Here is a 121,896-nt window from a genome sequence, read left to right on the forward strand (position 1 = left end):
AATATCCATATTTTATATGGATATATATCATATTATATATGTATGTATTATATGTGCATATATTTTATACTATATATATGCATATAGTATATGATGTACATATTATATACATACATAACCATACAGAGACATGTGTATATATAATATGTAATATTATATATATATATATATATACACACACACACACACACACACACTGACATGTGTATGGAAATACAAATATATAATATACATATTATATATCTATGTAGATTAAATGTATATATACACATATATTATATGATATACATATTAAATATATACAAATCATGTACAGATATGTGTATATATAATATATATGTTATATATATCCATACAATGACATGTGTATGGATATACACCACTATATATGTATATATTATATGTGAATATATACACATATTTAATATACATATTATATATACATGTCCATACACAGACACAAGTATATGTAATAAATATACTATATATATTCATACACTGACGTGTATGGATATACACATGTATTATATAAATATTACATATGTATATGTATTATATACATATTACATATGTATATGTATTATATTCTATATTTATATATATATAACTACACATATTGTGTATATATATATATATGTATTCATACACAGACCTGTGTAATGGTATACCCTTGTATAACAGACATGTGACACGAGGGCACATCCATTCCCAGACCTGTGTATGGATGTACACCAGTTTAAGACACACGATATGGGTGAATTTCACCTCCAGGCATGTGTGTGGAGAGGCATCTCAGCTAATGGACACATGATAAGGGTGCATGGGGCCGCCACACCTAGGCCTGGGGTTGGAGAGGCATCTGGCTACATAGACACATGACAAAAGTGCACTGGGCCTCCACCCCCAGGCCTAGGGGTGGAGGGGCACCCCATCTCAGAGACATGACATGGGGTGCGCCTCCACCCCCAGGCCTTGTGATTGATTGATTGGTTGGTTGGTTGACTGATTGATTGTTTGATTTACAACTCAGTTTTCCTTAGCTCTGGGTGATTGAGAGCTCAGGTTTCTTTTTTTTTTTATTGATTTATAATCATTTTATAATGTTGTGCCAAATTCCAGTGTAGAGCACAAATTTTCAGTTATACATGAACATATATATATTCATTGTCACATTTTTTTCTCTTTGTATGCTTTCTTTTTGGTTTTTTTTTTTTTTTTTTTTAGATTCCACATATGAGTGATCTCATATGGTATTTTTCTTTCTCTTTCTGGCTCACTTCACTTAGAATGACATTCTCCAGGTGCATCCATGTTGCTGCAAATGGTGTTATGTTGTCGGTTTTTATGGCTGAGTAGTATTCCATTGTATAAATATACCACATCTTCTTTATCCAGTCATCAGCTGATGGACATTTAGGCTGTTTCCATTTCTTGGCTATTGTAAATAGTTGACAGCTCAGGTTTCTTGTGTTCTGGATTTTTCCTTTCCCCTTTCTCTCCCTTTGCCCAATGTTCATTTCTATCTAAGCTACCTGAGATTCTCCCTTCTAGTCATCAGACCCCAAATCTTGGGGACATTGAGCAACCGCTCTACTTCCTGCTGATCTGGGGTGATGATGGAGCTCGTTGAGGCCCCAGACTACCTGGCTGTCCTTGGGCAGGATGTGAGCGAAGATTTGGTGTTAATCTAGGGGCTTGTATATATGACTACTCCTCCGATAACCCCATACAGAATAACCAGCAAACGTGTCATTCATTTAAGGGTCATTTAGGAAACATAGACTTAAGGGTGATGGTGACCAGTTAAGGAAGATCTGAGGGAGAATTTGGGCTTTCACATCATTGGCTTGAAGGAATAGCTCCCAAGCTGGCTTCAAGACAGCTGGCAGGCTGTGTCACCAGGAAACAGAGTGTCCTCCTGTCCAAAGCTAGGGGAGCTCAAATTTTTTCTCTACAGTCCTTCCTACCAGACTGATGACCCCAAACAGAACTAGTGAGGGAAGGGTGACCTGGTGACACCCAAGAAATGATGGGCCACTTCTCCACAACTCCATGCCTTGTCATCAGCCCTCGGGCTGATGGAGAAGGTTCCTTTGCTTTCTGAAAGATAGCTCACAAGAAACCTGAGAATAAAGACAACTGGGAACAAGGAAACTAAACTCCATAGGCGTCACCTTCCCCCGCCCCTCCTTCCTGCTGACTCACGCCTTCTTGCCTCAAAGATGAGCATCTTCCGCTCCAACTGCCAAGTGAGGCTTGTGGATAGGAGGGCGATGAGCTTTCCAAGCCTTAGCCTGGTAGTCTAGCTTGAAGGCACCCTCTCTGTCATCAAGCAAAATGTCATCCACCTAGCTCTCCTGATGGGTGGGAGGCTAATCTTAAAAGAATGAGGACTCTGAAGAAGCCAAAGGCAGAGAAGTAAGTAGCTCAGATAACAAAATGCTTTTATTACATAAACTTCACAGGCCTTCAGAGCTCAAAAGGAGCCTATCTAATTGAACCCTTTATAAAGAAACTGAGGCCCAAGATGACGGGGCTGGGACTCAAATCCCATTTCCTTTGGAGGCTGAGTTTGGTGCTTTTGTTTGTCTTGGCGGGGGAGGGAGTTAGGTTTTATTTACTCATTAATTTATTTTTTAACAGAGGTACTGCGGAATGGTACTCCCGACCCTAGGAGCCACGGCTGTGACCTTAGACGTCTTAGCAGTCCTCTACGCCTTAGGTCTCCGTGGCAAGGGAACATGTCGGACAGGGACATGCATGCATGCATGTGTGGGAAGGATTGGCGGGCGGGGAGGACCATGTGCTGAGTTACATTTGAGGGGTGGGAAGTGGAATTTATGTCACTGCTAGCAGAACACAGCAGTAGTTGAGCAGGGCAAAGTCTGTCAGTTTTACTTTCAAAATATACCCAGAATCTGACCACCTCTTTCCATTTCTCCTCCACTCTGGTCTGAGAGCTAAAAGCTAGCTCCCTGAGCAACACTCTCTAACTAGACCCACTCCTCCTGGCCTTGACTCTCATAGTCTAGTCCAAAGTGAGTCTGTTAAAACTTGATTCCAATCATGTAACTCCTCACTCAAAACCTTCCAGTGGCTTCTCTCTCTCTCAGAGTAAAAGCTGAACTGTGAACTACTTACTATGAGCAACAGGATCTGACATGATCTGGACCTATAGCCTCTGACTTTATCACCTAGCGCCCTCCACCTGCTCCAACGACACTGGCCCCCCTGTGATTCCTTCATGGTGCCCACCTCAGGGCCTTTGCACTGGCTGTTTCCTCTATCTGGAATTCTCTTCTGCCCCTTCCCTGCCCTGACTTATGATAACATGACTAGCTCTATCACTTCTTTCAAGGTCTTTAATTAAAAAACACCTTCTTAGTGAGGCCCTCCCTGACTACCCCCACTGAAAATGTTAACATTCATCCCACCCAGCTGACATTGCATATCTCTTTCTCATTTTATTTCTTCTCCTTTGCACCTGCCAGTGACATATCACATATTTTATTTATTATATTTATTGTCTTCCTCTCCCACTAGAGGACAAACACCATGAAGGTTCACTGCTGTATCTCCAGCAACCAGAACAGTACCCAGCACAGTAGGTATACAATGGACTTTGGTTAAAAGAAAGAATGAAGGAAAGGATGGTTTGAGTGTCCATAACATGGTGGCACTGCTCTGCCCTCCAGCTGGGAATTAGGAGTCAGTTCTCCTGAAATAACAACATTTGAGCATCCCCATGCCCCTCTGTTTACAACTCTGTCTCCCCCAACAGGTGATGGATAAAGTCACATTCCTCTTACCCCATCCCTTCAGCCTGTCCCTCTGAGCTTCCTTTGCTACCCAGGTCCATCCCACCTCAGAGATCCACCCACTAAGTCCAGTGAACCTCATCTTGAACAGGAGCGACTGTTCCCCAAGAGGCAGCATGGACTGTGTATCAGCCACAACGATAAGCACTTTACAAACAGTATTTCTCTTAATACTCTCAAGGTCAGTAACATCATTCCCGCTTCCACATGAGAACACCAAAGCTTAGGGACGGCACTGAACACCCAACTGGGTGATTTTCACTTTTTTTCTCTTCTCTGAGAACCTGCCACCTACCCACACAGGTGGGTCCTTGCTGGCATGTTGGTACCCAGCATGAACCCGTTCTTCAGGCTGAGATGGAAACTCGATCCCAGAAGGGCAGAGTCAGTTTCTTTTCCCCAGAAATGTAGATTTGGACATAGAGACATTTGTCCTCACTGTACAGCCCTTCATGAAGGTGGGACTGGAACATCAGTGTGTGGTCATGTGTACCACGGAGGCCAGTCGAGGAAGAAGAAAGAATCAGATGTGTTGGGCAACATAGGAGCAGAGAACTTCGCAACTCTGGAGAAGAAGGAAGAGGAAGGAAGAGGCCATGCCACGGTCCACAGAGGCTCTTCCAATGGCTCCCAGCTTTTCTGAGAATCTCTCTTAGTCTTCCAATTAAGTACTCCATCTTGATTAAGATAAACTGAGTGGCTTTCAATTATTTGTAACTAAAGGGGCTTGACTCAGAGAAGCTAAGTAACGTGCCCAATGCCACGTAGCCCCAGAAGGATGAAGCAGGAGCTCCAAAGCCCACACATTTCTTTTTTTTTTTTTCCTTTTTTTAATTGAATAGTTGATCATACACTGTTGTGTTAGTTTCAGGTGTACAGCAAAGTGATTCAGTTATAAATACGTACATATATATATTCTTTTTCAGATTCTTTTCCATTATAGGTTATTACAAGATACTGAATATAGATTCCTGTGCTACACAGTAGATTCTTGTTGTTTATTTTATATATAGTAGCTTGTATCTGCTGCTAACCCCAAACTCCTAATTTTTCCCACCCCCTCAACCCCTTACCACTTTGGTAACCATAGTTTGTTTTCTATGTCTGTGAGGCTATTTCCAGATTGTTCATAAGCTCATTTGTATCATTTTTTAAGATTCCACATATAAGTGATATCATATGAAATTTGTATTTCTCTGTCTGATTTACTTCACTTAGTATAATAATCTCTAGATCCATCCATGTTGCTGCAAATGGCATTATTTCATTCTTTTTTATAGCTGAGTAGTATTCCATTGCATATTCTAGACCACATCTTCTTTATCTAGTCATTTGTCAATGGACATTTAGGGTTCTTCCATGTCTTGCAAAGCCCACACATTTCTGTAACTGCCAAACCACTCAGGCTTTGCCCTCTTCCCAGAGGCTGGCAGGGCATCTGTGGGGCAGTCCCTACCAGGTTGCACTGTCTCCTTGTCCCTCCTTTCACACCCATTACATTTTCCCAAGGGAAATGGAGGTCACAGTAACCTCCAGGGAAGCCTCAAAGGGCAAAGGAAATTAGTTAATGATGAGGATGTACAGGAGGTGGAAAAGGGCAGCACCGCTTTGGTGGGTAGGGAGGAGGCATCATGGGGTAATTGATGTTTTTGCCAAGTCTTTGGGGGAGCAGGTGGAACCACCTCCTTCCCTCCATGAGACCCAGCTAAGCAGACAGCTAGAGCGAGGAGGGGAGAGGCCAGGAAGGAGTATGGGGACAGCTTGGTGTTTGCAGCGGAGCCTTTGTCCATGAAGCCTCCAGGCCCAAATCCCTCGTGAAGAGAACTACATTCAGACTTGCCCCAAATACGCAAGCAAGCCAGGTGAAGCTCAAAGAAGTGGGCCAAAGGCTTCTCTGGGCAGATCCATTAGAGGCAGCTGCTCCCTCGGAGCCACTTGAAGTCTGCAGCTCCTGGAGCTCTGTTTATTGAGTCTGTTTATTTCTCTAATTTGTCAAGTACTGTCTGCAAGCTCGAGCTTGCCTCCTAAGTGCTCAGCGTCTATCCCACCTCCCAGGCTTTTCCAATTGGATTAGTGACTCCATCTTTTGCGTCATTAATGAAAACACTGATGAATATTGTGCACAAGTCAGATCCCTGGGAGGCCTCTCCTCAGCTGTCGTGTCTTCTTGCCTGGCCCACAACCCAGCAGGGATGACCCCTCTCTTCAGACAGGCTTTGCCTGTTGTCCAAGAGTTTTTGTCCTCTCTTTTCATTCATCGGTTTATTCGGTCACTCATTTGTTAACTCTGCTAGGGCTAGAGGTGTCCCACAATGTCTGGTCAATGCATATTCATGGAAAATGTTTAACAAATCCTAGTTACTACTACTATGAGGTGCTGTGGGGACATAGAGTTGCCCAGGAGAGACCCCAGCCCTCCGTAGTAAGAATGGGAATGAGAAGAAGAGGGGCCACCTGCCGGTGCTGGGTTAAGCAGTACACAGAGATGTACCCAGCCGGCACTGAACGTTCTCCACCAAGAGAGGCAGTCGTTGGCAATGACTGAGACTAAGGATTCCAGTCCTGTAATAGCCTCTTATGGAAAAGAGTCTGAAAAAGAACATATAATATATAACACATATATATATGTAACTGAATCACTTTGCTATACATCTGAAACTAACACAATATAAATCAACTGTACTACAATTTTAAAACTTTTTAAATAAAGAAGAAGGATTCTATAGTCAAAGTTTTTATTCTGGCTCATCTACTTTCTGGCTTAAACCTTACCTTAGATTCTCCTTCTGCAAACTCACTAAATAGGGTTGTAATAAAGGATTTAAATTAGTAAATAAGATAATACAGAACAGGTGCCTGGTGCACAGCCGAGCACAGACTGAGCATTCTGCAAATACTGGCTATTATTATTACCTCACGCAGTGCAACTACCTGACACGAAGCACTGTTCTCTGGGCTTTCCCAGCAAGAAAACTGAAGGTTGGAGACACTAACTAACTTGCCCAAAGTCCTACCCAACAGCGGAACCAGGGTCCAAGCCTAAGTTTGATGTCAAAATCTCATTTGCTTTATGATTATAAGCTAGAAAGGAAGAAGACACGCGTAAATAACTGCCCAACAAGCTAAACAAGCAAATGAGACTGTAAAGCACCGAATATTTTCATGACACACAATAGATTCTCAACAAACAATGCCAAGTGATGAGATGACGGTGCAATTATCAGGGCCACAGTAAAGTTCTAGGAGGAAGTGTGTCAAGGTCAGAGGAAAGAGATCCTTTCCAAACAGGGGTGTAGTTGGAGAGTTTTGTGGAGAAGGTGTCGTTTGAGGAGGCCTTAGCAGTTGGGTATAAGTCAGACTCAAGGACAAAAGCGAAAATGGTCCCCACGGAGAGGAAGTTGCTCGAGCAAAGGCAAGAAGATAGGGAAGTTTAGGATGTGTTTGGAAAAAAAAAATAGCAAGAAGTTCCATTTATTATTATTTTAAATTAATTAATTTATGTATTATTGTGTTACTGAATTATTTTATTGAGGTGGGGGGTAGGTTATTAGGTTTATTTATTTTTAGAGGAGGTGCTGGGGATTGAACCTAGGACCTCATGCATGCTAAGCATGCGCTCTACCACTTTAGCTATACCCTCCCCACGAGAAGTTCCATTTAGATACTATGGGATGTATGAAAGGAAATAGCTGGGAATCAGCTAGAAAGAAAACAGAAAACACACCGGTGTTCAATAAATGAGGTCTTGACCAAAAATCTGGCCAAAGCAGCGAGATTCTCACACTCCAAGAATCTCCTGGAACTTGCACTGGGAAAGGAACTACAGTAAGGATTTAGGGATGATGAATGTGATTTCTTTAATATACAGGCAAGAGTAGTTTTCAGAACTCCTGAACAACAAGGCTTAAGTTTAGTGGGGGCTGGGCAGGGCTGACATTCAGCCAACACACATGCGTAAACACAGGGTATTAAAATATTCATGTACTTTGAAACTTGAGGACATCATGCTAAGTCATAAAAGGACAAATACTGTCCAGATCCACTCTTACAAAGTATCGAACGTCGTCAAAATCAAATATGTAGAGAAGTAACAAGGTGGCTGCCAAGGGCGGGGGCTGGGGAAGAGGGAGAATTTGTGTTTAGTGGGTATAGAGTTTCAGTTTCACAAGATGAAAATGACCTAGAGATCTGCTGCACAATATAAATATACTTAACACTGCTGAACTATACTTTTTAAATGGTTAAGATCGTAAACTTAATATTATGTGTTTTTTACAATAAAGAACAAAAAGCATGACTATCGCCCCTCAAAATACATTAAAGTGCTCTTCTTGCAGGTGGTAACTGGCACTGCCCCAAGCCACCCAAAGCCCCTTCCCCGGAAGCCGTGGACCTCCCTGACTTCCGGTTGTAAAAGGATTCATATCTGGCACTATTTTGAAAATCACCCCTGGGGCTAGAGGACTTGGCTTAAAGATGCTTTTGCACTGCATTTTTCTTAAGATGGGAAAACACAACAATTATGTCGACGAATGGGGGAGGAGGGAAGGGTCATGGCTGAACAGTGTGTGAAAAGCCAACAGACCCGACCACTACGCTCTGGCCTCAGATATTCCCCAGGCGAGATCCCTGCAAAAGAGAAGACACATTCATTGCCTGGAACTCTCTTCCGGCTGAGTCACTGGGGTGGCAGCCCTGTTCAGCCATGTGCTGTGTTCTTTTGGGGTCTGAGGTACAGACCCAGAGAAGGTTCCTTCCTGAGCCCAGGATGACCACAAGGGACCATATCAGGGCAGCAGGCACTGCCACCCCGCTGGGCACACACCTGATTGTGGGTGCCTGGCTTTCCTGTTGCTCTCAGCATCAGATATCCCTGACCCCTCCATCAGCTTGGTGATGAAGGTGCCAGAAAAAAAACAATCCTAAAGAGCTGGTTCTGGCAGCTTTGGCTCTGTCATTTCTCTTCCTAAAGAACCAGTGGAGAGCAGGATTTGGTGGCTGACCATTGCTCCTTGCCTAGCTCCTGGTGCATCCTCTACAAGGCAGACAGGAGGGGAGGCAAGGGGAGGTGGACACTTGAGACCTGCTTTCCCCTCTGCTGCAACTTCCCTCCTCCTGCCCCAAGCAACAGCCTCTCTCCATCCTGCGTTTCAATCTGATTCCTCCTCCTTCCCACAGTCCCCTCCCACCAAGCCCAGCCCTTCACAAAAGAGAACCAAGATCAGGGAGGAAGGGATCCTGAGACAGAGTCCCTGGCCAGGCCAGGCGCCAGGGGCAAGTCCAGAGGCCAGATGTGAGCGGTGCTCCAGGATGAATGCACCCCGAAGCCCTGAATTCCCGGGGCCCTGCCTGCCACGTGCTGCCCCTCACTTGGGAAGACAGTCCCGCCCCTGAGCCAGGGAGCGTCAGGAAGGAGACTGGCCCTCCAATATCTGCCCTCTTGCTGGGTGAAAATATTGTTTCTTTAATAAAAGTCAGAGCCTTCCATCCCTCCCATAGAGAAAACTTAGAAGACCTTATATTCACCCTCAGTTATGGCTGCTGCCAGGGGCTTTTCTAAGGGGTCTCCCTTGGTGGGGGGAGGAGAGCCCATGAATGGCATCGAGGACCTGAACAAGGGAGAAGGGGAGCAGGAAATGGAGGGGAGGGGGGTTGCAACAATTAAAATGGTCTTTATTGGCACATTGGCCCTCGGCACGCAGTGCCTCCCGCCTGCCCAACCTCACAGGTTCCTAGGGAAATGTGCGAGTTTTCCATATTGGCCATCTCTCCCCCTCCTCCCACCCCTCCCCTCCTGCAGTGGCGCATGGTCTCTGCTCCCTTCCCCACTGCTGGCCTGATGCTCTGTGAGTGCTGGAATGATGTCACCTCTGCCCTGTGAAACCCACTTCCCATTCCCTGCCTCAGTTCTTCTTCTCATCTGCGGATCCCATGTCTCCAGCCAACTGTGCTGATTTGGGGATTTGGCTCAGCCTTCCCTGGGCATCACCGAGGTTGGCCTGGCCACTCTGATGGCAGGAGACACTGATCTGGCCACCCTCATAGCCTGGTCACCCCGTCACGGTCCTTGATTCATCTTGCCGTGGCTGGGAGGCAGCCTCTCCCACACACAAATGATCTCTTAGTGAGCTATAGCACATTGATTCATATTCATATAGATAACACCCAATTTTTATAAAACTTCCCAGGTGCCAGGCACTGTATTTACATGCATTACTCATTCAAGCATCACAACTCCATGAGTGCTAGACTATCACTGCCCCCAGTTTATGGACTGAGAAAACTGGAGCATCAAACTTTGCTAACACACCCAAAGCTGCAGGTGAGGAACAGAGCCTGGATCCCACCCCAAGATATTCAACTCCAGATTGCAGGAATTTTCCTAAACATCAAGCCATGAGGCCACTGAAGGTACGGAGGACTGGCACCCAATTCTTTCCTCAAAATGGTGGTGCTGTGGTGGACGGAGAAGCGTATGAGGAGGCAGATACCTGAAAGAGGGAGGGGAAAGAAAGCAGGGAGGGGCCTGGAGCCAAAGAGGAACCGGGACCTGCTCTTCTGTTCCCCAAGATCTGGCCCCATGGGGGATGGTACAGAGAGGGATGGGAGTGAGAAGAGGAGGAAGGAACTGGAAAGAGAGTAAGTGAGCAGACGGGCCCTCAAGGCGAGGAAGGCGGGCAGGCGGGCTGAGACCAGTGGTGAGATGGATACAGTATATCCCAGAAGCAGGGTGGGAGGAGGAGCTGGGGAACCAGTGTTCCCCCTCCATTGGCCCCTGGATCGCTGATTCAGGGCCCAGCCAGGCAGTCGCAGACTTTGGCCATAAAGCATGGAAGCACTCAGTCCATCATGGTAGCCTTCTTATTAACCACGTTTTTCCAAAGGCATAAGAAACACCAGTGACCTTTCAACAGGGCTCCCCAGGTCTTGGGGAAGAGAGGACCAGGGGAGCAGAGATGGAGACTGAACACTAATCCTTCTGCCAGCAGGGCTCGGGCCATGCCCCGCAGTGCCAGTTTCCTGGCCCTGAAGCAGGCTGCAGGCTGCCAGGCCAGGCAAAGCCGGCGCCAAGGAAAGGAGGAAGGCTGCCCCCAAGGCCCTTGGGATACCTTGTCGCCAGGCCAGCATCCCTTGGAAAACACTGCAGAGAAAACAGCAAAAATGAGACAGAGGATTTCCTTCCTCCTCTGGCATGTCAGAAATTCCCTCAGCATCTTTCCAGGAACCATGGGTCTGTCTGTATAACAATCCTAGACGCCTGTCAAAGTTTTTCAGCCACCCCACAAACAGGAAAGGGGAAGGAAGCAAGATGGAAAGGAAGCATCAGGGTCTGTCGCTGTGGCTGGGTCTTGTCACAGGGGATAGAGCAGAGGAAACCCAGATATTTCCTAGTTGATGGGGGTGGAAGCTGAGCGCCCCAGCCTAGAACTGGGGGCCAGGGGACAACAGCAGATCTTTAGAGAAAGGAGTTAGTAGGAAAGAAGATAGAGCAGCAGAACAGATCGGGGCGCGGGCTGGAGGGAAAAGGACGGGTGGGAAAGGAGAGATGGGGAAGAAGGAGAGCAAGGAGGAGGTGGGGATGGAGGGGGAAGAGGAGGGGGATGACAGGGGAGGAGTGGGAGGAGAGTTGGAATCTGCGTTGACTAGCCTGTCTTCAGTTCTCTTGTCTCATCGTCAATATGCTCTCCGTCAGCAAGTTCTTGCCACTGACACTTCTCTTCATCGGCCCCACCGCCCACCCCTCCAGATCCTCCCTGCCTCTTACCTGGACCTTAGCTCCGTTAGTCTCTGTACTTCTCCCATCTCCACCATGTGTCTGCACTTCTTTCTTTTCTCCACTCTAGGATTAACCTTCCTAAACGAACGTTTTCAAGACTTTTTTATCCTGCTACATCAATTTTTTCATAACCCCCCTTTCAATTCCCACCACCCAATTTGGTGTCATGGAAAGAGCATGGGCTTTCTGTAGACTAGACCTCAGGGTTTGTCCGTCTCAGCACTGTTGACTTTTGGGGCCAGACATTTCTTTACTGTGGAGGGGCTGTCTTGTGCATTTCTGCATGTTTAGCAGCATTCCCATTATCCAGTGGCACATTCTCACCCTCCCTCCCCCAACCTGCGACAACCAAAAGTTTCTTCAGGCTTGCCAAGCGTCTCCCGGGGAGCAGGGAGAGGGGGACAAAATTGCCTCCAGTTAAGACCCAGTGACCTAGATTCAAAGCCTGACTCTGTCACCTACTAACTGGCTTCCCTTGGTGATGTGATGTTTGGAGAAGCATATGAAGAGACATAACTTATCTGAACCTTTAGTTTCCTTGATATTAACACAGGGTTTATAATATTTACCTTACAGAGCCACTGTGAGAATTAAATAATAATGCTAACACATAACACGTACCTAAACCTGAGACCTAGTGCACGGTAAGCACTCAGCAAATATTTGTTTCTTTTCCCCATCTCCATCCTCTCATCCAAGAGACTTTAGTAGTTACCACTGTATACAGTACAAACTAGAGTCTCCTCTGCCATTCTGCCCCGTCCTGTGTTAGTTAGCTATCCATTTGTCTGTTACTTTAAGAGACAAAATAATGGATTAAACAACATAGGCATTTCTCTCTCAAATAACAGCCCAAGTAAGAGCAGTCCAGGCCTGATACAGTGGCCACGTGTCATCAGCATCCAGGCTCTGTCTATCCTGTTACTCCTGCCACTCTCAGCACGAGGCTTCCACCTTGTGGTTTTAGATGGCTGTTCCAACTCCCACCACCACGTGTCTGCACATCCAGCCAGGGATAAGGAAAGAAGGGTGAAAGGGGAGGATACACTTCTTTCCTTATTTTAGACAATTATACAATTGGGAGGTTGGCCACATCACTTCTGCTCACATTCTACTGGCCAGAACCTAGACATGGTGACACTTAAAGGCAAAGGAAGTGTCTGGCCAGGCAGCCATGTGCTCGGCTAAACCTTCGATCAGCGTGGATGAAAGAACAGATCTTAGGAGGACCTATAGCCATGCTAGTCTCTGTCTAGAGCCCCATCCTCCACAATTCTAGTGGAAGAGCTGCCCCTGCAGCCAGCCTGAACTACTCACTATCTCCCTCCCACTTCCTCCTCTCCACCCCTTTGTGAGCTCCATCCTCCCACAGGGGCTTCCCTTCCCCTTTTCCTGCCAACCTCAGTCCTGCACGCACTTCAAGGCTGAGCTCAATCCCACCTCCTCCTTGAAACCACCCCAGATTTCCCCACCCAGAGCAAGTGCTGGCTTCTCTAAACTCCAGCAGGTTTGAGTCACAACCTGATTACCCACACCTGAGTCATACTGGCTGGAAGGGCCAGTTACCAGTCCATGTGCTTCTTCTCTTCCTCAGAGAGTCGTAAGTTCTTTGAGAGCCCTAGTCCATGCTGTTTGCTTTTTCTAATCCCTATGTAAAGCACCACATTAATTTTCTAGGGCTGCCATAACCAAGGACGACAGACTGGATGCCTTCAACAACAGAAATTGATTTTCTTATAGTTCTGGAGGTTAGATATTGGACAGGAAGGCATAGGCATGGTTGGTTTCTTCTGGAGGCCTCGGCCATCTTCTCACCCTCACATGGTCTTCTCTCTGTGCCTGTCTGTGTCTTAATCTCCTCTTCTTGTAAGGACATCAGTCCTATTGAATTAGAGCCCACCCATATGACCTCATTCCACCTGAATTACCTCTTAAAAAGCCCTATCTCCAAACACAGTCCTATTCTCAGGTACTAGGGGTTAGGGCCCTAACATAGCTTTGGGGAGGGACACAATTCAGCCATAACGACTATACCATAGATGCTCAGGAAATATTTCTTATCTATCTGATTGAAAGACACGGGTGGAGAAAGAACAACCATACTGTTAACTATCTCCTGTGCCCAGGACCTCTCAGTGATGGTCAACATACTTAATTCTCCACTTACCTCCTCTTAGAACTCAATATTCTCTTTGACTTCCATGATCCCACTCTCCCCTAGTTCTCCTTCCTCATCTCCTTTGTGAGTTCCTCTACGTCTATTACCCTCTGTTCATTGGTGTTTTTTCCTCCTAACGCTAAGCTCTGTCCATGGTGATCGCATGAACTCCACCACTGCAATCATCCTTTGCATCCTGAAGTTCCTCAGATCCATAGCTTCCACCAAGATCTCTTCTGAACAACTCATTCAAAGCACCAAGTTCTATTTGGCCATCCTACTGGTGCCATCACCTCGAATGCCCCAAACTGGATTATTTATCAATCCCTCTATCTTCTTCACCATGATATACTATCTTCCCCAACACACACACACACACACACACATGTCCTTCCTTCTCCAAAGATCCTTATCTTGGTGAACTGTATCACCATCTCCCCAGGACTAAACTCTCCCTCCCTCTTACATCCAATCCACAAATCCCACCAAGTTTTACCTTTTTTTTTTTATTATTTGTTTATTTCTCAGGGAGGGAGGTAACTGGGTTTGTTTAATTAATTAGAGGTACTGGGGATTGAACCCAGCACTTCGTGCATGCTAAGCATGCACTCTACCACTGAGCTATACCCTCCCCCCTAAGTTTTACCTTCTTAATACTTCTTATTTCATCTACTTTGGGCCACTGTCATCTCCCACTTAAATTACAAAAACAACCTTCTTTCCAATCTCTCTGCCTTTAATCCACTCTCTCCTCTTCAACCAAAGCAATTTTCTAAAACATAAATATAATGTATCACTCCCCTGATTAAGAACTGTTAGGGACTTAACACTGGCCTTAGACAAAATCCCAAATTCCTTAGTCTGGCAAAAGGAATCTTCATGCTCTGGGCGCTTCTCTATTCAGCTTCATCACTCAACCATCCCCCTCGATACTCTTATGTTACATGACTTTATCGCATTACATTATCATATTACATTACTTACAGTTTCCCAAAGAGCACTTCACTCTCCTTCTGCCTCCAGCTTTTATGCATATTTTTCACGCTGCCTGGACTCCTTTTCTTTCTCTCCTTCTCTGGCTAATTCTTATTCATATTTCAGGTCTCCGTTCAGACCTTACTTCCTCCAAGAAGCTTGCTCATCACTTGAGAAGCAACTCCTCTGCATCCCCTTTCCAGGAACCAGCCTCCTCCAACCTTCACACACATTAACACCCTTCCTGGCAGATTTCATTTCCTAACCCTGGGATCCTCTTGTCCTTTGTTCATGTCTTTACTAAAGCATTTATCACACTGTAAATTACTTTGGCACTTCTGTTTCCCCTTCTCATACGCAAGCTCCTTGAGGACAGAGGCTGTGTCTGATTTCTGTGCAGGGAGTCTTTGTGCTTCCAAATCCCCACTCTGCTCTTCTCTGCCCTGCTGGGAGCCCCAAGAGGCTGACTCATCCCAACTCCATCAACAGGGATCAGCCAACAGAAGGAAGTGAGGGAGGTCAAGGTTTTCATTGCACCAGCTAGATGAGTCCTTCAACCAAAGGTCACAGACAGCTCCTGCCAGGGGGCCCTCTCCACGTGGCTCCCTCCTTCTGGGAATTTTCTCTCCTTTTATGCCTTCAGCCTAGGGTTGATAATATCTTCCTGATGGTACTAGCTCCAGGGTACTACACCATCCTTTGTTTTCCTACACTCTGTCCACTTTTGAAGTCTCTTTAATTAGCTCTCCTCAAATTACCAGTTGCCAAACTGAAGTTTGCCAGGGCCTGACTAATTTCCTCTTTGAATCCCTAAATATTGAATGAATGAATGAATGAGTGGATGAAGTGAGGAAAGCATCCCAAGCCACTGGCTAGCTCAGCTTTATCAACCTCCATCTCACCTCCATTTCACAAGGAGGGGAAAGAAATCCCAGTTTAGAACCTGGAACTAAAGGAGACATTTTAGGGTTGGCAGAGACAGGGATCCTGGGGCTTCTTTTGGCAGGAGGTGTGGTGGGAAACCGGAAAGGAGCTGTTGGGTGGATGCAGTCTTGCGCGAGCAGTCTACAAGCTCTTCTGTGGGGCCTGCAGGGGGCTGGGCATATCCTGCCGTCAGCCCCCCGAGGGAAGGCCATGTCCCGCAGTGACTCTGTCCCAGGCAGTGACTGTGGGTGGGACAGGCTTCCAAACCTTCCTTTTCTTTCCCTTGGTCTCACCCACAGAGAAGTGCTTAGAAAATCACTGGATATGTCACTTCCTCCTTCCTCCCACTCAAACCCAGGAGCCAGAAATTCAAGCTCAAGAGGTGTGAGGGGGAAAGGCCAGCAGTTGTCAAAACAGGACAGACCGTATTATTGAAGAGAATGGGATGAAGGCCACGCCCGCCTGTGGGCAGGATCCTCCATGAAGAGTCACACACCACACATCCTGTGGTGTCCTCCCACGCTCCTGGGGGCTGTTAGAGCTCGGAGAGACCTCATCAAACCTGTAGAATCCGGGGACTTGGGAGGGGACGTGATTGCCCAAGGTCACACAGGAAGTTAGTGGCAAAGGAGGGGCCAGAACCAAGGTCTCCCAATGAACAAACCTACCATCTCATGGCTACATACACTCTGCTGCCTCCCAAGGACAGGGGAGGCTTCCGAGATGCCAGGTCCCGGTGGGAGGGACAGGCTCCCAACAGAAGTGGGGCAGGCAGGCCACAAGGGTCACACGCTGGGTGACTCGTGATCGGAGAAGGAGATTAGCACCGGCTGAGCCACAGCCACATACCTGTGCAGGACGTCGTCATGGTGAAGGGTGCTGGTGCTGAGTCCAAACAAATACGGACTTGAATTGTGCGTGACCCTGGAGAGGTGACTCAGCTTCTCTAAGCCTCAGGTTCTTCTTCTGTAAGATGAAGATAAAAAGAATACCCCATAGGATTTGGGGGAGGAGCAAACTAAACAATCCACATTGGGCACTTGAATTCTCACTCCATCCTTTAAGAGAGGGTGGACAGAGGCTCATATAACCAGTTATATTGGTTAAGTTCTTACCGAGAGCCAGACACTGTTCTAGACCCCGGGGATCTAGCAGTGAGCAATGCTGATGAAAATCCCTGCCCTGGTGGAGCTCACACTGTAGTGGGGGAAGACAGACAATAAACAAGAAATGTAAGTGAATTGTAGGATGTGATGGGGGTGATGAGTCCTATGGAGAAACAAAGCAAGGAAGGAGATGGAGCCAAGGTGTGGGGGTGGGGGTTGCAGTTTGAGAGAGCGCCCATGAAAGTCCACCACCTGATCACACTGAACAAAGGCTTGAAGAAGGCAGGAGTGTGGGCATGTGGATCTCTGAGGGAAGAGCATTTCAGAGAAAGGGAAGCACAAGTGCAAAGGCCCTGAGGCAGGCACAAAGATCAGAGGGACAACTTGGAGGCTGATGCTCTGAAACAGAGGAGTGCAGGGAGAAGAAGTAGGAGATGAACCTATAAAATGTTGGAAATGATGATGCTGAGAGCTGGGGTTTGAACCCAGAACTGATTCCCAAACCCAGACTCACACTTCTCACTCCCCTACTCCGCTCAGTCCCATCACAGGCTCCCTTGAGGATTAGCTGGTGTGATTGGGGGCTGTTGGTTCTGTTCTTTGTGTGGTTCAAAGTCAGATACCAGGAAGAGGGTGAAGAAATCCATTTCCATGTAAGAATAACGTCTCTGTCTTCAGAACCAAAAATGAGAATATCCATTTTGGTACTTACATGAACTCACCAAGAGGCTACGACAGAATACATGAAATCAGGCCATCCAAGACCTCCAGGACATGGTCACTTTTAACGAGTGCAAATGCTTTTCAATCCCCAAAAGCCTTAGTTGTTTCTCCTTTATCCACCTGCAACAAGGAGCACCCACAAAACTCCTCCCCTGGCTGGGCCCCAGAAGGGGAAACTGGGACTCTTTCAAATCCTCTCTCTGCTGCACTAGCAGCAAGGTCCCAGTAGGTAGCATGCAGGAGGGGTGGCCTGGAGGTCCAGAGGCCCGGTCCTGACTTCTGGTCACTCTCAGGACCCTCTGTGTGCCTTCCTTTTCATCCCCCTGGAAGAGGACCTCTATCTGTCCCCACCCTCCGCACATCTGAGGGTATTGCTAGGAAGGATCAAAGAGGATCTCTTGAAAGGCCTGGCTCCCACTCCAGGTAATTGCCAGGTAAACACACAGTGTCTTTGTGATGTAATGGGCCTGTGCCGGCAGAGCTGAACGGAGGAAATTGCTCACTTTGGGGAGGGGCAGGCACTCTTCCAGGCCATTACGGTCCACTAAGTAAGTCGCCTTTGCCAAGGTGAAATGGTTCCCTTGTGACTTGAAAAGTGAACTATCTCCTACCATTTCACAAAGCATTTCAGAACCTGGGCTATGAACTTCCTCTTCTCTCTCCATGAAGCATCCGTGGCAGGGCTGCCATACTTCTGGCAGAAAGGCTTGAGAGGATAACAGCGTTTCAAGAGTGTGGGAATTCACACTGGAGAAGGTTGGGACAGGCGCAGGGTTTGGGGAAGAAGAGACAGCTAAGAACTACAGGAGGGGTGTCAGGGCTGCGCCAGACAGGACCCTGGGCCCAGGTTTTCAGTCCTGGGCATTTCCCGAGACCACCCATCAGCTGAGCCACCTTGAGGAAGTCCTTGCACGACCTTGGCCCTCAGAGTTCTCATATACAAAATGAGAAGACCATTGCCAAGTTCGCATTCAGCTCGAAAACTCTGTGATGTTAAGCAGCAGAAGAAATTGCACGGGGGCATTTTTAATGGCTGGGATGGCTCATGATTGGGCTAAAATGATCCATCTTTGTGTCTGATCCAGAAACCCCTTCATTATTTGCCACAGGACAGACTGAGACCTAGATGGGGTCTTCATCCAGGCGCTTAAACAGAACACACGAGGTGGGGCTGGTCATTTTTACGTGGAGCTTGGAGGCCCAGGGGAAAAGCATACAAGCATGCCATACAAGGAGGGGAGGGACACACACACACTCAGCCCCTGCGTTTTAGTATCAGAAGATTATAAGCAGCATCAACAACTTGGCATTCCCGCTGGTGCCAACCAAGCCCTCTCGCTTAATTACATACCTAAAGCACGGCAATTTGAAATCCTGGCAACCATGTTCCATGCAATTAAAAACAAACTAACAAACAGGCCTTCGTTGCCCCCTAGTATTTTGTCAGAATTTGGTTCTGCTATTCCCCCACTACCCTGGTAACACTTAAGGCTTTTCACACAAACAGCCTCAGCGCCCTGTTCCCCTAATGCCTGTCCGTCACTCTCCGACTTCAGACAAGAGGCCCACAGGCAGGTGCCGTTCAAACAACAGCCTTGCTGACTCCCAGCCTGAGCTCCCAGGTCACCGTGCTTCCATTTTTCCCGATTAAGGAACACAAGATTCCTGGACTGAGTTGGGGATGCTGACTGCATCATCACTGGCTTTGAGAGTTGAAAGTGAGACTTGGGCATCCAGCCTCAATGAGCCTCCATGCATTAATCAGCTCTGCTTTTCCTGACTTTCCAGGCTTAGGAGTGGAAATCAGTGCCTAAGAGACGCTCACCATTAGCCAGAATCACAGGGGACAGAGAAGCCTGAACCTGGCACACTCACTTCCAGACATCGTCCCAACCAAATGTTAGCCTCAAATACGTATTCTCATGAGAGCTCCTAACCAGCAGTGACTTGGTCAGGCTTGAAGTTTGACGCACCCCCACCCTCCCACCCCACTCCTGCCCAGTAAATGCTGCCACTTCTCCAGGGAGCAAAGGAGGCCCCGTGGGGTACACTTGGGGATGGCATCTCTGCATCAAATCCATCAGCAAGACCTGGGGGTTCTACTTCAAAAATGGCAGCCATTCCTGTCCTTTCCTTCACCTCCAGGACTGGCTGCCATCACTGCCTGGGCAATGGCCTCTGCTGACAGCTGTGACTTTGTTTCTCCAACTGATTCACCCTCTGCTCCACAGCCTGAAGGGTCTTTGCCAAATTCATAGATGTTGGCAACCATGATTGAAAGCATTGACTTCGTTCTACTTAGACTACAGTCCAAATTCCTTTCTGCAGCCTAGAAGACCCCCAGTGCAATCCTCTCTTGATGGGCTCCTCATCTTTCTCAGCTTAAAATCAGTGGTTCTCAGTCCGGAGTAATTTTGGTCCCAAGGGACACTTGACACTGTCTGGAGTCATTCTTTGGTTGTCACAAATGGGGGCAGAGGGTGCTACTGGCATCTAGGGGGCAGAGACCAGGGACGCTGCCAAACATTCCACAACATGCAGGACAGTCACCATCATAAAGAAGTGCATTATTCTGCATAGCACAGGGAACTATACTCAATATTCTGTAGTAACCTATAATAAAAAGAACATGAAAACAAACACACGAATGTATACATATGACCGAAACACCATGCTACACATCCGAAATTGATACAACATTGTAAACTGACTATAGTTCAATTTAAAAAATTTAAAAACAAAAACAAAAACAAAATACAAAGATATGTCTGGCCTAAAATATCAATGACGCTGAGGTTGAGACATCTTGGCTTAAATCCATTTCCTCAGAGAGGCCTTCCCTGACCATTTGAATCTAAAGTTGGTTCCCACCCCCATTGTCCTTCACATCACTGACCACAGTCTGTCAATATGTTTTTGTTTTTGTTTTCATACGTGTATGCGCCACCAGGTTAGAGACCAAGAATGTCCTGTTCAGCTTTGTTGCCTCAGCACCTATCACTTAGAAGATGCTCAATAAATATCGTGGAAAGAAGGACAGAAAGGGAGGGAAGAAGGGAAAGAGGAAGGGCAGTCATGACCACACAGCATCCTACTGTTTCTGAGCCCCCTGCAGTATCCTGCCCACCCGCATCTTCATGTGGAAAATCTTCCATTCAGCTCGGCCAGTTGTACTGATGATTTTACTAGAGAATAAGCTTAGTGGATATGAAACATTTTTAAAAGCCTGTGGTGGATGGTAGCATGAAGATGTCCAGATTTCTTCAGTATTAACTTTTTGTTTTTCAAACAAGTCCCGGAGGGTAGGAGCCATGTCCATTTCAGGCTCGAATGTAGCCCCAGCACCCTGCATGGGGCCTAGTGCATGGGTGGTAGGTCCCTAATGATGTTTCTGAACGAGTGAATGAATGAATAAATATCAGAGGAGGCCTCCCAGAAACCCCCAGCCTAGAGGGGAGGGAGGGGCGATACACATTACACCCACTTCTCTGGCAACTCATAAACCCGTTCAGAAAGCCAGCCCCCAGTTCACACTCTAGTTCCTTTCATTGGTGACCTTTAAAAGAGCATTGCCGATAAGCATTTAACCTCTGGAAGAGAATTCTGTCCTTTGTCAGCTATCTGAGACTGCTCTTGAAGGAAAAATAAATTTGGCTTCAAATTTTCCAAACGCCCATTTACAGTTCCTTACACAAAGCCCAGACATTTGTACTATGTTGTCATCCAGAGGCCAGCTAACTCTCTCAAAGGTGACCTTCTCTCCATCCCCCCTCTCCCAGTAACTTCCAACCTAATTACCTCCTCCCCCACTCAGGGCTTCCTGTGGGAAGGAGCTGCAGGCTGTGAGGACTACAATGCAGTCCTTACTGGAATGGATCTGCCTAAATTTCACTCCTAAACCCCAGAGATTAATGTTATTTTATTAGCAACACAAAATGGAAAAGACTGAGCTCTTTCAGTTTAATCTGCTTAGTTTCCGAGGCTGCAGGGAGCTTCTCCAAGGAATGAGCTTGGCTTTTGTTAGAGGAAGTAAAAAAAAAAAAAAAGTCCAACATATTACTTGGCATAAATCTGCCTAACTAATTTAGATTGTGAAAACGCACTGATTAAGTCCTGGGTCTGTCACTTTCTTCCTATGGAGTCCACAAATACACTGCTATTAGGAAATCTCATACCATAAAACGCACTGTGGCAAATTCCACTTTGATTTTCTGACAAAATTTGCTTTTTATTCTCACCAGCGCCATCTGGTGGTCATTCAAATTCTCTAGTACTTCTAGAAATTATTGAAGCCTCCAGAGTGCCTGTGTGCATACGTGCATTCTATCTATAGCGTTAGAAAAAAAAAAAAAAAAACTCAAAAATTTCAATTTAACTCATTTAAAAATAACAATAATAAACTTTAAAATTTAAACATAAATAATATATTTTAATGAAAAATAACCGTATTTTCAAAAAATTCTATGAAAAGGGAGTCATTATTTTACATTTCTGCACGTCTCTTTAACGTCTGGCTTAATAAAAGGCAACCAAGTTCTCATATCTGCTTCTGTGTTCAGTCTGTTTCAACATCTTGTTTTGGTTGACAAATACAAAGAAAATCTGGCCTCATACAGATATGTCGTTGGAAGAGAGAGGCTTATTTTAATAGATTTTCAGATAATTGTGGGTATTCTTTTTTGATACTATGCCAAAATGCAATAAGTTATAGTTCCTTAAAGGTTAGTTGGAATGTGGAATCTGAAACCATATCCATGAACTTTATATACTAGGCTATATTAGAATCCATTGGTCTATCTCGGGCTTGGAGTGGATTTTTAAATGCTTGATTTTTGTTACTTTATTCATTGCTATATGGAAAATATTAGTCCACTGAATTATGCAGAACTTCTACATGTTGACACATTTCACTTTAGGATATAAAATAGTCACACTCAATATTCCTACCAAACTCATCAGAAAAATCTTTTAAGCATTGGCAGGCTGTCAAGCTCATGACAGACTCAAGTTTTCCAAAATCCTACTTTTTCCTTCAAAGTTTGAATTTTATCATTCAGAACAAACACCGTCAGTTGTTTTCCTTGAACTAACAGTCTCACTTTTATTTTCGAGAATATATCTGCCGAATACTCAAGGCCAAATAGCCATAGTTTGCTGGACAAAGATTCTCTTGAGTAAAAATGGTGTCCTATAAAAACAAAAAGCAGCTGGTGGCGGGGGGATACCTCAGTGGTAGAGCACATGTTTCAATCCCCAGTACCTCCGTTAAGGTGTGTGGGATGGGGGTTGATGGGGGAGAAGATAAAAAAAAAAAAAAAAAAACAAAAACAACAGCTAGTTTGCTAGGAACACAATTACATATGTGCTTTCCCTCCAGACAACCCTTGTACTTCCGTGGGCATCAGATGTGATTTATGTGAACTTCATATTTCACCACGCAGAATGTAAAAAGGTGACCTCATGGGTCAAAATGTCATTAAGTTAGTAATGTTTACCATTTTACGAAGGATGTTCTTAGGTGAAACTGGCACCTCTGTTACTGTAAGTGCATAGTGGTGAAGAATACAGAGAGTTCAGTCCAGTTTGGGGTCACTACCGTGGCATGGGCTAAAGTGCCAGGAATTTTACCCGTTATTGCTTTGAGCCCCTGGTGCAGATAGCAACACAGCGAAAAGGCAAACAACAGTTCAATATTATTGGAAAAATAGTTTTGATCTCACAGACCCTCAGGGACCTATGGACCACACTTTGAAAACCATTACTCTATGGGCTGCAGGAGGAAGGAGAGAGGGGCTGTTATAACTGGTCATTAATACCATTTGCTCAGAAATAGGGTCAAGAAAAAGACCTCCATGCCCAGAGCCCATCTCCTAAACCCCTCACCCCATATGTTATTCCCATTGCTGGCACCCTCTTCGGATTCCTCATAGAGAGTCTCTTTAGAGACAGACTCTTTCCCCACCCTGGGGTGGGGTGGGGGGGCACAGACTGAAGAGCCAGGTGGGAACCCAGCTGGAAGCACCCACTCCACCTCCCTCTAGTCTACAATGTGTCTTTTCTTTTTCTCTCCCAGTTATCACCTAACCTTAACACTATGATAAAGAAAGATACAAGAACAAAGTACCCCTGAGACGAGGAATGCCAGATAAGCAACCTGGCAGAGGACAAGAATCCCCTTTATCTCTTAACCTTCACCATCCAAATCACTATTTCAGCGTACTCATCTTTCAGATCTCAATTTAGACATCAGTTCCCACCTCTCATTCTCTCTCCCTGCCTCTCTCTCCCTCCCTGTGACTCCATTTCTCCCTCTTCCTCTCCATATATACATAGAGAGAGAAACAGTATACGTATTCCCATAGTGCCTTGACTGTCTGTTGCCTCACCTGATTTTCCCACTAGATGGTAAACTCCAAAATGGGAGCAGCCACTCTGTCTCATGCACTCTCAGGGGTTTAAAACACAGAGGGGATGTGTTAACATTTACATGTTTTTTTTTTTTCAACGGATGCTTTTAGATGGGCCGTGGCTCGGATTTGTCAGAGCCCCTCCACTACTGCATCTTTTTGTCATAAAAATGCGTCACTCATTGACCTGCCTGGAATTTGCCAGTCCTCCAGCATCCCAGACCAGAGTAGGTCCTCAGTATGTATTTATCACAGGGACAATTCTTCTCTTTTCAGGTTGGTACAGCACAGAACAAGGTGGGAGTCAGCATTTCTTTAACTGGCCTCCCGTCGCTTGCCATGGTCCTCAGGACAGACTGCCTTTGTCTGCAGGAGTCACTATCCAGTAAGCCCCATCAGTGCATCCTGGCATATTTGGTCTCACCAAGGAGACTGTGACCATCTAGGGGCAGAATCTGGTCTGTATTCCTTTCTCCTCTTTCCCTCTTTCTCTCGTCCAATTCTCCCTTGCCTTCCCCCGACCCCCAACCCAAATTTGACCACTTAATTTGTCAACTGCTTAACTAGGTAACAGCTTTGACACCTGGGTAGGAAACAGAGCATCTGCTCACGACGAAGATAACCATCTTCAAGCAGGAGGGCTCTGTTCCTGGAAGATCAAGCCTTACAGGAAACAGGGAAGGGTACAGTCTTAGGTGTGGGGAAGGGCTGGGGGAGAAGGGTAGGAAACAAACAAACTCCCTGATGTTAAAACTGTTTCTGATTCATTCTGACTAAGACATCCTGCAACTCGCTCTTTTCCTCCCTTGTTTTCTGTGCTAAACAGCCCCCAAACTTTCCCCCTTTACCCTCTCCCTTCCCTATACATTCTTATATATCAAGAATAGCTTTAACCCAGAGGCTGTGCTCCAGGAAGGAGGTCGTGGGCTGAAAAATCTCAGAAGAATGGACAGATCTATACAGAGTTCCTCCGGGATGCCAGGAAGATTCATTGAGGTTAAGAGGAACGCAGAACCCTGTAAAACTCCCTGATTGTATCGCCTTCTCTGTTCCATCCAGTTTTTCTATAAAATCTCAACATCCCAACCCCAAGATGGATTCAAAGTCTCTAAGGCACTAGCCTGCTGTGACTCCCCTTTGCCTGGCGAAGGAATAAAGTGATTCCTTTCTGATTCTCCCAAAACTCTGCCTCCGAGTCTCAATCTGGCTTTTGTGGATACAGAGGCTGGTTTTGCAGCAACAGGGGCAGGGAAATTGTGGTAAGAGATTGGGAAGATAGATTAGGGACCAATCACGAAGGGCCCTTAAGGCCATGTTAAGGAATCTGGATCTTTTCCTGCAGACACTGGGGTGTAATGTGATCAGACCTGTGTTCCACAAGCATATTTCCCAGGGCTGATCTTCCTTCCCAACCTTTCCTTTCCCCCCCTTATCACAAAGAGGTCTCCAGTGTCCACCATTGAGATGGCACAGGAGGCCCTCCTGATTGAGTGGCTGCAGTATGACCAGCATCTGAGAGGAGGGGCAGGGCCCAGCAGCAGATGCCCACCTCCTCTGCCAAAACAGTTGTCCAACTGGAGCTGGTCGGACCAGATCGGGTGGGGACGGGAGGGCTCAGAGGATTAGCACATCCATCCCAGACTCGAATGAAGCACATTCCATAGTCAAGTGAACAGGGTGTGGTGAACCTAGGCCCAGCCCAGCCTCTTACACGGAGGGGTGTTTGCATGTATTGTAGTGCATTGCATGCCTGCCCAGGACCTGACATTCCCAACCAGCTCTGCCCTCTAGGAGCCCTCCATGTGCCTCTTCTCTTAGAATTTTCTACGTACATGTATCCTCACCAGGTTCTGCGTGCATTGTGCAGGGGGCTCACCATTCCAACACCATGTCTCAATGCGAGAAAGAGATGAGGAAAGGGGTAAGGAAGAGATTCCAGTAGGACCAGGAAGCTGGCTCTGGCCCCCAACCTACCTTCCAAGGGCAGGGCTTCTGGAGTCCCCTTGTTGTACTGCTTGGGACAAAGGGGGCAGCTTTGAAGCAAGTGGTCTCTGGAACATCTGCAGAGAGACCTGGTATGAGAAAGAACTCCCAAACTACTGTATTCACCATTGTTTGGCTGACTGTAAAAGTAACACATATTCATTGTTTAAAAAAAAAATTCTTGAAAGAGTAAAGAACATTTTTAGATCATCCAGAATACCTATCCATAAAGAAATCAGTAACTGTCTTTCCATCTTTTTTATGCCTATCAGGTGTGTAATTCTTAAAAAGATGGAAAGGAAAGGAAATATATTTTCTGTATATAATTGGAATCAAGTTATTCTTGAAATTTTTTGTATCCCGCCTTTTAACTTTTGAATAGTTTCCTATTTCCTTAATTATTCTTGAACGATCTAATTTTAATCACTACATAGCATCACATATGGTTGTATGATAAAACCAGAGAGAGGAAGCAACAGTGAAACAGCACCAGGGGTCATTTTCACACAAGGAAGAGACAGACATGTGCTGCTTGGTGTGAGAGGAAGGCATCTCATGCCTTTGAGCCTTTGTGCTCCTCCATCCCCTAGGACTCAATTCACATGTTGAGTCATGAAGTCTCTGAAGCCCCAGCTCAGGCTAACATCAATCCACCATCACAGCACTGACCACATTAAACAGAGTTCTATATATCTCAGTCTCTCCCAGCAGACCATAAACTCTTGGAGAATAGGGCTCTCCCTGAACAAGCTGTGAATCTCGTGTCCAGCTGGCACCTGGCACATAGAAGAAATTCGGTAAATGTGTGTGTGGGGTGGGTGGGTGGTAATAGCTCAGAGGTAGAGTCCATGCTTAACATGCATGAGGTCCTGGGTTCAATCCCCAGTACCTCCATTAGAAAAAAAGGTGGGGTGCTAAATTAAATAGACAAATGCCTTGCAAAGAAAGATGCAAAGTTTAAGCAACTCCCTGTTGCCAAGCATTTAGACTGTTTCTAATCTGTAAAGAGAGGCTTCATGCTCTCATGTTCTCAGATTCCATGTTGACTGAGGAGGGTAGAGGTTGTCGACTGAAACAAATGCACAACCTGCAAGTTGAGAGTTATGTTTTATTTGGTGGACAATTCTGAGGACTCAGCCCAGGATGACAGCCTCTAAGAGATCCCTCTGAGGGACTGCTCTGAAGAGGTAGGGGAGGAGCTAGGATATATAGGAGCTTTACAACAAAGACCAGGTAGTTGGAACATTAAAAGATTACTAGTTACCTAAAGAAAACCAGACATCTCAAGTTGAAGAATTTAGTGCTTTTCTGTGCATGGGAAGAAGCAAACATTTGGGCTCGCTGAATTCATTCCTTTGACAAGCACCTAGCTATCTTGGGCCAGTATCCTGTCCTTTCTTATTCTGAGCCCCCTCAGAGTGCACCATTGTGAGTGGCTGCAGAGACTGGGCTGCAGGCTTGTCTTCACTGGGGTGGGGGGCTGATGGCAGCCATTGATGACTTGATGGCTTCAGCATTCTTTGTTTACTGATATGGTTTGCAGGATTTTTCGTTCACAGGTAGACCCCCTAAAATCTTGTTTGGATCATTTGTAGTCATGAGAACCCTCCTGCAAATAGTGTCGGGGTGAATGGTAAACAAGTCTTTGCATCTGACTCATTCTTACGATGTGAGTGCAGATGCTGGAATCGGAGAAGTCCCAGCTGCACTTTGATAGTTCTGTGGCCTTGCTCCTGTTAGTTGACTCTGATCTTCACTCTTCTCGGTGTAAAATGGAGAGAATGGGCTCTACTCTCAAGGATGTTGAGATGTTGTCAATGAGATAATGCAGGTCAAGTCTCAGAGAGAGGCTTGACACGTTACAGCCAGTTATTACTGGATGAACTTTCTGGGCCCTTGTTACAAAATTAATGCCATATGGCCAAACTGCTTTGCAGAAACACGGAGCAATTTATATATATATATATATATGCCTCTCATGGCATCTTCTCCAGCAGGGAATTGGGCCGATTTTTCAATCTTTGCCCAGTCAGCCTTACAAAGGTTAGGTGGCCCTGGTCAGTCCTACTCTGAAGTTCAGTACAAAGTCATCTCTCTCCTCACTGTCTAAGCATTCAGCAACCTCCCCCTCCTTCTCCTTGGGTTGCAGAGGGAGAGGCTAAGAGGAATGGAGGGAGTGAAAGGTCACGGCATTAAAGCTTGAGGGGGTCAATACAGAAGTTGCAGAAGCCACTTTTCCACATGCAGCTGACTGATGACATAGTGGACAAAAGTAATAAAGAATGGCCCCAAACAAGATTCCCCTGTCCGCTTTCACTGTCATCCCCATCCAACACACTCATGGAAAGTGAGAGCACAAAGGCTGCTTTGTGATCAGCTCACTCCAGAAGAGACCCAGAGAGATTAAGTGGCTGGCCCACGGTCACACAGCTGGCAAGCGCCATTTAGAGTATCAAGACCATGAGGAACCCAGGGCTCATGGCTGGCAAATCTTGTCCACAAGTGTACAACTCCACGTGTGTTTGTCCTCTTAGCCGCATTCACAGCTTCACCAGGAATGTCAAGGTGGATATGGACAGGGAGTGAGAGACAGCACACACCTGCTGGGCGCTCTGAAAGCCAAAATCCATGACCTGAGGGAAAGTCAGCTGTGAGAAGAGACTGACCCTCCTGCCGGCCAGAGCTATGCTTCACAAAGGCCCCTGTGGTCCAGGCTCTAGGACCTCCAGAGAGGCTCCCCACCACCTCTTCTTTCCTGCATCGTATCCATCTCTCTCTCCAGTTATCTTATCCCTACACATGTAAACTCCCTAGAAACTGTTACTTGACATCTTGTATAATTACAAAGGAAAGAGGGGAAAGGACAAGTCTACAAAGCACCGCAGCAAACCAGAAGTCATTGTTGCAACAGTTTTATTCAAGTCTGTGTGTGCTCTGGTGGTGAGACCAGGCTGAGATCAGCATTACACTGTAATACGATAAGAGGTTTAGCCATTGAACCAAGCCTGCTTGGCGTCCCTAGTGAACAATTTACAGTACCTTGAAAAAAAAAAAAGCCAAAGAAAAGACCCTGGTAAGTTTCCTTCAGGACTTTCCTACTTTTAAATATTGTTGACAAATTACAATAACTTAAATCCCAAAGCAAAATGGGAATTCAAGGACATGAGGTCAGCACACGTGGACAAGACACGGGAGCAGGGAAGGCCTAGGGAGGGAAACTCGTGGCTAATTACTGAGGAACAAAACCAGCATGTGTGTGAACTTCACTTTACCTAGACTCAAAGACTCTAAAGGGGAGGAAAATCCCAAAGAAATCTTTTCTGCGAATTAAGTAAAACCCACCTCCGGCTCCTTTCCTTAACCTTCTAGAAGGTACTGATACAGTCTCAGACTAAATCTGTGTGAGTGTGTGTGCATGCGTCTGTGAGCATAAGCACGAGTGTGCGTGTGCATGCGCGTGTGTGTGTTTAGGGTGGGTAGTGAGAAAGATTAGAGGAGAAAGCTGACAAGATCATCACCTCCCTTCTTTGCTACAACTGGATACCAAGGGCATACAGCTCGATACAATAAAAAGACAAAAGCCCAATTTCAAGTTCCCACAGAGAAGCTACAGTCAAGGCTTCCTAACTTGAGACTGGGAGGGACATGGGTTGAAGCTGCGGCAAAGAGCAGTAATGGGGCAGCTGTCGGCTGGAAACAGAGTGGAGAGACCCACAGGCCTTCGGTGGTCCTGGGAAGAGCTACAGGATTGACATGTTCAGCTCTCACGTGGGACAGGTCCCTGAACGATCATGGGGGAAATGGTGGCACAGGAAGCAGCCAGGCAGAGAGGCAGCTGGCTGAGCCCTGGGGCAGCTGCCAGTCCCGCTGGGAGCCTCCAGTCACAAAGGCAGATGATGGGTTAGCCGTAGGACAACTCATCCTTGGACAAAGAGCCACTTCAAAGCCTCAGTGGACCAAAGCTAGGCTGATTTTATCCCAAAGCTTCTAAACAGTGGCCTAAAATACACTCAGAGGAAAACGAGAGGCAGCTCTGGAGCTAAGCAGATCAGCATCGCCACCTCCTAGCTGCATCACCTTGGGCGTGTCACGTAACCATCTGAGCCTGTTTCCACATCCTTAGATGAAGGTAATACCCCTCACCTCCACCCCACCCCCTAGGATGACGGAGAGTCTAAAAAAAGATGAGAAAAGAATGTAAATGTCTAGGATGGCACCTCCCCCATAGGAGAAATGGAACGCTTTCATATAATTTATTGTCAGCCCCCATTCCCAGGGCAGGATAAACTCACACCCCATTCTGAGAGTGATGAAGAAAAGAACCCTAGCCAGTGAGGCTTCTGGGACTGGAGGTAAAGAGAAAAGATGAAAGTAAAACAAAGACGACAGAGCATCATAATGATAGCGAAAAGGATACAAAGGGTACAGATGGAGGTGATGTGACCGGTATTATGAAGGTCACTGAGGGCCAGGCACAGCGCTAGCGAAGCCGCCCTGGGCATGCAGGGGAGTCAGAATGCTTCCGTCCTCTTCAGTCCTTCCTGAAACTGGGAGGCAGAATGATTTATTTGCTTCTCTGGAAATTCAGAGATGTCCCAAGGAGGTTTCAGATGAGACTCTAAAGCATCCTCTCCACTGTAATCACTTCCCTTTCCCTTACAGCACATACACCCCTCCAAGCGGTTACAGGGTTTCAGAGGCAGAAAGAAAGCTAGAGGACACCAAGAAAAAGTCACTCCAGTCACAGGTCCAAGGCCAAAAACTGTCCTAGGTGTCCCACTATTGTCGGGTAAACACATTCCTATTTAAATGCAAACACTTCCAGAGAGCTACCTACCACCTGACTCAGGACATAGGGGAAGGGCAACAAGAAAAAAAACCCTAAATCCACCTCACTATTCTGCCTGCGCTTGCTCACAGATCAGGGTGAGGGGCAGGCTGGGCTGAGGCGAGGATAAAGTGAGTGAGGCACTCACCTTCCATGTAAAATTCAAGGCAGGGGCGAGGGGCATCCAAAAAACTCAGTTATCAAGATAAATCACATTTCAATACAATATATTTAAAAATTTAAATTAATGAAAAATCCATGATGAATACAATATCCAAACTTTAAATAAAGTCAGGATCTGTCAAAGCAGGTGCAAAGGGGTGAAGGATTTTAGGAACGTGGGCAACACACTTCTTCTGAAACTTGGTCTTGGACTTCAGGAAGTGTACGGCAAGACTGCCATACCCACAGGGGCCAGCATCCGCCAGGACCGCTGTGGTTAAACCAGTCTGACCTCTGGGTTCAGGTTTCCTGGATGTCCACCCCACTCATCCCAACAGCAAAGGCTTGTCTCTGAACCTCAGGAACTGTACTCCACGTGCTGTCCTGATACATTTATCCAGTTGTCAGATCCATGCCTGCCAATCAGTGTAGTAAGACTGGGCTGTGGGTGTTTGTAGGGAGGGTGGGTCAGACCCATCAGGAGGGAGGCTGGGTCAGGGGAAAGGCAAGTCTGTTTCCAAGAGAAACAAAGAGAGGTGTGGAAAAGCTCTCGGCTCTGGAAACCATCTGGGCCCCGAGGCTCTTCTCTATTTCTAGCTGCAGTCAGGAACAAAAGACCCAAAACAAGGCCAAAGGCAGGGGATGCAGGGAATCACAGCCAGAAAGAATCGGGTAGGACCAGTCTCACTGGCTCCAGACCAAGGAGCAGCCTAACCTTCGGAAGAACAGATCAGGCGGGCTCACCCAGCAGCCTAAGGAGGCCAGGTGCTTCCAGGCCCAAGACCAGAAATGGACGAAGCAGGGGGTGGGGCCTGTCAATAGCACATCAGGACAAATGGAAAATACTCAGTCTGAGAAGCGGGTGAGAGGCTCACGTTGTCTGCACAGCCAAGCAGAAGCCCAGGGCTGGGTCAGCCTAAGTAGACCCCCCCAGCCTCGTTAATTGCCTTAATCAGCCAGGACTCCAGTTTCCACCACCTGCCTTCAAAGCCAATGCCTAAGGTGGTGAGCTCCCAGGCGGCCGGGCCGGGGAAAAGCCCAGGACTGAGGACTCCCCGGCAGTAGAAGTGGGTTTCCCCTTCCCATGTGGATTTTTACTAATCTGAATTCCTTACCTAAGATAACAACCACCTGTTCAACGGGAGAGATGTGGGACTGTGCTCCTCACAGTAACTGCAGCTTGACGTCATCTCAGGCCTGAACCCTAGGCGAGAGGCAGGGGATCCAGCAGGTCAAACCATATGAAACCACCAACATTCGACTGTTTTTGACCCCCAACCACACGCACACATTTATCCACAGACAGAAGCAATCTAGCAAGGGGAGGCTTATCAGTGCGGGACCTGGGGCCCCAGGACCACACGTTTCGAGCTAGAAAGTCTTCGTGTTTCAGGGGGGGAAAGTTGCATCATCCTCAGTTCACAGTTGTTGGGCTCAGAGGTCCAGACAGCGGGAGCGATGCCTGCAACTTCACACAGCTAGTAGGTGGGCAGCTCAGATCACCAGATTCCAGCCACTCAGGCTGCCACGTTCATGTACAAGGTGCTGTGGGCTGCTCTCTCCTTGACCCTGTTCCAGTGTCTGGCACAGCCCTCAGGAAAAGCCTGGCACTACAGAAGTGGCAGCACCTGCTTCTCCCCCCAAATCCTTCAAGAGGCAATGGTGCGTCTGACCTGCCCAATGGGGCCCTCACACACCTGAGTCAAAGGCACAGGCTTCATGAAACACATGCGGGAAAGTCAAGGTTCTGTATTCAGGAGGAGCCTGTGGATGGATCTTTCAACCCTGAAGGGTACCATTCACAGCCACCCAATCTTCAGGATCCGCTGCCCTGTGATTTGAAGAGTTAGGAGTATGTCTCCCTCCGCATGGGGGAGGGTGGGGGGAAGGAGCCTCTAATGGGGGGAGGGCTGTGGACGAGAGTGTTAACACAAAGTCAGGCCTGGGTGCCCTTGGGGTGTTTGTTGTGTCCCTGAGCAACTGCAGCCTGAGGCAAAGGGGACCTTGTGAGGAACCCCACACCATGACATGTCTCAAGGGCCAGCAGACCCCCTTCCAAAGATTCTTCCAGGCACTGGTGTGATTCCGGTCTCTAAACAAATCAGACTCTAGGAATGACTCCAAGAAATGACAGACCCCCAAACTGTCACTGTGATGCTGCCTCCAGCTCCCCACCTCCCATTCCCTTCTTTGTAAGACATTAATGGTAGGGATGTTCGGCCTGACTAGTTAAGTGGGGGAATTAGGAAGGATGCTTGTAAACACCAGGTGCTACATAAATGCAGCAGAAGAGCATGTGCCTGCCCGTAGCCCCCATTAGTCATGCTAAGCCAACTCCACAGCACCCCTCTTCCACAAGCCTAAGGAAGAAATAGTAGGCATACCGCCCAGAGGCAAAGGTGGTGAGAACCAAACTGTTAACTTCAGCAGTTCATCCTAGTCGCTGGCAGGGAGCCACAGGCTTCACAGACCTGCTCTGATACACACTCTCTTGCCCTTGTGAGGGAAGCAGGTGATGGTCGCTTTTACAAGAAGGAAATCTGAGAGCGGCTAAGAGACTAGCCTGAAGTCAAACAACAAAAGCACAGTGGAGAATAGAGCCAATCTGTTCAGGTCTCAGAGCCTGGTACCGACTCAGCAATCAATCAGTCCAGGCAGCTTTTCCATTTCTCTTCACTCGAATCTTCAACTTTAAGCATATCCCTTGTCTACCAGCAAGTATATCAAATGCAGGAGGAAGACGATGTAATTTTGTAAAGGTCAGGAGGAAAGGTGAGCACTATTCTGAGCCGTCCAAATGTGAGGTACCACCACCACCACCATCATCATCATCATCATCATCATCATCATCACCAGACTTTCAGGGATACTGAAGGATATGATGCTAAGAGCATCTGTCAAAACCTTCTAGGTGTAACATACAAAGATAACTGGGACATCTACTCAGCCCCTGGCAGTGTCCTGGATCCCCAAGAACAGAGGATCGCCCTATGTAGAATCAGTGGGAGGAGCTGAGGGAGCCAAGGAGAAGGGGCAGAGGGCAGTCTCTGTTTCCTACCACCATCTTCCATGTAGGGAGCACCGGCCAAGGGCGGTGGGAAAGCGTCTGAGGAAAGGGGAGGGACTACCAGCTCATGCCGCTGCAGAGGCTGGACCCTCGCTCCAAGGTCTGACCCTGCCCACGACCCTGGAGGTGTGGGAAGATGAATGCACAGAAAGCAACCCAAACCTGTCACTATGTAGGATACTCACCCCACCCTAGCCTTGCCCGACAGGGAGAGAGTGTGGCAGGCAGGGGCCCCTTGGAGACTTGGTCTGAAGGAGCTGAGAGATGGTAACTCCTCCATCTTCATGGAAGCCCACAGAAGAATCTTCAGAATAACTCTGCTTCTGCCTCTTGCAGGTAAATTCTGTCCTTAGCAGAGCCGCAGCATTTCCATCTCTTCCCCAAATATGGATGAGGAAGAACTGGGTGTAACCTCTCACTCAACAGCAAGTAGCCATTACTCAGGTTACACCACATCAGCGACACTATCACTTCCAACACAGATGGCTGCAATCTAACAAAGTGACCAAAAGGAGAAAGTGAGCAGAGGAAGAACCCCTGCCTCACACCACAGAGCACTGAGCCAGTGTGGTCTGGATCACGCTGTAGGCTGCATCCACCAGAGGGCAGTTCAGTGGGGCCCAGGGTTATAGACATTTCGGTGGCTTAGGCCTCAGGGCTATGGAGAGTCCGAGGGAAGGGCACAGAACAGACCACGTCCCTCTCCCCTTCAGAAATGAAGAAGCCCCTTGGTTGGCCAGGACTGCTGATGGGATTCAGACTTCCTATCCTTCCAGCCGAAGAATGGGGAATGGGGGGGAAAACACCTCTTACCTACTGTCTTTGCTGGACAGAGAGACAGAGAGATGAGATTCAATAACAAAACCCTGGGCAACAAAACCAACAGTGCCTCCCCTCCCGAGATTAAGGTGAAGCCCTTGAGCTAAAGTGCCTGCCAGTCGGCTCATAAAACCAGGAACAACTTGAAAACCACGGTCACTCCTTGGGTCATCCTCAGGGCAGGGCATCTATCAGAGTCAGAGAGAGAGGAGGGACCAAATCCACCCCACCCCCCGCACCAGTGTCACCTCTCCTGTCCTGGCATCCAGGCAGCAAACGCAAGGAACCTGAAAGGGGGCCTCCAGCGCCTCCAGAGAAATATTCCAGGATGAAGGACAGTGCAGCGACAGGGCGAGCGGCTTGGGGAGGGGGGCTCGACTCCCAGGCAAGTTGTTACTCCCACATGAAGACAACTGGTCACACTCGACACAGGAGGCTCCAGGTAAGAGGAATAGCAAAGACACACGTGAGAACGCTCCAGAAGAAGCTTAACCTTCTAGTTAAGGTAACAAATTTCAGAAAAGTTGGGGTGGGTCTCTGTTGTCCTTTCTACCCCAGCTCACGGTCCAGAGCCCAGCACAGGGGGCTGTCCGTGCACGAAGACAAGAGGCCTTGGCCGGTCTCCAGTGCTTGGGACTTGAAGGTCACTGCACGTCGGGCTCACTGGGCCTCTTACACACATCATCACCTCACCATGCCCATTTACGGAAGGTTCTACTGATGGCTCCGTTTTACTTCAAAGGCATCACAGAATGGATGACTGGATGAGGATTCACCACAGGCCCAGCTCCCAGTGCCCAGGACCCACGCCCACATGCTGTCCTGGTGCAGTACAGAGATGTCTCCCAACCACACATACAACCCCGCGTCCACTCATTCCAGGGACGGAAGGAAAGCTCAAGGGAAAGGAAGAACACACACAGATCAGATGACAAAAGGGACAAATAAAGGAACTATCTCGGGCTTCAGAACTGGCACCAGTGAGTCTCCCTAGGAACTCTTCCTGGGATGAGCGTGTGTTTGTATCAGAACCTGGTCTGACTATGTCTGGGGCCCAGGTAGGAGAAGGGTGCTGTCAACATGTGCTGGTTTCTGCCCTTATTTGAATGTTTACAAAAGGAATGAGTACAGACAGACTCTGTTACCCTCTTTACTGCAACTCGACTGTATTTCCTAACTCCCTCCCTTCCCCCAGCTCTCACGGAGACAGGTCCACGACCCCTGACCACTGAACATTGGCTCAAATAATTAAGTGGGGCTCCTGGAAGTGCAGGCAGGTGGTCCCACCTCCATCAATTCCTGTGCCCGACACTGGGCAGCTTGCCTTCAGTCCCCAGCTGACACCAAAGGGCTCAGGACGTGGAGGAGCACGCATCTCACACCAACGAGATTCTGAGTCGTGAGTGTCAGGGAGGAATGTGGAAGAGGAGCAAAGTCAACCACAGAGCATCCAACACTGGTGTTTGGGAAGGCTGAACTCAGGGCTAACAGAGGGACCCCGGGGGGCAGAGGGGGAGCAGCAGACAGATTCGGCTGAGTGACTCTGCAGGGTCACCCTGAAGGCAAGGAAGACTGAGGAGGGGTGGGGGGACATGCACGCACCCCTCCCTCCCCTACACAGCCAGAGCTGACGGCCACAGCCCCTCTGGTGGACACGGGAAGAAGGGCCCTGCTTCCACCCCTTCCATCTTCAAAGTGCATTCTCAGTGCAAGAAGTAGGGCTGGATCTCAAGGGGTCCCATTCTGAGGGAGGGCTGTGCCAGCCAGCTCCCCCCTTCTCCTCCTGTTTCCCCCACTCCACCCACCCCCAAACCTTTTCATGCTAAGACCAGAATTCTTGCTGGATCTCATAAGGGGCCGGCCTGTGTGTGTTCAGTTCTGCCCTGCACAGCGGCACGGTGCTGTCCTGGCTCTGGCCTTCTGCATCCAGGTCCAGGAGCGTCCGCTCGGTGGGGGGCAGCGGCCCCGCCTGGAATGGGAGCAGGGCTGGCAGCCCAGGTCGCTCCTCCACGGTGCTGCTGCTGCTGGCAAAGCAAGAGTCCAGGTTGCTGGGCGTCTCCGTGCTGGAGCTGTTGGCCGGGGAGGCGCTACGGGCGTGGCTGGGGGACACAAACCACCAAGGGTCCAGCCGTTGCCGGTTGGCAGAAGGGCGTGGCCGAGGCAGAAACTCCAGGGTCTTGGGTCTCTCCAAGGTAGAGTCCTGCTGTGTGTTCCAGCGCCTTGGGGTTGGAGGGAAGACCACGTTGGGGTCAGGGAGGCGGGGAAATTCACCTGGGTCTCGGCTGGGGCTGGGGGTTTTCAACATTCCTGATCAAAGAGACAAAGGGAAAGGCATCACATTTCTGGGCCAGATATACATTACATCCTTCCCGCCTTGCCACAGCCCTGTTCACTTGGGGTAACATGGACAACCACCATTCAATGAGCATCCACTATGTGCATGCAGTGTGTTGGGAAGCACTAGGGCTAAAATGGTCAACAACAAGGCCACAATCCCTGATTCTGGTAATAATGGGACAGGTGGGGGTTGTATTGGTGATGAAACAATGAAGGAAATGCCTGTTCACTCACAGCCCGTCCATTTAATAAACATGTGACAAGAGCAAAGCTAGGTATCAGGAATCTAAAGACCAGTACTCTAGGGGTCTCTTTTTTCCGAAGTGGTCACCTACCTGGTTGCAACCAAAAGTCTACAGAGTGGAGGGGCGAGCTGACTGGTAAAATACAACTGTCATACACTCAACTCTCTCTGAAAGGCTACTGCCATGCCCTCTCCTACCGGAATTGAGGCGGTTTCTAAGTCAGACTGAGGTCTTCTAGGGGACAAGGGAAGGTGGCGGGGAAGACCCAGGATGCGCGTATGCCAGTGACTCCGACGGCGGACGGAGAAGGCACGCATGCGCAGAGGCGCAGAGGCGCTGGTTGTCTGGACACATCTCCAGGTCTGAGTCACGAGGGAGTAAGGGATGAGTGATGGAGGGCGTGCTGCCCGGGCGGAAGCTTGCTTGTGAGTGTGTCTGCACTCAAGCTGTAATGAGACGTGAGAGCCGGGCTACGTGGCAGGAAATACCCTCCCATGTGCAGGTAACTGTGGTCCCCTCTTCAGGGAACAAACAGCGGCACTCCTGCCCTTGCTGCACCCTGAAAACACTGCTCCATGCACTCCCCGACCCAGGGCCTGGGATCCCACCGGAGTCCTGGTGTGGATTCTTCCAAGAACCTGCCTGTCTTCTTTCCCTCCTCCTGGAAGAACCCCTGGGCAGGGGGCCCGGACGCAGAGGAGTCGGCCACCTCCCGCAGGCCAGAGCAGTCTGCCTTGATTGGCTGAGTCGGAGGAGAAGTGGAGTTTACTACCACATCTCCACTCCTGGGGAAGGCTCGAAGCAGAGAAAGAGGGAGGAGGTGGAGGACAGGTCTCACCTGCTCCGGGGCTGGGGCTCAGCCCATTGCTGGAGGGGCTCCTGCTGGCTGACGGGGCCGCGGGCTTGAGGGCCCCATCGGAAGGAGTCCGGCGGTGAGCGCTGGGCTGTGCGGGGGCCGTGAGGGTGACGTGGGTGGGGGTCAGGGACTGGTTAGGGTCTCGCTTGAAGCGCTCCACTCGCACGTTGACCAGGGGGTTGCGGGTGCAGGGGCTCGGGGGCGGGGCCTCCAGCGGGCTGACGGGCATCTCGTACACCACAATCTCATCGCTGTCGGATCGCAGCAGGGAGCGGGTCGAGTTGCACTCGGAGATGGAGGAGAGAGAGAGCAGCGTGAGGGAGGCAGAGGGGTCTCCTAGCAACAGCATGGGCTCTTCCTTCTTGAAGAGCTTCCGGGATGGGGGGCTGGTGCTCCGACGAGGACGGCTGGCTCTCTGGAATAGACCCTCGCGCCTCTTCTTCTCCTCCCGGGCCGGAGGCTCTGGCTCCTCCGGCGGCAGCAGCTGACACTTGCCAGCTTCCAGCAGGTCAAAGCCGAGGCCTGTGGCTGCGAGGACTGCCCCACAGCCAAGCAGAGCCACCTCGCAGCGGCGGTGGTGGGGGCTGCCCCGCTTGAGGCTGTTGGTTGGCGTCAGCTGCGGGGTACTGGTGGCTGAGTTGACTGGGGTGGGCTCCTCGTGGACGCCATCGCTGGAGGGGCCGTCCCCATCTTCCCCGCGAGGGAATGGGATACAGAGGTAGGACTGGTTGGGTGACTGCTGCAGACGACTCTCCCCACTCCGTGGGCCTTCACTGTCCTCGTCCTCTGTGAGGGTAAGAGGAGTGGAGGGGAAACAGGAAGTGGGAATGATGAGTAAGAGTAAGAATCTGGCTGTTCTCCTCAACCCTAGGCCCCCTGGCTTAGGGTCAGGGATGCAGAGGTTGAATGGTCTAAGGCACAAGAAAAGGAACAGGGCATTGAACCAACAGGACTTCACTCTTCCATACTCGACCGTGACCAACACGGGGAAATCACGCTCCATCCCAGAGCCCGTTCTCCTAACTGCAGAAAAGGGGATCCGCTAATTTGCTACTTGTCACAGGGACCCTCAACTGGAGAGGTACGGTATGAGTGTCCTAGAACAGAAAGATCCCTAATCATTTTACAACTTGAATTTGGAAGGGACCTTGGATTTCTAGAGTGATGGCCTACAGACTTGTCTTAAGGCTGGTCTCCTGCAAAGGATTAGAATCCCCTGCATGGGTGAAGGCCAATCTCCTCTACGGACTGACCGATTATGACCTTGGAATGCTAAAGAGAAGAGTACTATACGAGGGGGAGGAGCCTGGAGAAAGCCTGCCCCATTCAGTAATCACCGGGCAACCCTGGAAAAGCTTCCCTGAAGGAAGACTGAGTGATGTGATGGTGTCTTCTATCACCATCTCCAATTTTGCAGATTCCCTACATTAAAATACTTGGAAAACAGACCCAGGAAAGGGAAGCGCCTGTTTCCAGGCCTCCCTCTTCTGCACTGCCCTAAGGAGGCTACATCCAGCCCCTTGGGACAGGAGGCCAAGGACAGCTTCCGTGGCAGGAGTCGTGATCTGGGAAGACTTAATGGAATGCGAGTAGAGCAAACTAAGAGGGAACAGGGTGGGGGACCAGGGCTCGAGGGAAAGAGGAAACAACCTCCCTGAAGTAGTACTAGGGGTCCTTAGAGAGTCCTAGAGGCTTGGTCAAGAATTTCTAGGGAACAGGGAGAGAGTCAAGACAAAGGCAATGCTTACCCATCTCCATAAGGCTGGTAAACCCTGGTAGGGCTGGACTACTCCTAGGGCCCTTCCCCAGGTTGGGGGCACTGGACGACCACTGTTTGTATCCATCTACCAGGGACTTGAGGCTGAATGAGAGGAAATGAGGAAACTCAGAACTGGTTACTACCTCGACTCCACCCTCAGCTCCATGGACCCCTGGATATGCCTCTCCCTGACTGCTTAATTACGCCAAAGCCCAAGAACCCTGGGGGACAGGCAACAAGCCTCACCCAGGCTACCTGCGTCATTAAAAAAAAGTGCACATGCTCTAGGGAGAGAAAAGCGATGACATGACCCACCCTTCACATGCTGCTACGGAGCTGTGGGCGGACCTGTTGGGAGGCTGGCAAGAGGACTGGCAGCACCGGCCAGGGTCTTGCCTAAGCCCAACTCAAGGGACAAGCAATCAATCCACAGACGCTGAATACAACACACTGGTGACATCAGAAACACTGCAGTGCTGAGATCTGCAGTGCAGGGCAAGCACCGGGCAATGAGCTAGCGGAGAGGGGCTGGGCCACGCCGCTCACACCACTTCTCAATCTCTCCTTTCCAGCTTACGGCATGCTTAGGCCACTTTCAAAGCCATCAGCTTTTCAAAAACAAACAAAAAAAATCAACCAACAAAGCTGCCCAACCCAGTGCACTATGGGACAGACCTATGTGGGCAGTACACAATGCTGGACTTGGACCCTCGGTCTGTCTGGGAATGGAGAGGAAAAGGACAGGAGCTCGCTTTCAGATCCCTGTAATCAGCTCACAACAGCAAGCCAAGGACACAGACTGGGCACCCCACCAACTCTCTTATAGGAGAGAAGAATCAGAGGCCCAGAAGCACTGGTCCTTTCCCTGAAGAACAATAAAGAGGGAGGAATGAGGCATCTGTGGGCTTTGACTGCCTTGGAGACACCAGGATTAGAACCAGCAGTGGCACTCATTTTAGGGCTGGAGAGAGCCATCCAACGAAAGCCCATTCACTCTCCACAGCCCATCTTAAGGGAGGGAGAAGGACCAATTTTCTCTCTGACTTCAGATCTGTTTCAAGTGCCATCAGAAATACCAACAAATTAAAGTGCATTCCAGCCACCAGTGTTTTCAACCAAAATACACAGCCAGAGATAAGCATGCTGCCAAACCCCACTGCCTGAGACTTCAGACTGAAAATCTTATAACATCATGTCCAGCTCTGGGTGAGGAATCCAGATTAACAAAGTCAAAGCCAGTGCTGAAGACCAAAGGATAATTGTCTCCCTAAAACTAAGGGCACCAGGAGAACCCCAACAATAGGAGTGGTCAGGGAAGCAAGGAACTGGAAAGTCAGATCAACACAGCAATTTTCCCAAGGTGCACAATGGTACTGCTCCAAAAAAAACAAATCAGCATGGCCCTGGCAATAATGAGGCTTGGCTCTACGGGATGTGCTGTGAGAAAGAGGAAATGGAAGGAGGATTATCACCAGTACACGTGACAAAGGGGTGAAGATGATTAGACTCACCCCAAGTGGAAATGTGGCGATTCTGATGGGGTACTTAAACCATTAGCTTTCTCGCGTCTCTGAGGGGATCTTCAATGAATAAAAAGAATCAGTAGCAGGCAACAGTGGGTACATGCAACTCAGCCTCTCCCACGCGAGAATCCTTGAGGCTGGGCTCCAACTACGTCGCCAGCCACCCCTCCCCTCCGCCTTGGTCCCCTTGGCAAAGCCCACACCATGAAAGAATCTTAACAAGATGGCCCTGCTACGGGCCCAGGACCTCCCATCCTGTGGGACAAACATCCCTGGGCAGCCACAGCTTAATTACAGGGGACCCAAGCCGTCTACAGACAGTGCATGTGTTTCCTACGGATATGTACTATTTTTTAAAAGGATGGAGATGCAAATTCACTTAACATTCCTGAATTTAATATAGCTTTTTGTCGTTACATTGTTTCTTCAGTCAACAGGGACTAAAATTAGAAATATGATCATAGAGAGGTTCTCAAAAATTTCCAACATTCAAGAAGTCTTTTCTGAAGACTGGGTGGATTTTCCTTATTTCTTCAATAGGAGTTAAGAATCATGAAAAATTAAGTCACACATTTTGAACTGCTTCAAAAGTTTTGAGGACAAATCTACATAAGGAGGAAGAAAACTCCAAAGTTAATGTTTTGTTTAATACAAAATAAAGTTGATTTACTAGCAAGACAAAAAGAAACATTTAAAAAGACATTTAAATGAAGCAAAGCCATAGAAACTACTGGGATCCAGAGCCAACCTGGTAAAACCCATCTGGAATCACCCTAATGTCAGAAATACTAAAGCACTCAGGCTGACTGAGGTCCTCAGCCTCAGCTCAACCCTACTCCAGTCTAAGGCTCAAAGGACAAACTGAGGAGAGACTACTCCCACTGAACTTAGTACAGCAGAGCAATTGGCCGTCCCCGAGGATTCAGTCACTGAATCCTTGCAGAGCTTAGGCAGTTTGCCCTACATATCTAAATCATCTATTCCAAGATAGCTAGTGATTTCCAAAGCCTGGCTTCAAAGAGTCCATCCTTCATGAACCAAACTGTTATTTTCACCTTCAGGTCAGATCTGACACGGGCAAACAGATTTTGGACATGAGATCTTAGTATTTGGAGAAATACCAAGGCCAGTTACAGGTTCAGGGCACTTCTAAGTCTAATGGTCAACCTTAGAAGCTCTTTAGAAAGCCACTGAAAAGGATGAAGGGGGCTGCTGCTCACTCTCACACTTGGAAAAGTCAAGAAACATAGTTCTCGATTCTGACCCCAAGAATAAGAACTACAACCCCTTACATGCATTCCTGGGGATCGGAACTAGAATGTATGAGAGGCACGGAAGTAATAGCGAGTATTTACACATGCTTACTACGAGCCAGCCCATCTTCTACAGACTTCCCAAAGACCACCTTAACACTCATATCAACTTCACGAGGTGGGTACAGAGATAATCCCCATTTTATAGATGAGAAAACAAGGTTGACAGCTAGGCATGGTGGAGCCAGGATGCACCCACGCTCTCCACCACTACACTACAAGGAACTGGTCTGTGAAGGATCCAGACCCCCAGGCCACAAGCCCACGGCGAGGACACAAGCCACATCCCAGGTACCAAGGTGCGCTGTGTGCTTTGCCCAGAGGGGGATCTCACGTTCGTAAGCTTGGTTATGGGGTGGGGTCAGGGCTGCCTGCACCGCCAGGGCTGGGTTATTCTGCCTGCCTCTGCTTCAGAGTCAGCCTCCAGTCAAGAAGCCTGCCATCTCTGCTCTTCCTTCTCTTTCCCCGGGCAGGCATTTTAAGGGGAAGAGCCAGATACACATAGGACGCCCAAGCAGAACTGCTCACATCTGGCGAATGCTTGGGCTACTTGCTACTGTGCATAGGATGCCTCCAGGGGTCGGCCAACTCTAAAACTCAGGGGCTAAACCCTGCCATGACTTGTTTGCATCTCGTACTGGCCACGGCTGCTTCTGCACTACCACAGTGGGCTTGCAGTTAGTTATTTACTACAGACAGCATGTGGCCCACCAAGCCAAAAATACTTATTATCTGCTCCTTTACAGAGAAAGTATGCTGACCCTGTCCTAGGAGGTTCCAGGGAACAAGGAGATTGGAAAACCCTATAATAAAGATCAAGAAGCTTGCAATTTCTTAGAAGGCAGTGAAACACACAACAGAGGAAAAGGTACTTCACATCCTATTTTTTAAAGGGTGCACCCATCTTTCCATGGGAAAGAGTTTCCCATCCTCTGGCACTTACCCTTCGTCTCCCGAGGCAAACTCCTTCTGACCGAGCGAACTCGGCCCCCACGTCCGTCCCTTCTTCTTCGGGGCCCTCTTCTCCTCCTCCTCCCCCTCCTCCTTCGGGATGACAGAGCTCCGGCCCCAGGTTTTGCTGCTTTCACCTGGTGTCACTGTGAATAACAAAGGTCGGATGCAATCTGGAAAACAGACAGAGACGCCCCCCAAAACTAGCCTCTCCCCGACCAGACACACACATGCATACATCTGGAGCTGCAGGGAGGAAGTTGGACCCTGTTAAAAATTCTGGGCCTGAGTGGAGCCAGCCAGGCAAGTAAGGGACTTCTCAGCCACCCTTCACTCAGCCCTCAAAGTACCCAGTGTGGGAAGACCTCCCAGACTGGCCCGAATCCCACACACAGCAGGAGCTCAGGCCAGCCAGTCACTGGAGCTTCAAGCAGATCCAATGTAGGGAATGTGTTGCTGGGTGCAACTGGCTTGGGGGGGGCAGAGGCGGGAGGAGGAGGTGAGGAAGTAGGTAGGAGAGAAAAAAGGTAAGGGGCAAGGAAGATGAGGAAGTACAGAAATATTTATAAGAAAGTGCTAGAAAGGAAGAAAATCAGGATCTCAAGACTATGGAGAAGGAAGTCAGGGGTAGGAGGAGAGGGTGAAGAACAGGCCTGGGGAAACATAACAGACAGGAGAGGAGGAACCTTTTTCTGACCCTGATACTTCAGAGCAAGAGTTGAAACCCAGTGCTTCAGAGACCGGGCTTATACCATAAATGAGTGGAGTGAGCCAGTCACCAAAAAACAGGGAGTTGAGGAGACTTGGGCAAAACACAGCACACGAAAAAGGGAATCCACTGATTTGATTTTTCAAAGAAAGCCAGAAATCCACATTCTGGGTGATTTTTTTGAATAAAATCTCTCTATTGTTAAATTAGGGCATGCACACACACACGCAATATACAAATGTACACATGTGTGTTTGTGTATGTATAAATTCTTTTAAATAAACACTGCCAAAAAATAAAATTGGTTCAGATTCGGCCTATCATAAAGTTTCTGGCCAATTTCATTAGGATCTGCATTCTGACCAAGCCCTTTCCTGGGAAGCAGGGGCAAAAGAAAAACCACGATGCCCTAAACATGGCAGAGATCACACAGGGTCCTCCGGCCAGGGTACCTACATCACAGGCCAAACTGCTCTGTGAGTCACTAAAGGTCCCGCCAATCCCCCAAACCCCTCTGCTGGTACTTGACTAAGAGTGAGAGGTAGAGGAGGCAGCGTCAAGTTCATGGAGAGAGACAAGGCGGGGCTAAGGGTCTGCGTACACGTGTGCACATATAGACACATCGTGGAAGAGAGGTGGCGGAAGTTGTGGGTGGAGCAAGCCTGGACCAGCAGGTGGCGGGACCGAGCAGGGACGGGCGCCCATGGAGTGTGCTGGCCCCAGCTAACATGGGAAGCAGTCTCACACTGGATGGCGCGGAGGCGCGGGATGATGGTGGGGCTTGCCGGAGGGCTGGAGCGGCTGCTGCTGAGACTCTTCCTTTTATCCATGGTGGGGGAGGCCTGCACCGTGAACTTGTGCTGGAAGTCTGCATGAGGAAAGGCAAACACGTGTGTGTGCGGTAGAATTTCCCCACATCCAGATGCCTATGAGCAAGGGTATCTAGCACAACACCAGGAACACAGCCAATGTTTTAGAACCATATGTGGAATGTAACCTTTAAAAATCGTGAATCCCTTTTGCACACCTGAAGCTTATATAACATTGTACATCAACTATGCCTCAAAAAAAAGTCCCTATGAGAAAACCGACTCTTCCTGGCAGGCTCGAGGGACAGGCCCCGTTTCCTGAGAAGCTCCTTTTCACCTGGGAAATGGTCTCTTTCAGAATCATTCCTTTTTCCCACAGGGAAGTGGCAAGATGGACGTATGAAGAGAAGAAAAATTCATTTCATAAAGCTGTCTATATGATGTACACAGGTGTAGCAAGCACATATTCAGAAGTTTCTTTTTTTTTTTTTTTTTGGTAACATCAGGAGACTGTGTCGATTATTCTAGGAAATTTAACTTAAAATTCTCCATCTCATTCAATCTATTAGTATGTGCCTTCTTTTCTCAGGGGCCAAAGCAGGGAGGCTCATGGCCCTCACTGAGTGCAGGGTAAAAGGACTAACCCACGGAAACTAGGAAGTGAGGGAGATGCGGTTAATGGTCCAAATCCTGACTTGTCCCAAAGGCACTTCCAGGGTAGTATAAGGAATGTAAAACGCCCAGCTCTGAGTTTCCGAGTTTCATTCTCCTTGTCTGTCAAAGGAGTATGATAAACGCTGCATGTTTGCACCTAGGTCCCCCAACTAGACTGCGATCTCCCTGAAGGTGGGCATTCCAGCTTTTCTGTCTGCTTCCCCCACATACAGCAAGGTGCTGGCACGTCCTAGGTGCTCAAGGGGCACTTACAGACTGTGTTGTCTGAAAAGAAAAAACTGTGCACCAATAGGAACACATTCACTGAATTACACTAAATGAATTCCCCCGTCTGTACCTAATCCACCATTCTAGTGCTTAAAACCATCCACTACTGCTCCTACTAAGCCGCTTTCCCTTGGTTCCCCACACTTCTAATAAGCTTGCTTCCTGGGGCCTTACAAACTCAGAACACAATGAACTTTTTTATCTCCATAAACACACACTTGAGTACTCCCCTCCCTCCACGGGTACATTACACCCCACAGAGATTCTAACTCGTGCATTCCCATTCTTTGCATTTTCCCAAGGCTGTCCAGACCACAAATGTACCTCTGTTTAGCTATCTTTTGGAAAGGTTATGTGTAAATCAAGTTCTTAAACATTAATCTTAATCTCAACTGCACACAGAAAACTAATGATTTAAAGAAATCCTGAGATGAATTATTTTGCGGAGCCAAGAGCTCTCTTGTCACACACACCCACAACACACCCTGGGATTTTTTCCCTCCCAAATACATGCTTCCTTCTCCAGGTTTGCCTAAAGTGAGATGTGCCTGCGTGATGACCGTGCTTCCAGCATCCTGGACCGCGCCTGCCCGTTGGGTCCATCACAGTCACTGTCTTCCCTTCACAATGTGTACAGTCTCGCTCCAAAATGCCCCTGGAATGGGGGAGCTTTCCGGCAGGCCAGTCTTCCCATGGCCCGTTTCCAACAAGCTCCACGTTGAGACCCAGCGTCTCATGCTCCCAAGCTCGGGCCCTGGTTCCCACAAACCCTGCCCAGCAGCCCCGCGTCCCGCTCCCGGCAGCTCCCTGGCCACCAACCGGAAGGGAGGCTGATGCGGTTTCCGTCCTTGAGCTTCAGCCGGCTCTTCCTGAACTTGCCCTTGCGTTTCTTCACCCGGGGCTTCTCCTGGCACAGCTGGTGGATGATGATGTTGAGCTCACGTTCCAGGATGTCGATCTCCCGCTCGGCCAGCTCTTGCTCCCGGCGCCGCAGCAGCTCCTCCTGGTTCTTCTGCTGGAGCGCGGCCCGTGTCAGCTCCTCCTCCCAGGTGCGGAGCTCCTGCCGGCACGGGGAACATCAGAGAGGAGTGGGGCGCTCCGTGCAAAGGGGGCTAGCCTCCGGGGAGGCGGGGCAGTGCCCCGGCAACCTGGAGAGCTCTCCTCCAATGCCCCCCACTTCAAGTCCCCGGCAGAGATGGGGGAGCTCAACAGTTAGCTGGCAATTGAACACCTGACCACCCTGACCGGTAAGGAAAGGAAGGCTCAGAAGAGCCATCCTGAGGATATAGCTGGAGTAGCCACAAGGGCTGACAGTCCCCAGTGCCCCTTGATTTACTGATTAAAATTTATTGATATATTGATTACCTATGACCAGGAAAAAGATGGGGGTCTGGGGTGAAAACAGAATCGTGTACTTATATTTTACTGTCTTGGTTCTATTTTGATTTTTTCCCCTGTTACGTAAAGGAGATTAAAAAAAAAAAGAAGAAAAAAGAAACCCAGGGCCAACTTAATGTGATCTAGCTTAAATTGGGCCTGCTGTAAATGAATCACCCTCCAGACATCACCTAACATTCAAATAAAAATAAACATATTTCCAGGGTGGTTGTTCAGAAGGTTAGTGAGGCATGTCGTCTAATTCTTTGTTCACTTGGTGACTGAATCCACTGAGGCGTGTGGTTTAAACTTTCTTCTTAAAGGATAACCATTTGCTCTGGAAGGATTGAGAAAGCACAGCAAAGAGAAGAGAGAACATTTCCTGAAGTCTTTGCCAGGCACCTGCTCTAGAAGCAGCACCACACGAGGTGGGCAGAACCTCTTCCCTGCTGCCCTTGGTCCTTCCGCATGAATCTGCACGTGAGCTCAGCATGAAGGTCCTGGGAAGGGGCGGGGGCTATGGCATCAGGAAACGAGAGAACCCAGGAAAGAGAACAAAGCATGTGCATAAGAATTAAGAACCTGGACTCTAGATCTGGAGAGCGTCACTCTAAGTAAGCCAGAAAGAGAGAGAAAAATACCATATGATATCACTCATATGTGGAATCTAAAAAAGGGACACAAATGAACTTATTTAGAAAACAGAAACAGCCTCACAGACGTAGAAAACACACTTATGGTTACCAGGAGGGAAGGGGGTGGGAAGGGATAAATTGGGAGTTTGAGATTTGCAGATACTAATGACTATATATAAAATAGAGAAACAAAAAGTTTCTACTGTACACACAGGGAACTATATTCAATATCTTGTAGTAATGAATATGAAAAGGAACATATGTATGTATATGTAAGACGGAAACATTATGCTGTACACCAGAAATTGACACAACATTGTAAACTGACTATACCCCAATTAAACAAAACAAAACAAAACAAAAACCAAACCTGGACTCTAAACCATTACCCCTGGTTCCCCGAGGCTTCGGACTGAAGTGGGGTGGGAGAGGAGGACCAGAACTTTTGACGCTTTCACGTCAGTAACCGGAGAGAACCACGTCTAAAAAGTGGGAAGTTTTTTCAATAAAGCAACCTGAGCAACACGTCTGTGGTCAAAACTTAAAACTCTCAGTGAAACGCTCGGCTCTAGGAAGTCATTCTGGAGTAAAACAAAATGTCATAGAAATGGAACCTCGAGTTAGAAAAAACGTAAGTGAACACATACGGAGAAGCACAACAGCAGGGAGAGAGCCCAAGACAGAACACAGATAAAATGGAAATAAAATACCATTAAAAAAATTTTTTTAACTTATTTTTTTAATGGAGGTGCTGCGGCCCAGGACCTCGTGCACGCTAGGCATTCACTGTACCACTGAGCTATACCCCCCACTTCAGAATAAAATATTCTGACGAAAGCAGTTTTTCATTTGACTCGCTCGTCATTCTCAAGAGAATATCAAAATAACTACGAAAGTGATAGAAAGAAGTGAAATGAGAAAAGGATTAGCACCGTGAAAGCTGCCTGGTACACAGTAGGTGCTCGGTAGTTGCTGAATAACTGCTGAGCCAATGAATGAAAGGAAGAAGGAGAAAGAAGACAATTTGATAAATGCAATCCTTCTTTATGGGAACACAGATTCATCACAAGTGCCTGAGAAATGAGCTTGAACTTTTGAACTTTTCTTTCTTTGATGAAATAAGCCCCAAAGAGATTCATTCCTGTGTGCCCTTTAAGTACTTGGCTTCCCTGGCCTACTGCTTTGTTTTCACCAGCAGGAGAATAAAACCACACGGAAGATTTAGAAAAACTATGCCTGGCTGGTTAATTCTGCTGCTAAATGGGAAAGTGGGAAAGTTCAAGCTAATCTCAGCCTTCCTACATCCTCGCTCCTGCCTGCTCGTGTCTGAGGAATGGCTTGGGTCTAAGCTCCTTCCTCTAAGTTAACTCGAACCCCAGCCCAGAGGCCAATCCATCACATACGTAGAAGCAGTAGGCTGAGCCAACCTGAAGGATGAACTGTGTCACACAGGGAACCAGGACATTTATGGAGTACTTGCCTATGACACCATACACCTGGAAGACCCTCCAACATGGTAAATCCCCCTCTTGTGAAACATCCAGTTAGGGATCAATTTCATAGTATGCAACCCGTATCTTCCACATACAGTGATTTATGAGGATGCTCTCCAGAGAGAAAGCTCATTATTCATCTTACCCTTATTGCTCAACTCCGAGCCTTATAATGGAGGGGCATCATATGTAATATGGAGTTAACAGCGCCAAAATCACAGGGTTGTATTACGTAAGATAATTATTATCTTATTATGTAAGGTTATATAAGAATTCATACAAATTACTTATAACAGAGCATGGCACATGGTACATGCTCTACAATGTTAGCTATTATGAGCATGAGTTTGACATTTCCTAGTAACTACTTACTGACAAAATCCAATCTTCATTTTTCTTATTCGCTGGTATCTTTATAATTTCATCAATCAAAAGAAATAGCCAAGAGTCAGTGATTTAGCAATCTTAAAAAAAAAAAAAACCCAGGAACTCTGGGGTTTTTCTAGTTGGACTAGAATTAGTAATAGGAATAGCCCCTTTTAATCATTCTACCCAATGATCAGTGCAGATCTACCTCCTCTCCTGCTGGGTCCCTGAAGAACTGTCATAAGTGCATTCCACTCCCCTGCAGAAGTGATCCTTGACTTGCCAAACAGAACCAGATTTAGGATTGCTGCGTTGCATCAAAAGACTTTCATTTTCCAGTCAGCTCCAGATATGATTTTTAAGTCATTTGTTTAGGGACACAACAATGATACTGGAAATAAGATGGTCTGGGAATCAGAAGACTCTGATTCCAGATTCTGCTTTCTCACTTACTAGCTGTGTGACTTTAGACAAGTCACTGACCCTCACCTCTGAGATGAAAAAGACAATAGCACCTGCCAAACAAGCTGGTAGCAGGGACCATAAGACTTCCAGAATAAAAAGGACGAAAACGTCTCACCAGAAGCTCCAAGTGAAAGAACTGGGAAGCCATAAAGGCAGTCTTAGCTACTACTATTATCATGTATATTAATTGTGGGAGGTCATAAAGATAATTTTAGATGCCAGTATTATCATGTTGCTTCCCAAATTCCCACAGTGGGGAGTGAGAAGGAAAGGAAGAAATGAACCAGGTCTATATCCATGGACATCCCTCGCGCCTCTAGCTACAGGCCCTGCAGTTTAAGCGACATAGCTGCTTTGTTGCACTTCATCTGTGTGGACACTGACCGTTAGCTGGACAGTCTGGGTGTAGAGAGGAGCCATCTGGGGGCTGGTCACCCAACCACAAGGCAGGTCTCTAGTGGGCTACGAGTCTCTGACCTCCTCAGCTGGTTTAGACTTTGAGCCCTTTTCATAAAAACATGAAAAATGCCAAACAATTTCAGGCCCATGGTATTTTTAGCCTATATGCTGTTTCTGATTCTGATACCAAAAGACACTGGCAGGATATTCTGACAACTGCTCTCAAGGCTGAAGTATCCCTGTATCAGGTTAACCCCCATCCAGAAGTCCGCTGCAGAACCAAGACCCTTTCTAGCACCCTCTAGTCTTTTCAGGGTACTTGCCCAGCAGACGCTCTGTGAGGAGAGCTCTGGACTCATGACTCACCCTACATAGTCCTGCCACCTCCCAAAAAGAAAGAATTCTGTATCATCTCAGGTCACACCTGAGGCCTGGAGAACTCTCCATGTAAAGCCAGGAAGGAAAGAGCTACCCTGTTATCGCAAACCAAACAGAAAGGCAGTTGTGTCGGAATCTGCCCAGAGGCCCCAGTGGAGAAGTTCCCCTGATTCAATGCGTGCCTTCTGCTTCTCCTTCTTACCTTTTCTTTGGCCCTGAGTTGGTCAAACATCTCCTGAATCTCATGTTTCCAGTCATCCTGCAGGCAGTGGAAGGAGTCCTTGGGCATTTCAAAGAAACCAGACTCCTCTATGGTAGTCAGCTGGTCCAGGATATTGGTGAAAGATGGTCGTGAATGGGGGTCGGTATTCCAGCAATCTGCACGGAACACACGAGTCAAGAGAAAGCGCGAACAGACAGAGGCAAACGTAAGACTCAGGAGATGACGTGACCTCGTTTGTCAGAAAACCACCTCTCATTTCTCCTTCTAGAAACACAGACTGGGATTTAGGGAACCCCAAACGGGGCTCAGGACATAAAGCAAGCTGCCCAGCATCACAACCATCCAGAGTGAAACTGGAAGCAAAACACAACAGTTCTGCACCCGTCCCATTCTGACCATTCAGTTAGCACAAGAAAAGCAAGTCCCGAGAGTTTTCTCGCGTCAAGTACAACTACCACAGTTTATCAAGCTGCTATGTGATTCCAGCCCTGACAACGGGGAACTACACCTTGGGCCGCAGTTTCCCATAAATAAGTGAGCTACCCTTTCCCACCTCAACGGGCTGATGAGAAGGTGAGGATAGAAAGCCCTGGTGTGGGAGTCAAGAAAAGTGAATTCTATCTGCTCTCAGCTCAGCCACTAACTAAAGGAACAGCCACCTATCCATTCAGCTACTCACAGCTTAGGATTCCTCACTTAGAAAATGACAGGGTTTGACTTGATGACTTTTAGAACTCCTTTCTTCTCAAATGTTCTTCGTTTCCACAAGGAAGACACTCAGAGGTCCCAAAATAAAAGCTGCTCTACCTTCTTACTTTGTATTAAGTAATAATATTCTGAAGTTCTGGACAGCAGGCTTCAGTCACTAGGGTAAGTTCTATGGTCACTACAGATGAACAGAAGCGACATCTGGGACATCAGTGCTGCAGGGGCTGACACTGTCTCAAAGCAGCTCTTTCCAGCCACCCATGGGGTTCCCCCCGGAGTGAGTAATACTTCATCTCCTCTTCCATTTACTGATCCTGCAGAACTGGCCAGAAACCTATCAACTGCTGGCACAAAGGTAAACAGTCTCCAGTCCTGTTCCAGCCAGGGAGTCACTTACCTTCCATGAGTTTGGCAAACGGTTCCGGGCACGTGGAAGGAATGGGAAGGGCAAGCTTGTTCATGGCCACCCCATAAGCGACTGCTAAGCCATCGATTCCTCGGAAGGGCACCTCACCGGTCAGCAGCTCCCAGAGCAGCACCCCGTAGCTAAGGAAAGAAGACAGAAGCCACATGACAAACCATGGGTGCAACTTCATGCAAACAGCTCGTCAGGCTCTGACGAGCATCCCACCTCCTCTCCAACACGGAGGGACACTAACAAACCGGATGCACTGAGGTAACACAAAAGGGAGACCATAAGGTCTACTGGCTGTAAGCAAAAACCCCAGAGTCAAGCACACTGGGTTTCAGTCTTGTTCCGCAAATTCCTCACCTGCAAAGCTCAAGTAACTCGAGCCATCTCACCAGGTTGTCGTAAGAAATTAAATGCACTACTCTAGCATTTAAATTAGTGCTTGACGGACACAGCGATTTCGTTGTTGCTGTTGTGAATGTAATGAGCTGGGAGAAGAGGCAGCCTCCCAGGGACATGCTTTTCCTGCTTCAAGAAAACTTCAGCTGCAGCTACAGACACATTCTTTTAGCTTTAGGAGAGCAGAGAGATGACCACCTAGGACAAACAGATTTTGCTCCTGTGAAAGATCTCTTTCAACACCTGTTCGGTTCAGCAGATTCCTGCCCCCGATCAGCATGAGTGCATCCTTCATGGTGACCTCTGTCTAATTCAAAAGGGAAAATTTCACAAGGGTGTATTGATGGACAGAACGGCCCATTGGCTGGCTGTGAGGGCTTCAGAGTCATTGCCCGATCTTTCAAGTCCACATGAAGAAGTTCTCACATGTCCTGAGGCAGAGAATGGGGAGTACAAAGCTTAGTGGAATAACTATTCTACAAATTCAAAATTAGAACCAGGCAAACTCATGTAGCGCTGACTCCTTCTAGGAATAAGTCAGGACCAGTAATCATAAGGCCATGAACTGATGGAAGAGTGGCTCTCCTTACATTTTCAACACAAACCTCAACATTTTGGTAATACTTATCCATAGTTTACAACCAACAAGAAGACATATTAGTTTTAACACTCAGTAACTATTTTATTACGGCACCTTGTATGTGCAGCATGCTAAGATACTTGCAAACATCATCTTGAATCCCCACAAAAACCCTGCAAGACAAGTATTATCATCATTCTGCAGACGAGGAAAGCAAGTTTTAAATAGGTTCAGCAACATGTATTAAGGGCATATACAGAGTAAATCATCATGGACCTGAACCAATTCTCAATTCTTTCCCTCTAGAATGCCCTTCTATCATTTCTCTGCTGGCAAACTATAATCCTCTTTCAAGATCTGATTCAAATGCACCACTATTTATTCATTCATTTTAAACAACTACCAAATATTTACTATGCGTCAGACTCAATGCCAACCACTGGGATACAGGATAAAAGACACAGACCTTATCCAAAAAGAGATGAGTGGAAGGAATAGAAAAAGCATCAGTTAGAATTTGGAGAGAGGAGTCACAACAGAGACACTACGGGGCACCGAGGAGGGGCACATAGACCAGACCAGGATGGGGGCAGGGGGCAGCTAAACGCTGAGCAAAACCGTGACTGCTGAGTGAGAGAAGGGCCAGCGCTCCAGGGACAGGGCTGAGCAGACACAAAGGAGAGGAATGTGCCCACCGACATGACAGGGCATCCCAGGAGTCTCTACACATAGACCCTCAGTGTGGACTCGCCTGTCTCCTTGGACAATGGCCCTCCCCCAGTGAGCCCTCCAAATACTACCATTTTCTTTATGTATTTTGACAGGAAAAAAAAAAAAAAAAGCCCAGCGTGGTAGACTGGCAGTTGCAGGTCTTGTCATGACAAGAAGCTGGATGTTAGTCTGAGGCTGACAGGAACGACTAGACACTTTAGGAAGCCTTCCCTCACACCCCCACGTGTTACTAAGCCCTCGTTTGGGCTGCCGTGTATCCTAGTTGTTTGTTTACTGGCCCATGGGCTCCCAAAGGGCAGTAGCTTTTAATCTTTGCATTCTCAGGCCTTGCCCAGGCTCTGGTGGTGTAGGTCCTCATCCAGTGAATGAGATGGTGGGTGGGCAGAGGAGTGAGTGCACAGTTAAACGGTCCTGCGAGCTGCACTGGGTACCCAAGAGTAAGCCCCAGATAACTGCGCCAGGACACCTCCTGCCAAACCTTTAACGTCACTTGTCCAGACAGCGGTTGTGCTGGGTAGCTTCCGCCCAGTGAGCTGTAAGAGCTCTCAGCGCTGCTGACTCGACTCCAGGTTAGAGCAACTCCCATCTTCAGTCACCTGCTCGTGGCATTAGTGCCCACCCCCAGCCCGAGGCACAAAACCCCAAGGTTCCCCAAACCCCTTTCTTCCAGCCAGGAAGAGACAGCCAGTGTCCCAAGCCTCACTGCCTGGTAAGACAAGGTGTTTTCAAAGGTGCAGACACGTGACCTGTTTGTGTCCTCGTGTCCCCTCTGTGATGGTTTTCTCTTTTTTCTTATTTTTATTGAAGTGCAGCTGATTTATAACATTGTGTTAGTTTCTGGTGTGCTCCACAGTGATTTGGTTATACATGAGTATACATTCTTTCCCAAATTCTCTTTCATTATAGGTTCTTACAAGGTGTTGGATGTACTTCCCTGTACAAGGCAGCTGTCTGTGATGGTTTTCACGCGGAGCCCCAGGCAGTGGAGATGTCTCAGGCCACCTGGAAGGGGGAGGAGCCAGGGGACCTTCTGCTCCCAGCTCCGCTCTCCCCTGGCGTGTTCTTTGGCTCAGGGCATTCCACTCTGTTTGAAGGGCTCAACAGCAAAGGGCAGCGGGAGGACTGCTGCTCAAGAAAGACTCAGATTTGAGTCAAATGCCTGCTTTACCCCTTACAGCTGCGTGACCCCAGGAAAGCAAGTTTGCCTCTCCAAACCTCAGTTTCCTCATCTGTGCAGCAGAGACCGCAACCCCTACCTCACGGAACAGTTAGTTGCAGGAATGAACAACAGTAACTACTCTTCATCCTGAAACTGCCACCTCTGGCTGGTAAACACTGTGAGCTTCCCCTTGGAAAGGGCTGAAATGAGAACGTGTGTGGTGAGGGCCCCGTGGAGGGCTGGCACTCAGGGAAGAAGCCTTTCTCGGGATGACTAAACAGCCAAGGTGTTCCTTTGCCAACGTTCCTCTGGATTTTTATAACACAAGGTGGGTGATGTAAATGGAGGCTTGGTGTCCCTTTGGCAGAACAGAGTCCAAAAACAGGGCTGGAGAAATACACATTAGATGGGTCTGAGCCCCAGGGAGAGGGGGACAGTCGAAGTCCGCATGATTTACCTTGGGTTTAGCCTACTTTCTTGCCTTCCTGGTTCAAGACTGTTTACAAACAGCTCCAAAGTACCAGCTCAGCTAAAACTGCCTCGGAGTCCTTACCATGTGGCCACCCTGCCTGGGAGGGGACCAGCGGCTCCCGCAGTGCTGCCAGTGATTTCCCAAGTCCTCACGGCCTAACCCCAAACCCTGTGTCAATAATTAACCACCCCCAGAGGTGCACTGATCCTCTCCACCGGCTGGTAATGTCAGAGGTGGGGGAGGGGTAGTTTTTAATTTTCAAAGTCAAGAAAAACATGAGAATGAATAGCAACTCTTTCCAACTGAAGGCACAGCAATTCTGTGCCTGTGCTGGACCAGGATGGCTTTTCTGATGATGATATATTTATTAACTTATTTATGTAATATGTACATTAATGTATTTACTGACATAATAAATACCTATTCACATGGCAATACGTTCTTGCTGTGCTACATTCAAAATGCAAATGCCTCCACCTCGACCCACACACAACAGGCAGGAAGCCACTACAGCACGACGGCCTCTGGCTGTGACCACGGCTCTCCCTGCACACGCACAACACAGCACAACCCAAGGGAAAGGAAGGCTCCCCCTGAGGCGGTCTGAAATCCAAGCAGACTGGGAAGCTCTGTCGTTGAGGATCTGGGCCATTCCCACCCTGCCTCTATCACAGCATGGATGGAGGCGGCCCAGAGAAGAACAGTCAGTCAGACTCAGCTGGCCCTGGGCACCCCGCAAGAGCAGAGGCCCAGAGGCCCGAGGCCCTGGATGAGTTCCGGGTTGGGGGGGGCTCAGGCTTAGCCCAGTACCTGACACTGAAACCACCTCTGTGCTTTACACATCAGGGCCCATAAGGTAGAAGGAAGATAGAAATGAAATGATCTGTGGAGAACACCAAGCTTGTTTTGCAGAACACCAGGGAACCGGCAGATATGGAACAACCTGCTGACGGCCCCTGTAGGGCGCATGCAGTGGCATGATGAACAGCCGGGCCTACACAGAGCACTCCGGAAACTTAAAACTTACTTTCCACCAAACGTTTCCCAGCCCACTCCCCCTCTTATTCCATACTTCCACAGTAAATATCCCACTCAACAGCGATAGACTGAGGAGACAGACCTAAGCCTCGCTTCCTGACCCCTTACTTGGCTGCCCTGCAATGAATCCTTTTTCTTTCTGCAGGAGACTGTTGCCTTGGTGTTTGGCCTTTCTGTTGTGCAGTGGACAATGAGCCCACAACACAGAGTAAGTAAGTATTCAACAAACAGTTCTTGCAGGAGTAAATGAATTAACAAGTCAATTTGGGAACCAGCTTTGCTGCAAGTTCCTAGGCATGTTTTGGTCCTTTCTGGGATGTCCAGCTGGGTCCCCAACATGATGGGCCAATCACTCTGGAAGAGGGTGCCCAAAGTACAGGAATAAGAGTATACAGGCGATCTGGAGAAAACTCTTAATTCAAAAAGACACATGACCCCAATGTCCACAGCAGCACCATGTACAGTAGCCAAGACATGAAAGCAACCTAAATGTCCATCAACAGATGAATGATAAAGAAGATGTGGTACACACACACACACACACACACACTGGAATATTATTCAGCCACCAGAAAGAATGAAATAATGCCATTTGCAGCAACATAGATGAAACTAGAGATTATCATACTAAGTGAAGTAAGTCAGAGAAATACAAACACCATATGATATTGCTTATATGTAGAACCTAAAAAAAACGGCACACACAAGTGACCTTATTTACAAAACAGGAACAGACTCTCAGACATAGAAAACAAACTTATGGTTACCAGAGGGGCAAAGGCAGAGTAGGGGGATAAATTAGGCGTCTGGGATTTGCGGATACTAACTACTACATATAAAATAAACAACAAGATCCTACTGTTTAGCACAAGGAACTATATTCAATCTTACAATAACCTATAATGAAAAAGAATACAAAGAATATTTGTATATATATGTGTAACTGAATCAATATGCTGTAAACCAGAAATGGACACAACATTGAAATCAACTAAACTTCGATTTAAAAAAAAGTATATAGATGGTGACACGGCTACAAAGCAGTTTCAAGGGATACATATTTAGTTCAAGTCACAGCTTTACTTCTAACACCTGGGTGAACCGAAACAACTGGCTTAAATCATCTAAGCCTCAGTTACCTCATCTGTAAAATGAAAATAATAATATCTACTTTTGTAGTCATCTCCAAATTAAAGACAAGCTGCTTGCCGTGGATAAGCTATCTTCCCCCCATTTTCTGTAGAGTATAATTATAATACTTCTGCAAAAGTAACTGTCACTCAGATGTAGCCATCTGGACAGAACCATATGCTGAGGAGCCCTGTAAGAATCTGAGTTCCTGAATGATCTCACGTTGCAGAGCTGCCCCACCAGCCTGCACAGGCTGGACTGCTCCTTGAAAAAGAAATACACTTCTACCATCTGTAGGTCTCTTTGTAACAGCAGCTTAGCTTAATTACTATATTAACTAATCTCATTAGCCTACAGTCAAGCAATGATAGTGTTATGTTGAGGTGTATGAAATTACTGTTTTTGTGGGTCAAAAGCAGTCAGATGCAAGTATACAGCTCAACCTAAGGAGAGTGGGTCAGATATCTTAAGGAAAGGAAACCCTTTTCTTGACAATAGCTACTTCACCCTGTAATTAATGTGTGGTGAAATAAGATTCAACATACAGAAGTAACAAAACATCACTGAAAGAAATTAAAGGAGGTCTAAATAAATAGAAAGATATCCCATGTTCATGGATTGGAAGATTTACTATTTAGATAGCAGTATTTCCCAAAGTGACTGATAGATTTAACACAATCCCTATCAAAATCCCAGCTGCCTATTTTTCAGAAATTGACAAAATGACCTTAAAATTCATATGGAAATTCGAGAGACCCAGAATAGCCAAAATCATCTTGAAAAAGAATAAAATTGGAAGATTCACACGTCCTAATTTCAAACTTAACACAACGCTAAGGTTCTTAAAACAGGTGGTGCTGGCATTAGAGTAGACACATGGATCAATGGAGTAGAATTGAGAGTCCAGAAATAAACCCTCACATTTGAGGTAATCTGCTTTCTGACAAGGGTGCTGAGACAATTCAATGAGGAAAAAAATAGCCTTTTAAACAAATGGTACAGGGGCAATTAGAGAGCCACATGCAAAAGAATGAAGTTGGACCCCTACCTCCGACCACAAAGATTAAATCAAAATGGAACAAAGACCTATATATAAGAGCTAAAATTACAAAACTCTTAGAAGAAAACACAGGTATAAAACTTTACAACCTTGGTTTCTTGGATATGGCAACCAAAGCACAAGCAATCTAAGAAAAAACAGATAAACTGGACTTCAACAAAATTAAAGATGCTTGTGTTTCAAAGCTTACCATCAAGAAAGTAAAAAGAAAACCCACAGAATGGGAGAAAATATTTGCAAATCATACAGCTGATAAGGGACCTGTATCCAGAATATATAAAGAACTCTTCCAGTGTACAAATGGAAGGATATACAATCCAATTTTTAAAATGGCAAAAGATTTGAATAAACATTTGTTCAGAGAAGATATACAAATGGCCAATAAGCACATGAAAAGATGCTCAACATCATTAGTCATTAGGGAAATACAAATCAAAACCACAATGAGATACCACTTCACATCCACTAGGATGGCTATAGTCAAAAATAACAAGTGTTGAGAAGATGTGGAGAAACTGGAACCCTCATGCATTGCAAATGGTAATGTAAAATGGCATGGCTGTGGTAAAAGACTGTTTGGCAGTTCCTCAAAAGGTTAAATACAGAACTACTATATGACTCAGAATTTTCACTCCTAGGTATATACCCAAGAGAACTGAAAACATCTGTTCACAAAAATACTGGTCCATAGCAGCATTATTCACGTTAGACAAAAAGGGAAACAACCTAAACTTCCATCACCTAATGAATGGATAGACAAATTGTGGTACATCCATACAATCGAATATTATTCAGCTATTTAAAAAAACGAAGTTCTGGCATATGCCACAACATACGTAAGCCTTGAAATCATTACGCTGAATGAAAGAAGCCAGTCACACAAGACCATATACTGTATGCATAATTCCATTTACATGAAATGTCCAGAATAGGCAAATCTATAGAGACAGAAAGTAAATTAGTGGTTTTGCAGGGGTAGCAGTAAGGGTAGAGGGTACTGGGGAATGACTGCTGATAGGTATTGGGAGTTTGTTGGGTGATAAAAATATTCTGGAAATCGCTAGTGGTTGTCATGGGTTGAATGGTGGCCCTGAAGAGGTATGTCCATCTCCTAATACCCTGACTCCTTATTTGGACGAGAACCTGCCCTTGAGCCTCTGGAGGGAACGCGGCCCTGCCGACACCTGTTTCAGACTTCTGGCCTCTGGACTGCACATCTCCATTGTTTTAAGCCACGAGGTTTATGGTAATTCGTTACAGCTGCCTTAAGAAACTAGTAACAACAATGATTAGTGTAAAATTTTGTAACTTTACCACAAACCGTTGGCTTATACATTTTAAAAGGTGACCTTTATGGTATATGAATAATATCTCAATAAAGCTGTTATTTAAAATACACACATACACAAGCTCACTTTACAACACATGGAGGAAGCAGCCACTTCATAGATGAAATACAACAATAATCTCCAGGCCTGTCTTCTGTATACCAAGGCGATGCTACTGTCCCGCAGCCATGGGATGCGTCCTCTGTAGATGCCCATCCTCCCATCAGTGGGAACAGGATTTTCAGATGCATGTCCTCGGGACCTCTTGGGCTGACGTTTACTAAGGGGATGGTTGGTCTAATCTTTGACTCTGCAGTTCTGGGTGCATGCTTGAGCCCTATCTTTCCCATTTCTATATCAATGTTCAACAGATAAGATGGAGCCTTGACTAAAAGCTTACCTGGATAACTGGAAAGGGTAATTTTCAGCCCATCAAGAAAAAAGAGACAGCACAAAGAATAATCACCAGCTGAAGCACTTCTAGGGAGAACAAGCCCAGCGGTAACAGCCACTGTTGCTAAGAAAGCCAGGGTGACCTTGGGGAAGGTCTCCAGGAGTGACTGGGTACCCTCCCCACCCTACAGGTCAGTACACATTGCCCCTAGAACCCAATGGTCTTTCCTAGGGAGCAATCACCTACACAAAGGGGCCCACACAGAGGTGGTATCTGCCACAGCACTGGAGGGACTTGTGGTAGTTGAAGACATTAGAAACTGTCTTTTGGCAATGTGGGAAAGAGTGTAGATTGCTCTGAAGGGTCACGTAGACCTACTTGGGGTGCCTGGGATTCCGTGCAAACTCTGTACTCCAAGTCTTGAAGCATCTGTGCAGCCAAAATAGGGTTGAGGGACGCTGACCCTGCGCCTTTGGACCTTACCTCCACACGTCGCTGCCTTTGGAAAACATGGAGGCACGAATGACTTCGGGTGCCATCCAAGCATACGTCCCTGCCGCGCTCATCTTGGTGGTTCGGTGCCATTCCCGAGCCAGCCCAAAGTCGGTGATCTTGAGAATCTTGTTGCTGAGGTCTCCGTTCTCCACCTTCTGGAGGATCAATACTGGGCAAGGAAAGGAATACAGAAGAAACCAGAGTCTGCGTTAATCACAGGGAGACCACCAGACACAGAGCCCTCCTGCCATCCTCTCGTCCTCTCCTGCGGGCTCCACCCCATGGCGACCATGCGTGGACAGAGGGAGCCATCATCCTCCAACACCCATGAAGCACCCATCTTTGTGCCGAGTATTTTACAGGCATTATCTTTAACCCTCACAACCACTTTACAAGGTGGGTACCATTGCCATCCCTGTTTACAGATGAGGAAATGGAGATACAGTATCACGAAATACATCTTCCAAGGACACTCAACTAAGAAGCTGGACCCAAACCCAGGCAGTCTGACTCAAGAGCCTTCTGTTACCATGACGCCACGTGGCCCACTCGCAGCCTGCGCAGGAAGAGCTGTGGCGTCACAGCTGACTCTTCTGAGGAGCGGCTGCTGGGGCTTCCTGTCTTCCAGGCGCCCCTGGGCTCTAACCGCTCAGACCACAGAGAATGGAGGTGCACGCTGTACTTGCACCAATAGTGCCTGTGTCTGTTGGCAGTGTCTGGACAGTTTCCATGAACCTCTCCAAGTTGCTTTATTTAAAGTTCCAAGAAAGCATGTCTTTGGGGCACAGAGATTTCCCCTTAATCCAGGAACTCGCTGCCACTCGTTGAGAATGGCTGACAGGCTGGGAGGTCACAGGGCACATGCACGTAGGTGCTCACCATGTTCTGTGAACGTGGCCTGGGAAGGAGGACGCAGCACACCAAACTCGTCACACTCTGGGCCCAGAACCCTACGTTCCAGCGCCGAAGCTCTGCAGTGTGGGAGCCATCCTGGCTCTCCCAGGACAGCAGGTGAGGCAGCCACCTCGCCCACATGACGGTTCCGGCAATAAGGGTGCCCTGGTGGGAGCCAGTCTCCCTCAAAAGCGCAGAAATGCTCACCGACTACAGCGCTGTAAGCTAAGCCCCGGAACCCTGCCTGAGTGGGCAGCAAGCAAGCTCCCAGGGCACGTGGGAACCAAGCCTCCGTGCTCACAAGTCGGACGGTTCCAAAGGCCCTGTGCCGGCACGTCCGCTCGTGGGCCAGACACTGAGCCACCTGAGATTCACAGCTGTGAACACAGGATTTCAGGGAATGGAGGAAGGCTCTCTCCGCTGTGTAGGTCTAAACAGGGAGAGCGGGAGTGGGGAGGCAGATTTTAGGGCAAGAGCCTAAGGCAGGTCCCTCAAGTCACACAACTGTACTCTCCTCCTGCCCCCAGACCCCGCCCCAGCAAATATCCCCTGAACTGTTACATAATGAAAGGACCTGGGCCACAGACCTCTCTGTCCTGCGTGCTTCCCAGAAAGCCAGCATAAAGAGGGACTGCAAACAACTACAGGGCTGGAAGCAGAAAAGTGCCAGCTGCTCCCCAGATCCAGTGGACTAAGCCTGCTTCCTCCACACCCTCTCCCCACTTCGCCGACACCCCTCTGAATGGGCCCAGGCCTCTGAATGTTTGGGCAGATTAAAAACCAAAAAACCCAACTTTCTACATCTCATCTAATAACAAAAATCTTGCCAGATACTTCTGTGTCTCTCTCCCCTCCACTGCGGGCAGAGAATAGACGAAGACACACTGGGACTGCCGGGAAAGTGGCGCCACAGGAACCCCCTATTCCCTCTGCAGCCAGGGCAACCAAGCCGCCCTTAAACGGGAGATTCAGAGGGAGCCCTTCCCCTTACACCTCCAGTGGGGTTCAGCCCCGTCACTCCAGACCTCCAGGTGGCTGGGACAGGGTGCAGTGGGAAGAGGACACCACTCTAACGATGCTGTATGCATCCAGCTGAGCCTTCTCAGAGTCTCTGCTGGGAAGGGAAGACACAGAAGTTTCTCTTAGAGGAAACTGGTATTTAGAAGTGGAATGGCAGGATGAAGATGATCTTTAAAATACATTATTAGTCTGTCAGATGGCTTAAGAGGGATGGCAGAAAGATGGAGGTGGGGCAAGGATCAGCTCAGGGCAGTCTGTCTACATTAGAATGCCTTTACACAGGGCAGGTCCAGCCTAGTTCTACCCAGTCTCCACTACTCCCTGCTGCCTGGCATCCAGCTGATCTCATTCCAACAGGCTGGGCCCCTGAGGGTTTCTGAGTTAGAAATCCCTGGCCTAGGGGTCCTGCCCTGAGCAAAGAGGAGAGGGTGTAATCCTGGCAGCTAGTCATCCTGGCAGACGGTTACAGGCAATGAGTCTCAAGAACAGTGTCCTGAAATACTGGTACCCTGGTATCTCCCAAGGATGTATTACTATTAACAAGTGAAGCAACACATTTTTTCAGAATTTTTCAATTGAGATGAAATTCACGTAACACAGAATGAACCATTTTGAAGTGAACAAATCAACAGCACTTAGCACTCACAGTGTTGTACAACCACCACCTCTATCTAGTGCCAAAACATCTTCATCACCCCCCAAAAGGAAACGCCACACCCATTAAGCAATTATTCCCCTTCTCCCCCTCTTTCCAGCCTCTGGCAACCACCGGTTGGCTTTCTATCTCTACCGATTTACCTGTTCTGGGTATTTCATGTAAATGGACTCATACAATATGTGTCACATCTGGCTATTTCACTCCGCACAGTGATTCCAAGGTTCATCCACACTGTCGCTCATACCAGTACTCTATTCCTTTTTGAGACTGAATGATAGTCCATGGTATGTATATACCACAATGTGTTTTCCCCTCTATCCACTGACAGACATTTGAGTTGTTTCCACCCGTTGGTTATCGTGCATCTGCTGCTGTGAGCACGTGTGCACATACATCTGTTTGAGTACCTGTTTTCAGTTCCCTAGGATGTACACCTGGGAGTGGAATTACTAGGTTATACGGTAATTCTACGTTGAAATTTTTGAGGAATCACCAAACTATTTTCCACAGCAGCTGAACTGCTTTACATTCCAATTTCTCCATAACCTCACCATATTATTTTCCTTTTTCTTCTTCTTATAGACATTTTAGTAGATGTGAAGTGGTATCTTCGTGTGGCCTTGATTTGCATTTCCCTAAAGACTAAAGAGTTGAGCATCTTTTCACTTGTTTGTTGGTCTTTGTATGAATCTCTGGAGAAATGTCTGTTGTCATTTTGCTGCCGAGTTATGAGTTCTTTCAAATATGTGATTCGCAAATATTTTCCCCTCTCTGTAGACTGTCTTTTTACTTACTCGATAATGGCCTTTGATGCACAAAAGTTTCTAATTTAGATGAAGTCCACTTTATTTTTCTTTTTGTTGCTCACACTTTTGATGTAATTTCAAAGAACTGCCAAATCTAAGTTCATGACGATTTGCCTCTGTTTTCTTCTAAGAGTATTATGGTTTCAGCTCTCATATTTAAGTCATTTTCCATTCTTAAATTTTGTATATCAAAGTACGAGACAGGGGCCCAACATTATTCTTTTGCATGTGGATATCCAATCTGCCCTGTTTGTTAAAGGGGAAGGCTTTACTTTTTAAAACAGAATGGAGCACAGTTCTTTCCAGACAAGTTCTCTGAGGTAGGAGAGAAAGGTTATATTCACAGTAGCTTGCTTATCTGTACCCACTGCCGTGAACCCATTCTAAGCTTCTACCACTAACAAAGAACTGCAGTGATAACAAACTATGATGCTTTACTTCTTAGAAAACTTAAGGATGTTGTCTCAAAATCTGGGGAAGTCTATGAAAGTGTACTGTGTAGACCTCCCCTCTCATGTGGGGGTGCGGAGTGGAACAAATGCTGAAAAATAACAAACCCAAGTCAAGGGGGGCCTTGCCAGGATAAGAAGAACAGAGAGGAAAAGATGCATTTGAACTAAAAAGCTAGTGATTAGCCAGATATACGGGCTTCAACAGAGAAGGAAGATATCTCCCGCCTTTCACACAAGGGTGACAAGTAGAATGGTGGTGCCCCTGACAGAGAAGTTAAGAGACAAAGCCCATTCAAGGAAGCCAAGCTCAGTCTGGGATATAACAAAAGTCAGTAAGGAACAGGGAAACAAAGGGCAGACTATCTATAAATACCAGGCAGGACACTTTCCACGTGAGCCTGGGCAAGTTTCATAAACTCTGCATCTCTATTCCCATTTCTATAAAATGGGGACAAAGTTGAAAGGTGATCCAATAATGAAGCACCCAGCACAGTGCCTGACACACACAGGCACTCAGGACATTACAGCTGTCATTACTACTATTATGATTAAGTGTCTCGTACGTAAATGGAAACCTTGGGGCTCTTGAGAACCCTGGCAGTCCCTGACATATAATAACCATGTAGTAAATTTTTACTGTGTAAATAAATAGAATGGTTGATTAATTAATAATGAGAGCTGCCCATTATTGATCACTCACTACATGCAGGCATACCTCGTTTTATCACACTTCACTTTATTATGTTTTGCCTATATTGCTTTTTTTTTTTTAATACAAATTGAAAGTTTGTGGCAACCTCGTATTGAGCAAGTCTATTGGTGCTATTTTTCTAACAGCGTTTGCTCACTTCCTGTCTCTGTGTCACATCTGGTAATTCTCTTTTTCATTATTATTATGTTTGCTATGGTGATCTGTGATCAGCGATCCTTGATGTTAACTGTCAGTTGTTCTGGGGGGCCACGAACCATGCCCATGTAAGACGGTGAACTCAGCTGGTAAATGTGTGTGTTCTGACTGCTCTGCTGACCTGTTCTCTCTCCCTCTCCTTGGGCCTCCCTATCCCCTGAGACACAATGATATTGGAATTAGGCCAATTAATAACCCTAAAATGGCCTCTGAGTGTTCCAGCAGAATTCTCTCACTTTAAATCAAAAGCTAGAAATGATCCATCTTAGTGAGGAAGGCATGTCAAAAGCAGAGACAGGCCAAAAGCTAAGCCTTCTGTACCAGTTAGCCAAGTTGTGAATGCAAAGGAAAAGTTCTTGAAGGAAATTAAAAGTGCTCCTCCAGTGAACACACAAACAATAAGGCAAAACAGCCTTACTGCTGATATGGAGAGTTTCAGTGCTCTGGATAGAAGATCAAACAGCCACAACATTCCCTTAAGCCAAAGCCTAATCCAGAGCGAGGCCCTACTCTCTTCAAATCTATGAAGGCTGAGAGAGGTGAGGGAGCTGCAGAAAAACACTCTGAAGCTAGCAGAGGTTGGTTCATGAGGTTTAAGGAAAGAAGTCATCTCCATCACATAAAAGTGCAAGGTGAGCTAGCAAGTTTTGATGTAGAAGCTGCAAGTTATCCAGAAGGTCTGGCTAAGATCATTCATGAAAGGGCTACAGTAAACAGATTTTCAGTGTAGACGAAACAGCCTTCTATTGGAAGAAGATGCCTTCTATTGGAAGAATATGCCACCTAGGACTTTAGTAGCTAGAGAGAAGTCAATGCCTCACTTTAAAGCTTCAAAAGGCAGGCTAATTCCTTCGTTAGGGGCTAATGCAGCTGGTGACTTGAAGTTGAAGCCAGTGCTCATTTACCACCACCAAAATCCTAGGGCCCTTAGGAATAATGCTAAAGCTACTCTGCCTGTGCTCTCTAAACAGAATAACAAAGCCTGGATGACAACGCGTCTGTTCATAACATGGTTTACTGAATATTTAAAACCCACTGTTGAGATCTACTGCTCAGAAAAAAGATTGCTTTCAAAATATTACTGCTCATTGACAATGTACCTGGTCACCCGAGAGCTCTGATGGAGATGTACAATGAGATGAATGTTGTTTTCATGTTTATAACACAACATCCATTCTGCAGACCAAGGAGCAACTTCAACTTTCAAGTCTTACTATTTAAGAAACACATTTCTTAAGGCTGTAGCTGCCATAGATAGTGACTTCTCTGATGAATCTGAGCAAAGTCAATTAAAAACCTTCTGGAAAGGCTTCACCATTCCAGATGCCATTAAGAACATCCACAATGTTCAAAATATCAATGTTAACAGGAGTCTAAAAGAAGTTGGTTCCAATCCTCACGGATGACTTTGCACAGTTCAAGACTTGAATGGAGGAGGCAACTACAGATGTGGTGGAAACAGCAACTAGAATTAGAAGTGGAGCCTAAGGACGTGGGTAGACTGCTGTGGTCTCATGACACAACTTTAGCAAATGAAGAGTTGCTTCTTAATGGATGAGCAAAGACAGTGGTTTCTGGAGATGGTATCTACTCCTGGCAAAGACTGCTGAAATGACAAAAGATTCAGAATGTTACATAAACTCAGTTGATAAAGCAGCTGGAGGGTTTGAGAGGACTGATTCCAATTTCAAAGGAGTTCTACTGCGGGTAAAATGATACCAAAAAGCACTGCATGCTACAGACAAATTGTCTGTGAAAAGAAACATCAACTGATGTGGCAAACTTCATGGTTGTCTTATTCTGAGAAATTGCCACAGTCACCCCAACTTTCAGCAACCGCCACCCTGATCAGTCAGCAACCATCAACACTGACGCAAAACCCTCCACCAGCAAAAATATTACAATTCACCGAAGGCTCAGATGATGGTTAGCTTTTTTTTTAATCCATAAAGAATATTTAAATTAAGATACATTGTTTTTTAAGATGCAACGCTATGGCACACTCAGTAGACTACGATGTAGTGAATACATAACTTTTATATGTACTAGGAAACAAACAAACTCATGTGACTTGCTTTCCTGGGATACTCACTTGATTGCAGTGGTCTGGAACCAAACCCGCAATATCTCCAAGGTACCTGCCTCAAGTGGCGCGATGCTCTTTACATGATGTAGATAAAGGGCTTCACACATATCACCTTAGTTAATTAATCTTTAAATCAACCCTATGAAGCAGGCATAATTATTTTCCCATTTCACCCAGGCTGAAGCAGACACAGAAAGGTTAAGTCCATCACTCACAGTTAGTGAGGGATGGAGATGAGCTCCAAAGCGAGCCCTCTCTTGGCACACTGTGCCACCCAGAAGACAGAAAGGAACCCAGAAAGGAATCCCATACATCTCTAAGGCTCAGCACCGGATCCCTAGAACTGTCAATAATTAACTAGTCTTCACTGCTCTCCATTCTTGTGATGAATTCCTTCAGCACCCAAAACTGGTACCACACAGTCTAACGTGATGCGCTTCTTTAAATCATTCTCAAGTGCTGCATGTATGTGTCTCATCATTTCCCTCCAGGATTCGAGCAGAGGACCAGGCTCTCTGAAAGAACTGACCCGTCACCGGTCACTTATTTCACTGAAGGCGTATCTGTGCATCTTCTCAGACTATCCACTTCCCCATTCTATTGTTGCTGGGGGCCAGGGGGCATCCCTCCAACGTTATGCACTCTTGAGGCACTAAGGGGAGCTGGGTGGGTACCAGACAAGACAATGAGACTGGACAAAGAGGAAAACTTTAGCCAGGATTACTAGTGACCAACATAGCCTGCTGGTGTCAGGAGGGGCAGGGGGACACAAGCTAGAGATTCTGCCCTTAAGGGCCCTCTATGTGCTACATGGAAAGATACATAACAAAACTGAGTGTCAGGTCAGTTAAAGGCCCATGTTTTACGCCAACAGTAAGATAATCATTTTTCCAAACCCCAGTAACCCCATCACACTATTTCTAGATCAGGACACCACCTATATATCATTTACTTAATTTTTTCTTTATTATTTTTCTTTATTTATTTTGGGGGAAGGTAATTAGGTTTATTTATTTTAACGGAGGGACTGGGGATTGAACCCAGGACCCTGTGTATGCCTAAGCACACACTCTCCCACTGAGCTATAGCCTCCCCCTTCATATTTTCCTTTAAATTGACTTTTAAAAAATTACGAGAAGAAATTTTATGTCGTTCTTATAAATGGAAAAAACAAATATTCTCCTAATATTAGGTCACCTACACAAATAAATGGAACAAAAACAAAAATAAAGGTGTATTCAACTTCAGGAGATAATGCTACTAGTCAAAGTTCTGAGTCTAAGGCTTGCCGCCTCTGCTGGAAAGAAAAGATTGGAAGTGCTAGGGAGGAAGATAGGCAGAGAAGCACCAAAGTGAATTATGGTGCTCCATGAGTGCAGGGGGGTTGAATGACTTCCTGTGGGATTCAATGTTATTTAACATGGACCACCTAAAAGGACCTCACGGCCATCCACTGCGAGATCAGCAGAGGGAGAAATGAGTCAGGCCAGGGTGGCCACATAGGGCTTCGTGAGTCTGATCGAGTAGCATTCTGCTGGAGGCCAGGCTTGGCATAACCGAGGAGGCTCTGCCAGGTGTCCTAGTGGTAAATTTAGCTTTGCTTGATGATTTATCATTTTGAGATTTCTTATTTACTATTTGTCTCCATTAGCACAAGGGGCTCTGATTTGCTAAATCACCTTGGTGCCCAGGCTCCCACATCCCCAGGCCTTCATTTGGTCCAAATGATTCCACATCATCTCTCCTAGATCAAGCAGCAGGTCTAATTCTGTTTTGAGGGCTGTGTTTTGCGGGCTGTGTTTTGCTAGATGTAGTCTTTTTTTTTAAAGTTTACTGTCAAGTATATATACACACACAAGAGTGTTTAAAACACATGTCTGATTAAAAACAAAAAAAAGATGAAACCCATGTGACCCCCCCTCAGTCCCTTAGAAGCTCTGTGCGCCCCTCCCCATCACATCCCTTGCCCTCTCCCTAGACGTCTCACAATCCTGACTGCTGTTACTCATCCCTTTACTTCACTTTGTAACTTTACCACCTGCGTAGACATCCCTAAAGCAAGATATCGTTTAGTTTTGAAAAAGTGGGTGACAAGCACAAGTGTAGCTGTGTGTGCTAGTTTCTGAGAGCTGCTGTAACAAATGAACACAAATGTGGTGGCTTAAAACAACAGATACTTACTGTTTCCCAGATCTGAAGGCAAGAATTTGAGCCCAAAATCAAGCTGTCGGCCATGGCCATTCTACCTCCAAAGGCTGTAAGGAAGAGTCCTCCCTTGCCTCTTTCAGCTCCTGATGGCTGTTCCCTGGCTCAGGGCAGCATAACTCTAGTCTCTTCACTGGTCATCTGCCCTGTGTGTCTGTCTCTTGTCTTCCCATGGCATTCCCACCACTGTGTGTCTATATGCAAATTTCCCTCTTCTTATAAAGACACCTGTCGTTGAATGAGGATCAGTCCTCATCCCACGGGACCTCATCTTCACTTGAATACAAAGACCCTATTTCCAAATAAGGTCACAGTCACAGGTTAGAACTTCAGTGTATTATTTTTAGAGGACATAGTTCTGCCCACAATACTGTATAACAGTAAAAATAATGCCTTTTCTAGATGAAGGCTCTCAAGGAAATGAGCTAAACACAGTGTCTGGTCATAGCCCCAGAGGACTGACAAGGGGCCTTTCTAGGAAAGTCAGTAAGCAAGATCATACAGGAGTGCTTGAAAAACTGGACAGGTGACACAGCAGGGACATCTGGCAGCAGGGAACTGGGTGGAGAGGTGCAGATACTGGACATCTGTCAGGATATTGGTTGGGGGGTGGGCTCCCTATATCGTCTGTTTCTAAATTCACCCTGACCTACCTCTGGTCCTCAGGGTTGACAAAAAAACCTAATTCTGTCTATCTGGTCAACAGCACAAGGAGCTGCAACAGCATATGAGCAAGACAGCGAAGTAAAGATAAGAATCCTGACCAGGCTCCTCCTGTTAGTCATTCACCAGGTTAAACGGATAGAACCCCGGGGCAGTAGATGAGCTGGTGATGACAGCGCTGAGTCACACTACTGGATCTAAACTGCCCACCCTCAATGTCCAATGCTTGGCTGCTCTCCTGGGGTCTCCCCTCACCCACCTCCTGTGTCCTGTACCCCACTTTCTCTCTTTGCTGCTTTCTCCTCTTACTTTGGTGATACACGTTTTCCAGCAGCTCCTTAGAAAGAATGCATGGAAGGTACTTTTTGTGTTGTTAGAAAATGTCTACTTTCCATCCCCATACTTGGCATAAAAATGATTGGAGATTTTCCTTCATCATTTTGACGGTATCATGCGTGAATTTCCTGCTTCCAGCATTGTCGTTAAGAAGCCCCAAACCATCTTGCTTCCGGATGCTCTGTGTGTGGGGTGTCTTTTTCTTTCGGGAAATTTTTAGTCTCTTCTTAATCCCGTGTTCTGAAATATCAGAGGGATGTGCCTCAGGGGGAAACTTAGTGAGGATTTTCAAATCTGAACACTCATGTTCTTCAGTCATAGGGAATTTTCTTAAAGTATGTTACCATTAATTTCCTCCCCCATGCTTCTCTGCTTTCTCTCTCTCCAGAACCTCTATCATTCAGGTATTATGCTGTCTTTACTGGTCCTCCAATTGTATCTTTTCTCCTCTCCTTTTTCATCTTTGTTTCATTTTTATCTTCTTTCTGAGATGTCATCACTTTGTCTTCTAACCCTTCTACTGGGCTTCTCATTTCGCTAACACTATTTTAATTTCTAAGAGAGCTCTTTTTCGTTCTATGAATTTTTTTTAATTGAATGGCAGGCGCAAACATAGTGGTGGAACAGCTGTTTTTGTAATACAGGTACAATATCCTTTCTTTTACCTGAGTGTATAACTAATGGTTCTTTTTAAATTTCTTTGTTGCCCCAGCTGCTTTTTTTACTTGTGCTTTGGTCTCTAATGCACTTTTGCTCCAAGTTAAAGTAATGCTTGACTTCATGATTAAGAACCAGATTGTGCTTATTTTTTAAAAAGGAAGTCCTATCTTTTAAAGGAACATATTAAAATATTTACCAAAAAAAAAAAGTTGCAAATTTCCTTCAAGAGAGCCAAGGGTGGGAAATGAGTGGAGTGACAGAAGCAACAAGATGACCCATGAGCTGGTCACTGTGGAAACTGGGTGAGTACTGGGGGTTCATTAGGCCATCCCTCCTTCCTGCTGTGTATGTTTTCCATAATAATAAGTCCGGGGCTGGGGTTAGGAGTGAGGGATCAAAAGCTGACAAAAACCTCTAAGCACATAAGAGGGAGAGCCAGGTAAGCCTAGACAAGAATGTCTGAGGTCATCCTCTTGAGCTGGTCAATCCCAGGGAACAGTACTCTTCCAAACTGTAGGAGCACAAAGGTCTGGCTGCCCGTGTGCTGGGAATCAAGTCGGGGAAGGGCTGCCGTGGTCTCAGAGTACAGGCTTCAGCATGTGAACAGATCTTTCATGCCTCCGTTTTAAAAATAAAGTCCCCATACCCATTCCCTGTGCTTGGTGTCCCCCAGTCCAGGAACTGTTTCCCCTTCCAAAAGGAAAGGCAGTTATTTCCTCTGGAGTGGAGAAGGAATGCATTTCACATAACTGCTCCCTGACCTTTTCATTTTACCCGCCCTTCATTCACTTCAGTCCCAGAGGTACCTGGTGCTGCCAGTTCCTAGACTTCTAAGGAATCTGTGATATAAATTGATTGGTTCTTTGCTTTCCCCACTGTCAGCTTAAAATCATCTTTCTCAAATGTCCAAAGTCAGTTAATGGCTCATCCACCTGTCTTCTAGCTTCCCAAACTCTGCTGCTGTCTCCTGTTCTGCTGGCCGTGTGAGTTCCTGTTGTTTTAGCTGGGTTTGCAGGGAGAGCACAAGCAGGTGTAGTCGTTGTATGTGTTCAATCTGCCATCCTAGCCCAGATCCTGCCTTTGGTTTTGTTTGTTTCTTGGGGGAGGAAGAAGGCAACTGGTATAGTCTGCAACCACAGGTATCCTGCAGGGGCTTCCAGCTTTCCCTGGCTTGGTTCTTCCATCTCTCCCAACATGCAAAAACTGTTCTCCTGCTTGCCCCTGAAAACTCAAGAGTTCAACCACTGGATGTGTGCCACAGCATCCTCTCCCACCTGAACAGGAACAGTCTCTGAGCTGCAGCAAGGCAGAAAGGGAAAAGCTACCGACGAAGACCCAGAATGTCTGGGTGCTGGCTTCAGCGCTCGCTGTGTGATGTTCATCAGGCCCCCGGCTCCCACCTCTGACATTCTCAGAATCCGTAATTCCCTGAAAGCAGTGTTGGCCTTTCCTGGGGCCAGCCAAGCTCCACCACCCATCTGAACTGAAGAACAGCTACACTCAAGGGCAAAGAGGAGTTAGGCCAGATAATTCTACCCCAGAGAAAAGCTCCATTCATCAGACACAGCCAGACCTTGGGGCGCCTGAGTCAGCACTGGAGACATTCGCTTCCTGCAGCGCATTGTCTCCAGTGGAGGAAGGAAGCCCATCTCAGGCCCCAGCCCCACCCAGCAGCCCAGAGCACCAACGGGCCAGCCGCGACCACACAGCAGGCCCCCACGGTGCTGAATCAGCACGAGTCACGCGGAAAAGCATCGCTCATGGACCTCTACCACGCAGTGAGAGCACAGCCCGCATCAAAGCCCCAGCTTCTCCTGTCCCCTGGCCCTCAGCCCACTCTGTCCCTCCCAGCGAGGCCAAGAGAGGCCAGACAGACTTGCTTACCGAGGCAAATGATTCACCACCTAGACTGCTTGACTCTCCGCCTCAGCAGAGGTGTGGTGCTGCCTGGAGACGGCAGAGAGGTGCTGGCAGCAGCGACGGCCCCAGCCGGGTTCAGCACTGTCAGCAGAGCTGCAGCAAGTTCACTGGCACAACTAGCAAACAAAACCGTGCTTCCTGACAAACATTCGGGCACAGGCAGCCAGAAATCCCTGTCTGAAGAACTACGGAAAGGGAGAGAGAACTGGGTCCTGGAGGACTTAGGATCCACCCCCTCTTGGTACAGGAGAGGAAACCAAAGTGAACGGATGTGTGCGATGCACTCCTGGCAAAGCCAGAGAACGCTCAGCACGATGAGTGACCTTTCCCTGTGACCCTGAGCCAGCGCAAAGCTGAGCTGTAATGGCCTCCCTTTCCATGCCTGCACCCTGAAGAGGTCCAGTAGGTGCTCAGTAAATGTTTGTCTTGGATAAATGAATGAATATAAACCATTTGTAAGGGTTTCTGATTAAGTCAGTCAAGGCAGTGGTCCCCAAACACCTGTTTGAGGGCTGGCTATATTGGATTCACCAAAGAAGCTAAAGCAATGATTCCTAATCTTTTCAAACATGTCCTTTCAGCTTAAAAAAAATCGTGACGATGGTAGATGTGCTTTTAGTGTGTGCTGATTAAGAAGAAAACGGTAACTAGAGCTAATGTGTACGGGGCCCTGAGGTTAGGGTGGGCTGCATGCCGAGCTAAGTGATTTACGTCCATAATCTTATTTCATTCTCTCAAAGTTCTGGAGGGCACATCAGATGCAGAGAGTGAAATTCAGAGAGGCTGGCCCACAGGCAAAAAGAAGCAGAGTCAGGACATAACCCAGGTCTTAATAAGGGCCCCAAACCACCCTGCTGCATTAAACACCCCCAATGAAAGATGCTTTTGAATGAATTTGTATTTTATTAACACAATGGCACCTACACACATGTGAAAAACCAAAATATGAATATTTACACTTTCTTCAATGCATTTAGATTCAAAGACATCTAGCAGTAGCCCCCTCCCCAGGGGTCTGCAGGCCACCCCTGGGAACTGCTGAGCTCAGTGCCGCCACGGGAAGCCCGCTGTGCAGAAGGCAGCAGGTTACTGCCCCTGAGGAAAGGACTGACCTGTCTGCCATCATCTCACATCCAAGCAGGTGTCCCAAGGCCTCCAACCCCAGAGGAGCGGGTGGGAGAGCATCTCCAAGGAAGGGTTAACAGAGAAGGACAGAGCCAGCAGCATTTGTGAGAACCAGAAAACAAACTGAAAACACAGCAGAAACAAATCGCTGCATTAGCAATCCTGGCAACGTGTCACAAAAGGACTAACAAGGGATTAATGAGGGGAAAAGAGCCTAAAATCTGTGACCCAGACTGGAGAGTCGCCCTTCAGTGGTCACTCTCCCCTCTTCCCACAGTAACAGTACCTTCCATTTCAAATGGGCACCTGGCCACGGATAACATTAACCACATTTCTCAGGCTCCTTGTCCCAAGGAACAGCCAGGTGACTAGAAAACATCATGGGGCTGCCTTCTGTAACCTGCCTTAAAAGATGTCAGCTCAGGGCCTTTGACCCTTCTTCATCCCTTCCTACACTGTGCTGCCTAGAACATGAATGTAATGGCTGGAGATCTACCTACCATCTTGGGCCATGAGGAGAAGCTCACACCCAAAAGCTGGCAGAGCTGTGCACAGGAAGCAGGGCAGGGCTCATTGAGCAGAGATGCCATGCCAACCTTGGACTGTCTCCCGTCAGACTTTTACATACAAAAGAAACAGACTTCTTAGTTCAGCCACTGTTATTCTGGGTGTCTGTTTCTCATTGTTAATCTAACTAATACAAAGTTCAGTTCCACTACTACAAAATCTCTTTATAGTGAAACAGAAATAGACATATTAAAATTGAAAATTTTAACCAAAAGCCGCATTTCAGGCAATAAAATCTCCATCTGATAGAACCAAAGACTTGGACAGCCTCTCCAAGCTGCTATAAAATGAATCAGCTTGAAATGTGTTTCTTTCAGCTGCATGGTTTTGTTTTTTTTTTTTAAGTAGAATGTCATGTTCTATAATAAGTGTTGACTTAAATCCATCCCCCCAAAAGCCCACATGTATAGAGCGCCCATATGCATTGTGCTAAGTACAGGGTGTCCAAATATAAATTAAACCAGTACCTCCCCTCAAGAAGATCACTAGCCAGGAGGAAGATTCGGGAGTAAGAAAGGATAGAGCAGGGGAGCTTTGTTTTTTTATATGATTTTTTATATAATTTGGCTTCTTAAACTAGATTCTGTACATGCGTTACTTTAAAACTATATATTGAAAAGATGTAGTAGGCAATTTAATAATACATGCGACTATATTATAATAAAATATTAGTCTACAGAAATACATAGTTTGATCATATTTCTTTTTGTTAAGAACATGTTGTCTATCTATCTATCACATAGAAAGTCTCCTGAGGGATGCTTTGCTAAAGGTAAATGCTAACAGTAGTTGTCTCTGGGTTGAGGGGAAGGTGTTGACAGGCAGAACCCTCCTGCACCAGGTCTGACACCATTTGAGAAGTTGTGAGTTTTGCTTTGGGTCATGCAGGCTGAACCCTGCAAATTCAATACCACTGATCATCTTTACGTCGCAGCCCCCTAGATGGTATATCTAGGCAAACCGTCAGTGAGGTCAGTGGGAGAGCTGGGAAGAGAACACTTAAATGTTCAAAAGTGTGAAAATAAGAACTAATAAAGCAGAGAAATCCTAAGATTTTGAAGTTCTGCTATCACCACTGGACCTTCATCCTCAAGACTGTGTGTATCTTGTGCTGAGCAGTAGCAGGTAGGCCCAATAGGTTGTTTAGCAGAGCCCAAAACAAAACATTCTCAGCAAAGAGGGTATAGCTCAAGTGGTAGAGCGCATGCTTAGTATGCATGAGGTCCTGGGTTCAATCCCCAGTACCTCCTCTAAGAATAAATTAGACCTAACAACCTCCCCCCACCAAAAAAATGAATAAAATAAATAAAGTTTATTTTAAAAAACAAACAAACAAAAAACTTTCTTGCTCCAGGATCTCCACTTGGACTTACAGAATCCTCTCCGGTCAGCCTTTGAGTGACTAGGCTGTAAGAACTATGAAACACACCTGGCTGACCCATCTCTACCTTCCCACCCTTCTCCAGGCCCTCTCCAGGGGTGCTGGCCTGGTGCCTATCTCACCATTCCGTTCACAGGGGAATGTTCAGTTCCTGTCCCCACCCACCAAGTCACCATCCACGTCTCTTTCTCTTTTTCTATAATGTGTGCCCTACCCAGTGATTCATCTCCAGACCAGCAGAAAGGCCCTCCAGAGAGTGGTAAGAAAGGCCGAGGCTCATGTCTCAGAAATGCAAAGAATAAGTACCAACTCCGAAACTCTGGACCCGAGCTGCACCATCCACCAACCACTGTCCACCAACACTGAAGCATTACTCACTGCTCATTCACCCCAGGAAGGACCATTTTTCACATTAAAAAATGGACAGAAAGGTTATTTTAGAGAGGAAGATTCTCCTTGTTCCTTCACAGTCTAGGAGTCAGAAAGTCTCCCCCTATATGACCAACCTGGTACTATTCAAAGTAGTCAGGGGACACTGGGTAGAGTTCTGACGTCCAAGGAGCAGCCCCTCACTGGAGGGTCAGAGGCCCCAGCAAGTCGACTCTTGAGATGCTGGGCTTGACTTCAGACCATAGGGTCCGACCCTGACTAACTGCAGTGTCCGCGCTTCTCTCCGGGAAGGAGGAACCAACTAGCATGGGCGGAAAGGGAGGAGGGGTCAGCTAAGGCCGCTCAAACACTGCCAACATCCAGGGTCACAGCTACAACCAGGAGCGCATCCAGGCTGTCACTCTAAGACATCAAGACTCCTCCCCACTCACACCTGCCTGAGAACCCCACTTACTTGGGCCAGAAAAAGATACCTGGTCAACTAATCTTCGACAAAGGAGGCAAGAATATACAATGGAATAAAGACCGTCTCTTCAGCAAATGGTGTTGGGAAAACTGGACAGCAGCAAGTAAATCAATGAAGCTAGAACACTCCCTTACATCATACACAAAAATAAACTCAAAATGGATCAAAGACAAACATAAGACAAGATACGATAAACCTCCTAGAAGAAAATATATGCAAAACATTACCTGACATACATCTCAAAAACGTTCTCCTAGGGCAGTCTACGCAAGCAATAGAAATAAAAGCAAGAATAAACAAATGGGACCTAATTAAACTTACAAGCTTCTGCACAGCAAAGGAAACCATAAGTAAAACAAAACGACAACCTACAGAATAGGAGGAAATTTTTGCAAATGAAACCGACAAAGGCTTGATCTCTAGAATATATAAGCAGCTCATACGACTTAATCAGAAAAAGATACCAACTGCTTTGGTTATTGGAAAAAGTCAGCAGACATCTAGACAGGTAAAGGGGAGAGGAAGAAAGGGATGGAGAGGTGATCCCATCAAGGAAAACAGGATGGCATTCCCCTCATTCTCATCTCTGCGCCATTCATTACACAGGTGCTATCTCATTTTAAAACCTCATGAAACAACAAGGTCCTGCTGCATAGCACAGGGGACTATACTCAGTATCTTGTAATAGCCTATAATGAATAAGAATGTGTGTGTGTGTGTGTGTGTGTGTGTGTGACTGAATCACCGTGCTGTATACAAGAAATGAACACAACACTGTGAATCAACTATACTTTAATAAAATCAACAAACAAACCAACCCTCATGAACGGGTCGTGTTTTCATCTGTTTATGGATGAAGCAGTGATGGCTGAGTCAAGTGAGGATCTGCCTGGATGTTACACAGCCAGGAAGTGGCAAAGCCAGGAGGACTGGCTTCAGCTGCCATGCCCTTCCTGACAATCTGATTCTACCCCACCTCATCTGAGCACATGCTGTGGTCCTCCACACTGGAAATAAGAGGTGTAGAAAGGAGGAAACTCCTCGGAGGAAGATCATGAAATAGATGTCTGCTCCTGGAGCTGTAAAGAAGGGACAGGGCTTAGCCTAAGGGAAAGAATCAGAAGGCCACTGTCAGCAGGGGGAGTAATGTGATTCCAGGCCAAAAGGGGAGAAAACCCTGGGGCATCCAAGAAATAGGAACCTTCATGAGGGGAAAAAGGAAAAGCCGGAGCACTGGACGTGGCAGGACTGCACGACTGCAGGCCCCACAGGGGAGCTTGGAAGCTACCCTGGGGTCATAGGCAGTTTTTAAGGAGGGAAGTGATGTGACCAGATGTGTATTTTGGCAAAACCACCATGGTTACAGTAAGACACACTGAGCTGAAGAAGCAAGAGACTGGCAGCAAGGACCCAAGAAGTAACCTATTACAGCTGTCCAGGGAAGGTGGTGAGAAAGGCCTGAGGTACTGGGGATGTGGGTGGGGATGGTGGGAGGTGAGACGGAGTGATTAATTACACGTATATACGGGGAGAAGGAGTGGCCGCTGAGTCCTAGGAAACCTCTCTGGCTTTGCATCACTCACTTGCTCGCGCTGGGAACCTGTATGTCATCGATCCTACGGATAGGTACAAGCATTCAGGGAGTACAGGGGGCTTTTAGAGGTCCCCTTCCTCCACCTCTGCACCAGTATCCACCCACCCACTCTTCCCTTCCAACAAGGACTGAAGCTTCCCGTGCCCCTCCAGGCTCTCCGCCACCATCTAGGAACACAGTTCCTTTGTTTCCAGTTACGGCCACCAGCTCACATGTTACAAACTGCTGCTGTGTGGACCATATGTAGTTCCACTGCCCTGACGTGCTGAGACCAGACACTATTTGCCAGAGCAGCTCAGGCCTGCACTGATTTGGCACAAAAGACAAGCCCCAGATGCCAGTGCCCGTGCTTCAGGGTGTCAGCCCAGGACGTGCAGCCGAGAGCTCGGGAACAGCCCAGGCTAAGAAAGAGGCCAGAGGGGACAGATTTGAGACATGAGCATCCCAGGGCTGGCCAGCGTGTTGCTCTGGAGAGGCAGTCCTCAGGCAGGCACCCGGGCCTCAAGCACAGTACAGACAGGCTGGAGAGTCAACAGCACTGCGATACAGAGGCTGTGGCTCAAAACCCAAGAGTGTCCAGGGCTCCAGGCTGTTCCCACCTCTGGCTGGCCGTGTTGTGACTATGTGCCATGGGGAATAAGGAAAAATCAGATGTACGCGTCTGGACTAGCACTTGAGAAACAGCTCAAAGCACCAGCCTTCCCCGTAATGTGCCCATGTCTGCGCCGGCCACATGATTCAACGGCAAGGGGGCGGGTTTCTGCTGGCTCTGGGGGCTGGAGGGTAGAAGGGCACCTGGTAGGGAACCACTCTACTCAGAGACTAACAATGGCTGATCTCAGGTAGGCACTGCAATGCATCAGCCTGTTCCAAGCTATTTTTCAATGACCCCTTGAGCAGCCCCTGCCTTCCACAAGATCTTCCCTTTCAGCTCTTCTTTGGAAGCTGTACCCCCTTCCCACCTCTGTCACACTGCTGAGGAAGTTTTGTTACAGCCATGCTTCCTGTGATTAAAACAGCAAAGCCGGTGCCACCTCCCCGGCTAAACCCCACAGTGTGTATTTGCAGGACACCTCGCTCTTGCTGACATCCTAAAATATGACCACTTCAAAAGACGTCTACCTGAGCACCTATGGCCATTGCCATCTTGCACAAATTAAGCCTGGATAACACAGCTGGGACTCCAGCCCTGAGCTCGGCCAGACACAGATGGCACCAGCGGGAGACAGAAAGCTAGTGGCAGGGCTCCTGTGAGGCCACTTGCCCTATTAAAGAACATCTCCAACCCCCGCCTGCCCTGAATAGCTCCACCATCCTGGCTCAGAGTGACTGAGAACAGCTGCCTCGGAAGCATCTAGCTCCAAACTAGATAAAAATCAAGAAAGAGTCCGCCATGAGGCCACTGATGATTTTTGTCAACAAAGGGTCATTCTTCTTTGCTGGCATGTAGACATGGGAGCCGCTGCACCGCAGGCTCCCCGGAACCTCGTGTCCCCCACCTCAGCATCAGAGTTCCCATGGCAGGTACGACAAACTGCATTTCCAAAATGGCACCTCTCCCACCTTGTGTGCTTTCCTTGATGGGACCCTGATGCTCCCCCCACTGGAAGGTGGGTCTCCATCCCCTGCCCTGAATCCAGGCAGGCCTGAGACTTACTTCACTGCTAGGAGGCAGTGGAGGTGACACTGCATGACTTCGAAGGCAGAACAGAAGTGATGATACAGCTTGCTCACGGGAAAACCTGTGCCAGAAGCCTTGAGCCCCCACGTATGAAGGCCAAGAGCCCTGATGCAGCCTCGCCCATGGAGGAGTTACACACGGGCAACCCTACCAGCCACCCCAGCCCTCACAACCTCCCAGCCCAGGCACCGGACGTGCACACGAACAAGCCTTTCAGGTGATTCCTGCCTTCACTTGTGGCCTTACCCAGAGCCTCAAATCTTTCCCCTTGAGGCTCCAGACACTGAGAAGCAGGAGCAAGCCATTCTTCCAGGGCCCTTTCCAACTCCTGACCCCAGATCTCCACAAACATAACGAAACAGTCCCTGTTTGGGGTAGTTTGTTCAGAAACAACAGGAATGGAAGCAGTTGGTGACATCTCATGAGTCTGCTCTCATATCTGCTGCTACCAAAGCAGCAGCTGCTCTTGGAAAGAGTATTTTAAGAAAAGGAAAAGCTCCCTTTTACTGAGTGTTTACTTTGTGCCAGGCACTGTGCTAAGGGCTTACCTGCATAATTTCACTTAGTGTGAATTTCAGTGCTACGCGTTACTGCTAGGATCACCCCCACTTCACAGGAGAGGAAATGGGTTCAGAGGGTGAGGACTTTGCCGAAGCCAGATCTGCCTGATTCAGAGGCCCTAACACTCGACCCTACTCTGCTCTCTGGCCACGTAGACGCAGGAGCTGTTTCTACAGGGAAGACTCAGCTACTTGGGAGCGTGGCTTTCATGTTCAACAGCCCAGGTCTGGGAATTTCCTAAAGAACCCAGGCAACAGGGGCACGGCATGGACAAACACTTGGCCTTGTCTGAGCCGGGGCAGGCCCTCTCCTTGGAAAGTCATGACTGCCGCCTGCCACCCTATTACCAACTCCCCCTGAACCCCACTCCCTCTTTAAGGCCCAACTCCTCCCTCTAGCCCTTCCACAGAATTCTGTCTCCTCCAGGCACCACCTCATGCGCCCTTTGCACACTTTTCCATACCGTGCCCCACTGTTCTGGCTGTTTGGGGGTGTTTACGTAGAATGGCTCCTGAGGGTGGGGAGGACGTGGTGGAAGAGACGTATTGTATACACATGTGATACAGCAACCTGTCCTCTTTCCTACAGCATCTTTACAATAGCAGCACCTCAGTTTCTCACAAGGACCTCATATAACCCAGGCAGGACGCAGACACTCCAGGCCCTGTGACCTGCACTTCACCCGGGACCTCAAAGGGGAGAAAGGATTTGTGGGTGGAGGAGGAAGCAGCATAACCCAGCACGGTTACCCAGTACCACTGCCCTGCAAACGAGGAAGCCCCAACCACAAAGACTCAAAATGATGGGAGTTGCCAGGCTGAACCACAAGTCCTTAATCATCCCGGAAAGCTAAGAAACACAGATTAAGGTCTCCTGTGACTCACTCCTCAACCTCTCTGCCTAAGAGTAGGGAGGGACCAACCTCCAGGACCTCTTCAGGTGAGATGAGCCGTGCTCTGACTCACAGCCGTTCTGTCCATGCTGTGGGCACCTCTCCTAGTCCCTTCCTTCCACCTCCGTGCCCACTGGGGTGGGTGAGACAAGGTTTGGGCCTGCACCTTTCCAGCCTACCTCTGAAGAGGACTCTACAAATCCTATTCTCCGTGTGATAGAGTTGAGGACCTTACCATGGCTGGGCAAACTCCAAGGCCACACAGATCCTCAAGGTGGTGAACCTCAGTTTGCAGGGGAAAGCCAGTCTGTTCCCTCCTTCCCTGCTACCTGGGAAGGTAAGCATATTGGGCATGCCCAGAAACTCCTGGGAAAACCCTCAAATGCATTATTTCCTGTTCTCAGAGAACCTCCCTGTGAAGACAGGTCTTTAGAACATCTTCTTTCTGAGCAGGGACATTATTACTCTTTCTGGAAGTCATTATCAGTGACCCATTCTCAGCCTCTCCCCCTACATGCTACACATCAAATCAAGCACCAAAAAAGCTTATGAAGAGCCTAAAATTGGACAGATTCATGGTCCATCCAACCTAGAGCCATGCATATAAAGCCAGACTCACATCTTAGAATCACAGGGCAGAGATGCTTTCCATGGGGGGGCATGGGGCTGGGGTGGGGGGAGATTCTGACATAAATCAAAATTAAGTGGACCTACCTTATTTTGTCAGGCACCAGAGGGTTCACATGGCCCACAGCAACTCTTCTGAAATCCTTTTTTCTCCCACTCATTGCCCTTACACAAAGAGTTTCATAAATTTCCTGCTTAAAATTCTTTTGGAAAAAATGTCTCTGTCAGGCTGAAGGTGCAGGATTCTAGTCCTTGTCCCCTCCCCTTTCCTCCCATCAAAAAGCTCAAGAGTACTGGGAGCAACAGAGTCCAGATTGTCACTGTGAGGCAGGAGAAAGGAACAGCTGGGAAGCTTCACTCCTAATAGCATCAATCCCCGCAACCAATCCCAACCAGAGCATTAAGGGATGAATGGTGAAAAGACGAATTTCTCTGTCATAGTAGTAATCTAAAAATACAAGTCAAATTTCTCTTTCATAGTATTAATCTAAAAATATATGCAGGTACCACAAAGCACGCCTAGCAGTCTGTCCTCCATGGCACACGGAATTGTCACACTGGTTTGACATGGTCCACCCAGTTACAAACCCAGCTGCAAAGGAAGCCGGCTCACCTACCAGATGACACAAGCTAAGAGCCATGACATCTGAACATCCATGCAGGGCTCTGCCACTAACCACTGTGTCCAAGCCCTTTTTGAATGTTTACATTACTCTTGTGGTTAGAAATATTAAAATTCTGTAAACCAGCACCTGTGAATTTATCTGAAATCTATATATATGTCCTTTGTTTAACCAAAAACAAGACCACAACACAAACACAGGCAAAAACAAGAATCCGAGAAAGTGGAAACTTCTGTTATGGCCTGACTTTTGGCACAGCTGCGTGTAAGCGCAGTTTGGGTTCAGGACCAACAAGAAGCAAAGCTGAGGCTACAGAAGGAGGGCTGAAGCTCCTGCTGCGCTTCTGGAGGGGCCTCGGGGAAAGGGGGAATGAGAGACCAGCTCTCAGCTCCTGTGCATCCTAGAACCTCAGGTCTGGAGGTGTCAGACGCTCCTGAGTGGGAGCAGTGAAGGATCCCCTCCCTGCAACTCCAAATGTGGGGACGCTCTGTCCACAAAGGCCCAGAATTCAGGTTCAGGGGCCTCCTTCTCTAGTTCTATTCTTGGGCCAGGCATTAAACCTCTGAGCCTCAGTTTTCCTCTACTGGAAATTGGTCACCACCACCTCTGCCTGGAGTCCCTTAGATACCTTAGTTCCAAGCAAAATTCTACAGCAGCAAATATGAAATAAGATTCTTCTTCATCCCATCTCTAGGAATATTGGTGGGGAGAGGGCAATTAAGGGCCATTTATTGCTTCAACATGAATAAGCTGATGAAAAAAAAATCTGATAATGTCACATTGCACTAATAATCTTACATCACCTAGAGAAGCTTTCATGGAAAAAATTTAAGTCAACTTTCCATTACCATTCATGGGGCTTGATGGGGTATCTCTCCTTGTCACCAGCTGCTTTGCACTTGGGACAGACAAATAATTTAATCCAAATAATTAGAACGGGTAGGTGTCCTATGGCAAGGAGAGAGGAGAACTGCCAATGGCAGAAAGATCATTACTGATCCACCCCTGGGATCCCCACCCCTAAGCTCAGGTAGCCAGGAATTGACCGCTTAACATACAATGAAATGTTTTTCAGTATGATGACAAAATGGGCATAGGACTCGAACAGAAATTTTTCTTAAGACATACAGATGGCCAACAGATACATGAAAAAGCATTTAACATCACAAAAGATGAGGGAACTGCAAATCAAAACCACAATGAGCTATGACCTCACACCTGTCAGAATGGCTGTCATCAAGACAAGAAACAAGGGTCAGAGAGGACACGGAGCAAAGGGAACCCTCAGGTACTGTTGGTGGGAATGCAAACTGGTGCTGCCACTGTGGAAAACAGTATTGAGGTTCCTCAAGAAATTAAAACACAGAACTACCATATGACCCAGCAATCCCACTTCCGGGTGTACAACCAAAGGAAATGAGATCACTACCTGGGAGAGACAGCCACACTCTCACGTTCATTGTAGCATTATTCACACGAGCCAAGATGCCTAAAAAAGATCTAAGTGTCCATCTATGGATGAATGGATAGGAAAGATCTCACACACACACACACACACACACACACACGGAAACACTCTTCAACCATAAAAAAAGAAGAAAACCCTGCCACTTGGGACAACATGGATGAACCTTGAAATAAGTCAGAGAAACACAAACACTGTACGATCTCACTTATATGTGGGAATCTTAAAAAGCCAAAGTTACAAAAAGAGAGAGCAGAATGGTGGCTGCCAGGGGCTGGGAGGCGGGAGGAACAGGGAGATGTTGGTCAAAGGGTACAAACTTCCAGTTCTAAGACGAGTAAGTTCTGGGAATCTAATGTACAGCACGGCGATCACAGTTAATAACACGGTATTACAGGCCTGAAAGTGGCTAAGAGAGTAAATCTTAAGCGTTCTCACCACATAAAAACATGGTAATTATGTGAGGTGAATGATGTGTTAACTAACCCTACGGTGGTAATCATTTCACAATATGTAAGTGTGCCAAATCATCACGTTGTACATCTTAAACTTACACAATGTTGTATGTCAATTATAGCTCAATAAAGCTAAGGAAAAAAAGATGAAACAAAAATGTTTTTACTGTCTTTTCTTCCTGAAAATTAAAGCACCTGGAAGAGCGGTGAATACTGTTATCTTTCTACACAACAGTGAAGAAAGTGACCAAGTTCTGGTGAGCGGGAAACAGACTTCCCTCCTCAGCTCTGACCCCTGGGCCCTATAAGTCAGTCATCCCTGATTCCACGGACAGTGTCTAGATCCTTGTGCCAATGCTGCCCGTCATATTGGGGACAGGCTGGCAGGCCGGGCAGAGTAACAGGCCTGCTGTCAGGGTCTGGGGGTGGCTGACAGCAAGAATATGGTCATGAGACCCCAGAACCCCAAAAGCATGGCTTTAGGCAAGCTGCTCAACTTCTCCAGGTCACAACTTAAGGTTCTTTTAAGGTTCTCATCAGTAAACACAAGGGAAAGTTAAGAATGACTAGAGAGGGGAGGGTATAGCTCAGGGGCAGAGCACATGCTCAGCATGGACGAGGTCCTGGGTTCAATTCCCTGTACCTCCATCAAAAACAAACAAACAAACAAACAAACAAACAAACCTAGTGACCTGTTTCCCCTGAAAAAAAGAATGACTGGAAACTGAAGATTATCTCTCTTTTCCCCGACCATGGATAATCCCTCTTGGATTCTAAAGATGAACAGACTGCAGAAACAAAAAAATAACGTCCAGACAGCATGTACACTGTGACTAAAATGAGAAGATGAGGAACATAGACAAGAATGAGCAAATCTCATATAACAATTACAGCAGCCACATCTGCACAGTGGAATCTGGGATAACTTTTTTCCTTTTTTCAATCATAACTCTTCCTGTTACATTGCCTCATCAGGCACATCAGGCCACAAACAAGTCCCAAGGATTTGCAGGGAAAGGTCTTGGTCACAAGATCCCTCACTGCCAGGGCCCTGCAGCCCCACGGGTGCAGGGACAGGCCTCGTCCCTTCCCCACCCCCAACTCTGCTCCCAGGGATGAGCAGACAGACGGAGCCTTCAGAGGAGAGGCTTCTGACTTCCTGAGCCGCTCCAAGGAACCCTTCCTCTAGGGTCCGAAGCTCCTCAAAAGTTTATGAAGCGAATGTATAAAAGCAAGGGCTGGACAAGAACTAATGCAGTTCACTCAGTAAAGGAGTTTGAGTCCATCCAGAAAGAAACTAGGGGCAGAAAAGGGAAGATTTCACAGCAAAACTGGAATTGTTAGTGAACATCTGGACTGCCACGTGCCAGTCCTGTGTGAGACATGATTGAGGAGGCGGGGGAGGAAGGGAGCAGGGGAAGGTGGAAGACCGAAAACACCACCACCTCTGCTGTCAAGAATCCTACTGGGATTATTATTCTCATGGGAAAAAAAGCATTAAAGGAGACCAAAAAAACAAAAAAAACAAAAAACAAACCACAACACCCTTAATTTCATTGGCTTCTAGAAAGTAAATTAAGGGTTTAGGATAAATAAAAGACTGACTTTTCTTGCATTTCAATTTTGTACTGTTTTGACCCTGTGTGTATGCACTGCATGCTGAATTGTAAAAAGCTATAGTGCAAATGGAGAGAATATGACTAAACATGAAAATGCAAATATAAGACAAATTACACTCAAAAGCACGAGATCACAGATTGCGGATCTAAATACTGAGGAATAAAACAGCTGCTGGAATTACAGGGATGATGACCAACAGATGTACGGACCACTTACTATGGTCCAGACACTGCTAAGAGCTTCACCCAGATGATTTTATTTAATCCTCATCTGCACCCTGAAAAATGAGATAGGTAGGATTCTAATTATTCCCATTTTACATTCTCGGGAACTAAGGCACAGAGAGCATATCCTTTGCTGAAGGTCCCAGCTAGCAAGAGAGCCAGGACTCAAACCCAGTCTCACCCAGGGTTTGTCTCCAGTGGAAAAAGGGGTTTACATCCCAAATGTGGGCTCCAAAGGAGGAGAGTCTGGGCATTGTTTGGAGAATGTCTTGGGGGGCAGGGGGGTTCATGCTTGAGAACAGGCACAGGGCTGGAATCTGTGATGATCAAAACCACAAACATTTCTTGAGGACCCTCTAAGTGCTTGACACAATCAGATTTGGAAATAAAGCCACTATACAGAGACAGAAAAGAGGTCCATTCTCCTTCCAAAAGAAGACAATAATACTCAAAATCTCTTTAGCTAACTTAAATATTCCAGAGTCCTAAAAGAGACTGTGCAACAAGAATGCTAAGTTGATTTGGGGAAGCTGGGAGGGGGATGTGAGCAAGGGCATTCCCTTTGACCTTGGCAGCAGACAAGGGAGTGAGAGAAATATATTGCCTTCCTCCTGGGGCAAAAGCATTTTCATTATCAGCTGAGAGGCCAGCAGAGGCATAAAACTGGCCAGCTGTCCCTTTCAATCAGGCCAAAGGCCATAACAAGACGAGGCAGCGTTTCTCAGCGGGCCAAGCACTGCGAGCTAAAGTTGCATCCAGAGAGAGTGAGGCACAGATAGGTTTTTCCCACAAGAGGTCCACGCACAGTAGGAAGGTGCAGGGAGGGGACAGATGCCTTTCAATGGCTTTGGCTGAAACAAATCTGTCCGTTTCAGGGGGACCAATAAAAACACCCCTGGCTGACTCTGGAGAAGGCAGCTCAGGGCTGTCTAAAATCCTCATACTACTTTAATTTTGTATATTTTTAAAATTGATATATAGTTGATTTACAACGTTGTGTTAGTTTCTGGTGAAACTAGCACAGTGACTCGGTTATATATTTATATACATGTTTTTTCATATTCAATGCTCATAGTAGCACTGTTTACAATAGCCAAGACATGGAAGCAACCTAAAAATCCATCGCAGATGACTGGATAAAGAAGATGTGATATATATATGTATCACATACACACACACACACACATATATATATATACATACACACAATGGAATATTAGTCAGCCACCAAAAAGAATGAAATGCCATTTGCAGCAACACGGACGGACCTAGAGATTATCATAACCAAGTGAAGTTCAGTCAGAGAAAGGCAAATATATGATATTACTTATATGTGGAATCTAAAAAAAAGGATACAAATGAATTTATTTACAAAACAGAAACAGACTCACAGACCTAGAAAACAAACTCATACTGCTTTAATAAAAAAGGAAACCCAACTACACCCTGGGTACACCTAAAATACCAAGGGATAGAAAGACGTTTCTCCTATTCCTCAGTAAGAGGGGAAGGGGGCAGCCTCTGCACTGACTGTGGTTCCTGTGTGATGTTTGGCACATACATACCATCTCATGCCACCTTAAAACATCACTGCTCTGTTCTTTATTGTCTACAGTTTACAGGTGAGCATCCTGGCACTCCAAGAGGCATGCCCAATGCCAGGGGCTCAAGAACTAGCTTAAATTCAAGTCTCTCCGACTCCCAAGCCCTGTTCCTTCCATTAGACCACAGTGGTTCATAATGTCATGCCATGCTTAAGGGGGAAATTCTTTCTTCTCAAATCAAAACCTCCAAGTTTCCTACAGAGAGCAAACTCCCGGGGAAGTTAGGAGGGAAAGGGACACGTGACCCACACTTTGACGTGTCTCCTTTCTGTGTCTCATGGTCCGTCTAGTGCGCTGCACAGGCACTGTCTCTAGCAGTTCTGTTGGTGAGTGGGCACAGGGCCACACAATTAAAGCCACCCGAGTGGTCTTCAGTCCTGTGTGAGAAAGCCTTTTGTTGAATCAGAGAAGTGAGCGGGGAGCCAGTAGAAAAACTCTGAGACACCAGGATGCCCCCTGCTCGGCTCCAAGGACAGAAGTGGCCTTTGACTAACGGCGACCTGCTCCCAGGATGAAGGCTGCCCTTGGTGTACTGTGAGTCCCTGTCAAGATTCATGTGACCGGAGTACCTTGTCTCAGCAAGGCCATCTGTCATGCCCTGGGCAGCAAAGGGGGAAGGGAGCACCTGTGGGCTCCTGGCAGCTGTCTTCTCACTAAAGGGCTTGAGGAAGACTCCCCACCAGGAGCCTCGGCCCCTGCAACGAAGTCAGAGGCAGGGAGCCTGGGGGCGCCATAGCCCAACACACAGATTAAGGCAGACTGTTAGCATCCACCCTCAAAACACACACATTCACGCTTCAAGTCACATAAGGTCAGGCCTGGGAGGGACCTCAGGGACCAACTGCTCCAAACCTCTCATTTTACAGACAAGGAATCTGAGGCCCAGAGAGATCACGAGATGTGCGCAGGGCCACCCAGCCAGGCAGTGCCAAGGGGGTACCAGGCCGTTGTTCTGTCCACTGCACCTGTCTGCCTCTTCCCAGATGCCCAATTTAAGAAGTTCTCTACAATGATGTTTCATAGCCTTCTCTGACTCTTGGATTAGTAAAAGCTGTAACCCTCTCTCCTCAAAACAAATCTACACGTATTCTACATAGACTCCAAGAGGTTCAAGCACTCCATGAACAACCCCTTCTTAGTAAGAGGAGCAAGTGTGGCTCACAGGGAGCTGATGGGGGTCCTGGCGGGGACTCCAAAGTAAATAGACGGGTGACCTGGGGAAGAAGCCACATGTTTCTCTTGACTCAACCGGACCACTGCCACTGTCTTGTGTCCCGGTTTCCCCATCTGCAAGTGACCTGAGCTACCTCGTGAGAATGAGGGGAAGTACCAAGTCAGGAATGGAAAATTTTCCCAAAGACACGGAGCAAAAGAGACACAGGCAGACTCTCATCCTGTCTCCTTCGAGATCCAGAACTCAAATCTTGACCCTGAGCGATGACAGTGCCGCAAGCCACCTGCCAAAGGGGGAGATGGCAACTCCACTGTTACCAGGTTTGCCCGGGGAGGGGTGTGGAGAAGAGAAGACATAATAATTTACCTGACTTTCAAGGTGATCGTGGCTTGAATCAGAGGAAATGCAGGTAAAGGGGAAGAGACTGAAGAATCGTGTGGAAATCAGAGCCCCTATACCCTTCAAAGCCTTTCTTCCCCTGAACCCAACCCCTTACCCCAAGCTAAGGGCTCAGTCATAGCCCAGAAATAGCGACCAAGAGTCTTCACACAACATCTTCTGCTCTAACTCTAACACTTGCTTGGTAGGGGCCTAAATGTTGTCCAGGGTCCCCAGCTACTCCCTGCCCCTGGGGAAGCTGCAGAGAAGACCCCAGAGTCACCAGGCGAAGGAAAGGCAGGTGGCTCCCCGAGGAAGCTGGGGGATATGAGGGCAAATGTTCCACAGACGGGGCAGTTTCCCTCATGAATCCTTACAAGGCGCTCTCAGCCCCTCCAACTTCAGGAAAGAGCTGAGGTGAGAGCATCCTCAGGGACCGGCAGGGGCACCAGGCCTCCCGGGGGAACATGCTCACACTGGGCGCCAGTATGCTGGCTTTAGGCCCTTCTCCCTGACCCCACAGGGAGCTCCTTGAGGGCAGGGCCTGTTTTTGCTGTTTTTAATTCCTGTTAGAGTCTCAGCACTGAGTGTTCAAAATGACACACAAATGAGAACCACCTTTGTGCAGGAGACGGCCGTGCCCAGGTGAGAGGGGAAAGCATGGTTCCCAGAAAAGTCAAAAAAACTGAGAGGCCCAGCGCGGCCTGCAGGTCCGACTTCCTGGCCTCGTCGGGCTCTCCTGCTGGGTCACGGTCACCTGGCTGGCTATCTGCCTCATTTCAGCTTTGCTCACTCGTATGTTTATTCTGACATGCAGAATGTGTCTCTGTATTCATGGAAAATGCTACCCATCAACTGAACACAATACTCTGGGACATGCCTGGTGGCTGCTAGCTAACCTTGGGTATGGTCTCCTGCAACCAAAGAAGAAATCTAATTCACTGAGAGCTTGCACACTTTTGCCAGGAAAACCCTCAAAATGTGTCCATCACCCTTCACCTCTCTATAAGAGGGAACTTGTAGCAAAGAACCACAAAGACCAGAAATGGGGAGAATAATGCGGACAGACTCAGCAGTACCTAAACCGGGTATTGTTGGGAGTATCTCATTTGAGTATGAGTTCAGAAGGCACAGAAAAGGTCATTTACACACCTCTCCAAAGGGACAGAGAGTTGGAGGAGGGAGGGTTTAGCTCAGGGGTAGAGCACATGTTTAGCATACACAGGGTCTTGGGTTCAATCCTCAATATTTCCATTAAAAGAAAAAAAAAAAAGACTGGGAACTGGGTTCTCTAGCTGATACTTCACTGCCTGCAGATCCATCCTGGGAATGAGGTACCCGTTCCTCTTACTCTCCTACGGGAGAATAATGGCTACTCCTCACCCTCTACTAGGCAAGCCCTCTCTGCCACACGGCCCCTGGCCAGGATGCCTGTGCCTTAGTTGCCACATCCCTCAGGTGGGAGCATGCTCTACCTTCATGTACAGGAACATGGACACAAGACGGTGGACTCAGGGGGTCACAAAGTTCCACACACCTCGCAGCAAGCAGACTCTCGGCCTGGAGAAATTCTGCACAGGAAATGCAGTCTGGGGCTGCGGCTCAGAATATGACAGCCAGCCTGAGGCCAAGGGCACAATGGACACTCTGAACTCCTCATACTTCAAGAAAGCAGGTCTCCCACTTCCTCACCTTGTGAACTCTGAGAGGTGGCTGGAGAAAAGCCTGAAGCACATGTGAGCATGGAATTGGGGGCAGGGGGGCTGGGGGGGTGCGCTGGGCCTCCATTTGCAAGAGGAACAGCCAATCCAAACACACAATTTAACAAAACCAGGACGGACCCTGGGAGGAGCCTGACAGGGGGTTCACAGCTGGGAACAGAAGAAGCTGAGGCTGGAGAGGACAGACTGGTGGGAGATCCAGGCAACATCTGGGAGTGGCCGGCTCCAACAGGCCGCAGTAGAGACAAGGGTCAGGCCAGCAGGAGTTACTTAGGGCTGGCACCCGGGAAGGGTGCGGGAAGGAAGAAGGTGGGGGCATCAGAGGTGGGTCACAAATGCACCATAAAGATGCCACGCTCGGCACCCAGAACAGGTTGGCATTAGGCAAGATCCCAGGCCTGGAGGTTATGCTGAGGAAGGACAGCAGCCTCCAAGCGAGTGAGGCCTTAGGAACGTCCTCAGACAAGAGACGGGGAATTCTTACATCTGGAGACCCTTCAAGTAGACCAGAAAGTGATACTTTCTTCACTTATTCACTCATTCATTTGCCTGGAAGCTAAAGACACAACGTCTACTTGGAGACGTAGGGAATGCTCCTGAAATCAGAGCCAACAAAGAGAGGAGGCTGGGGGGACGGAACTGAGCAGCGCGGCGTCTGGCCGTGTCCTTTGGCGGCCTGTGCTGTGCTGGGCAGAGCGCGCACTCCCTCAGCAGCAGGCCCACCGGGCCCTCCGGCGTCACAGAAGGCATCTGTGCTTGCAACCACTGGACCAGCAGCTCTGGTCCCTTGTCATCCTAATATTCTTTTGCATACTAGCCAGGCAATCTATGTTAGGCACCAAATGACTACTTAACACTGTCTACAGTGACGGGCTAGCGGGAAGGAAAAGTAGCCAGGTTTGAGATGAGCACAGGAAAACGGGTAGGGTTTGGAGAGGCAGAGGGATGAGGCGAGCGTAGCCCCCAAAGTAAGGTTATTTCCATGGCAAGGGTACGCGGCTGGGAGGGCCAGAGGGTATTCCGGGGGGAAGGGGAAACCAGCTTGGCTTGAGGGGAAAATGCTTTCAGAGGAAGAAGAGGGAGCTAAGGCAGCAAAGACGTCCTGTTTAAGGGGCCGTCTGAAAGGAGGAAGGCAGGCGTGGCTAGCCCCAGACCAGATACACTTCTCACTCACCTCCGCTCCTACGAAATGAAGGCTGAGTTGATCATACATTAATGAACTGTGGATGCTAAGGCTCTGTGAGCAGAGGAGTATTATTCCTAATCATATGAAACTAAGGCACTATAGGGCACACGAAATGAATAGTGGGGCCGTGAAACACCCCAGCCGCCCCCCAGCAGAATGCCAGCAGCAGGGCAGCAGACAGGAACACAAGCCGAGGAGCCAGACCCGGGCCGACGGCTGCTCTCAGGACTGGCAGTGAGCTCCCAGAGAGACGGCCGCCCCTCCGAGCCTCAGCCTCCTCATAAAAACAAAGGCACTGGGTTGCCGTGAGAACTAGGTGAGAATCCATGTGAAATGCCTAGACAGCGGCTGACCTAGAGCAGGCACTCAATAAGCACTAGCTGCCTGTTTCTTCATCATCATCATCATCATCATTAATTATTAGGGGGTTTGGTGACGATGCTGATGTAGGAGTTTGCTTTAGTTAATACACTACATCTACACCTAAAGAGTGGAATACTCTACAACCTTTTCTGCGGCAGAAGAATACTTACATCAGAACGTGGTCACAATACACTGACAAGAAGGGGAGGGAGAAGGCACACTACAGCAATGCACTTACTCGGATTTCCCTTAGGGGTGAAAACAAATATCCATAAATGCAAAAATTGGAAAAACACGCACCATATTTAGTTCTATATTTTTCTGTTTTCTAAGGAGAGGAAAAAAGTTATTTAATAATAACATAAAAGTAATAACACTACCTTCACTCTGAGTAAGGCTTTTCATCTTCCAAAGCTTTTTCACATGATCTCATTTTTACACTGATTTGACTTTTAATGGCCCCTATTAAACTGCTATTCTGCCAAATGCCTTTAAGCCAAAATCCTGAAATCCACTTACCTGCCCCCAAAAGGACAGTCTTTCCACTAAAAGATGATCTCTCACTAACACCTTTGCTAACAAATCAAGAAGCTGGTTTTCCCCAATCTGAGGGGCAGAGACACATAACTCCACTTTTATAGCCAGAGCTTTTAATGAGCAGTTTGAAGAAGAGATTTTTAAGTTAATGATGCAATGCAGTAAAGCAGTAGAAACCATCTGTTAAGTCAGGGGTCTGAGCCATGTGTCCCAGGGCCTGGCTAACCTTGTCTGACTGTGTGATGCTAAACAGCTAATAGCTCTTCCCCACACGAGTCCCAAGGTTCCATGGTAAGACTGCCCGCTGATTCCCCACTAGCCATGCCCCCTCTCTTCCTTGGTAACAGACCCTGATTATTAGCCAGACTCAACACCACTCAGAATGAAAGCCTCCATCTCCCAGACTCCCCAACACCAGCCATGGCTATGTGACTCCTTTCTGGCCACTGAATGCACGCAGACGTGTTGTGCTGGGCTTCTGGGAAGTTAACAGGAGGCAACTCAGCCACGGGAGCAGTTTTTCTCTGCTTCTGCTTTTCCTGCTCCTTCGGGCCTGTGACTTGGACCAAATAGCTGGCATTTCAGCAAACATCTTAGACCGTAAGGTGACCCCAAGATGCAAGCCATGTGCTGGGATGATGGAATGAAAACAGGAGCTTGGGTCCCTGATGACATGTGGAGATGCCCTAAGGCCCTACAGACCTGTTTTCAGACAAACGAACGTATACTTTGTCTTAGCCACTGCTATTTTGTTTTGTTTCTTAGGTTAGGTGCAATCAAACCCAAATTTATTGCAGATGATATATGAACACAGGATGTTACATGCTGTACACACCTACTGACAGTAAACAGCACGTGACTTTTTTAAGTGGGTCATCAGGATAATAAAGCAGTTAATAAATCACTTTTTTACTGAACCTTCTGTAGATGTTTATCACCAACTACTTTCTTTTTCCACAAAGACAGCCCCCTTATATACTTACTCTTTTCACTAATGGTTCAAAGTCAACTAACACATACACTTCATAGAATTCTGCCCTCATGTAACCGTGACCAAAATTCAACTCTCTGGAATCCCTAAGAAAAATCAAGAGAGACAGGCCAGTATCCCCAGGTCTGCAAAATACAAAGAAGTTATGACTCTCAAACTGGAGGCAAAGGAGCGGCATAACATTTCTAAAGTGATTTTCAAGTTATGCACACAGAGCAATGGAATGAGAATAACGATGTCATCAAGGCTCACGTTGAATAAATTCAAATCCAGGCAAACAGCCACCTACAGACAAATGTCAAGGAGCTACCCATTTCAACACGTGAGACTTACAGCAGGCACCAGCGTCAGCACCAACCACGCAGCCCAATGGACTATGCACATTTCAGGGCATCAACTGTCTTGATGAGGTCCTTTATAATACTGCCCTATGTGTAAGTCCCACTCCTGCCATCATACACTGTATCTGAGGGCCCCCCTCGGCAATCCTAAACTCCACCTAAGGACAAAGAAGGACCAATGCTTTGTCTCCTGAGTAACAGATGACAGTCAGATCTCTTGCCATCTCCTGCGAACAGCAGAACCTTGGCAAGTTAGCTTTTCCTTTCCAAACGTAAATCATAAAAACGTAAAATCTTGTATTTACAGCTTGAATTTACACCCAGATTTAAAACTTCATAGAGGAAATTATTAACTTTTACAATTCCATCTTCCTAGCCCAAGTTTCTAAATGGGCTCAATTATATAAGGTTAATACACTTTGCCCAGCTCTCCCAGCATAATAAGGCTATAAGAAAAAATTTCTTAAATCCCACTTCTATATCACATTTTCTACCAACACATCTTATTCTTACCCCATCAACCAAAGCAGTCTCTAGGTAGAAATTACTTCGAAAAGGGGGGTCACCAAAAGTTTTAATTTACTTCATACATTTAAAGAACAGAATTTTGGAGGAGGGATGATAATAATCATACAGTAGAGAATAATGTCAGAAGGAAAAGAGAAACCAGATTTCATTTTATGAAACTTAAATCCTTCACATGCATTATACCTAAAATATGTATTTAATGTTCTATACTCACACAAGGATGAATTTTGCTTTTATTAAGAGGGAAGGTGGTGTGGGTAGAAGAGGCAAAGGTAGCAACAGCTATTTTAAAGTAAATTGAAGGTGGGAGGGTATCGCTCAGGGGTAGAGCACGTGCTTAGCATGCACGAGGTCCTGGGTTCAATCCCCAGGACTTCCATTAAATAAATAAACAAATAAAACTGATTACCTACCCCCACCAAAAAAAAAAAAAAAGCTTAAAAAAATAACATAAATTGGAAAGTGTGCTGTGTATATATAAGCCATATATACTCCAAAAATTTCTGGGAAAATATGCCAAATGTAAGACTTATACTCTGAAGGAAAACATTATGGGTGATTTTTCTCTTCTTTTTATCTCTACTTTCTAATTTTTATACAACAAAAACACTTACTACCTAAGTAATTTAAAATGTATCTTTTGAATTAACAGATTCACAATAGCATCAACAGAAAAATAAGCCACATCTGGAACAGCTGGGAGCAAAACAAAGTCTGAAAGGTTTCTGGACTCAAAGCTGAAGGATGCGGAGAGTGGAGTTTCTGGGGCCCCAAGTCCTAATTCCTCCCTCTCTGGACAGGATGCTCAGAGTGACTTTAAGCATATACCACTTAGCAAATTGCATCCTCTCTGCCATGCAGTTTAGGTTAAGGGAAAATCCAAGTTTCCAAGGCAAAGACGTGTACTCCCAGCACCTGCTGATTCAGCCAAGGAAAGAGACTGAAGTTCCTACCAACTCATCATTTAATTATGTCTAACACTTGCTTTACAGTCTAGTTTATAGATTCCAGATGTTTAATAAACAGTTACTTCTCAGTTTCCTGCTATTAAACACTAAGCAGTTATGACAATTGATTATTGCTACCCCGAGGCCGTCAGGAGGGCTGTAGTCCTACCCACCAGGTCAAGCTCTCCAAGTTGACACAGTCACCTGAACGGGCCTCACAGCTTAAACAGCACATCTCCTCTTTCTTATACGGCGCCTTCTCTGGTGGGGACCTCAGGCTGGGGTGTTTAGGTAGAAATGCAAACAGGTAGGATGGGTTTGCTTTACCTGCTGTTCCACCAAAGAGGAAAATCCTTTTTGCAATCACAGGCACCCTTCCTTCAAGCGGAAAAATAAATCTGTAAGTTCTGTTTTGTGCAGTAGATCAGAATTACACACTGCCAACCTTGCCTGCTAGTAAGAGCTCAGAATTATCGCCTCTGGTGCCTCATTCTTCTCTTCTTAAACCAATTTCACTGGCACTCATTCTACCTCCTCTATCTCAACTGAAAGATGGACTGATTTTATACAAGGAGTTTCCCTGCCCACTAAGATTCCTCGGGAATCCACTCTGATGGAAGCCAGGGACTGAGTGTGACAGTGCTCTCAGCCCCCCAGCCCCATGGCTCGGTACTCACTGTTGCTGGATTTAAGGTCGCGGTGGATGATGGGGACAATTGCCTCATCATGTAAGTAGTTCATCCCTCTGGCAATCTGCACGGCCCAGTTCACCAGGATGTCTGGGGGAATCCTTTTTCCAGATAACACTCTATTCAAAGGCCCTCCACGAGCAAACTCCATGACCAAGCAGAGGTTGGGTTCCTTCAGACACACCCCCCGGAGGGCAATGATGTTGGGGTGCTTCAGCATGGCGAAGAGCTTGGCCTCCTGGCGAACATTCTCTATGGTCTGGCTGATGTCCTCATCGGGATCATGGCGAGCTGCTTTCACGGCGACCTCATCCCCTATCCAGAAAGCACGATAGACCTTCCCAAAGCCCCCGATGCCAATAATCTCTTCCAGGGTTAGCTCCGCAAAATCAATCTCTAACACTGAGAAAGAGAGGAGAAAGAGAAGCAAGTCAGAAAAGTCCTGCAGGCACCATTTAATCGCCCATTTACCTGGATGGGTACACACAGCAAGCTGTCTGTTCACTTGGCTTTTCTGTCTCTCTGCTATAAACTCTCTAAAAACAGGAAATGGGATGAACTTTTTTCTGTTGCAGTATTGTCAGGGACTAGCACACAGTAGGCATTCAATAAATGTTCATGAAATAAGTTCCACTTGGAACATCCTGTAGACTATTGTACCAAGACCAGCCATTTTAACTAGAGGGAGAGTTGAGGGAGATTGTTTTTATGTGACTCCTTCAGAGTTTACTATGCACATACTGGGTGGTGAGAAGCATACAATCCAGTGCCAAGGCAGACAGACAACAACCAAACTGCAGTGTGACAAGAGTTCTGTAGCTTTGTATGATCTGAAGATTAGGAAATCACTAACTCCCACCCAGGGACAGGGTTTAACAAGGTGAGAGGGGAAAGGACTCTCAGGGAAGGCAATATTTGAAATGGGGCCTAAAGAATGAGTGGGAGGGATCTCATCAGGCAATGAGAATCAGGGCAGAGAAGGACAGTCCAGGCAGAGGGAAGGTCACGAGCAAGAGCATGGGGCATGAGAGTACATGGCACATCAGGAACTTCAGGGAGTCCAGGGCGGCTGCATTATACGCATCAGGGCAGATGAGGCTCCAGGCCAGGTCATGAAATGTTTTTAAAGCCATTCTGAGGGACTTAAACTCCACACTGTAAATGACAGGAGTCGTGTATCTTTAAGAAAGGGAGTATTGTCCGACTTGTGACTTAGACAAGAAACCAATTCTGGCAGCCGTGTGGACTATGACATGGTGGACAGTCTCCTGCAGCAAAAGGATCCACTAAGGAGGCCACTGGAATGACCCAGGCACATGAGTACAAGGGTCTGAACTTCAGCAGCCATGAAGATGGGAGCCTTTCACAACTTCGTTCCACCAGGACCCGGTGACAAAGAAGTGCGGGGAAGGAGTCTCCGAGGAAATATCTCCCTCCAGCAGTCGCCTGGGCCACAGCTCTACCCTGAGGCTCCCAGCACCACATCCAAGCACTCATCCTCTTTCCCAAATACAGGGTCTGAACTTATGGCACTTGATTCTGTCTTTGGTTCTGGAGAGGCTTCCGTGCATAGGTAATAAGAACTACGAGTGATTAAAAACCTCAGGCTAGATATGGTGCTGCTATATGAGCAAGTGCTAGCTCTCCTTTTACTCATGAAAACCCCGTCCTCCGTCTTCTCAGTCTCTTTGTCTTTACCTGGCTGACTCACACTTATCCCCCAGGTCTCAGCTTAACTATAATTTCCTAGAGGAATTTTTCCCAAACCCCAAACCAAATGAGGTCAGGCCCCCATCAAGCACTTTCACAGGAGTCTCTATCTGGCAAGACTCAGCAAGGTTATAATTACTCGTTCAATGCCTATCGTCCTGATAGACTGCAAGAACCACAAGGGTGGATTCTGCCTGCCTTCCTCACCAGTGCCTTTGCCATGCCGAACATTCAGTAGGTGGCCAACAGACAGTGCAGTAAAATGGGGGGGGGGGGGGGGCGGAATCTACGTCGGTATGAAATAAACCAAAATCAGATCCAGGGGAAAAAACTGAATTGGCCTTCCTGAAACAAATACAGAGAATAGTCACACTTTGTTAAAAAAACAAAACAAAACAACAAAAAACTAAGAATACAAATTTCTGGCAAGACCAAAAGAGGAACTGTCCACCGCTGCCTGTTCCCATCCTTTCTCAGCCAGCTCCATGCCGCCTCCATCCTCTATTCAGACGCTGGTGGTGCTCAAAACTCAGCTCTTGCTTGGTTATAGCACTTCTATCTTACCTAGGGCTAATACTCATTTATATTTTGTAATGCACTTGGCAGTCGGCACAAAGGAAACTCTTAGGAAAAGTTAGCTGGACTGCCTTTAGGTATATGAAATATATAGCCCATCTTCACCCTAAAGTTTCCAACTGTTCAAGATTATCTCACCTAGCAATCTTCTTGAAGAATAAATGGTATGGCAGGTCCTGCAGACTAGCAATCAACATCCATTCTACAATCCTCCAGCATACCTTTCAGTCCTACAGAGACCAGAAAGCTAAAAACCACATTTCCCAGATTCCCTGACAGAGTTCTGGTTCAGCCAATGAGATGCAGAAGATTTGGAAGACAGAAGTGAGATGGGGACCATCTCCCTGCTGCTTCTCCTGGCTTCACTCTTCTGTGGAGGAGTGGGGTTTTTCTGCAATAGCATGTCAGTGTCCAATCATTAGCTCTGTGGATGCGGAAAGGGATGACACAAGGCCAAGTGGTCACCTAATGATCTCCGAACGGCAACCATGACAGGGTGTTCTTGAAGTCAACAGCTTCAATGGCAACTCCTGATTCTATGCCTTTTCAGTTAGAGAAGCAACAGCCTGCCTGGTGGGCCAGGTCTGCAGCGTTCTGGGAGTTGGTCCCCTACGTCCATCTGAGAGCCCCTTCTCCCTGTCCTTTCAACAAACCCGTAAGCACCTCATTTCCTGCGCTAAATCGCTTTCTGCTTAAAATAGCTTGAGTGTTTCCTGGTCCTAAAGTGAATTCTGACTGATTACGAATTCTTGCCTTATCCATCTTCATGAAAGAGAAAAATATGCCTATGTCAAGGAGATTAGAAACGCCCTTGGAGGAGAATGTAAGTTATGTTAGGAGTCCCCTTGCTCATGAAGGGAAGTAACACTCATTTTTTTCTACCAGATTTTTCACTGATGAAGATATGTGCCTATTTAATAAATCTGTATTTACACACCTTATTTCCTCAATTGAATATGTGAATTCTCCTTAAGGGAATTAACTGTTTTATTTTCTCTTGCACTCTGTCTTCTTTCCTCTGGTCTGAAGCATAGTTGTGAACACAAGGGAGGTGTTAAATATTTATTTAAACATAAGAGAATTCAAAAGATGAGATTCTCAACTAGAGTGCTGAAGGGACAGCTCCTCTAATGGAATTTCACAGAAGACAGAAAACCTCTGTGGAGAAGGCAAAGCAATAATCTCTCTCTGAGAGAACATAAACTCAGATTCTTGCTATTAAGTCAAGGAAATATTATGACCAGCCTTCAAGAAAAGTATAGAACACAGCTTACAAGCAGACAGAAGACACAACAGTGGGGAATGCAGGGAGAAGGGAGGGTACTTTCTTCCTTCCCTGCTCAGAAGTCCCTCTGGATAGAAACTAGACCTTCAGCTGCAGCTCAGAGGATGCGGGGCTCTCCTTCCCTTCCCCATTCCAGTCAAGACCTGGTTTTAAGTAAGAATGAGGTCAAGTCTCATACAGCACATTTTTCAGTTTCTGTAGAAGAAAATTTCCAGGAATATCAGGAACAAGATATTTTATTTCTTTCATTTTTGGAGTCAAGATGTTATTCCCTCTCAATTGTATCCTTGGAAACTAAATATATAGGTATATTCTGGTGGGTTTGGGGTAAGTAAATGGTACATATCTCATTCATTTAAAAACCTTAATTACATCTGAAAATACATCCTTATATTTCTAATGAATGCAAGAAAAAAATGCAAAATTAGAAATAACCTTAATTTATGCCTTGCTTGAAAAATATACACAACTCTCCTGTAAGAAAAAAAAATTTAATACCTAGGGTTATATATCTCCCAAGATGATAAGTTCAGAACGGTACATTTTCCACCTTTCACTAAAACAAAGAAGACAAGCAAGCTCCTGAGCTGTTTATATTTGTCTGCCCCATGGAGAGCTAAACTCGAAGACCTACACTGGAGGGAATAAAAGCACTCTATAAATGTTAGATGATTTATAATAACCCTCTTATATGCTTTCTTTGTCACAAGATTTAGTAAGTTCCCCCTCTTCTGTTTTGATTAAAGTTTGAAACAAAATTTTCACTTTGGAAAGCAACATTTGAAACTAAAACTGAATTTTATTACTTGACTTTGTGTCTTCTATTCATAATCTAATGTCAAATCCATGCCCCAGAGGGGAAGTTCAAAAAGTTGGGAAAAGTTGTCAGCAGATCAATTTCACTCCAAGTCTTTGGAGACAAGGTGGTCGATCACCTTTATTTTTTAAGTGACACTAACTCAACTGGTGGACACAGCATACAGATCAGAGGCACATCTGCCAGCAAATTTGTGTCCATCTTTATCAAAGCACTGCACTGAAATGATAAGTTTACAGCACCAATTTCCGTGCATGTGTGACTCACAAGCACCTCCTTATCTTATCATTTCTTTATCTCCTTGTATTTAATACAGTATCTCTCTTTCACTGCGCACTTTAATTGGTTTTTGACAAGAGTTAAAACAAGAATGAATTCCTGAATTATCTGAATTGAGAATTATCAAGAATATCATTCAAGATCAGAACTCCCAGTGTGGTTAAATAAAATAACCCACCAAGACTTTCAGATGTTGCGCTTTCCAAGTCAATTCTTTCAATAACACGGATTCTTTCTACTTCCTCATCATCTGAGTTTTAGATCTAGGAATCTACTCCACCCAAGGTAAATTTTGTTACAATAAAGGTTAAGTCCTGGGTGCCCAAAGGAGAAGAAGCTTCTCCTGTAACACACTGTGGGCCTGTCTGGCTTTCTGCAGATGCATTCTTTCAGTCTAAGTCATGTTCACTCCTGACTCTGACAGCAGGAAGCACAAGATACTAAAGAAACTCAGTTCCTCCTCGTGAACCTCATACAGCTCTTCTAGTCTGACATTAGCTGTCCCTGAAAAAAAAATCACAAAACCTCACCCACAAAGAGCCTTGAAATCTGACATGCTTATTATTACAGTTTTCTAACATGCTTATTATTACAGGCTAACATCTCTTCCAACACGTAACCAAGTTCATCTTCAACACTATTTGAGACACTACATGCTAGAACCCTTAGCCTTCATCTTTGCAGCAAAAAGCCAAAAAGCTGTAACACCTAGAAAAAAATTTAAAGTAATTTGTCACCTCTAAGTATTATAAAGATCAAAATGTAGAAGCAGGAAGTTTTTAACTGAATGAGAGGGAGAGAGAAACAAAGGAAACTAAAGATTTGAACATCAATTTGACAGTCAAAACACCAATAAAAAACAAAGGAGAGTAGAAAAAAAGGAGAGGGGTTAATGATTTTGATATTAATGGATGGTATTTAATAAACATCTTAAGATAATAACACAATTGTTTCCGTGAAAATAAGTCACAGGAATAGAAAGATAACTGTTACAAATAAAATTTTAGAACTATAAAATACAACAAAAAATTTTTAAAAATTAAAAAATAAAACTAAATGTTTAAAGTTGGCCCTTGGTAATGATTTTTTTAAATCAGCTAAGATGCAAAATATCTATAATATGGAATAAATAATGATACATCTGTACTAACAGTACTTTTTTAACAGGAAAGAAATTATGTAAACACTCAAAAGCAAAGTAGTATAAACTGCACTGGGAGGTATTTATATCTTTCTTCTAAAACCACCTAGCACCACCGATTAAAGGATTCTAATGGCAATTTAACTCCTTTGAAAAAACAAAGAAAATTTCATTACAGGGTGTGGAACAGGCGGCTCCTGGGAAATTGGTGAAAACCAGGACACTGGAAGAAAGGCCTTGGGAGGGACCCCTGGGCATGATCCCCCTGTGATTTGGCAAATACCAAATATAGGCAAGGATCTAGGGTGAAAAGAAAGGAGAAAATATACTGTCTGGGTGTCAAGGGGCTGGGATTTAGCCACTGTGCCTTGTGCTCCTGGTCTCCCACGGGGGAACGACATACTTTTCCCTCTCTAATCATTTCTCCACTCAACACCTGCCTCTCCACATACACAAACCCTTCTTAGCACATTATTCAGCGAGACTCCTTAAGGTACAACTTCTGAACTACAAGATTAGTATCCAAGAAATCAACACGGTATTTCAAAGACACTTTAGCCTTGAGTTCCCACAGGCTTCCGGGACTAGCCAGCCAGCCCAGCCCTGCGGTGACACCCCCATCTCCTTGAAAGCAAATGCCTTTAAGGGGCGGGGACAGGCGATAGAAGAGGTCAGGAAGGTCCTTGATTTGGGGACTAGGGTTATAACAGAAACCGCCAGCTTGCCTAAAATCCTTCCAGACTGGGGGTGGGGGAAGAGGGGAGATTCTCATGCTGGAGCTTGAGGATGTGGAATCAGGAGCTGCTGCTGAGATGGTCAGATGAAGGTGAAGAAGCCCAAGGGCCTGAGGTTCCAAGGCAAGGCCTGCGGCGTGTCTATCTCGCCCATCGCACGGCCCAAAGACCCTGCAGCGTGAGCGCGCGCGCGCACACATCCACTCCCAGGTTAATCACTGCCCACCCTAACGTAACCCTGGAGGAGGGGTCTGCTCCCTTCTCGACCAGCCCCAGGCCTACACCATTCCCCCCACCCCTCCTCCCTGCCGGGCTCCCGGGCCCCGCCTTCGCCTTACACTGAATGGGCGGGTAGCAACCGGGGTCTTCGCCGCCGGGCTGGCAGCGGCTGGAGAAGGCGGTGCGAGGGGTCACGTAGTTGCTGGGGAAGATGCCCACCCGCTGGTTCAGCTGCCCGGTCCACCAGCCCTCGTCGCCGGACACCTGCGAGTCCTTGGACAGCACCTCCACCACGTCGCCCAGTCGCAGGGTCAGCTCGTCCTCGCCCGCCGCCTCGTACTCGAACACAGCCGTCCAGTAGGGCAGCGGCGCGTCGGAGCCCAGCTCCCCGGGGGCCGCCACCGCCTCCTCCTCCTCTTCCTCCTCCTCCTCGGCCCCAGCCCCCGCTCCATCCTCCCCCGGCGGGGCGGCAGCAGCGGCGCTCGCCAGGCAGCCGAGAAGCGCTCTGGAGGTCTCCATGGAGCGGCCGATCCATAGGGTGCGGGGCTGCCGCCGCCCGCAGGAGCCGCCGCCACCTATTGTTCATGCGGCTCCGCAGAGCTGGGGGCACCCCCCTCCCCCGACGGCGGCCGCAGGTAGGGCCCGGGCTGACTGGGCGGGGAGAGCGGGCTCCCTGGCGCTGGCGCGGCGAGGCGACCAGTGCGCCGAGCGCGAGTGCTCACCGCAGCATGGGGGCGCGGCGGGCCGGAGCCCCTGCCTTCGCGCTCGCCCCCTTGGGCGGCCTGGCCACCTCCGCCGCGGGTACCTGCTCAAGCTGCCGGTGCCCGCCGCCGCCCGCTGGCCGCCGCTCCCGACTCCGCGCCGCGCCCCGCCCGCAGCGCCGCTCGCACGCCCGGGACCACCTGACGCGGACCTGGCTCCGCCCCAGCCCTGCGGACCCGAGGGGGCGGGGCTTACGGGGCCCGGGTCCGCCCCGGAGCCAACCTGTCTTCCCATTGGCCGCCGCTGACCCGTCTGCAGGTTGCTCCCGCCACGCTTGGGGCTGCCCCTCTAGTACCCGGCCCGCCCCTCTCCACCCCTTGCGCCTACGTCGCTCGCCCTCTGCGTCCCCGCCCTCTGTGCTGGCTCTCTCATTCTCAAACCCCAGGTTGACCCATTTCTCTCTCCCATTGGCCCGCCGCAGCTCCAGCCATTGGTCGGAGGTACCTGTCTGTTTCCTGGGAGAGTTCAGCACCGCCCGGCTGGAAGAGGCTGCGGCCTCATTGGGCGCCTGAGGAGGGATGGGTGGGTCCTAAAAGGTAAAGCCGAGCCCTCATTCAAACCCGAAGGGCTGAAAGAGACCGCTCCCTTTGTTTGCCGCGGAGTGGTAGGGACTCCTTTGGGCCGCACCTGTGTTCTTGATTCCACAGTGAGTTTTGAGAGTACGCAGAGAAGGAGCGAGCTGAGCTGCACCCTCCCGGGAGAGCTCTTTCTTCGCCAGCTCCCTCTCAGAGTTGAATTCTCCCTTCTCTTAGGTCTGCATCTGTCCTGGTCACCAGGTGGATCAGCTTCCGCTCCCGTCCGGCCAAATTGCACCCCCACTCCTACTTCCGTAACCTTTCAGCTGTTAAGGCCTTCAGGCCCACTGGAATGTTCTTTGGAACTCTTCAAGCTACAATTCTCTCTTGTATGAAGACTGCATACAGCTCACCCTTCCTTGGGTTCCTATGGGAAGAGATTACAATACCGTCGATCTTTAGAATTCAGACGAGACACCACCTTACTGGGGCTCAAACTGAGGCTGGGAAAGCTGTCGGTAAAGTGGGCTTGGTCTCTCTGAAAAGACTCAATTTTCTACAAGTGTTGGGTGTCTTTTGCCTGGGGGAATTGCACCTTGGATCTTGGTGACCTCTTTACAAATCAGATGAAGAACCAAAGAAGAATATACATACAAGAGGATACTGCAGTTCATGAGCAAGGCCGACCTTTTCCTACATCCTTGTTATCCTCCATTTCTCAAACATTAAGAAAGAAAGAGCTTGGTGGCCCCTCATATTTTTTCTGTGCTTTAATCCTTTTACATCAGTATAGATTTCCAGTGAGAAGGTTCTCTGACATTTCAAAACAAGTCCATGCTCAAAGATCTAGCCTGATCTCTACAAAGCTGCATTATCTTTTCCTCTTCCATGGTAGGTACAGATAAGATGTATTTGGCAAGAGTTAGTGTGCCCCTGAGTATTTTTAGTTTAATTTTAGTTTGGGGTTAATTGTTAGACAAACTGAAGACAGTGGGGGCAATTTTGAAAAATAACCAGGGCTGGCATCTCTGGCTCTGCTGCCACCAGATGCAAGATCTTGAGTGAGTACTCAAACAGTCTGCTCATCTTTAAAGTAAGGGGAGTCGACTGGAAGATCTCCTATGATCTTGTAGGCCAGACATTGGGTGGTTTGCACATGAATGTGGCTACACTGTAAACCTAGTGTATAGAAATACCAAGACATTTTGGGTTTTGAAGAAGGAAGGATAGAGTGTGGTACTGAAGAGCTTCTGAGTACCTGATATCTGAGTAAATGCCCTAAAACAATGTTCAGGCTATTCTTATTGCACATAGGATGAGTGAACTCGAAACAATATGCATGCATCTTTCAGTAAATTCTCTAAATTTTGTTCAAAATAAAACCATTCCACTCCCAAGCAGAAGAGAGCAAGTAAAGGGTAGATGTATTTCGTGTTTAAAAAAAAAAAAACACCACAAGAAAAGAATTTTCTTGATAAAAATTTAATTTGGAGGAAAAAGGAATTTTACAAAATAGTATAGATACAGAGAAACAAACAGGAGGGGGGAAAAACCCACAAAAAAGATACAGAGAAAATTGCCAGTGGTGGATCTCTTCCAAGTGGTAGGATTATGAGTAATTGGGCAATGTTTATTGTCATTTTGCTTATTGATAATTGTGTTTGTTTTACTATACAGTTTTGAGGATCTCCACTCCTCCCCCACCCAGAAGAGAAGAGGAAAAAAATCCTTGATCTTTCTCAGTAGGAAGTCTAACTCCCCATAGAACCTAAATCTTTAATACCATAGTGTTTAGAACCTCATGAAGAGTCATTCTTCAAACATTTCAAGAAGTCATTCAGTAAATGTTTATTGAATGGATGAGTGCTAGGAATTCAAATGAGGGAAGATCCTCCAGGCTAAAGCTGTCTGGCAGAAGTTGTCTCGCAGGGTTCATGGAAGAGGCAGAACAAAGCCAGTCCTGGAGGCGGATGTGGTGGATAGGGAGGAACCTGCATTCAGGATTGGAGGGTGAGCGTGGGCACAGCCCCAGAGGTGGGGAAGCCTGGGGAAGCCCACGGTTGGAATAAAAGGACAACAAAGAACTCTTGACAAGATAGGTTGAAACCCAATTGTTGAGGGCATTCTAATTACTTGACTCAAACAAGTAATTACTTAATTTAATATTTGTAATTATTTAATGTCTAGCTTATTCACCATGAGGGCAGCAACCATCTGTCTGGTTCGTGACAGTTCTCCCAGCATTGTCTAGAGTGCCTAGCACATGACTGGTTCTCAGTACATATTTGTGACTGAATGGCCGACTTGAATTTCAGACTGAGAAAAGAGCCTGGGTTTTGTTTAGCAGATAAAGGTTATCCCTGAAAGCTTTTCAGCAGGGTTGTGAGGTCATCAGATGTTACCGGCACCAAGGACTAGAATAGATGGGGAGGAGCTTATGAGACAGGAGGGAAGAGGGCAGGGCACAACCACTCAAGTAATGACAGTAATTTAACACTGAAATGGTGGAAGATTCACCTCCTAGTTAGCCTTAAGGATTAAGAGGTTTAACTTCTAATAGACCTTGAGCTTCATCATATGCTCATTGTAACAGCATGATCAAATAACATGCTCTCAGGTGCCATGACAGCCCCAAGGCTAACTGCAAAAGGCCAAAAAATGGGTGGTGGCCCAATTCCTGGGAATCCCAGCCCCTTCCCCAGGGCAGTTGAAATGATCCCACCTGTAGGCATGTGAAGCTACTGAGCCCATAAAACATGGCAACACCACGCCTAGTGGCACCCTTTCACTCTCCCCTTTGGAGACGGCCCACACTCTGTCTATGGAGTGTGTACCTACTTTTACTATAACCTGAGCACCCAGTTCCCACAACTCTTTCCTTGCCTTTCTCTTGCCTTACACTCTATGCAGTGTGTATCTCTCTAAATAAATCTACCTTTACTCAACGGTGGCTCTCACTTGAGTTCTTTCCTGCATGAAGCCAAGGACCCACACTTGGCAGGGCACGTCTCAGGGGCTCAACTGAGACCAGGGACTCAGCCCTCCTCGCTCCTCACATCTGTTTTCCTGCATCACTTACGCTGGGCATCGAAGGATGGATACAGCTTGATTAGTGGAGAATAAGAAATGTGGAAATGGAAATTACTGCAATGGATAGAAATAACAGAAATATCAGCCTGAGAAGAGTTAAGAGAAGAAAAAGGGTGTGACGGGATATAAAGTTTACTGAACTAAAAAAGAGCAGATTGCCAAAGACTTTGAGAGCCAAGTGGAATTACCAAGATTTCAGCACTATTAAGCAGAGGGGTGACAAATGTCACCCCAAAACGGACCATTTTCTCTACCACACTGGAAGGTACACATAACATAAAGCAGGGAGAAAACAATAGCGATCAGTAATGCAACTTGGCAATGGACTTGTATCAGAAGATCGAGATTTATCCCTGCTCTGTCCTTTGAAATCTGTGTGACTTTGGGCAAGGTACCTATCTGAACCTCAGTTCCCTCATTTTTAAATAGATATAAAAATAGAACCTGATTTTTATAGAGGTTTATAAGGTTAAATGAAGCAAGTTGTACAAAAGCTGTTAGCAAGCTGCTTAGCACCCACTGGATTTTCAACATGTTTATTTCCTTCTTTCCTCTGCCCGTCACCCTCAGAAACACTCTAGGGAATTCATGAATTAATTGCCCCTAGAAAACTGCAGAGGCTTCTGGAATGGGAGTAGAATCAGGCTTTTTCCTTTAAAAAAGAATGAAAGAAAGGAGGGAGGAAGGAAGGAAGGGAAGGAGGGAGGGAAGGAGGAAGGAAGGGAGAGGGGAAAGGAAATAAAAAGGAGAAAGGAGGGAGGAAGGGAGAAAAAACCAAACAGACATCATAGACTGAAAATTAAAATTTGGGGAATTGGATTTTGACTGAATTGGAATCCACACTCAGTCTGCTGTTAGGCAAGTTAACCCCCTGGTGCCCCAGATTCCCCTCATCCGGAAATTGGGGATAATCCCAATCTCTCTGGGCTCCTGGAATGGTTAAATGACAGGGTGTATATTATGTGCTTAGCACAGCATCTGTCATGTAGTAGCTGTTATTATTATTATTTGAGCCTAAAACATGACTTAGTAAGTGATTATCACCCTCTGCTCAGGTCTTCTGGGAAATAGTTTAAATCAATACTTTGGTGCTAAAATCCCTCAGGCAGAGGTTAAGCTTTTCCAAAAATCAGCCCATCCCTCTCACCTCTCACGTTATATCATTTCAGGAAAGGAAATCCCATCGCTGATTCATAAACTCCATCTGCAGTAAAATAACTTTCAGTAAATGTTTTGGGAGGGTGTGTGGTAGGGCTGAGAGAACAGAAGTTGGAGCCGAACTCTCAGGTTCAAATCTCTGATCCATGTGTCACTGTGGACAAGGCACTTCACTCGTTCATTTGTTGTCAAATGAAGTTGTTGTGAGGATTAGACCGAGTAGACCGAGTAAGGAGTGGTCTTCACGGTACCTAATACACAAGAGGTTCAATCAATTGTAAATGTTCCTACTGCAATCGACAGAACTTTAATTCTTGTCTTCTGAGGGTTAATGGAGCCTGAAACATCAAAATGGTGAGAAATCTCCCTCCTGTCTCCTGTGACCACCTCAGTTCAGAAAACAGCTGTACTATGGCAGCTGTTTAGAATGTCTCATCTCTGGAGACCGAGTTGCATTTCAACAATGATCAGAGCCTTTTCATCAAGGAGTGAAGGTCAAACAGTTTCTGCTCCTTTCAGCCTGGTTGCAAAGCTAGGCCCATGCGACGGCTCTCTATAAAATTACACCTCTTACAACCATGCTGGGTCTGCAAGGACTTCCTTTAAGCCTTTTTGTCAGGGACCCCAAATAGGTCCAATCAAAAGAGAATTAAAGGGAAAATTATCTGTGCAGTTGGGGTTTTTGAAGAACATGTAATGACTGGGAAAATGATCTCATAAAGTGGGGGGAAAAAACTATCTTTTGTAATCTTGAAATAATTTTAAAATAAATTTGATAAATCAAGAGAATGAACCGTATATATAACACATTTCTAATCTTATGGCATGTGTGTTTGCATTAATGTTACTCAAAGAGATATATCAAGATGTGAACAGTTGTCTTGAGTCTAAGCAGTGGAATTAGGAGTGATTTTTTTCTTTGTCCAGTATTTTCTACCATTAAAATGTACTGATTTGCTAATCAGAAAAGCATGTTGTTACTAATGATGATTATTTAAAAAATTTAAGCATGTGGAAATATGTGTAATATAACAATAAATGAAAAAGTAGTGAAAAAATGCTTCATACAGTATGGTCACAAATGCGTGTGTGTGTGCACATAAATGCAGTATCAAAATCTTATTGGGGGGAGGGTATGGCTCAGTGGTGGAAAGTGTGCTTAGCATGCACGAGGTCCTGGGTTCAATCCCTAGTATCTCCATTTAAAAAAATCTTATTATCAGTTGTTCCTGAGCTAAGTAGTAGAGTATGAGCAATTTGTATTGCCTTCATTTTATTGTTCTTTATTTTCCATACAGCGAAAATAACTATGTAAGACTCTTGTAATTAGAATAAAGAAGCACAAAGCATTTTTATTTTCTGTAACAGAGAAATAGATTTCAAGCTGAAAGCATTATTGTTAGTTGAAGAGATGGTAGAGAAGGGAAAAAAATAGAACCCAAAGATGATAACAACAATAATATTAACAACAATAATGATAATGGCTACTATAAATTGAAGGTATAATGTGTATGCCATGCACTCTTCACAATCTTTTCATTTATCAGAGTCTTTAAGGGCTCTTCCAAGCAAACAAAAAGTTCCTGGAATGTGAACAGTCCATTCCTTGCCTGTCTTCCTCATCTCTTGGTTATGTGCAGACAGATAAGTGGCTAGGTGCTTTTAGAACTAATTTAGAATAGCTGTGGCCTCGCTCACCTAACACTGGCATAGACTTCTTTTATTCCTCAGCTTTTCCAATCTCCGTCTTTAAATCATGTTGGTGACAGACATTTAGCTGAAACTCTAGCCCACGGTTTTGCTTTTGAGACGAATGCCTTCTTATCAGAAAACAATATCAATTTAAAGACTTTTGTTATTTAAACAAGCCAGTAAGATGTGATGAATGAACACTCACAGTTGTCTGTGATATTTTTTACAAGACCCAGATCCATGAAAAATAGATTTTAGGAGAGCAGGAGCTGTTAATTACAGACTTGACACAGCACAACTCTCTTAGAGCCAACAGTGGACAACTTCGCCACCTTGTGGTATTGAAGAGTATGACAGCCGGCTCTCATTTTTTTTAATGACTTTTTCCTATTTTACATTTTAAGTGCTGAAAGTAACCTTAGTGATCACTAGGTGGAGTTCTTTCCATTTGTCGTTGTGGAAACCAAAGCCTACACAAGTGATGATCTCACTGGGGCTTGAGCCCAAATCTTCAGACCCTTTTCAGGCCCTTTCTTGACACATAACTGCCTCTAGTTCTCCAGTTCAATCAGGGACACCCGCACGTCAGCTGCAGGGAAACTTCGCGCACCACCTACTGCAACAACTCAATTTGATATCCAAAGAATCCCAAGCCTAGAGTGGATAACTTGCTAAAGGGTCCACAGTTAACTTTGTGCCCCCCTTTTTTATTCCATTCATTCATTTACTCATCAAATACTTCCACGTGTCTCCCATGTTGCAGGCACGGTTCAAGGCACAGGAGACACAATGATGAACAAAATAGACAAAAATCCCTTCATAAATCTCATCTTCTAATAGGAGAGACAGACAAAGATGAGCAGGTAAAACAGGAATAAAATTTTATAGAGGGATTGATGTTACAAAGGAAAACCAGGCAAGGAAGGGAGAGAGTGGGAGATGAAATGTTAGAAGAGGTTACATTTCAGCGTGGCTAGAGAAGGCCTCCTTAACAAGGTGACTTTCAAAATAAAGACTGAAGGTGGGGGTATAGCTTAGTGGTAGAGTGTGTGCTGAGCATGCATGAGGTCCTGAGTTCAATTTCCAGTAACTCCATTTAAAAAAAAAGTAAAATAAATAAACATAGTTTACTCCCTCTCAAGCTAATTTTTAAAAGCTTCAATTAAAAAAAAAAAAAAGAGAGAGAGGGAAAGAAAGAGATCTGAAGTGACTGAGGAAGCCAGCCGTACAGATATGGGGAAGAGCATTCAGGCAGAGAGAACAGTGCAAAGGCCCTGAGGCAGGAACGTGCCTGTGTACTGAACAAAAGAGCAAGGAGGCCAGTCTAGCTAGTGTGAGAGATCCACGGTAGTAAGAGATAGGAGAGGTGGCGGTGGAAGAGGGCCAGGTCATGTGGGACTTCCAGTCAAAAGAGGACTTTGGCTTTTACTTTTGTGAACAAAGAACAGAGTGCATTACTCATTGCCCAGTGCTACGTGGGTTAAGTCACAACCCACAGCAGTTGCCCACTCACAGTGCACCCTGAGAGGAATCCAGGGTGAAAAACAGGATGAGGCCCCCTGTGCTTTGGTTTAATGGCCCCTAGACAGTTTGATGCATATCTCAGGGAAAATTTCAATGACCTCATATTCTTACATCTTCTGTTCATAGAAAAGCACTAAAATCATTAGCCTGAGCTATCTGTTCTTCATGACCAGCAGTAATCATTTACCAAGATAAATGCTTGACCACCTGTGTTCCCCAGCCAAAAAAAATTGTGTATAAAGGGGTTCCTCCCCTACCTCTTTGGAGCAGTTTCTCAGCGCTGAGTGGCTTTCTCCCAGTCTATCTTCTCAGAAAGTCTCTGAATAAAACTTAACTCACATCTGTTTTTGTTTTTTCTGTAAGTCAACACTTTGAATGAGATGGAAGCCGTTTAAGAGTTTTCTGCAGAGTAGCAGTGTGGTCTGACATCGGAGCGGGGACACTTGGGCTGCTGGGTTCACGTGGACTTACAGAAATCAGGGCGGGGCATGAGAAGAGGAGGCGCTTCAATAATCCTGGCAACAGAAAACAGCAGGTTCAGCAAGAGAGACGACAAGGGATATGGTGAAGGGTGGTCAAATTGTAAAATGTATTTTGAGACTAGAGCAGCTAGCTTTGTGGCTGAAGTGGAAGGGGGAGGAGAGAAAGAGAGATGTCGAGGACAGCGTCCTCAAGGGTTTTTCCTGAGCACCTGACGGTGTAGCGCCGCCCTTCATGGAGGACGCAGCTCAGCAGCTGGCTGTTGGACACGCGCAGTGAGATCAGCGTCCCACATCCACGTGGAGATGGCAGGTGGGCAGCCGATGATGTAGGTCAGACTCCAGCCAAGAACTGTTAAGTAGTAACAGTCCCGTTGGCGGGAGGGATGGAGCCCTGAGTGGGGTCAGTGGGAGCCCCAGAGGGCAGCCCCTCAGGCCAGGGGAACATCACGGAAATGATCTTGTGCTTCCTGCTATACTAAAGGTGGTGCGAGGCCAACTTGAGGACCTACCTTCTTTGCTTCCTTGAATGGTGTTGATGCCCAGGTCAGGGGCAATTGCTTGCAGCAGTGTGATCGGATGTTTATTATTTTTTTGCTTGCCCTTAACCCACCCCCACACCGCCCCCTCACAGCTCTGTACATGAAGGAATTGACACTCTTTCTTTTGCATCTTGTCCTCTCTCGGGGACAAAGACAAGGGATGGCAGAGTGACTGAGATCTTACAAGTACCAGGCAGTGGTTAGGAGCGGATCCACGTGTCCTCATGTAGTATATGAAGATGGTGCCACTGATTCTAATAACAACCGATATTTAAACAGCATTTTACAGTTCTGAAAACGCTTTTACACGTAGGTGCTGGTGCAGTGATTAGGAGTATAGACTCTGAAACCAGACTGCCTGGATTTGAACCCCAGTGCTGCTATGACTTGGTATGTGGCCTAAGACAACTTACTTAACCTCTCTGTGAAGCCTCCATTTCTTCCACTGCAAAATGGGGGTTTAAAAAAAATCATACCTACCTCCCAAAGTGTTTTCTCTATAGCTTTATTGAGGCGTAATTGATATACAAAGAACTGCATATATTTAATGTGTACAATTTGATGAATTTGGACATATGCAAACACCCATGACCTAAGGTGGTTTTAAGCGGGGAGGGTATAGCTCAGTAGTAGAGTGCGTGCTTAGCACACACTAGGTCCTGGGTTCGATCCCCAGTGCCTCCATTAAAAATAAACAAATAATAAAATAAATAAAATAAAATGAGTAAAAGTTTAAAAAATTATTTAAGAATACCACATTTTTGACTGAAAAATTGTGCTAAACACTGGAATTTGACACAACATTGTAAAATGATTATAAATCAATAAAAAATGTTAAAAAAAAGAATACCACAGCTTTAAAAAATAAAAAATAAAGTGGTCTTAAGGATGGAGGTGATCAATGAGCAGCACTAAGGAGAGTGCCTGACGCTCTCACTGAGCCTGGTGTGTCACTGAGCCCTCAGCCGAGGCACAAGTGATATCATTACCTCTCTGGGCCCTCAAAAAAGTCCTATGAGGCAGGTATTCTGTTTAACCAACTTGGCTAAAAAGGAAACCAAGGCTCAGAGAGGCTATTCAATGCACTAAAGCCGCACGTGTAGCCCAAGCCCTAGACCCAGATACGAGGAACAGCCCCAGATTCCCAAGCTTTTCCCGCTTGGAATCCACTTCCTACAAGAGGGTTGGTTTGTGTTAAACCAAACTTTCTCACCAGCTCCCCTGGCGTCCGCTGGCCGGTCTTTGTGAAAGGACATGTTGGGATTGCAGAATAACAGCAAAAACCACATTTCTTGGGCGTCACACCTGTGCCGAGGACTTCTCACGCTTTTCCTGATTCATCTTCACCAAATATCTACACACTGGGTACTTTTAATAACCCCTTTGTATATAAACTGAGGCCTAGAGCCACTAAGTTCCAGGAGTAATGTGAGTTGGAGCAGAATCCAAGGTTCCCCAGTTTATACACAGGAAGACTTTCAACCGAGAGCAGTTTATCTTTGTGCAAAACTCACTGCACTGTAGAGGTTCCCTTTCCGGACTCGATATGGATTGGGAGAGGCAGAGTGCCTCACACCCCTTTATGATAACCTGACCCCAGGCCATGCCATGACTGCCAAACAGTGACACCTGGGGTGGCCCCACCCACCCTTCAAGCTCAGCAGCTCGGCGGGCTGTCTGCCTTCCCAGCCTGGGGCCAGCCGAACCCCTGCAGCCTGCTTCAGACGCAGTGCAGCCTCCAGCTCAGAGAATCCCTGGTCTGGAGATTCTCTCCAGGTGCAGAGCACAGACTGAGGGCGTCTGTTTGCGCCCAAAGAGAGCGCAGAGAAGTCTGGGGTTTGGACTGAATCGCATGCCCCAATCACCATCCCTGACCAGGAACTCGCACCTCTCCATGCACCCTCCTGGGTCAGGGTTGGGAGTCTGCCTTTATTCGTTGACTCTTTTTTTTTTCCTTTTTTTTCCCAATTGAAGTATAGTTGGTTAACAATGTTGTGTTAATTCCTGGTGTACATAGTGATTTAGTTATACATATATATTCCTTTTCGTATTCTTTTTCGTTATAGGCTATTACAAGATATTGAACTTAGTTTCCTGTGCTAGACAGTAGAACACTGTTTATCTACTTTACATACAGTAGTGTGTATCTGCAAATCCAAAACTCCTCATTTATCCCTCCCCACACCCTCTCCTTGCCCCTTGACATTTAGATTCCCGTGCTGCACTTCTGGGCCTCCGGCATGTCAGAAGTAGAATTTCTCTCTCATGGTTAAATGGGACAGTCTCCCGACTCAGGCATGAGGCTGGGTGTGGGAGAAGAGAAAACTTCTGGGGGCTTGACCTGAGCTTGGGTATCGACGTGAGCAACCCGGTGTTTCTCTCTCTCTCAGTCCATTCTTCCTCCCTCCCTCCTTGCTCCTTCCATCCCTCCTTCTTTTAACCAAAAGGGCAGAACCACAGCTTACAGCTTGAGCAAGCATCAGGGCTCTCGCTAGTCCCACCTGAGGGAGCCTGCTTCCCAACCTGGGTGCGCCGGGCTCAGAACTTGCACTCCGCACCCGTCCCGTGTCTTTGGTGCGGGGCGTGGATTTGGCTGGGTGTGACTCTCTGCCCCTGAGTTAAGCCACTGGTTGTAAATATATGTCCTAGTGCCTATTAATAACCCACTGGCAGCACACTTGTCCCCTGTCACTCCAACTACTCCAACTGTGACCCCGATCTCCTCCCCACAGCACCACGTGCACAGACTGAGCCATCTGTGCACTTCGTCAGCTACAGGTGGGTCTGCGGATGCTGTCTGCCCCACGTTTCCCTCCCTCACTCACCTGACCCTCTATCTCTGGATTACTCTCTTCTCGGGCTGTGACACCAGGTCACTAATAGGGGTAGTTGAGAAGGAAAGGAAAGAGAAAAATAAAATAATAGCAATTTATTCTGATAAACCCTCAAACCCTTAACGTTATGTACCAGGGTGGTTCTGGTTCTCAGAGCTCCCAAGGTCTGTGTTTGGGAGCCCTTTCACTGCATAGAATTGCTACAGACCCTGAATCCATGAACAGCCAAGGAAGTTTATCCTCTTCTTAGTGAAGCCTTCAGCCCTCCCACTCTGTTTGCTTCTTCCCTGTCTCAGCTTCTCTCCTTTCTTGTAATCTACTGCCAAGAAAGGACTTGAAATTTGAAATGTAAATAAAAAATACCTTAAGTATGATCTGAGAGGAGAGTTGGAAACTTGAAAGGGACCCAAGAGAGGCATCTTGACAAAGAACAGGAGCTCTTGAAAAGTCACTTCTGGGTTCTGTGTCCTCAGTTACTAACTGGAGCGTCTTTCACCCACATTCACCTCATTAATAAAATGGGGATCCCAACCCATGCCTGGCTGCGAACTTGTTTGTCCACCTCATCTGGCAAAGATTCATCTTGGAGAGCTGGGGCTGTTCTCCTGAAGGCCTTCAAACTTCAGTCCATTAATATCACAGCCTGGACCCTCCACCTTAAAGCATGATCTTTCTAAGTTGTTGCAGACCCCCCTCTCAGCTGGCAACTGCGTGTAAGCCACGATATAATTGGGGGCTCTTGAGAGCTTATCTGTGATGGCTAAGATTCATCCACTGGATATAGAGAGGAATGAGAACACTGTATTTCTCATCAAAATTCATCAGATTGTCTTCCCTCTAGCTGTGTTCCCTGTAACAAGTCATTCAATACGCTGGACCTCACTCTTCTCATCTGTGAAAATAGAAATTCGGTTTAATCACCATCAATTAGACGCCTCGTGTACAGAGCCCAGAGCCTGATAGTGGGGCTATAGATGCAAAGCTAAACAGAATATGGTCTCTACCCTCAATAAACATAAAGTCAAATGGGAGAGAGAAGAATTAAAATCAGACCCCATGGCAGAGTGAAACTGAGGCAGAAAGCCCCATAAAAAGACTGGCAGGACCTCCAGGCAGGGCTACTACTCTCCTGCCAGCACCATCCGGTTCCCTGGCCCAGAGGCGCTATCTCACTTTTTGCCTCTGAAACGGCTTACTTACCCCTAAAATTCTATTGGTTCCCTGAGCTCACTCCTGATTGGTTATTTCTTTCACTCCTGATTGGTTCTTTTCCCTAACTTCTGATTGGTCCATTTGTAGTACTTCATTTGCATGGAGGTCACTCATGATTGGTCATTTCTCTCACTCCTGATTGGTCCATTTTCCTCACTCCTGATTGGTTATTTCTGTCCCTGCTGATTGGTCCATTTCTACAAAGCTTGTTCCTAATTCGTCAACTTTCGTTATACCTCATTTGCATATGATGTTGCAAAGTGTAAACTGGCAGCCTATAAAAGCCTATGTAAACCTACAGATGGGGTCCAAAGCTTGGCATGTTAACTTTTCTGGGCCTGCTGGCATAATAAACCTGAGTTCCCCAACTCTACAAGTGCTACTTGGTCTCTTGCCCGGATCCAGATTGCTGTCACAGCTGAGCTGTAACACATTTTTTTCTGCAACGTTTCTGGAGGACCCAGCAAGATTCCAACCACGCCTGTCCCTTGAGCCGCCTGGGTGGCGGAGCAACCACCTGGAGGTCAGGAGCTTCAAAAATGAATGAGGAGGCGCACCACCTGACAGTATTCCGGGTCCTCCTTGGCGGAGGTGATTCAGTCCTCTGGGCGGCTGTGCCCCAACCAAACTCAGTGGAGGGACCAAGCAACACTGCCGAATAAGGTAGGAGCCCTGGGAAGAGTCCATATTTAGGTTGGGGTATTCAGGTTCTGTCCAAGTGGACAGAAGAGGAGACTGATCACCTCCTCCAGGCTCCCCATCTGACGGTAATCCAGACGGGGAGATCAGGTTAGATTAGATTAGTTTAGGGAAGCCCCAGTGATAGGGAGGGGAATGTGCAAATAATCTGTGTGTGTGTGGCCTGAAAATCATGCAATCAAGTTCGAGTTTGTAGCTCCACGGCGTTCTGCTACAGAGATTGAGTGAGTTCCAACCTGCGGTTCCGTGGTGACCTCACACGGCTCATGGCGGTGTCGGCCCCTCAGGGTCTTGATCGGAGTCAGTGGTTTATACTGACCCACCAAAGCTAAGAGGCACCTTTGTCCTCGCGAGGGGAGTGGCCAGGCAGACTCTGCGAAAACCCTCCCTTTGACTCGTTTGCGACACCGGCACAGGGTGGCTACACAGGGAGGGAAAGGGACATAGAACAGCCTATGAGTAAAGGACCCCTGTGTCCTTGGGGACTAAGACGAGACTGTTTTTAAAAGTTTCAGATGCGACCTCGTCACCATTCCCCCGGAATATCCTGTCGCAATTAATAAACCAGCCACAATATACTCCTCTGTCTAAAATTAAGACCACAAGACCTGAGCCAGAAGGAGCCAACTCAAGACTGGCTCGAACTCTCTTTTGAGATCCACCTTATTTAGGTCCATTTATTCTGCCACTGGCCAACCATCCTGGCCTCATATTTTGTCAATTCAGGCTATAGAAAAGACTTTATACAGGGACCCCTGGAGCTCATCCAGGCCTGGGGGAGTCTCAAGGTTACCTGCCTAACGGGGAACCCCAACTTATAGGCAGCACTTGCAGCCAAGCAGATAGATGTTAGGCCCAGTGAGGCAGCCAGCTTTTTGAGAACTCCACTGTTTTGAGGAGTGGGAAAAAGATACTGGGGTCACAGTCCTCAGTGCCAGAAGCAGACCCACACCTATAGGCCATAAAACCTGTCAACTAATAGTAATGGAATCCTCAAAATCAAAGCTGACAGTTCTGGACTGTATGATTGAAAATTTCAAAAAGGGTTTCTCAGGAAACTATGAAATTGACACCAGAACAATTGCACACCTTGTGCGAGTCAGAGTGGCCCACCTTTGGAGTGGGATGGCCCCTGGAAGGTACGCTTGACCTGTCAGCTGTCGGGGCCATACACTGGATAATCACCATGCCCCCAGGGAACCGTGACCAATTCCCATATATTGATTCTTGGCTAATGATCGCCCAAACCTTGCCTCCGGGGGAACCCTGAAGAACTGCCAATGCCACCCCTCCCATATGTTTCTCCTGCTTCTGCAGTTCTACTACAGCTGCCTCTACTTGATGGCCCACCGCTGCCTGTACCACCACAGTGGCCCCGGGCTCTGAGCTGGAAGTCCAACAGGAGGAAACTTCGTTCGGCCCTGCAGGATGCCCAGCCAGCGGCTACCCTCCGGGTGCCCCTCCAGGAGACCCAAGAGCCCCAACTACTTAACAATGATGGCTCCGTACAGCCCCGCCACTCCATCCTGTACTACCAGCCTTTCAGTATAACGGATCTCCTGAACTGGCGACACCAAACTCTGCTGTATTCAGAAAAACCCCAGGCCATGATTGATCTCCTAGAATCCATCTTCCAGACCCACCAGCCGACTTGGGATGACATTCAACAGCTGCTCCTGACACTCTTCAATACTAAAGAAAGAAGACAGATCATAACAGAAACTAAAAAATGGCTACAAGAGCAGGCCCCAGAGGGAACCATGTATGCGGAGGAATGGGTCCAGAATGCAGCCCCAGACACAAGACCGAATGAAACACTAACTCCCAAGCCAAACGGGAGGCTGTGCGGAACTATCAGAGAGCCCTCCTACATGGGTTGTGAGCCAGGGCAAAAAAACCAACCTCTCTATGACCACCATGATCCAAAAGCCAGACAAGTCCCCCATGTACTACGGTGAGAGGCAATTTGGGAGCCCACAGACATGTCATTTCCGCAATAAAATAAGGTAGATGTGGAAGAAAGACTGTTCGTACCTGATATGCCTACCTCACACAGTCGGAACAAGAATCACTGAGGTCATGAATATCGAGTGTTGTTAAAGCACTGTAAATGTAGGCAAATATGTTGTTCAGATTCTGCAGGAGACACCAACTGTATCGTCTGCTTAAATCTCTTCTTTTCCAAGAGCTGCTCCTATACCCCAATCCACATCATAATGGTGACCTCCCTGCTCCAAGCTCCATTTTGGCCATTTTGGCTGATTGGGCCAGGGGCAAACCCCTGCTTCATGCTTGGCTACATAGAGTCCCTGCTCTGGGTTTGGACTGGGAAGGAAGGAAACTCAGTCTCACTCACCCTGGGCTCTTAATTAGAGGAGAGACCAATCCTGGAGGCATGGAAAGCTATTTTCTGATAAGATGGACTGAAAATTGAAGAATGCCAGATGGCCGCATTT

At 47.0% G+C, this 121,896-nt stretch overlaps 1 protein-coding gene and 3 long non-coding RNA genes across 10 annotated transcripts; 2 read left to right on the forward strand and 2 right to left on the reverse strand.

Annotated features, from left to right (window-relative positions):
* Positions 1-10,661: 10,661 nt before the first annotated feature.
* Positions 10,662-17,861, reverse strand: LOC140696964 (uncharacterized). Its single transcript, XR_012073726.1, has 4 exons — positions 17,471-17,861; positions 16,502-16,618; positions 11,584-11,673; positions 10,662-10,959 (listed from the first exon to the last, which is right to left on the reverse strand). It is a non-coding gene; the product is annotated as an uncharacterized lncRNA (long non-coding RNA).
* Positions 17,862-35,881: 18,020 nt separating this feature from the next.
* MAP3K9 (mitogen-activated protein kinase kinase kinase 9) lies at positions 35,882-114,416 on the reverse strand. 7 transcript variants are annotated; one of them, XM_072963325.1, is made up of 13 exons: positions 114,366-114,416; positions 113,932-114,189; positions 98,161-98,574; positions 61,424-61,604; positions 52,633-52,781; positions 51,507-51,682; positions 47,011-47,251; positions 45,186-45,308; positions 43,724-43,904; positions 41,456-41,524; positions 39,934-40,046; positions 38,168-38,971; positions 35,882-37,054 (listed from the first exon to the last, which is right to left on the reverse strand). In XM_072963325.1, exons 3-13 carry the CDS (start codon positions 98,390-98,392, stop codon positions 36,570-36,572), a joined length of 2,754 nt encoding a protein of 917 aa, XP_072819426.1. In that variant the 5' UTR covers positions 98,393-98,574; positions 113,932-114,189; positions 114,366-114,416; the 3' UTR covers positions 35,882-36,569. The 7 variants fall into 7 exon arrangements, with proteins under 7 accessions (XP_072819426.1, XP_072819427.1, XP_072819428.1 ...); XM_072963326.1 differs by lacking the exons at positions 113,932-114,189; positions 114,366-114,416 and adding exons at positions 106,140-106,224; positions 106,323-106,520; XM_072963327.1 differs by lacking the exons at positions 113,932-114,189; positions 114,366-114,416 and adding an exon at positions 106,323-106,423.
* On the forward strand, positions 37,533-45,810 carry LOC140696966 (uncharacterized). The gene is made up of 3 exons (XR_012073729.1): positions 37,533-37,787; positions 43,527-43,648; positions 45,629-45,810. It is a non-coding gene; the product is annotated as an uncharacterized lncRNA (long non-coding RNA).
* Positions 106,263-108,008, forward strand: LOC140696965 (uncharacterized). The gene is made up of 3 exons (XR_012073728.1): positions 106,263-106,341; positions 106,448-107,101; positions 107,888-108,008. It is a non-coding gene; the product is annotated as an uncharacterized lncRNA (long non-coding RNA).
* Positions 114,417-121,896: the final 7,480 nt, after the last annotated feature.

This window comes from Vicugna pacos, chromosome 6, assembly GCF_048564905.1.
Source record: "Vicugna pacos chromosome 6, VicPac4, whole genome shotgun sequence".
Taxonomy (NCBI): Eukaryota; Metazoa; Chordata; class Mammalia; order Artiodactyla; family Camelidae; genus Vicugna; species Vicugna pacos.

Coding starts and splice junctions, on each gene's coding strand:
- MAP3K9 (XM_072963322.1), bottom strand. CDS start 105,452: ATGGAGACCTCCAGAGCGCTTCTCGGCTGCCTGGCGAGCGCCGCTGCT. Junction 61,605..98,160: donor CGACCTTAAATCCAGCAACA/GTGAGTACCGAG, acceptor TTCCTTGCCCAG/TATTGATCCTCCAGAAGGTG. Junction 43,905..45,185: donor GCGCCTCCGCGCCATCCAGT/GTGAGACTGCTT, acceptor TCTGTTTTCCAG/ATTGCATCCGACCTTTGTTA.